Raw genomic sequence first — 144,179 nt, 5'->3', positions numbered from 1 at the left:
ATCCAACAAATGATGAATTTGTATTATATACATGCAGAAACAAATGAGAGAAATTTTCAATATGAAGAACCTCTAAGAGTTCGGGTTACCTTAAATTCCTGTTCCCTGTCTTAATCATCAGGAGTTTCCATGTATTTAAAACAGATTGATAAAGCACAGTCAGTCCATCCTCATCAACCTTCTTTGTTTCAGTCAAGAACAGCTCTCTAATGTCATATGCTTGTCCCCTGCTTTCCACAGGAAGGTAAATGCTATCTGTCTCTAAGGGAGAAGCTCCTTGGAGAACAATAATCTTTACAGGGATTGAAGCTTGAAAGCTGCTATTCTGCTCTCCAGGTCAATCAGCCCCTGACTACCTTCCACTATATAATGTATACAGGATACTTATTCCCTTTTAGGCAGTGGTTGCTATCCTAGATTTAAATCCAGTAAAAATGCTCTGAATCCTCTCTAGAAGTAAAGAATGTAGATTTAAAACAGTAATTCTGTGCCACCAACTTTGATGAGACTAAATTATTTATCATCATTGCTCGCCCCCTAAAAGAGAGACTGGATAAAAGCCATTGCGACCTCTGTAACTTTATCTAGGATTCCTTCCCAGTTCTGCTGAGCAATAGGATCGCTCCTTAGACAAGATCTTAGTATTTTCAGATGTACTGTGTATTCCCAACTGGCAGCAGGAGACTGTAGATGTTTTCAGTCTTCCATCAGAAGTGTCACTTTTCTCCCAATTAATATGAGCCAAAGACATTTTTTTTTCAAATGTATTTTAACACTCTGTTAAAATCGTTCTATCCTTCTCAGTTTTTAACAAACACTGTAAAATCATCAGCATACACCGACAATTTCAAAGACTCCCTAGAAAAGGCCAGGAGATTCCAGAGAGATGTTTCCTTAATTTACAAAGTAAAGGTTCAATGGATAGAGGCTATAAACATCCCTGAGAAAGAACAGCTTTCCCAAATCCCCCTTGGTACTGAGAACGGGGAGCTTAAACCTCTATTCACTTTAGTTAAACTGTGGATGTTTGTGTACAACAGTCTGATATAGGAGGCAAAACTGGGCTCCAAAACCAAAAGCATTCAAAGTTTTCAGAATAAAATTATGAGCAACATGATCAAAAGCCTTCTCTTGATCTAGGCAAATAAGACCAATACTCAAATTAAGATGTTTTTGAACAGCTATAATATCTTGCACTATGAATATACAATAAAAAATGGACTTGTTAGGCATGCAATAGGTTTGACAGGGCTACACAACTGAACCAATAATGTACTTCCTTTATTCTGTTTGCTAGGGCTCCGTGAAAGATTTTGTAATTTAAGCAGAGCGGAGCAAATGATCTACAGTTGTTAATGTTGCTTGGATCTCCTTTCTTGTTGGTATATTTTCAAAGGGATTATGGGCAGAAAAATAGCATATACACGTGCAAATAGCAAGTAATCATGTACATGCTATTCTCTTATATTGTTGTGGAGCGCTAGGAGAGCGATCCCACTCCTGGGAGATGTGTGTCCTTGGGCCACGGCTCGACGCCAGAGGGATCTGGAGAGGTGCTGCGGGAGGCGTGGCATGCCCGAGCATGGGCTGGACGGGAGCAGGGCTGGAGTGAAGACTGGCTGACAGGCCCTCCTCTGGACCTGCGCGCTTCGGAAGACCCAACAACGCAATGTTGGTCTTGTGAACAGTCCTCCGATCGTTCCCAGCCCTTTCGGACCTGCCGCAGGGTACGGCACGAAGCGGCAGGCCGGATGGAGGCCAGGACAGCGATGACTGGAACATAGATTCAGACGAGACTCAGGAACATGGTACTGGAAGTGCAGACGTAGACTCAGGAACGTGGTACTGGACGAAGAGACGTGGAGTCAGGAACAAGGTATGATGCATACAGGAGACTCAAGGGCGAGGTACGAGACTGGCAACATGAAGCGCCCTACACAGCCCGCCCGTGGGGCTGGTCACGGACCACGACAGGGGTTGCCGCTGGATACCAGGCTTTCAGCAGGTTCAGGAACAAGGTAAGGCATTCTCACGGACTTAGAAACGAGGTGCATGGCTTGCATCACGAAGCGCCCTACTCAGCCCCGCCCCGTGGGACTGGTCACGGACCACGACATGGCTTGCCGCGAGGTACCAGGACATTAACCAATGCAGGAACAAGGTGCTAGCTTACAGGAGATTCAAGAACAAGGTACTTAGCTTTCAGGCGAATACAGGAACAAGGTTTGCATCATCTGGGCTGGAAACATCAGGAGAGGAACATCAGGACTGGAACAACTGGACAAGGAGCTCCGACATAGAACATGAAACACGGGACCTTGCAGAAGTGCTGGAACACGGACGACTTCCTGGAGCGAAGGATCTCAGGAGTGACCAACTCCTTGCGAAGGCAAAGACAGAATGAACGCTGAGCCCTTTAGTAGAGCTGAGGTGGACAACGCCCAGGGAGGGGTCAGCAGGGGGCCACACCTGGCTGGCCCTTGAAGAGGAGCAGTGAGGCGCGCGCCCGCGCCCTACGGAGCTGGAGAGAAGAGCTGGAAGCTGGTGGCGTCCTCAGCCACGTGGAAGGCCAGGGAAGCAGTGGAGCAGCCCTGGGCTGGAGCTGGGTGAAGGCAGGTCAGTGGAGCAGCTCCCAGCTGCAAGGACAGAAGCAGGAAGAAGCAGAGAGAGGTAAGGCTGGCTGCAGGCACCGGCAGAGAGAACAGAGAGCAGCAAGGACTGAAGCAGGAGAAGGGCTGACTGCAGGAACGGCTCCATGCCGTGAAGACAGCCCCAGGAGGAAAGGTAAGACTGCAGGCAGAGTAGAGAGCTGTAGCAGGCTGCAGGCACTGGCAGGGACGGCTTCCCAGCCAGGCAAGGACCCGGGCTGTAGCAGGCACCAGCAGAGACGGCCTGCTGACTAAAGGGCCCAGGATCGTAGCAGCACGTCGGGGGAAGGCAGGAACAGCTGCGGGGACAGCCCCAGCTGATTCAGGGAGGAAGCAAGCAGCGTCAGCAGCCCGGCTGGCTGTGGCTGTGAGAAGGTAAGAGCCTGCCCACGCTCTTTGCTGGCAGGAGCGTAACATATATATTGAAACTGCATGTGTATTTTTGGTTTTCCAAACACATTTACCGATGTAAGAAAGGAGCGGTTTATGGGCATTCTGGGATGGAGTCAAGAGGTAGGTGCAGAAGTGGCTATTATTTTGGAGATTTATGTGTACAAATTATTAAATTTATTCCTACAATTTTACACCTGCTAAGTAACTAGCGCAAGTGAAATTCGATTTGTCTGTTGTCTGCAATTTTTGGGTGGGAAGTCAGGGTGAAGTTGTAGACGGTCTAGATGAACTGGAGATAGACTGGGTGAATTGATTGAGTTTTGGCAAACTGGTGATTCCTAATGGGTGCGCAAGATAGTATTTTCCAAAATGGTATACACGCATATTTTATAACATACCTGCCTTTGCATATACATCAGTGTTTTATGTATGTGTTTGTTTTTAATGTGTGAAATATACATGTGTATATTTATAAAATAGGTATAGAAATTATGCACTCATTGCATTGCAAATATTCATGTATACTGAAACATACTCACCTACTTTCAGAGCAGAACTACATAGTAAACCATGCAGCAACCCACTGCACATTTTATAAAATACTAGGATACTTACATGTGGAAATCTAGTATCACGAATAGGTTTGAAAGTTGGTCTCTGGAATTAGTGTGAAAATAATTCTTTATCAGCTCTTTTTCTTGGATGCTTTATTCAAATCACAAAAAGGATTTTGCCTCAACAATGACCGTAAGTTCTTCAATACCTGATGATTTATTCTTAGTCAGTTCTTGAATAACAACTGATAGTTCACTGACAAGTAGATTTTAAAAGGACTATGCCTTTTAAAATCCATTAGGAACTGTCCTGGGGAAGCACGCGCTGGGAGCAGGCCAGCATGTGGAACTTACTCCTGCTCGGAGGAGCAGGTACTTTCGTCAACAAAACAAAAATGAGGTTAGGGTAGTTTAGGAGTCAGGAAGGAGAGTGGAAGAGGAAGGATAGGGTTAGGGTTAGGGAGGTTCCGCCCCAGTCTGCTTCTTTATTGGAGAAGATTGGGAGGGAACGGGGCAAAGGCCCTATCGCGTCCCCTCTGCCTGCGCCTGGAGGAGGCCACCCGCCCGCACATGTGCATACAGACATTAAATTCTGGTGTGCATGTGCGAGTGGAAATCGCATTTTATAACATGCGCATGCCTACGTGTGAAGGTTATAAAATAGCTGCATACACGTGTGCGCGCCGGGAACTGTGTTCACATGGACGTGCGCATGGGCCTTTTAAAATCTAGCTTTAAGTGTGAGAAAGCCTTCATGTCCCTCTGGCCTCCTCTGATGAAATCTTTTGGAGATCCTGAAGGAACTGTCAGGTCTCAGAGGTGTGTACAACCTCCCCTGCATACAGCTCTGCCTACAAACCTGCAGTAAATTTCCGGATCTCCGCAGGTTGCAACATTTCCAGCCCTGTTGTTATCTTCAAGTTAGTGATTATCTTTTATTTTGCAACTTTCTTTTCAAGCTCAAAAAAGAATTGAGTTAGAGCATCCATCTCATTCAGCCCTTGAAAATGAGCTTGCGTTCACTCTGCACCTTGCTTTCTAACAGTTCAGGTTCTCATACACCCTGATGCTGTTTTCATTTTCAAGAGATTTTTTAATTTCATCTATTTCTCCCTCCAACTTTTTCATGCTTGATTAAGGCTCAATGTTACTGAAAAATACTTTAATTGGGACTTTGCCAAGATCCCACCATTGCCTTAAAGATAAGAACATTTCTTTTGTCTTTCACCACTCATGCCAAAAAAAATGCAAAGTGTTCTTAAAATGTGAATCATGTAACAGGCCAGTATTAAAGTGCTTGTAGCAGATTTGCTAATGTATAAATAGTAAATTAACATGAAAGACAACTATACTGTGATCAGAAAATTCAGTATTTTATTTATTTATTTAGTTTTAGATTCAACTTTTTGCACTTTTTTTCAATGCTTCAAAGTGGATTACATTCAGGTACTGTAGGTATTTCCCTATCCCCAGAGGGCTTACAATCTAAGCCTATCGCATGCGAAAAATAAAAAGTCCCTTTTCACGTGCAATATTTGCCAGGGGCGAAGTCAGGTTGGGGAGGGGAGGAGTCGGGGTGGCGAGGAGGTGGACATGGCGGTATCTTTGCTGGCGGCGATAAGGTAAGCACCATTATTGTCGCCAGTAGCGCGCCCAATAGCGCCACCTTTCACGGTGGTGCTATTGGGTGCGAAAGCCGGCAGCGATAACACCACGGTGGTGTGATGGCTGCCGGCTTTCGCAGGCCTGCCCTGCTGCCTCCCGTTACTGCTGGATTCACCATTCTGTGCAAGGATGGAGAATCCAGACCTAAGAGCTGGATTTTCTAAGGTCGCAGACCTTAGAAAATCCAGCGGTAATGGGGGGCGGGGTGGCAAAGTGGGGGGCGGAGTCAGGGCGGGGAGGGGAGAAGTTGGGGTGGCAGTGCAGTTGTTCGGCACGAAACTGTTAGTGATAAGGGTCCTTATCTTTCACTGCCAGCGATCTCTCCGCAGCGTCGGCCCCGGTCCCGCCCCAACTCCTCCTCTTCCAGGGTCGACTCCGCCCCAATCACCAGTGAAAAGGGACTTTTCATGTGTGAAAAGTCCTTATTCACGTGCGAAATCTTTTAAAAATCACCCCCTAAGTTTGTAGCTGAAGCAATGGAGAGTAAAGTGACTTGCCCAAGGTCACAAGGAGCGACAGCAGGACTCGAACCCTGGTCTCCTGGTTCATAGTCCACTGCTCTAACCACTAGGCTACTCCTCCACTCAAAGTAGGAACACGTTGAATGCCAGTCCATAAATTTGATTGATATCTTAAAATGTGCAATTTGTCCAGTCCTCCTAAAGGTAGGTGGCTGCTGCTGGTGCTCAACCATGTGCATTCTTTAAACTTTGATTTGCAATTCCTTTGTAGATCTATAAAATGATCAATATTTATCATAGAGAAAAGTTCTTTAGCACAGAGAGGATAACTTTGAAATAGCTGCGGGGGGAACAGGCTTGCGTCTAGATTTGTGTCCATTTAATAACATGCACACATATATGTGCACATGTTATAAAACAGGCTAAACATGCGTACATGTGTCTACCACATAATTTGGGTAAATTTATAAGGGATGCATGCTGATACCATACCCAGTTTTCCCACTTTGTTTCCAGTTTAGGGATAGGATTTGCATACCCCTCTAATTTTATAGCCACCCTTCAACTCTGTTAGCCCCAACCCTTAAACCCCTCTGCCTGGCCTAAATATTTTTTATTTTACACGTCCTCCATAGCAGAAGTAGATTTATGCAGCAGGGGGCTGCGGCCTGCGCCTGTGCGCATATTTGCGCCCATTTTTTTTGTCTAGTCCACAACATACCTGTGCCCAGCCCAGACCACGCCTTTCAGCAGGCGTAACTTTGCCGACAAAGGTGGGGGGGGGGGGTTTAGATAGGGCCGGGGGGGGGTGGGTTAGGTAGGGGAGGGGAGGGGAAGGTGGGGGGAGGGCGAAGGAAAGTTCCCTCCGAGGCCGCTCCGAAATCGGAGCGGCCTCGGAGGGAACAGGCAGCGCGCGCTGGGCTCGGCGCGCGCAGGTTGCACATTAGTGCAACCTGCGCGCATATCTTATAAAATCCAGCATACTTTTGTTCGTGCCTGCTGCGCAAACAAAAGTACGCGATCGCGTATTTTTTAAAGATATACCCCTAAGAATATTGTCAGACATTCAGCAGTACTGAAGCAAACAGAAGAAAATATGGCATCACCAGCTACGTTAATAGTAACTTTTCTACTTGAGTCTGATAAAGAATGGATTTTTAAAAAATATTTCATAGCTTTGAGGTTTTCCTAAATCAAAGAATTCAAATATTCCCAGATATTTCTAGACAGACACAAAGAAGAAGACGACAGTTTTTGTTGCTGAAGCCTAAAGTTCTAGAATTGGGTTTATTATTTGCTTTAAAATTTCCATGTGTTTAATAAAACACCAAGGGGTGTCTTGTTTATTTTATCAACTATCACAGTTGACTGCCTTTTTGGCAAATAAAGCAGGCCTTCAGTTTAGTTCATCTCCGGTTTCTGGTTAAGAGCTCAATCAACAGGACTAGACCTCTAAAGAATAGATGATCCCATATCTTGCTATTTTCCAATGTTTTCTTTTCTTCTAAATGTAATTATAATAATATTCTTATTTCTAGTTGAAACAGAAATTTCTATTGGATTGTGTAAATCTTGGGTCGAATAGTGGGCTTGATATATTTGTGGGAAAACTTTGTATTTTGAAAATTGAAATTATATTTCCTTGTTAAATTGGGTTTATACCACATGTATTTCCTTTTCAAGTGAATTTACTTGAAAATTAAGTGTAAATGTGATAAATAGAAAAATAAAAGTCATGCAATTTCTTTATGAGTGCTCAACTTTAAATAAAAAATGACTTTCATTTCCAACTACAGGTGTGTAAATATTTACTATATTAATCTGACTATGACTAACTTTGGCTTGAACCTTCGCTAAGCTTTTATTTTATTTTTTAAAACATTATCTACTTCAACTGAGTCAGTTTTCAAGTTCTCATTGAATAAAACAGTGTCCTTGACTAGGAATTACTTCTCCTTTCCAGTCTTTGTACTAATCTGCTTGCTTCTCTTCATCAGTAAATGTTTCTTGTAACAGAGAAATATTAATTTTCTTCTGTACCAGATATTCAAAAACAGTGGTTAATTTCTTCATGTTCCTACATCAAATAACATTCAAGGTTGCACAGGTTAGTTTACTGCTCATTGTATATAAATGTAGTATAGTACCTCAGATAGCAACCAAAGAAACAATACATAGGATAAAAAAATAGAAAAGTTGTCTGCTTACTGATCCCCATCATCGTTGTTATTTCAAGATTTATGAACTTTACTCTAACACTGATGTTTTGCTTAAAATGTGCTGAGCACAAATCAGAAATAGAATCAGATCTGGAAAAGTGATTTCTATGTCCTTAAGTTATTTCCCCTCGGTCTCATTGATAAATATATTTTATTGCTTTCTAGTGAATAAGCCCCTTCAATGTGCTGCCCAGCTGGTAGATGACAGCTTTGGGAATCAGTGACATCCTCATCACTCTGACTCCGGCTCACCCTGGGTCTCTCTGACAATGCTGAGAGACGAAGCTACAGAAAGACCTGGGGGTAGCAATTTGCTGAGTGGGAGGAGGCAGCGGCTCAGGAGATTTAAATACACCAAGCACATTTTCAGAAGTATTACTCCTAGAGGTGCTCGCTTCCCCCCTCCCCCCCGAAGGCTTTTCAGATCTCTTTGATTGGTTTAATAATTTACTCTGGGAGGCTGGGGCACTATGTCTTCTGCTTTATCAGGAATTTGGCTAGGTCTTTTAGTAACACAGTAACATAGTGAATGATGTCAAATAAAGACCGATGTGATCCATTCAGTCTGCTCAGCAAGTATTTTAGGGTAGTAACAACTGCCACAACGTGCAAGCTTACCCCCAAGCAAAAACATTACTTTTCTATTGCACCTAAAGTTTATCTCATTTCCTCATTTTCATTCTCTAACGAGCAGGGATTGCCTGTATCTGTCCCACGCCATTTTGAATTCTATTACTGTTCTTGTCTTCTCCACCTCTTCCGGGAGGGCATTCCATGCATCCACCACTCTTTCTATGAAGAAATATTTCTTGGACATTGTTCCTGAGTCTTCCCTCTTGGAGTTTTATACCATGACCCCTAGTGTTAAAGCTTCCCTTCCTTCTGAAAAGATTTGATTTTTGTGCATCATTAATTCCTTTCAGTTATTTGAAAATCTGAATCATACCTCTCCTGTCTTTTCTCTCCTCCAGGGGATACGTATTAAGGTCATTCAGACTCATCTCATGGTTTTCCATAGAGATCCCACACTATTTTAATTGCCTTTCTCTGGACTGCTTCCATTCTGTCCTTATCCTTTTTCGGATGAGGTCTTGGGAAGTGAACACAGTATTCCAGATGAGGCCTAACCAAGGACCTCTGTTTAGAAAACAATAAAGCTCTGGAATTTGTTGCGAGAGGATGTGGTTAGTGCACTTAGTGTAGCTGGGTTCAAAAAAGGTTTGGATAAGTTCTTGGATGAGAAGTCCATTAACTGCTATTAATCAAGTTTACTTAGGGAATAGCCACTGCTATTAATTGCATCAGTAGCATGGGATCTTCTTGGTGTTTGGGTAATTGCCAGGTTGTTGTGGCCTGGTTTGACCTCTGTTGGAAACAGGATGCTGGGCTTGATGAACCCTTGGTCTGACCCAGCATGGCAATTTCTTATGTTCTTATGTTCAAATTCAAAGTAGTGAATTTAAAAGTTGTCCCCCGGCATGGACCCTGTGTTTTGCCACAAAGGTTGTATTGGGAAGGACAGCAGTGAGGAATTCAAACACTTTTAAACTAACATTCTTCCATATGTGTTCAAATTCCTCACCACTGTCCCTCCCGACGCAGCCTTTGTGGGAAACACGGGGTCCATGTCAGGGGACAACTTTTAAATGCACTACTTTGAATTTGTTTTCTAAACAGAGGAGTTGTCATTGGAATAAAAAATTTAAATATCCTTGAATCTGTAAGGACTATAATCTGTTCTGCACTCTCCTTTTCACTTTAAAATCCAAGTAAACCACATTGAGTGCTCTTCCTTGATCCAGTTCTCTAGTCACCAAATGAAAAAACATCAATAAGATTTGTTTAACAGGATCTTTCTGTTATAAAAACCATATTTTCTCAGATTCTGTAACCCATTGAATTGCAGATAGTTCATTATCCTTTCCTTTAGCCGCCTCTCCATTAATTTTCCCACCACCGAGGTGAGGCTAACTGGCCTGTGGTTTCCAGCCTTTTTCCTGCTACCACCTTTGTGAAGCAGGATCACAACCACCCTTCTGCAGTCCCGTGGCACTGCTTATGTCTCCAAGGATCTGTTGAACAGGACTCAACAGCACTGCCTGGACATTTGAGATACTGTCTCAGTTTGTGAGTAGCAGATCCAGTAGCACTCTTTCCCTTGTGGTTTCCATCACCATTTGTCTGAGCGGAGCCCCTTGAAGGCCACCCACCCACAATCTCTCTGCTTCTTGCAGATTCTGCAGCAGGGATACTCCAATCCACATACAGCAGATTAAAATTTCCAATAAGTAATACTTCTCTTTCCTTCCCACCTGTTGGATGTCTTCAGCCAGATCTCTATCCAGTATTTCTTTTGCCTGATTTGGAGGCCTGTTGACCACACCAATTTAAATGGAAGTGTCATCTTTTGTTTAAGATAGCTCACAGCTGTTAGGAATTGTGGACCCTTGGCCCGAGGAGGGGTTGTTGCTACCTGAGGAGTTGGGCCCCACAGGTCCCCACCGTCAGGAGGCAAGGCTGGCCAGGAACCTGTGCCGACCCTTGTTCCCCGCAGGTTGAGCCCTTGGGTGCTGGGACCTGCAAGACTTGGGAGCGCCCCTGTGTGGCTGGTCCCGGAGAGGGTAGGCGAGTGAGTGCAGAGAGATTAGGCACAGTTCGAGACAGGTGCAGTCCAGGAGATGAGAGGGAAAAGAGTATCAGGGAGTGCAAGATCACTGCAGCTCTGAAGAGAGTAGAGCTGGACCACGTGGGAGTGGCTTCGAGATGAGGAGATGCAGATGAAGAGGCACGAACTGGAGTCCGCTGAATAAAGGTTAGAGCAGGAAACCCGCTGAAGCAGGTGCCTGGAGGGTAGCGTAGAGGGATACCCCGAGGAGCGGAGCTCTGATAATCAGTCTGGAGGTGTACAGAGCAGAGCCTACTCCCAAAGAGAGAAGGCACTGTGGCAAAAGTCCTCAAGGAAGAGCACCGTGGAGATTCCCAGGAGCTGCGGGTACTGCGGCTGGAGCTCACAGGTAGACTGGCACTGGACCTGGCCCCGAGAAGAGGGAAGTGCTGAGAGAGAGTCCAGGTAGGGTTGCGCAGAGTGGGAAGTGCCGAGAGAGAGAGTCCAGTAAGAGTGCATTGAACCAGGATCCTCAGAGTGGGAGGTGCTGGGAGAGAGTCTGGGTAAAGTTGCGCTGAGCCAGGCCCAAAAGAGTAGGAAGCGCTGAGAGATGTCCGGGTAATATCATATTGAGTCTGGCCCCAAGGAGCGGGAATCGCTGAGAGAGAGTCCAGCAAGGTTGTGCTAAGCCAGAGCCCACGGAGCGGGAGATGCTGAGAGGGAAACCCAGAAGGAGCAGCACAGAGGTCAGACAACAGGATTCAACTGGTCAGTGGAGAGAATATGGCACCAACAGGAACCATGGAACTCATTGCCAAGTCGGTTAGTGGAGGCTAGAGGCGAAGCTTAAATACTTTGGATCCATGATGTCATCAGCCGGGGACGAACCTGGAGTTCCTGCCATAGGACCTTTAAAGGAAGGGCAGATAGCATGCGCTTGCCTAGAGAGGCCCAGGATTGGAATGTAGGTCGGCAGCGTCCTGGCTGCCATGTGGAGTGCAGAGAGCCGGGAGGAATGCAGCAGTGGTGACTGGCCACCACAAGAGAGCACCAGAATTGGAGAGCCAGGTATGACGTGAGTCTGCTGCGGACTGCCATGGCCATAACAACAGCTCTTATTCCTTTCCCCATACCCCCTGCATTTCAGTTGTTTGGATATTAGTTTAGACATAAAGAGCTACTCCTCCCCCATTTCTGAACAAGCTTATACCCTGGTAAGGCTGCTGTATCCCATGCATGAGACTCACTGAATCATGTTTCCTTAATAGCAATAGTATCCAAGTCTGCCTCCACCATACCCAGTTCCTGGAGAGAGAGTGAGAGAGAGAGAGAGAGAGACTAGCCTAGCCATAATGCCCTCACACTAGATAGATATTTATATCTCTATGGGAGGCCCACCGGCCCACCTAGTAACTCGAGGTGAGATTTAGGCATGAGTGTAGGGGTTAGGGGCCACTTTGACATTCAAAGTGAGTTGTACGAACAGAACAGTGCTCTCTTGTGAAGATTTGATGACCTTCGGAGTGAGGAAACTCACCCAAAGATGAGATTTGTGCAATGTTCTCTCAATCTAGCTTGATGTTACCCAGGAAGAGAGTCCACATAGCTCCCTTTTCCTGCCATAGACAGATGTAAGTCATGCTTACCATATAGACTTTTACTGTTCCATACAAGGCCCCACCTCCAATATATTCCAAACCTTATATCTGGTTTTGAGCCATGCATTGAAGTTATCTATAAGGCTTATTGTTTCCTTCCCCTTCCCATGAGCAGGTAATGCTTCTGAAAAGGCAATAGTCTTTGTTATGTGCTCAGTCTCCTTCGCCAGAGTCTGGAAATCTCCCTGTACTCTTTGGTTGCTGTTTCAAGCAAGGTCATTGGAACTTTGATGGATGATATCTATTTTAGAGTCCTTACTTTCTTCTTTAATTGCACTGATTATCTGTTTTGCATTTCTACAAACTGAGGCTCTCGGAAAGCATTTAATGATTGTGTCCCATTCAAAATGAATTCCCAGATTAGTGCCTCTGATGATCAAGTCACCCAATGCAAGGTATTTTTTGATATGACTTTTGATTGTGTTATGGGATTTCAGTGTGCATTGTGTTTCTTCTTTTTATTGAGATACCACTTCAGTTTCCATTGCTAGAGCATCTTCATTTTCCAATCAGAAAAAGAATTTTCTACTAGTATCATTTGAGAGAGTGGGTATCTCTGTATCATAGATCTTGTTCTACCAGAAACCACTGTAAACTACTTATTCCTAGGTTTCTGGATATTCTGTGGAAGTGAGGAGAGTGGGTGTCTCTTGGACACAGGTCTTATCCTGACAGAGACCACTGTGTTTGGGTAATTGCCAGGTTCTTGTGGCCTGGTTTTGGCTTCTGTTGGAAACAGGATGCTGGGCTTGATGGACCCTTGGTCTGACCCAGCATGGCAATTTCTTATGTTCTTATGTATATATCCTCTATGGAAATGGGGGAGGCTCCTCTGGTGGTTGCTAATTTCTGTTAGGCCTTTTTAATTGTAGCTAATTCTGTTTTAAGATGAGTCCACTTCTTTTTCATTGAAGAGAGCTGTAAAAAACTGGGACAAGATCTAAGCATCCAGATGGTTTGCTTTAAAACAAAGACACCACAGTTATTACATTGAATAATAGTCATTTTTTAAAATTTGCTTTGATATGGATCACCTTTATTATTATAAAGGTTTGCAAAGTACCTTGTTACCAATTCCTGTAATTATGTACCCAAGCAAGACTGTATTAGATGAACAAGCTCAGGGGTAGATATGTAGAGGGGAAGTGAGGGAGGGCTTTTAACAGTTGATATTATCAGCAAATAAAACTTTTCCTTGGCATGTACTCCTTTATGTGCTTAAAGACTTGCTGTAAAGCACTAGTCTTAAGGCTATTCAATTGCTAGGGGTGTGCATTCGTTCCCTACGAATTGGTAATCCGCAATGTATAGGGCCATATTCATTGTAATCGTGGGGGAAGTGAAACGTATCATGATTCCCCACGAATACAATGAATCTTCGCTGAATTATTCGGCTGCCTAAAGGAGCAAATTTAAACAACCCCCCCCCTCCTGACCCCCACAAGACTTACCAAAACTCCCTGGTGGTCCAGCGGGGGGGGGGGGGGGGGTCTGGGAGCCATGTAAAGGAGGTTGTTGTATCATTGCCAGAAGCTATGGGGATAACAACAACAACAATAACAACAAAAATACTTTTAAAGCCTGATGTGTCTTCATGGAAAGGTTTTAAAAGCTAGGTGGAAATAGTTTGCTCCTACCATGTGACAGGGGCTGACCAATGGCACTAGTGGCCCCTGTGTCACAGTAGGTCAAAGGCTATCGGCGTCATTTTGAATTCCGGCAGCCGAGGGTTGAGTGCAGGAGATGGCTCCCGGACCCCCACTGGACCACCAAGGAGTTTTGGCAAGTCTTGGGGGGGGTCAGGAGGGTGGGGGTTGTAGTTAATTTAATTTTAGCTGGGAAACGAATAAGAATTCACATATAAACGTATCGGGGGACCCCCTTGCCGAATGCAACGTATCTGCCCCCCGACGAATACGAATCCCGAATGCAACGTATGGCGTCCCTCTGCACATCCCTATCAATTGCTACAATCTGCTCCTCCCTAAAGACAATGCTAGTAACAAAGTTAGTTTCTTTTTCTGCCTTTCTTTTCTATAAAGCCACAACTGAAGTCTTTGCCCCCTTTTTTCATAATTAAATTAAAACAGCCCCCTTCTCAATGGCACACAATAATGCAAATATAGACAAATGTTATACTTGCCCCAGATAATTTTAAAAAAGCAAACTATTTCCACCTAGCTTTTGAAACCTTTCCAGGAAGACACATCAGGCTTTAAAAGTATTTTTGTTGTTATTGTTGTTGTTGTTATCCCCATAGCTTCTGGCAATGATACAACAACCTCCTTTACATTTGCTTCAGAATGCCCCAGACTCATTCCCTGAACCAAGCTCACTGCCTTCAGCCTCATCCTCTTATTCACCATCTGAAACACCTTCCTTCTCGGCAGCCACCTGTTTCTTTCTGCGTTCTGCCTTCTCTTATGTGCGCATTGCTTCAATAACTGAGTCATCCTTTCATGTGAAAATACTGAAAAGTTATCCATTTAAATGCAAAGCATAAATATTTGAATCAGCATAATTCGAGGGTGAACCAGGGGCAGGTGGGAGGTATTTTGGGGTGGGATAGTTAGCCGTATAATCTACTTGGTTAACTTTAAGAGGGCCAGGTATATTGAACAGTGTGGCTGCAGCACTGAATATCCCAGTTAAGTTAGCCATATAGATATATCTGACTAGCTTAACTAGCTGCTCCATGGCTGAATATGGACCTCAGTGTAATCAAATTTCTCAATTCTTTAGCTCAAAGAAACATTTAAAATCTTGTTAGCACTATGCAAAATCATAAAAGTTAAATTTTTTCAATTCCTCTGCTGTGAAGCCCAAAGGAATCCTTTTAACAGGACCTACTAACTTCCCATGCCTGACCAAGACTCTTGCTAATTACTGATTGCTCTAAAATGGTGGCACATTTGAAATAGTAAATTTAACTGATTAAGGTGATGTAGGCATAAACCTATCTTCTATATCAATATCCTCTAAAATGACCTGGTTTGCTAATGTGAGCCTATTTACAAAAAAAAACCCAAAAAACAAACAACAACAGCGTTGTTCATTCGAAAAGCGTATCTTATGTCCTTGCAACCAATAACCTTGCCTACTGCCAGCACACACAGTGCAGAAATCTTGTCCTATGTCTGCAAGTTAAAACTTCACCATTTTTACTAGGTGTACATTTTTCCCCTAAACCGGCTGTCCTAGTCAGGTTTGCTGACCAAAGCCAACTTAACCAACTTCACCAGCCTCCAAACAACCAAAGTAAATAAATAAGCAAGCAAACAAAAAGGCAAATAAATAAATACATAGATCGCAAATACGGGAAAAGAAAGAAAAGAAAAAATGCCAGTTTCTACACAAACTGAGCACAACTCTCGCACCAAGCACACCCAGCTGCACTCTAAGCACACTCTCACAATCCCAGGAGGAGAGAGAGCCTATATCACATATCTTTTTATAGTGTATTCTGAATTATCTCCTTTGTTCGCATCATTTGTAAATAAGTGGAAAACAGGGGATGCAAAGGTTAGTGAGCTAATACTTCCATTAGGATAACTAGTTCTGCTCACTGTGACAGGGTTTCTGCTTCATGGAAATGCATTACATAGCACTGAGACTGGGGGAAATATCCATTACACCGCATCAGAGGAATCATTAAAGCAGAGTTCACTTTCAGAGGTTTCCTCTGTAATTGCACTCTCCTAATCTTTCTCTATAACAGCTGATGCCATGAAAAGTAATCGGATGCAAGGGACCATCCAGGGCTGGAGACGGAGGAGGGAAAGTTGTCAAGAGACAAAGAAGCATTTCAGCCCAGGGAAAAAGTCGCGCAAAGCCTGTGGATAATCTTAAGCCCCTTCAGTTCAAGGTGAGCCATGACTTTTCCCCTATTAAATATTTATTTTCCCTTCTACTTCTACAACCTTCATTTTTTTTTAATGTTTTGGGAGTTCCTGTCTAATGACAGCACTAGATTTTGGAAGGGTTCTAGGGAAGCTTTCAGGGCAGGTGTACGAAACACAGCCTTGCCTACCTTTCTTCTGGGCAGACAATCCATACATATGCGACAACAACTTTCAGCTTGTAAGAGAACAACAACTGGAACTGTGCCAACGGAGAGGCAGTGGGGACAGGTAGCTTGGCATCAACACTTTTTTGTCCTGCTATTGAAATAAATATGGAAGCTGAAAGACATGTTTCTCAGACAGAAAGGGACGAAAAATGCCCGACATGGGAAGGCAGCAGGCGCAGCCGAGAGAACCTTAAACGGCTGTCTGCGATGACTCCTGTAACCATTCACAGAACAAGGATCACATTCCAATTTTTTTCTCTTGTCAAAATGTAACTACCGGTGCTCCATCTTCCTGCAGAAATCACTGTTTTAAAGTCATTTTTCATGAAGGGCCTGTGAGTGGTAGTTGATCACAGCAAATGACTTTGCCATTAGAACCCTGCTTTGGTATTTTTCTTCCCTTTTCAGGAAGAAAACTGCTTTCGAAGGCAATGCGGAGAGCTTGGTATAAATCAATAAATGATTATGCCCAACTTTACATAGCTACATGCACTTGCAGTTGACACAGGCTATCCTAAGCTTTGTTAGCTTTAATTTTTTTTTTTTTCTCCACAATGAAGGAAACATTTGTCAGAGTCATGAAGCTGTAAAACAGACTCTCTCCTCTCAAGTATTCTCTTTTTATTGATTACTGGGTCAAGGCAACTCTGGTGCATTTCTCACTTTTTTTATGTCTCCTAGTCAAAAAAGGAGCTGCACGCGACTATGAACATTTTAACATGGGGGGGGGGGGGTACTGTGGGGACAAGTGGGGAAGGAATGAGGGGGAAAGAATATAGTTTGGCAATGATAAACCAAATTGCAGGTCTGGAACCTAAGTGCGAAGGCAGATTGATTAAATGAGCAGCCAACCTCCACTAGAAAGAGACAGGGCAGCGGGTGCCTTCAGTGCTGCAATGCATACCATGAGCAGAGCTATGTGAATCTCGAAAACATTTCAGTCTATCAGAAGTTTTGATAAATCTGACGGAATCGGGTGAAATCAAACCACATTGATTAGTTTGGATTGAGCCTATCGAGCATTTGATCAGAGCTGCAATGTTCGAAGATTCCGTATTTAAGCTCCATCGAATGCAAAATGCTCAATGGAAGCTGGCAATAGATTCATCACAGGCACCATAAAAAGGGGGCTATCTTCAGGAAATGTTTCTGGGGCTTAGGGGGTCATTTTCCAAGCGGATCGCACGCGATAAGGGACGCTTCGCACGCAAAAAGTCCCTTATCGAGTGCGATACCAAGATCGGGGCGGAGTCGGGGCGGCGTCAGCCCCAGAAGAGGAGGAGTTGGGGCGGTATTGGGGCAGACGCTGCGAAGACTTCGCCGACAGCGAAAGGTACACTGCGTTTTCGCTGCCAGTTTCGCGCCAAATAACCACACCTTTTATGGTGTAGTTATTTGGCGCGAAGCCAGCGGCGATCGCATCGCGGAGGTGCGATGGCTGCCGGCTATCGCAGGACCGCCCCCCTCCCGTTTCGCCCCCTCCGTCCCCCGTTACCGCTGAATTCACTATGCCTTGCGGCATTAGTAAATCCAGCCCTTAGTTAGGAACTACAGTAGACAGGCAAGAGAGGAAAAGAAGAGAGAAAGAGAGAGAAGGTAAACTTTTTGGGGAGTTTATTTAGCTGTTGGGTATATGTTTGTGAGCGTGGTGGTCATTCTTTGAAACTTTTTAAAAATTATTATTGTGTTTGTGGATTATTTTGGATTTAGGAAGAGAGTTAGGAGGAGTAGTGCCAGTGGTGGTGATGGTGAGGAGCTGGAATTTCAGCAGCAGTTTTCACTTGAATGCTGCACGCTGGCCACTGCCAGGCAAGCACCATCCCCACTGGGTCCTCCACCACCACCAATGCATGCAGTGGCTACTGTTGCTGCTGAGGATGTGGAAGTCTCTGTTGGATTTTTTTGGGCAGACCCAGTCAGGAGCATCAGTGATGCAAAAGGAGGTAGACATGGTAGAACAGAGAAAGAGGAGGACCAAGAGGAGATACTGCAGAGACAAGAAGAGGACAAGATGGTAGAGAAGGGTTAGGTAGATAGGAAGGAGGAGGAGGATAAGGCAGAGAGGGAGGAGGTGTCCTCCTCTATGAGTATTGAGGAACTAGACCCACCTCTGCCACTGCTTGCTGCAGATCCTGGGCTTGGTCCATTTCATGAATGCTAACCTCTGCATTTACTGGGGAAAGTGAGACACTACCATCACTATGGAAAAGGCGAGCACACCTCTGAAGATGAAGCCCCTGATTGCCCCGTTTCAAAAGGAACCACCCTGCAAGTTCTCTGTTACCAATGGAGGCAGACTCGTGGCATTGTTTCCCTCCTTCTACCAGTACAGCATCTTCTTCCGTTGAACAACGCAGCTGCTCCTAGCCAACAGCATTCAAACATAGAAGAGCCAACATGACAATTTTGGGGGGTGTTAAGCAATTTATGCAGAATATTCATGTATCCAGGCTGTGCTATACCTGATGTTGCTCCATTTATGTGTCTGACATCCCCGAGTCTTAGTGGCAGGACTTTCTCGTGAACACTCAACTGGTTTAAATGTGACCTAGGAAGGCAATTATTTAAAAAAAAAAAAAGTGTGTTCTGACATGGGAAATCATGCTAAGTAACTGCTGAGTGACTGATCAAACTGAGGATCTAAAACTGTATTTATCATGCTAAGCAAACCCTCTTTGTCTCTGCAAAGAAAACGAAAAGGCCCTACAGGCACCGGCAGTTAGAGGTAGGGGCGGAGAATGGGAAGGTCTGGAATTCAATTTGAGGTACTTCCTCTTTAAGGACATTATACTCCAGAAATGGTGAAATCCAGTCTGGAATTCTACAAATGGATCTTTTTTTTTTTTTTTTTTATCAGCTGTCCTTAATGAATATTGAGATTATTTGCATCCAAGGCCTTTGTAACCACAGGCCTGCAAGCTCATTTTCAGAGGGAAATTCTCCATGTTTTGTCTGGCGGTGCCGCCCAGTCCTGCCCCCGGCCCCGCCTCTTGACTTTGCACTGGATGGGGGCGGTGAAGGGCAGGTTTGAAAGGTGCTCTCTCTCCGCAGATAAACACTCGTTTACCTTTTTATAATTGCCCCCATGATGGCTCTTGTTTTACAGTTAATTAATATATTCTGGCTGTTCTGACTGCACCGATAGTAACCATCCCTGCTCTACAAAACATGAGCAGCCAGTTATTGATATAAACTATAACAAGGTGGAAGCATAGAAAGAAAACATAAGCCACGTTTTCTGCTTTGCTTTAAAACAATAACTTAATAGGGAATGAAGGACCCTTCTATCCTGCTTTGCCTCATTGTGTAGGATGCCAGGCAACCGGTTTTGCAGAAAACCTTGATATCTTTCCATACTTTATTCCGGAACACACCCAGACAACAGATATTTAATGCGCCTATGTGCATTTACAAGACTACCACTTCATGGTTTGGAAACTTCGGCCGGATTTAGAAAGGAAGCACAAGGCCAGGCTGCAGTACTAAAAGTCAGGTGCCTCTGTGTCCCCTTAATCTGTACAACACCACTGAAAATATTTGCCTTCCCTCTGGAAAACAAATGATTAGTGTGGTATGGTGGGGGATGGAGGAAGGATGGAGGGGGCCACAGAACAAATGCAAACCCCCCCCCCAGGCTTATAAATATGTCCGAATTCAATGGCGGTCTGAGGGTCCCTTAGAGGCTTAATTTCATTGACCTGTAAGCAAGTTGCACTTTTTTTTTTTTAATTTCAATAGGCCCTTTGCCTTTCCCATGAAACAGAAGTGAAAATTGTATCGTGGAGTTTTTATTATTCCTTGAGGGACTCAGATAAATAGTTGCGTGTTAAAATACCAATAAAGTCACTTCCTTGTAAAAACCTCAGCCCTAAGGAAATTGTTGCAAAGTTCTAAGCTCCCGGCAGTCATCCAATTTTCCACCCTTTAAGGCTGCCAGAGGTTGGTGGAGGAAAAGTCTGCAAATGGAAGACCTCTATTCTAGGGGTTATGTCATGCCCAGGTGATTGTATTTTACCCCGAGGTAAAAGAAAGCCTGTACATAAGTTTAAAAAAAAAATGAAATGGTAAAGACGTATGGTATAAGCATCAACAATATTCTTCATTACACTTACCAAAAATGAATTCTATATAATCAGTCAGCATGGGATCTGGCAGATTTCTTGCTGATAATTCTAGTAGTGTGCCCCAGTTTTTCTTTTCTATCGAGACACCTGCTTGGGATGAGCTGTGAACCAGAGTATATATCATCAGATCCCAGAGGAGGATTTGATTAACTGTTCTTTGGCTAGAGAGTGATATTCTGGTTCTGTGAATGATAATGGCGTTCAGGAGGAGAGCCTGAACATTTGACTGTAGTTTGAGTTACAAAATCTTTAAAAAAAAAAAAGATAGAATATGAAAAAAATGTTTAATTCATTTGGTTAAGTGAACTCTTTTGAATCACAGCATTGGATAGTGAACCAAATCTTCTTTCCTGTCTAAAGCATAGTAAAGAAATATTAATTTGCATGACCAAAGTCTTTTGGCATCATAATATCCCCTTTATACTTACCTGGGATCATACATGCCAGCACAGGGACGCCTGGTGCTATGTATACCTTTTTAGCCATTTGCGTGTATGCTCAGATCTCATCACCCTCAGCTCATTTTGCACCGATCTAGTGAAGAGTCTATAAATCTAGCCCCCCCGGGAGGCAGAAGACCAGCACTGCAATGGTGTTGAGGGTTCTCCATGGGGGTTCCAGGTTAGGGGTGGTCAGCTGTCTCCTGTTATCCAGTGGGACTACGTCATTAGTGGAGAAAGGCCCTGCCTCCTTTCCCTACAATACTGCCCCCCTCTTCAGGGTTTACTTAAACAAGTGGGAACGCCAACCCTGACAGTCTCTCCCTCAGCGGAGAGGAGGCTAGGATGGTAGGTTGGAGGATGCTGAAATGAAAAGAAATATTAGCTTAGATGACTGCTTACCGTGGAAACCAGACACTTAGAGGTGTTAGAACTTTATTTCAACCTGTCTGCAGAATAAAGCATGAAGTTGGTGAATAGGCAGAAACCCCAGAAATCCCAGCCAGGCACTCCTTATCAGCAGGTAACAACAATACCATTCTGTGTCCCCTTTTCAGGTAATAACTTAGCCTCTGGCGAATAGGGATGTGAATCGTTTTTTGACGATTTAAAATATCGTCCGATATATTTTAAATCGTCAAAAATCGTTAGGGCCACGATACAATACCAATTCCCCCGATTTATCGTCAAAAAATCGTAAATCGGGGGAAGGGGGAGGGCAGGAAAACCGGCACACTAAAACACCCTAAAACCCACCCCCGACCCTTTAAATTAAATCCCCCACCCTCCCGAACCCCCCCAAATGCCTTAAATTACCTGGGGGTCCAGCGGCGGTCCGGAACGGCCTCCTGCAATTGAATCGTGTTGTCTTCAGCCGGCGCCATTCTGCGCCGCCATTTTGCAAAATGGCGGCGCAAAATGGCGGCGGCCATACACCAACACGATTCGACTGCAGGAGGTCATTCCGGACCCCCGCTGGACTTTTGGCAAGTCTTGTGGGGGTCAGGAGGCCCCCCCAAGCTGGCCAAAAGTCCCTGGGGGTCCAGCGGGGGTCTGGGAGCGATCTCCTGCCGCGAATCGTTTTCCGTACGGAAAATGGCGCCGGCAGGAGATCGACTGCAGGAGGTCGTTCAGCCGGGGTCCGGAACCCCCGGAACCCCCGCTGAACGACCTCCTGCAGTCGATCTGCCGGCGCCATTTTCCGTACGGAAAACGATTCGCGGCAGGAAATCGCTCCCGGACCCCCGCTGGACCCCCAGGGACTTTTGGCCAGCTTGGGGGAGGCCTCCTGACCCCCACAAGACTTTCCAAAAGTCCAGCAGGGGTCCGGAACGACCTCCTGCAGTCGAATCGTGTTGGTCTATGGCCGCCGCCATTTTGTGCCGCCATTTTGCAAAATGGCGGCGCAGAATGGCGCCGGCTGAAGACAACATGATTCAATTGCAGGAGACCGTTCCGGACCGCCGCTGGACCCCCAGGTAATTCAAGGCATTTGGGGGGGTTCGGGAGGGTGGGGGATTTAATTTAAAGGGTCGGGGGTGGGTTTTAGGGTGTTTTAGTGTGCCGGTTTTCCTGCCCTCCCCCTTCCCCCGATTTAGCTACGGACCACCGCTGGACCCCCAGGTAATTTAAGGCATTGGGGGGGGGGGGGGTTCGGGAGGGTGGGGGATTTAATTTAAAGGGTCGGGGGTGGGTTTTAGGGGGTTTTAGTGTGCCGGTTCACAATTTTAACGATTTTCACGATACTCTAAACACCCAAACGGCGATGATATGATTCCCTCCCCCCTCCCAGCCGAAATTGATCGTTAAGACGATCGAGGACACGATTCACATCTCTACTGGCGAAGGTTAAAAGGTAAATTGTTTCTCTCCTATTTTCTCTTTGGGTTTCCCAAACTTTCAGGTAAGTAAGCAAGATGTAAAACTTCTCCTTTTTCACCTTATTTCCTTTTATTTTTCAGGAACTGAAGAGGATGCACAATATCAGACAACTACTTATACCTCATACCCTGTCCAAATAGTAACAGGGTTTACTGTTTGTAACAGCTGATTTTTTTTCCTTTAAATTCACTTTCCTTTTGTGCCTTCTAGGTGGTTTCACTGGGAATATTTAGCGCAGGTAAGTATATCCGAACTTTGAATTTTCTTGTGAAATTCAAACTGTGTGTATGCTACCGGAAGACTGGATTTGTGGTTGGATGGTAATGATGTGCTGATCTGTAAGCTTACAAGGATGGTCCTCTAGGATGCGTTGGACTGGCCGTGGCATGCAGCATCCTCATTGTAGCCCTTCTCCTGCCCGCTTTGAATCAGTGCTGGAGATCTGTGATGGTACCTGCCTTCTTATTCTCAAACATGCCCTTCTTCCAAAATCTAGAATGCTTTCCCTGATGCTTGTTTTGTTTTGTGTTATTTGTTTCAATCCTTGTTTATTACTGCAAGCCCAATTCACTCTGTTGGATTTTTCTTAGTTTTCACCAAAGATAGGGAAAAAGCACGGTTCCTAACAGAACATTCACATCTCTCACCCACAAGCTTGCCTGCCAGCACAAAATAACTGCTGACAAAATGGCACCATGGAGAGTTACAGCTTCTCAGAGTCTCCTCCTCACAGTGCTCCCTTTAAGACAGCATTTCACACAGTTTTGCTGCAGGAATATCTCACAGACCAATGTTTCTTACTTTTTAACCTTCAATAAATTTTCTTTTCTTCACTTTCTGGAGAAAGTGTCTTAGTTGCCTCACAAGCCTGCTTTTCCCTGGATGAAAACTGGCTAATTACAATTTTCTTGATCCTTCTGTACCTCTCACACGGTGGATTATCTTCTCTCTCGCTCACTTATAGCAGAGCTTGAGCTGCTTTCCAAATAAGCAGATTGTCAGCTCTCCTGCCCACCCACTCTGTGGTGAAACCCCCTCTGCAGCTGGTCAGTTTCCTCCCCAACCAGCTCCCAATTTGGTTTAAAAAATATTTATCACCCCAAATAAGCTATTTAGATATTTATTTAGCTATTGTATATACCGTCGTTCCAACTGAAAATCACAATGTAAGGGGCTGAGGGGCCTTTCATTTACTGACTTCTCCATTTTCTGGAGACCATTCCATGTCTTTAAGTAATATTTGCCTCACACTCTCAGATTTCACGTCCTCATCTGAACTTTTTTTTTTTTTTTTCCAAATCGGTATGAGTTTCTTTTCCCACATGGTTCTTATTTATATACTTCCCCCATTCAGTTTGCACAGCTAAAATTAGTTTCCTACCTCAGCTTTACCTCAGGGGAAATCCCCTCTCATACACTCAGGTACACAGGCAGCAGTGACCTTGTACTGCTTCTCACTGCTAGCTACTGTCCTCTCCCTTCACCTCACTGCCTCTCTCATATGCTGCACTCCTGCTCTGTGTTCTCTCTTACTAAGTCTTCTCAGTTCTGCTCCATTCCCACTCCCAATTGCATGTCTCTGTACGTGGCTCTTGCCTTGTGGGCTTCTGTTACTGCTGGATTTTTTTTAGCCCTTCGCTGCTCTCTCCTCAGCACGGGCTATCTATGTTACTATTTTTTCTCCCAATCTGGTGTTGCAGGAGTGCAGCATAAACTTTTCCTCCTATCCTGGAGACAAACCATTTTTTCTCTAGCCTTCGTTCTCCTACACAGCTCTTTTTTTTTTTTACCAGCACAACCATGGCCCCTACTGCTGTGGGCCGCTCACGATGGCTCTGCTGTTTGCAGTGACAGTAGGCTGCACTGTAGCAGCCCCACTCCCCGAATTGGGCAGGAACTGTCAAATGTGCTCCCGTCTACCTCCATAGTTCTGTCCTTTCGTCTTCTTCCTGCTTCTGCATTCGCCATGCTGCATTGGGACAGAAGTGTGGTGTTGATAGTCTGCAACTCTCTTCCCCTATTTCCACGGTCTCTGGAAAAGCTGATCAGGGTAATGGGGCAAAAGGAAAAACACTCAGGCTACCAGCAACCATACCTGGCCTCTAATGAGTGAGGTAAATGGCAATTACTCCTGTTTATATTAGTCAGAACAATATTACGTTAGTCCAATAAGAAGTGGACAAAGCATCCAGAGGCCTGGTTTTGTGAATACTTTTCAAAATAGAATTGTAGACAGGATTTATGAGATTCTTAAATTACATATTGAGAATATGCTATGCCTCAGTATGATATTTCCAGTTGTTGAAACATGTGTCCTAATAACCAAGAAAGAAATATCTGCTGGAAAAGAGTAGATAGGGTTGTTTCAGAATAAAACTGTATTTAAAACCATGTTTTGCTGTCTTACAAATTTGCTTCTAAACCCTCAGTGGAGAAGGAAGGCTATAAAGGCATGAAGTAGGTTAACCCCAGTGTACAAGCCTCAGGAATAAATCAGTCATGGAATAAACAATGGATTAGGAAGAAAGGGCTTAAACCAGAGGAAGGCTGAACCATTGCAGTGGGTTCCTCCCCTAGAATCACTAGCCCAGAGTGGAACATCCAATGGGGGCGGAGGGGGGAATGGTTGAACTATGATAGTTGTGGAAGGCGGGGCTTCAGGGATCCAGGAGCAGGCTAGAGTGGCAGATAAAAAGGGGATGGAACTAGAGGAAGAGGAAATGGAATGCCTGCCCACAGAACCTGAGGGGGAGAAGATGCTGGATGCACGTTCTCCAGAAGAGATGGGAGATGAGGCTATGGAAACAGAGGAAGCAGTTTGAAGGTAGAGAATTACTCCCATCAAAAGAAATGTCAATCAGTTTCAGCCTATTAATTGGCTGTGGGAGGCGGTGGCTGCGATTTGTCCGTTGTTTGACTTGTACAGATCTGGTGCCTGGATAAGAGTTTGAAGTGCCAGATAATAGTACAGGAGTAGCAGTCACCAAGAGGGAGGTGGCCAACACGCAACCTGTCTGAGGTTGCCAATATTAAAAGACTGTTTTTTGTTTGTGCAAGCTCTTTTTTAAAGACTGTGAATTTTCCTTACTTAAGCTGAACTTCTTGACCTACTTTCCGCATGATTAACCCAGGCATTTTGCAAGTAGAGGTGCCTGGGAAGGACTGCTTTTGTTTCTGCAAACGAACCTAGAGACTATGGATTTTACTTGTGTAAACTGAGCTTGTGGAACTCATAGCAATTGAAGTCTCCATTCTTTAGAGTGGAGCTGTCTGCTTAAGCACCATCTGTGTTCGGGAGCTTAGACTACAGCAAAATCTTTTCCTCACCTGGAAACCCAGCCTTAGGGATCCCCTTTGCAATTGAAGGCAGCAGTGGGATTGTGGAACTGCATGCCAAAGGATGCCAGGATCACGCAGAGTGCTGGCAATCCAGCACCTCAAGAATTTGAAAGGTAAGAGAATACAAATGTGAAGGTAGTGGATGCCAGGAGTAGGTACTGGCAGTGGCAGTTATGTCTTTAGAATCAGGGGGGCTGGCATATATAATAAGAAAACAGAGGGTGGGTTGTGGAAGGTAATCCTTTGTGGTGAACAAATTGCTCAGGTTCTGTAATAATTGATACTGGATGCTAGGTGGACCCCTGCCAGCAGGAGCCCTCACTGGACCATACTCAGACCCGCTCAAAGGCTGCTTGATGCAGCAGGGCCAATGCTACAAAACTCTCCCTTACGTGTTATTCCCCACCTCAGTATGGAGCTTCTTCCCTGCTTGTGGCCTTTTGTCCGTGTATTCTCTGACTAGTGTCCCTGTTCTGGGATTCCTTGTTCTTGTATGCCTTGCCTGGTTTTTTGCTCTGACTTGTATTAGGTCTCCCTAGGGAAGGACTGCTTTTGTATTTGCAAACAAACCTAAAGGCTATGAATTTTTCTTGTGTAAATAGAGCTTGCAGAGCTTATAGCTATTGAAGTCTCCAATCCTTAGAGTGGAAGTATCCACTTAAGCACCATCTGTGTTCGGGAGCTAAGGCTACTCTAGAACCTCTTCCTCACCTGACCCCGGAACTCAGCCTTACAATCCACTTGATGGTATGTGGATGTTTGTGAGTATGGGAAGGTGTTGTGTGAGGGGTAGAAATTGAGTATGTATGTTGAGAGAGGTGTACCAGCCTTCACCAGCGAATTCAGGGGTTATTTTTCCCTCTCTTTCTCCATCTGAAAGTCTTGTTCTGAGCCAGGTTCCTAAGGGGGTGTAGGGGTGGAGAGAGCAACCTCTGGAATGGAGTAGTTGCCAACATTACACAAACTCTAATTACCTCTTATAGTAAAGCTATAAGAGAGGTATTGACTCAGTGTTTCAGGTTTTCTGAAATTGTCTGAAATATTCCCATTTTCTTCCAGTGAGCCAAATTTGGTGATTTTTTTTTTTTGTCCTTTCTTAAAAACATACGGCTCGATACAGTAAAGTGGGGCCGCGGTTACCCCGCTCCTAACCCGCTTTCCACTCACTTTCCGGCCGCGTTAGCCCTTCCTGTGATACACTATCCACTTTAACCCATCCTTACCGTCTCTTTAAATCCCCGGGTAACCCCTTCCGCACGCAGCATGTATATCAGATGTAAATGATCAAATTAGCTATTCCCTCCCATACAGTAACGCGCGCCCCGACTATCACTATTTTACCCTGCCATTTTGCCCCACGTTTAACCTGCTAACTTACCGCCTACCCTTACCCCTGCGTTAGAGGCAGGGGTAATGGTAGACGGCAAACTTTCCCCCAAAAGGAAACCTCTAAAAACCTAAAATCCCCTCCTCCCCTCCTCCCGAAGCAACTCGACATTACTTTTTGTTGTTTTCTTACCTTTTGTTGCTTTTCAGCCCCTTCCCTTCTCTGCCGCCCTCTGGAGGGGGCAGCCGGCGGTGAAAGCGGCTCGCAGTGGTCCCCCCCGCGCAAGTCCCGGTTCTCCTGGCTCAGCAACAGCAGTACAATGGCCACCAATTAAAGCAACTTGTCCAGTCTGGCACAAGTTTCCATATCCATTCCCCCTTGTATTCACATTCTCCACCTGCAGCCACAGCTAGGGCTCCATCCACCCCAATCATTCCTTTCTTCCTGGCTCGGCCAAATTGTGAAGCGGCTTGCAGCGTCCCCGTCCCCCCCCCCCCTCCCCGCGCAGGTCCCAGTTCTCCTGGCTCGGCGTGAGGTGAGAGCCCACTGTTCTGTGCCCTCTCCGGCACGAGCGGAGCGAAGCGTTCTTTCGTTGGCCTGAGCGCCCGTCGATTTGGGCGTCCGTCGATTTGGGCACTCCAGCCAATGAAAGCACATAGACGGGCGCTCGTGACGCACGCCGTGACGTCACGAGCGCCCGTCTATGTGCTTTCATTGGCCGGAGCGCCCAAATCGACGGGCGCTCAGGCCAACGAAAGCACATAGACGGGCGTGCATTTCATTGGCCGGAGCGCCCAAAGCGACGGGCCAGGATACTGTATAGGCGCTGTATTAAGCGCCTATACAGTAAAATGGGTTGCGCGGGCCTTATGCTTTGCCTAACACTTCTTGGACGCTGCTTACATTTGCATGAGATTATAGTACAGATCGAGCGGTAGGTGAGCCGGACTGTGCGTGCGGCAACAGCAGGTGCGCCCGGCACTAACACAGCTCTTCCTACCTGCCCTTACTGGATTGACCTGATAGAAAGGTAACAGTAGAAAAAGACCATTATGGCCTGTTTAGTCTCTCCATCCACACCAACCATTCAGCTCTATAATACTGGTCTACATTTGAAAAAAATGTTTTCTGCTGACCTAATTATTTTTGCTGATTTTACCCAAAAGAAAGGTGCTGATTCCAAATATGAAGTCAAAAAATATGCAATACGTCATATTTTTTCACAAATGAGAAATGTTTGATTAAAGATTATAAAGTCAAATATCAAGGGTAATAAGAAGCTCTGAAGAAGCGATAGCCCGTAATATATGTGTTTCATGCAAAGAACAAGTCTATCGTCTAACCAAGAGAGCAATAGTTGTGTAAATTTTAATTGTTAGGGAGAAATTTTCTCTCTAATGGTTTTGGGGCTCTCGCCACACCATTGGAACTCTGAAGCTGAGTCTTTTTCTCTGAACTTTAGTCCACTGTCTCATATTTTCAACACATGTCCTGCACACTTAATGTGGTGCCCAAGGTTTGTCCTGGTCACCGAGTTTAACCCTGAAATATGCATGATAAGTTTTTCGTACAAAGTCAGATATATTTGTCCTTTGTTTGGGTGTTGTAAAACAACTGCAAATGTAACAGAATATATCAGGATCATTCTGGCACCATCCACGAACTATTTGAGTGTTGGATGACGTATTCAACAAAAATAGATTTAACAGAGTTAAATTTGATGCGACTTCTAAGCCTCTTGAATGACTGAATGCTGCCGTCGGTTTTCACGCTGCTTATATAGCCATAAAATGTCGATGTCAGCAGTTTTAAACTGTTTAATAAGCAGTCTTCCTATTGGTTATACCGATTGCATATTCAGCATGTCTTTCTGCACATTAATTATCTTTTTGCGTATTCAGCATATCTAAATAATAATGTTACGTTATTGCTATAAGAGTTTATGAGTAGACAGCGTTTTGCGGAAAAATTGGACGTGACTGGAGGAAACGGATGCAATTTTTGGATTCAGCACACATGTTATCTTGTAGTCTGCAAAATTGATGTAGACCAGTGTAATCCTTACCAGTCTCTCGGAGATCCTCTGTGCTTAACCCATACTTTCTTAAATTCAGATACTATCCTTGTCTCAACCACCTCCATAAGGAGACTTTCCATGCATTTGCTACCTCTCTAAAGAAATATTTTCTTAGATTAGTCTTGAGTCTACAACCCTCATTCCATGATCAGAGCCTCCTTTCTGTTGAAAGAGGCACACCTCCTGTGCACATTATTTAAATGTCTCTATCATATCTCACTTATTCCATCTTCCCTCTTTTGTATACATATTTAGATCTTTAAGCCTGTCCCCAAATGCTTTCCAATGAAGACTGCTGGCCATTTTAGTAGCTGTTGTCTGGGCTGACTCCACCCAGTTTACATCCTTATGAAGGTGGGGTCTCCAGAGAGGATCGTGAATAGAGGAGGCACCATGGATAAGGAAACCACAGCTTTTGTTGTTATGATTTTTATTTATTATTTTTGCGATTTTATCCTGGATCATCCTTTTTAAGTTAAAGTAAATTTCAGTTGAACACCAATCTTAGACTCAATGTTTTATTCAATAGTGCTTTGTTTCTGTCGTATTTGTTGACCAGTGACTGAAAGAATGAGAGTTGGGCACATTTTTGTGGATTTAGGGGAGGGGTTGGGTATGGGAGTGGGCGTTTGCTGCACGATTTGCCTTATTTATTTTTTTTCTTTTGGTGGCCAGTCACCTCAGAAGGTGGAAGGGGTGGGCTGGGGTCTCCATAGAGCCCAGGGCAGATTTTTGGCAGATTTGGGGAAGGAGTGTTGCGGGCACCTTGGCCCTTTAGTTTTCCAGTAGGATCATCAGGGACTGGCTTTCTAATGCTCTCTTGGGAAAATAACTACACCTCCCTCAAATGCGCTAAAATAACGGGGCTGACATTTTTTTCTAAGTCAGCCACATTATTTAATTACCATAGGACTGCCTAAGCATAAGCTGCTTTGCCTGCATTAGGCAATTGTATTAATGCAAATGCATGCAAAGCAGCTTATTTCTATAGGGGAGGAAATCTTCTGGTCTATCACATGATATTGCGCAATAAACTGCATTTAATGCATATTACATGCTGTTTAACTTGCAATATACCTTATCACGGTTTAACAAATCTAGGCCTTAGTTTGTAAGCCCTCTGGGGACAGGAAAATACCTATAGTACCTGACTGTAATCCACATTGAAGTGGCTGAAAGGTGGAATTTAAATCGATTAAATACATAAATAAAATAAAAATGTTGTCAATTTCCCTGGTGTTGGTGATGACTAGACAGGAACTTGTAATGCATCAAAGGTGTTATAAGATGTGGGTAAAAAATGTACACTGAGCCTCAGAACACATTTTCTTTACTTACACGCTAAGCAATGTTAACTCCCGATGCAGTAAGCCAATGGGATGTTAATGCATTTAGAGTTTAAAAAAAGCAGAAAAAAATATCATAAATTAAACATGAATTATGTGCATAAACCATGTTTTCTACATTGAAAACTTGATTTGTGCACAAATCATTACCTCTGCACATAAAAGTATAGCTTTCTGAGGTAAAATTGTCACTTACAAAAACATGTATATTGTGAGGTCCAAATTCATAAGCCATTTAGACAAGTAACCTAATAGTTATCTGTCTAAATGACTTACCCAGCTATATTCAGCCTTTATCCAGCTAAATTCTAGCTAGCTAATATCAGGCCGATACAGTACAGTGCGCTCCGACAGAGCGCACTGTTAACTGGTATTTCAATGCATGTTTTCGACACGCTAGCTTTACCCCTTATTCAGTAATAGCACCCCCAACATGCAAATGCATGTTGCTGGCCCTATTAGGTATTCCCACGCGATACAGTAAGTAAAATGTGCAGCCAAGCCGCACATTTTACTTTAAGAAATTAGCACCTACCCAAAGGTAGGCGTTAATTTCTGCCGGCTCCGGGGAAGTGCACAGAAAAGCAGTAAAAACTGCTTTTCTGTGCACCCTCCGACTTAATATCATGGCGATATTAAGTCGGAGGCCCCAAAAGTTAAAAATAAAAAATTAAAAAATTTTAAAAAAAATGGGCTCGCGGGTTGAAAACTGGACACTGAATTTTGCCGGCGTCCGGTTTCCGAACCCGTGGCTGTCAGTGGGCTCGAGAACCGACGCCGGCAAAATTGAGCATCTGCTGTCAAACCCGCTGACAGCCGCCGCTGGACCCTAATTTAAATAAATTAATTTACTGTATTGTGCACACAGGAGAGCGGGCACTCGCCCGCTCTCCGGCAATTTTTACTATATCGGCCCATATGTTAGGATGCTAATATTTAGCTGGATAAGTTAGAGGTGGTCCAGGGGTGTAACTGGGAGGAGTTGAGTTAGCCGGCCAAGGTAACTGGCTATCTCTGATATTCAGAGCAAAGGCCCACTCCCACACCTGACCCTTCCCCTAAATCCTATTTGGAGTTAGCCAGCTAAGTCTGATCAACTCAAAGAGAGAGAGAGCCTCTATAGGGACCAATATGTCACTCTACTATTTATCCCACTGTAAGAGGGGGCACCATTTCCTCGGGGAGAGGTTTGGGCAGTGGGGTAGGTTTTGGGGGGCAGTTTTACATGCACAGTCAGATGCACTAGCTGCAATCAGGCTATGAAGAGAGTACATTGTACAAATCCATTTCTCTTTTACCTTTCATCACTCCAAATGACAGAAAATCTTCACTGATGGCACCTTTGCTGTTCGTGCCTCTGACTGTGTATGTTAAACTGTGCCCCAAAACCTACCCCACCACCCAAACCTTGCCCCGAAGTAATTAAGCTTGGTCCGCAAAAAGCCATGTTAATTGAATTATAACAATGGAAAAACAAATATCACCATACCTCAAAAACATCAAACAATATCAAGAAGTATAAAACATCTATCACAGTAAAACCATACTAATAAAAAGAATAAATATTTCAAAACAGGTGATAAGCAGAATACAATCTAATAATTAAAAACTCATAACAAATTTACATAATACAAATTTACATAACAAAAAATTCAAAAACTCATAACATATACGTATCCTTATGCAGTCGAACATCAAAAACCTAGCCTTTTGCCTAACACGTGTCTCCAGCCTACATTAGGCTCCGTAACTTTTACGTTTTGTTATTAACCCCATATATCTGTTTCCAAGTTTTATCTACCTGTTTATTGTAAGACATCAACTGTCATTGTTATTGTTTAGAATGTAAACCGAATTGATCAGTAATTCTGTTATTGGAAAGTCGGTATATAAAAGTGCTAAATAAATAAATAAAATTTAAAAAATTTTCAAGACACCGATAAAATGCTTCAAAACAGCAGACACATCAAATAAAACCCAACAATTACAACAAAGAAGAATAAACACATTTCCTATTTTCCATACAGTGGAATTTTTAAATTCTAGTCACTCTGAGATTGTTGTAGATTAATGGGTGGAGGGGAGTGGAGGAGACAAGGCACAAACTTTGTCCTCTGTCTCTCATATACACATACACACTCTCTCTCTCTCTCTCTCTCTCTCACACATGTTCAATCTCTCACACTCTCTCTCACAGACATGTTCACTGTCATACTCTCTTACACACCCACACCCACTCCCACCCTCACTCAGGCTGGTTCTCTCCTTATTTGTTCTTCATGCTGCTGGTGGGATGTGGTCTGCCAATGGCCCTTTTTTCTTCTTCAGTTTGCTGGGCCTCTTCTTCTTTGGGTTGCCAGTGGGTTGGGGTTCACCAAACAGTCCTGCTGGATCTCTGTTCTTCAGGCGACTAGCAGGTGACCCTCCCCCCCCCCCCCCCCCCCATGTAGGCAGCCATGGGCTCTCGGAGCTAGCAGCAGTGGAGTCTGAGTGCAGGAAAGGGTTTTGCTATTGTCTCTTCCATGTCCTTGCCACATGTTGCTGCTCTAGGATTGTGTCTTCTCCACACTGTCCCTTACCCCTGCTCCTTCCTGTTGATATTTCTTCTGACACTGTTTCCTCCTCCTTCCTATTGCCCTGGGTTTCTGCACCCTACTGCTTTGGGCAGTGCTCTATTTAGGGACTTTTCTCCTGCTAATGCTATTGCTTCTGCAGTCGCTTCTGCACCCAATACTGCTGTTATAGTTTTACTGAGCATGCATAAGGGTTCCCATGCACGCTGCCTCATAGGGGTGTGCATTCGTATTGACCGCATATGTAAAACGCTACGCATATTTTTTTTTTTACTTAAAAAAGTGATGAGACATAAACGATCGGATTTCCCACATATCCAACATAGCTATGTTGGATATGTTGGGGCCTCCTGACCCCCCCAAGCTGGCCAAAAGTTCCTTTTGGGCCGAACGAGCGTTCCGGCGCGACCCCGCGGGGAATCACGTGACGTCGGCGCCACGTCGAGTGACGCGGCGTCACGTGATTCCCCCCGGGGTCGCGCCGGAACGCTCGTTCGGCCCAAAAGTTCCTTTTGGCCAGCTTGGGGGGGCCTCCTGACCCCCCCAAGCTGGCCAAAAGTTCCTTTTGGGCCGAATGAGGATCCCGGAAGCGACCCCACGGGGAATCACGTGACGCCGCGTCACTCCGACGTGACGCCGACGTCACGTGCTCCTTGCAAAGTTGGTCAGAAATGGCGTCCTGACCCCGCTGGACCACCAGGGAGTTGTGGTAAGACTTGGGGGGGGGGGGGGGATTAAGGAGGGTGAGGGGTTTAAATTTTTATTTGCACATATGGACATATACTCAACTCATTGAATTCTGTTTATGTCCATATTGACCGCAAATGGGACCCCCTTTGGACATATGGACATAAACTTTTGCTCTGCACATCCCTACTGCCTCATGAGTTGCTTGGTCTTTCTTTGTCCGAACTACCTCACAGCTGTGTTCCCAGTCTATTTTCCCAACTTTTTTTGGCCTTGTTAGTTCACCTAGTTCTTTTGTCTCATTGCATCTTTTTCTTTTGCCAGAGCCTTAGCAACTCCTCAATAGTGCTAAAATAAAACAAAACAAACGACCCCCCCCCCCCAATAAAAATGGCCCAATTCAAGAGAAAGAAGACTGCAGTAGGCAGTTTTAAGACTATTGTTTGTGCGTACCGGAGGTTCATGATAGATTATACAGTCTGTCTGCTATTGCTGCCTGGGCCCAGATTGTTATGCCTCCAACTGTTACCATTGTGGCTGAATGTCCCTGAGGATGCAAGAAGTTGAGAATTCTTTGTCCCTCTTTTCAGCAAGTCAGGGAAAGTTTCCCTGGCCGCCCCCCCCCCATTGGTGTCAGTTTCCAGATCCTCCACAGATAAGGCATGGAAGACTGAGATGCCAGATGAGGCTCCAAGAAGAGCACCTGAGTGACTTGAGGGATCCCTTCTGGGTCATCTCACCTTGGTGCTGAAGAAGAAGTTAGCAGCGCTGGCGGAGCTCTGTTGGATTGGACCCATCCTTGACTCTGAGACAGAAGAATAACCACTTTGGCATATGTGCTGTCATCCTTTGAAGCCAAAGCCAACCAGGGCGTCATCTGTTTCATCAGTGCAGAAATGTTGTTAAAAGACGCAATCGGTTCCCTTGGTGCAGTGAGCCAGAATACTTTTGATTGGGCAGACTGGATTGCTTTGGTATGCAAAGACTTACAACCTTCTATGGAAGGCAGAATTTTGGCAGAAAAGACAGCCCTGCCAGAGCTGACTGTCAGTTCCAACACAGTTTTGGGAGGGGTGCAAAGGGCCCTTCTACAACTACTGGGGGAGAGGGAGAGAGAGAGAGAGTGCCTAGCCATAATGCCCTCATACTAGGTAGGTATTTATACCTTTATGGGAGGCCCACCTAGTAACTTGAGGTGAGGTTTAGGTATTGGTGTAGGGGTTAAGGGCTACTTTGACATTCAAAGTGAGATGTTCAAACAGAACAGTGCTCTCTTGTGAAGATTTGATGACCTTCAGAGTGAGGAAACTCACAAAAAGATGAGATTTGTGCAATGTTCTCTCAACCTAGCTTGATGTTACCCAGGTAGAGAGTCCAGAGATAGATAGGCTCTCTCTCTCTCTCTCTCCCTCTCTCAACCCCCCCCCCCCCCCTCCAGCTAGGCTGGATCTCCAAAGCCTATTACCTGAAAAACACGCCCCTTTTCCTATCACATGCGATATTTAGTGCAATTTGATAAATCCAGCCTAAGTTTGTACCTGAAACAATGGAATGTAAGGTAGGGATGTGCAGAGGGACTGCATACGTTGCATTCGGTATTCGTATTCGTTGGGGGGCAGATACGTTGCATTCGGCAAGGGGGGCCCCCGATACATTCATGCGTTCATTCTTATTCATTTCCCAGCTAAAATTTAATTAACTACAACCCCCCACCCTCCTGACCCCCCCAAGACTTACCAAAACTCCCTGGTGGTCCAGCAGGGGGTCCGGGAGCCATCTCCTGCACTCACACCATTGGTTGCTGGTATTCAAAATGGCGCTGATAGCCTTTTCCCTCACTATGTCACAGGGGCCGACCAATGGCACCAGTAGCCCCTGTGACATAGTAAGGGCAAAGGCTATCTGCGCCATTTTGAATACTGGCAACGACAGCGTGAGTGCAGTAGATGGCTCCAGGACCCCCCCTCCCCCCCCCACTGGACCTCCAGGGAGTTTTGGTAAGTCTTGGTGGGGGGGGGGTCAGGAGGGTGGGGGGTTTGTTTAAATTTGCTCCTTTAGATGGCCAAATAATTCGGTGAAGATTTGTTGTATTTGTGGGAAATCGCGATGCATTTCGCTTCCCCACGAATAAGACTATGGCCCTATACGTTGCGGATTCCCAATATATTGCAAACGAATGCACACCCCTAATTTAAGGTGACTTACCCAAGGTCACAAGGAGAGACAGTGGGACTTGAACCCTGGTCTCCTTGGGGGAGGGATGGGTATGGGCCAAAGGCTCACAAGACACCTTTTTTCCTTAATTTCATATCTTTGAAGACATCCAATTAAGTGGAAAGTTATCCGGCCACACAAGGTCTAAAGTTATCTGGCTAACTTAGCCAGATACAACTGGAAAGCAGCTAAATTAGCCAGATAACTTGAGCTCACCCTGGAAGGCCTCTTTTTTTTTTTTTATCTGGCTAAAATCTAGCCAGATAAGTGCCCCGATATTAAAAAGTTAGCACTTATCCAAATAAATGGTGAGGTATTCTACGAAATGCCTTAGAATATTTTATTTATTTATTTGTTATACTCTTATATTCAGCATACTTCTATAAAGAATTATATCCAGTGCAGATTACATATTCAACACACATAATATAAAATACAATACATGCCAACTAATATTGGCCTCATAACTCTTATTATACAGAAAAGATATATAGTGGCTCCAGTATGACCTGAGATAGTTCGGCTATGGTTAATAAATCAGTGCCTTAGTTCGTGTTTTGTATATTATTTATATATTATTTCTTTAAACTTCACTTGTTTACACTGCCACTGCAGTATGAGATGCAGTGCTTTTTTAATATTAAAATACAGTATTGTTTGTTATTACAATACAGTGCAGTATGTTATCATCTGGTAAATTAGCAGTGTCAAAATCATGCATGAACGCTGATTGATTTCATCATCTGCACTGTGCATTCCTTTCCTATTCATTCCAGGTGGCTGCTAAGTTTTTGGGATGCTTTTTGAAATTCATCACTGGAATTATGACTCATTGCTGAATGCATTTTTTTTTTTTTTGCTCCTATGAATAGCCTTGCAGGAAGCAGAGTGGGAAAGTCAAACCAAGGTGTAAGATTTAGCTTGTCTATGCTGTCACCGTTAAAATAAATTTTGTAAAGGTTAAGTGAGTCAGCTCCCTTTTAGGCTTCGTGTGGGTGTAGGTAATGGAACAGTGGCAGAAGATTTTATTCTTCCCAGCATTCAACAAACCAATGCAATACTTATTAGGGAAGCATTCTATTTGAAATTGGCTTCATCATGACATCCTCCTCTTGTCTAATTAATCTTGCGCATTTATATTGTGGGGAAACCTGGCTGTGTAATTACATTCTCACATTGACGCAGATTTAACTTAAGGTGCAATCTTGTCTTCTAAACTACCTTTTGTTAGTAAAAATGGAGCTGTATTGAATAAAGCTAACTTGGAGTTATCTGTTTTGTCCTCTCACATCCAATTGTGCATCTCAGAGAACATAAAGCAAAATGATTGCATGGGAGTAGCATAGTGCTGATCTGTGAGAGAGGATTTGCCATCCTCGTGCATCTCTGGAGTCTTGATTCCATTTCTGGTTGTGTGATGGTGACTTTAGAAGGTGGGACCTCTTGAGTTAGTTCCATCCAGTCAGCCACAGTGCAAGACATTTTTTTGCTGCAGTGTATATTCTCCAATCCCCGCCCCAAATGTTTATAGCTGAGATCAAGCAAGGAAGTGAAGTGAGGTGAGACTGACACAGGGCAGATCTTGGGTAGCAAGAACACGATTGCAGCACATATTCTACACAACATTTCAGGAAGAGCTACAGGGAAGTGGTTGTGGGGGGGGGGCATTTGAAGAGGAGGAGGGCAGGATTTCCCCTCATCTGTCAGCTGGGGGTTCCCAGGAAGCTGCTGGTTCCTAGCATGGGCTGTTGATGATTTCGTCCTAGTGCTGCCCTTCCCTGGTGTCACTGATGGCCGCCTTCAAAAAGAGGGCCATCCCAGGAGGGAGTTTCACAACCAGAGAGCAACAGAGGCTGCGAGAAGGGAGAGCATCTTTAACCGCGTCCCTCCCCCCTTCAGTTGGCATTCCCAGATGGCTGCTGGTTTCTGCCATGATCTGTTCTTAATCCAGACAAGGTGTGGCTGAGGCCCTCCAGGGATATCATTGGCATCCGTCTCCAAGAAGAGGACTGCCAGAGGAGGCAGATCAGTCCTGAAAGAACGAACCTAAACAGGGTCACCCCTTTGGGAGCTTCTTGGGGAGTGACTGGTAGAGCTGGGAGGGAATTTAGTTGAGACATGTGAGTTTTCTTGCCACTGTGGGGTTGGTGGAGTGGATTTTGGGGTTTGCATTTATTGAGGTTGATGCAATAAAGTGCACGCGGCAGAGTGCACAGTTTTACTTGCGATTGTGAGCATATTTTTTTGTGTGCAAATGTTCCTTCAGATGCAGTGAGGAGTTTTGCACATAAAAAAATGTGCGTGTAGAACTGTGCATCCTGTTCAGCACCCTTGCATAGAAATCCCAATCAAATGAAGGCATTTTTACTCCCCAATGCAGAGAGATACGCTGGCTTAATGTGGGTTTTCTTAGCACTGTAAGGTTTACTACAGGCCAGAGATGGCATATAATTCCCATCACTAGTGCTAAGTCTATTGGCAGAAGCAGGAGTTCTGGTGCCAGAACCTGTCATCGGAATTCATGCCCAGAATATATCCTCTGTGCACACAAAGCATGATTTATGTGTACAAAAAATGTTTTCTGCACTGAAAGTATTTTTGTGTGCATATATAATATTTTATGCACACAAAAGGTTTTTTTTTATGTTCACCAAATATGGGTTTTGTGCACATAAATCACATCTGAGAGATTCCCTTGCTCCCCCAAGTTTAAAATGTGCATAAACGTTGACTCGGGTTTGTGCTCACTTTTTCAAATTCCTGATGCATTAGTATAACTAGTACTGCATTGTGTTGCGCTTCCTGGCTGCGTACACTCTGTGGCCGGGCCTGTTCACCTCTCCCGACCATCCACGAGCTCAGGTCTCTCTTCCTCTGCCAGTCCCAGCCGTTCCCGTCACTCTCCCTGGCAACTTCTGAGGGTGGGCAGTGCTAGAACAGCAGGAATCCAGCCATGGCCTCCATCTGTCTCTTACTGACTGGGATTAGCTGACAGAAGGGGGTCATTTATCAAAATGCGCTAAGGCATTTTCGCATGCGTTAAGGGCTTATTGCATGTGAAAAGCCCCGTTGACGCATGCAATAGGCTCTTACCGCATGCAAAAATGTCTTTAACACATGCAATAGCACCAAATCGTATGGTGCGATGCAGATTTGAAAAAGAGGAGGAGTTAGGGGTGGGCTGGGTTTGCCAGTCTGTGAAGTGCTATTGTACAGACTTAATGCTGATTCTAACTACACCTTTTTCAGTAGTGTTAAGCTGTGTGATAGGGTGGTAAGGTTTTAGTGCATTTTATGATGTCTCCTGAAAGGCCTGTTTTAGTAGATTTGAAGCTCCCTGAGTACCAGCTGAGAGAGAGAGAGAGAGAGAGAGAGAGAGAGAGAGAGCGAGCAAGCAAGCCTAGCTTTATTGTATTCCAGGGTTGGGGGGGGAGGGGAGTGATATTTTTAGTTATGTGGTATGGTCTACTGTTCTCTTAGAGGTTGATTTTTTAAAGTGTCGCTCACTCAAAAATGCCTACATACACACATGTGGGCCATGTGCAAGCAACACAGATTTAAAAAAGCCACAAATTACACGCATATGTACCCATGCACACATGAATTGGAAGGCAGCGCATGGGTGTTCCGGGGCAGGGTCAACACTTATGTGTGTAACTCCGTATTTTAAAACCAAAAAATTGCAGCATGCATACACTAAATATATGCTTAACTTTACTGCTGCTCCTGATGAGCAGCAAGTCTGTAGATCACAAATTTTAGGGTTCATAGGATAAGTGAGGAGTCTGGGTCAACTGGGCAGCATGCAGGATGAAGAACCAAAGGGGTCTGAAAGACCTTGCTATTAACTGGACAAACTGGTGAACTAATTGGAAAACTGGGAATGTACCTCGTGCGAGCATTTTTAAAATTTGCTGACATACGTGTGTAAAAGCCAATCAAGTCCTGTGGAAGACAGGCGTGCTAACTTTGCTAGAGTAACCTCTTAAAATTATGAGCATACTTACGCTTGGTTGGAATATTTTAAAACAAAACATACATGTGCAAATGCATGCATGATTTAAAATTCCAGTGTTATCTCTGCTCACGCTCTGAAACGTGTGTGTATGGGTGCTTGGGAAGTGCAGAGGGACCGCATACATTACATTCGGTATTCGTATTCGTCAGGGGGCAGATACGTTGCATTCGGCAAGGGGGGCCCCCAATCCATTCATGTGTTCCATTCTTATTTGTTTCCTGGCTAAAATTTAATTAACTACAACCCCACACCCTCCTGACCCCCCCCAAAGACTTGCCAAAACTCCCTGGTGGTCCAGCGGGGGTCCGGGAGCGATCTCCTGCACTCGGGCTGTTGGTTGCCAGTAATCAAAATGGTGCCAATAGCCTTTGCCCTTACTATGTCACAGGGGCTACCGGTGCCATTGGTTGGCCCCTGTCACATGGTAGGAGCACAAGATGGCACCGGCCGTCCATTGCTCCTACCATGTGTCAGGGGCCGACCAATGGCACCGGTAGCTCCTGTGAGATAGTAAGGGCAAAGGCTATCAGCGCCATTTTGAATACTGGCAGCCGACGGCGTGAGTACAGTAGATGGCTCCCGGACCCCTGCTGGACCACTAGGGAGTTTTGGCAAGTCTTGGGGGGGGGGGGGGGGGGGTCAGGAGGGTGGGGATTTTGTTTAAATTTGTTTCTTTAGATGGCCGAATAATTCGGTGAAGATTTGTTGTATTCGTGGGAAATCGCGATACGTTTCGTGACGCAACGAATACAACAAATATGGCCCTATACGTTGCGGATTGCCAATACGTTGAAAATGAATGTACACCCCTAATGGGTGTATGCACACTCATTTTTAAATTACTTTCTTTGTGAGAGTAGGGGATGGGCTACCTCAGCATCAGGGAGAAATATTTATTGAATGTTATTTTATATATGATGTATTGTACTGTTTTCTTTTAATGAATGATGAGCTTCCTTTGGGAGGAAAAGTTTGTATAAAAATAGAAGAATAGAATTGTTCAGTTGTCACTGGTAATCCACAAATTATACAAGAGAGATATAATAGCTCTTCTGATGAATTTTAGGTACCAGAAAATGGGGTTTCAAGGGTATATTTGGCTTTATTTGCAAAGCAATAACACTTTACAAAATTGGATGTCAGTGTAATATGTTAAAGGTAATGCTCATGGTTACAGTTCAAGGTGGATTACTATTCAGGTAGGTAAAATACGTTTTTAACTCAAATGGATTGTGAGCTTCTGGCCAAATGTAAAAATCTATTTTTTTCTCATAGACATATAATAGGAAAATAAACCTTCAGTATATCTGGCCAAGTGGACTGTAGCTTAATCCTTGATGAAACTTCCCAGTGTTGCTGCAACTAAGAACATCTCTTTCATACTAGCACAGCCAAACAGGGGTGGGAGCACGTCCTTCTCAGGGCAGAAACAATAGTGTATATGCTATGCTGACGTATATGATTGCTCCTTTGCTGCTTGCACAAAAAGGAATACACCCAGCAGTAAGGAGTCCTCTTCCATATAAGCTGGCACATGATCCACTCAGGTCCAAAAATCATGGCTCAGCTAGGAGGTCCTTGAAGCTTTCTGGGAAATGAGATGATTTTAATTTTGAGCATGGGAGCTCCTATCCAAAAGCTCATAACCTATATTGGAGTATTTTATAATTTTCTTTTCTACTACAGATGGGCTGGTTTTGATCTCAGTAATCATGATCCAAAAGACAGAGTTCTATAGCACATACTGTACATTGAGCAGATAGAATTTTTTTTTCTTTTGGGGAGGTTGGACTGAAATAATTGTGATCCTCCATTATGATCTGAGAAAACCCCAAGATCAGGGGAAGAAATAACCGAGATCCAGACCCATCTCCAATTTTGGGGGCTTGCACCGTCATTTTTAAACGTGAAAAGGCCTGGTCATAACTGTGGCATGGGATCCCTGCAAGGCGATTGTGACTGCTTGCTCCAGTGAACAAAGCACTGGAAGCTATTAATAACTCTTCTTGTGTCCTCTCTTTTCAACACAGGCTGCAGTTGGTCTCGCTCCATTCATTGCCAGTCTTTCTCCAGATACAAATCATTTAACCTTGCTGCATACCACCTGGGTAAGAAACTGCCAGCATTCATTCATGTCGCCCTTCTGTTATCTATTTTAAAGAATAGCCTCAGACATCATCACTGTTTTGTAATCATATTACCCCGGCCCCCTACACTTTAACCCATGCTGACACAAGAATCACATACATGCTGAAATTCGTCACTGTGCACTGAACTCTAAAAGCGTGCAAGGTGCCGTGCATTAAGGTTGTCTGTTAACTATGATTGCAATATCAAAAAACCAAATAACTCGAAGGATCTCTCTGAGGGTTCATTATAACTAAATGCATCGTTGGAACCTGCTAGTGATGCTTGGAGAAGCAGGACAAAGGCTCAATATACATAAGAAAGTCATTTTAAAACAAGTAAAGCAAATGTAAAAAAAAAAAAAATCTATGAAATCCTATGTTCTATGAGCTGTGTCTCAAAAATAATAATAAAAAGGCTTAATACACTAACTAGGGGTGGCCTTAGATTTAACAGGCCGGGTGCGGTTAAAGGTCAAAAAGTGTCCCTGGAGGGGAAACCAGTAGAGTTGTCACAGGGGAATAGACTGTGACTTTGGGAGTTTTGGCCTGGGCTAGGCTATTGCAGTGGAGGGTGCACCTGTCACCAGAACAATGGCTCCCTCATTACCGGCAACCAAGTCTGTCAGCTGAATTTCTTTGGCTACATGTGGGTATGCAGGAAAGAGGTACTCTGTCCTCGTTGCGCAAGCATTATAAAAAGGCAAAAATGAAAAGGGTCCTTTTCTGAACTGGGCTGACGTTGTGCTTATACATTCTGTTTCTCCGGAGATCGCTCAATTAGGTTGTCCTCCTCGCTTCAGACCAAAGAATACTGTTTCTGAAGTATGCCAGGACTTTCTCAATGCACAAAATGACAAAAAGAGTTGCAAGTGATTAGTTTTAAGTGTGGTAACCAGGCTCCTGATAGAATTAGCAGAGATATAAATAGCTGGGTCTTGTTGAGCACCTAGACTCCTCCAGAACAGACCTTAGGCAATATCACAGACTTCCCTAATTAAAAAAGGTGGAGGCTTACTGATTACTTTCAAGAAAGTTTTACAGCTGAATCAGATTAACCTGAAAATGAAGCAATCATATGAAAAGTTAGTAACAGGGTCCTTATGGAGTACCATGTGTGTGTTACAATCCTCTCAGTTTCCTTGCATCCAGTTTTTCACCTCTTTGGAATCTTTCTTTGCATCAAAGGTAAATATGGATTACACTTTAATATTGGGAGATTTTAATCTACATTTTGATGGGAGAACACTATCTCCACCTCATGGTATGAAGTTTTGATGGCTATATCTGCATTAGGATTAGTACAAATTAATTATTCATTAACCCACAGATGAGGACAGACGTACTCTAGACCTTATATTCATGAATGAATCCTTTATTAAAGCTGAAGTCACCCAGCTATCAATTTCAAAAGTGCTGGAAACAGGTCACCATTAAATTAAAATGAAATTGAATTTCCTGGTAAGGAAGTTTGATCATCCTGTAACTGGATGTCCTTACTTTAAGTGAGGCCATTTTCACTTCAATCAACTGAAGGAACTGGTCTGGCCAGATCTTGAAAATTTTCCACAGAGCTATGTGACAATGTTAGTCGCTCCACAGCGTGATTTACTATCTGGTGCAGTTGAGACACTGGCTCCGGTGAAATGAATGATGCCACAACGATCACATTGCTCCATGGTTTTCTGAAAATATCAGAAAAGAAAAAAGGGAATTGCAGCCGGTAGAACGTCAACAGTGTAAAACCCAGTCAGCAATATATAAACATCTGTATATGTCCCATTTCAAAAGATATAGAGAAAGCACTGAAGCAGCAAAACACACTTATTTCCTAAGAAAATGCAAGCTGCTGATAATGTACCCAGTGAATTGTTTCATGAATGCAAAGACATTCTCACTTCAAAATGCTGAAGTGGCAGCAACCATCAATTGTGATGTTTTTTGGACTGCAATTGAACAAATAATTTGAACAATATGTTCTAACTTTACTAATGAGATTGAGTTACTGGTTGTTGAACACCAAGAAAAGTATTGGGAGGGCTTCCAGCCTGTTTCTAGGACTGAGGTTATCCAGGTGATTACAGCATTGAATAGCTCTTCATTCATATTAAATCTGCACAACACCAAACTATTAAAGGCACTGCATAATGAAATTGCTACTTCTGTCTCTTTAAATATGAATTCACCTTTGACAGAAGGGTGTCTGCCTGACCAACTGACATATGCTTCAGCAAGATCAATGCTGAAAAATCCTAAACTCAATCCTGACAACTCAGTTAATTATTGTTCCATTTTATCCCTGCCCTTTTTAGCAAAGGTGATTGCGAAGGTTGTTTTTAAAGCAATTTCAAGAGGTCCTTGATGATAATGAGATTTTAGATCCATACCAATTTGAATTTCATCCTGGACACAGTACAGATCTTTTCTTACTTGCTAGTCTGGATTTTTTTCAGACATAGTTTCAAAATGTCTACCAGTTAAGTATTAATTCTATTGAACATTTTGCTTCCATTTGATATCATGGCCCATCAAATACTGTTAGATTATTTAAAAGCTACAGGAATATTAGGAACAGTGATGGAATGGCTTGTTTCATTTTTTCAAACTGTGCACAGCAGGTGAGCATGAATAATGTCTATCAGTTTGACATCATATAGAAACTGGTGTCCTGTAGGGTGCAGCGTTTTCTGTGCTTCTGTTTAATGTATCCGTGTGTCCAGTCTGTAGCCCCCTTGCAAATTTGGGAGCAGGCTACAGGCTATATGCTAATGACCTTCAGTTTTTGTGCCTATTACAACTATATCAGTGGACTCACTGCAAACTGTCGGCAAGGGTTTACATGCAACCTGAAAATGGATGATGTCCAATAGGTTAGCACTCAATATTGGTAAAATGGAACTAATGATATTGAGCAGATTGGCACTGAGCAACTTATCCACATCATTTGCATTTGAAAACTGGCTAATCCCTGTCTCTTATCAACTGAGGAATTTAGGGATTCAATTAGAAGCAGATTTGTGATTGAGACAACAGCTAACAACAGTAGCGGTGAATGCCTTCTGTAAGTTACAAATATTAAAAGGTTTAAAGCCATATCTATTAATGACTTCTGTACTGTTCTTCAGGTCCTGGTACTGTCTAAATTGGATTACTATAATTCTCTTTATGTTGGTATGCCTGCTGCCAGTCTGAAATGCCTTCAGGCAGTACAGAATGCAGCAGCAAGAATGATTTCTGGGACTAAATTATGAGCATATCATCCCAGATTTACGATTGTTACATTGGTTACCCATATTTTGGAGAATCCAGTTTAAAATAGTAACTTTGATCCATTGTGCCCTAAGTAAGGAAACATCTATATGTGTCAGTTCATTATTCAAGATTTATAAGCCCCTTAGAACACTGAAATCAGTAGGGCGGAATCTGCTGGACATATACTCAGTTCAGCAAGCTTACTCGGCAGAAACCAGAAAGGGCCAGTTTTGTGGAATAGCTTGCCTGACAATATCAGGCTAATTGCCACCTAATCTTCAGAAAGCAAGTGAAGGGCTTCTACTTTAAGCAAGCATATGGGATAAAGTGAAACGAATTTGTACTTGAATAATATCATCTACAGCCAATAAGGTAAAAGAGATAGATGACTATTAGTTGTTGTTACTAGTATTTTCTACATATGACTGTAAAGTATTGGCTTTTAGGAATGTACATTTGTTTTAACTGAATTTGCAAAATTCAATGAATAAGGGCCAATTTGTTTCATTTGGGGGGGTCCCAAAATAAGGGCCCAATTTGTTTAATTCAGTTAAAACTTTCAGTTGGGCCTATGTCTTGGCTTGAAGCTGGGACCTCACCTAGGGCATAGGCCAAGGCCTAAAGCAGGAGCCACAGTCTAGGCCTGAGCACAATTCCGGGGTCTCAGCCAAGACCAGGGCCAACACTGGGGCCTTGGCCGAGACCTGAGGAAAGGTCCAGGCCCCCCCCCCCCCCCCCAAAAAAAAAAATACTTACCTGATCTGTTGGGTATCCGAAACTGTGGTCAGGCAAGATACCGAGGCCCAGGCCGGATGCCAGGGCCCAGACCTGAGGCTGGGTCCCAAACTTGGGCCTTGGCCCAGGCTTAACACTGCGGCCTGGTTAGAAGACTGGGTCACAATGCTGAGGCCTCGGTCTAGGCCAGGACCCATGCCCAGGCACAACACCAAGGCCCTGCCTGGAGGCTGGGTCCCAAAGCCTTGGCCTCAGCATAGGGTCAGGCCTTGGACATCTTTCTAGGTTTTCTAGCTTCTTTCTTCTTGTTGATAATGATGCCATCCACTGGGGTCAAGCCAGAATTAATTCCGGCAAATCCTCCCTAGTGGAGGGTGCTATTTTGCTGTATGGCAATTCTGTTCAGCAATGCCTTACAGCAAAATAGTGCCCTCCACAGAAGAGGATGCTCTGGAGTTAGTTTACTTCAGCTCTACCCCCATGGACAGCATCAATACCAACAAGAATAAAGAAGACAAATGACCTATGAAAAGGATGTCTGAGGCCTGGACTCTGGGCCTTGGTCTAACCTTAGGCCCAGACCCAGACCTTGGGACCCAGCCTGCGGACCAGGCCCTGGTACCTCTGACCTCTGACCTATGCTGAGGCCCAGGTTTTGGGACTGGGTCTTGATATTGGGCCCAGGCCTGTGCTCTGGTCTAAGCTGAGACCCATATGTTGGGTTCCGGTCTCTAGACCAGGCCCCAGTGCCAGGCTCTGGCCTAGACTAAGGCCCAGGCCTGGGCCTGGGCTGTGGGGTAGGCTGAGGCCCAGGTGTCTGGTCCTGGCCTCTAGACTGGGCCCCAGCATCAGGTCTAGGCCTAGACCAAGGCCAAGGCCCAGATGTCTGGACACAATCTCCAGACTGGGCCCCAGCGTAGGGCCTTAGCCTAGACCAGATATAGGTGGTGTGGATGGGAGGCCTTGGGAGGTCTTTTTTTTAATGTTTGATTTGTTTTTTTCAAACTAAAGAAATTAATTAAACATTAAACAAATTGAAATTTCTGGGGAAAACAGCTCCTGAAAACGAAATGAAAAATGAAATACATTTTTTATCGCTGCACATCCGTATATGGTATTGTTAGGATACATTTTTTTATTATGTATTTATGATTGCACCTTGCTTACTATGCTGGATCATGCGGGTTATAAATATTTTTTTTTAATTAATGGAGATGTCTCAGGAAATAAAGGAAAATCTTGTATTCCTCTTCCAATGGATGTCCTAAAATCAGGGGAAGCTCAGGTTCACTCTAGAAGAGTGTATTTGTGAATGCTCTAATGGATTCACCACCTAAGAAATGTATTTTCTGTCATATTATCAAAACTGAAGATGTTGGATTCAGTAAACTTTAATTTTGTTGAAAGAACAGCTATTGTATGAATGAGTCATGGGGTGACTGTGAGCCCTGTCCTCAAGGGTCTTGTTTAGAACAAACATTGGCACTTTATTGATTTGTGTCAGGTCTCAGCGGCTCTTTTTTTTTTTTTTCTTTCCTTTATTTTTAAAATTTTTATTCCACCTTTCAGACACTTCAAAGGAGATTACATTTGGGTACTGTAGATATTTCAATGTCCTAAATTTATATCTGGAATGACCCTCCCCCCCCTAGTGAGGGCATGGGAGGGGGATTATAAGAGTATATATTAATTTTACTTTTACTTATTGAGTGCATTTGCACCAAGCAATTCATGATAACATACTACAGTACTGCTCAAATTGGTCCTTCGGTTCTACCCTAGCCAGTGTGGTTTTTAGGATATCATTAGTGTATATGCACAATAGAAATCTGCATACATTGGAGATGCAGTATATGTACAGTAAATATATTTTATGCATATTCATTAGGAATATCCTGATGTAGCACTGGTGCAGTATCATTGTGTGCTTCTTAATAATCTGGAACCAGATTGGTGAGGATGGGAGGGGAGGGAGAGGAAGTGGGGAGAACATAAGGAAATGGTTAACAGCAATTTTCACATACCACAACGGAATCTGCAATCTAGCTGTTAGGTTTCTGTAGGTTTCGTGGACCCTTGACCCGAAGTGGGGGGTTGATGCTACCTGAGGGGTTGGGCCCCATAGGTCCCCACCGTCGGGAGGCGAGGCTGATTGGAAACAAAGGCAGCAGAACCACGGCTGTGGCCCAGGAGAGAGGAGCTGAAGAAGGACTGCCTGCGTCACAGTCACGTGATCGCAGGCGCCTGCACTGTAGCGATACTGTGGGGGGCCCTGAGGAGCGGGGACAGATACAGTCAGTTCAATGATATCACAGTGCTGGGCAGGTCTGGAGAGAGAATATACCAGAGGAAGGCTCTCCAATGCAGAAGCGCGCAGGGCAGGCACCAAGGAAAGGGGAGTGTGGAGACAGGGTCTCTGGAGTAGTAATGCTGAGGCTACCCTGAGGAGCGGGAAAACAAGGAGACAAGGTCTCTGGTATAATGACGCTGAGGCTACCCCGAGGAGCGGGGAAGTGTAGAGACAGGATCTCTGGGGAAGTAACTCTGAGGCATCCCTTTGCAGTAGAAGAGGACCGGAAGGGTCATCTGCATACTGCTCCCAGCATCACCCGGGAGAGGATTCCAGAGGTCACCACAAGCAATCCAGGGATTGAATTCCACAGCCCCAGCTTCCAGAGGCCCCGCACGGTTTGCAGTAGAAGAGGACCGGAAGCGCGCGCCTAACAGCACGCAAATCTCAAACCCTTCAATTAACTGAGTGAAGATCAATTTAATAGTGGTTAAAGAGGATTGGTAAGTATAGCTTTGGGAAGTCTTTGGACTTATAAAGGTTTGGAGAAAGGTGAAATAGAGGGATATATTCTTTAGAGTTTGTGTGTGTCTGAGGTAACAAGCAAGCCAGAGATAGTTAATTCTAGTGTCTGTTTTTCCCACCCTCAACCCTTGATTTTTAGGCAAGAGACACTTTCTCATTAAAAATTAACCAGGTTCTTATCTAAATCATACTATTGTACCAGCTCTTATTGAAAGTTTAATCATCCCCTTATAGGACACTAGCTAATTAATTAGTAAATTCACCTGTAAATTTGAAGTACTCTAATTCCAACTCCCTTAGTATCCTAGACTATAAAACTAAGATGAAGGCAGCAAACTAGCAGCAAGAGGGGGGCTTTCCAGTCTTTTGCATTGAGTGTCATGTCACATGTATAATTTATTTACCCACCGATGAGAGATTGCATGTGTGCACTTGAGGCAAAGAGCTCCTGGCTCTCAGGGAAAAAGTCAGATCTCTGGAGGCTAGAGTAGCAGACTTGGAGGAGCTGAGGCAAACAGAGAGATACATTAATGAGACCTTCAGGAACATAGTAGCCAAGTCCCAAATCCAGTATGGTAGCCCCAGTGCTGCCTTGGATCAGAAAGGTCTCCCAGTAGGAGAACATCACCCTGGTGTAGCAGGAAGCGATCCTGTAGCAAGGACCTGCTCTCCAGGTGATGTATTGTCCTCTCGCACTGAGGACAAGTCTCCCAGGGCTACTGCCCAGGAGGGAAGGGTTAGGTTGGCCATCATAGTTGGTGATTCAATTATAAGAAATTTAGATAGCAGAGTGGCTGGTGGAAGTGCCTGTTAACTTGCCTGGTGTGAAGGTGGCAGACCTCATGCATCACCTAGATAGGATTATAGACAGTGCTGGGCGATGTCCTTTCATGGATTACAAGCTGGTTAAAAGACAGGAAACAGAGAGTAGGATTAAATGGTCAATTTTCTCAGTGGAAAAAGGTAAACAGTGGAGTGCCTCAGGGATTTGTACTTGGACTGGTGTTTTTCAATATATATATATAAATGATCTGGAAAGGAATACGACGAGTGAGGTTATCAAATTTGCAGATGATACAAAATTATTCAGAGTAGTTAAATCACAAGCAAACTGTGATACATTGCAGGAGGACCTTGCAAGACTTGAAGATTGGGCATCCAAATGGCAGATGAAATTTAATGTGGACAAGTGCAAGGTATTGCATATAGGGAACAATAACCCTTGCTGTAATTATACGATGTTAGGTTCCGTATTAGGAGCTACTACCCAGGAAAAAGATCTAGGCATCATAGTGGATAATACTTTAAAATTGTCAGCTCAGTGTGCTGCAGTAGTCAAAAAAGCAAATAGAATGTTAGGAATTATTAGGAAGGGAATGGTTAATAGAACGGAAAATGTCATAATGCCTCTATATCGCTCCATGGTGAGACCACACCTTGAATACTGTGTACAATTCTGGTCGCCGCATCTCAAAAAAGATATAGTTGCGATGGAGAAGGTACAGAGAAGGGCAACCAAAATGATAAAGGGGATGGAACAGCTTCCCTATGAGGAAAGGCTGAAGAGATTAGGGCTGTTCAGCTTGGAGAAGAGACAGCTGAGGGGGGATATGATAGAGGTCTTTAAGATCATGAGAGGTCTTGAACGAGTAGATGTGACTCGGTTCTTTTCACTTTCAAATAATAGAAGGACTAGGGGGCATTCCATGAAGTTAGTAAGTAGCACATTTAAGACTAATCGGAGAAAATTCTTTTTCACTCAACGCACAATAAAGCTCTGGAATTTGTTGCCAGAGGATGTGGTTAGTGTAGTTAGTGTAGCTGGGTTCAAAAAAGGTTTGGATAAGTTCTTGGAGGAGAAGTCCATTAATGGCTATTAATCAATTTTACTTAGGGAATAGCCACTGCTATTAATTGCATCAGTAGCATGGGATCTTCTTAGTGTTTGGGTAATTGCCAGGTTCTTGTGGCCTGGTTTCGGCCTCTGTTGGAAACAGGATGCTGGGCTTGTTGGACACTTGGTCTGACCCAGCATGGCAATTTCTTATGTTCTTTTGTTCTTATGGGGAGGAGCCTGCTGTCGTGGTACATGTGGGCACTAACAACATAGGTAAATGTGGGAGAGAGATTCTGGAAGCCAAATTTTAGGATTTTAGGTAGAAGGCTGAAATCCAGGGTGGCATTCTCTGAAATGCTTCCTGTTCCACTTGGGGGTCCCCAGAGGCAGGCAGAGCTCCAGAGTTTCAATGCGTGGATGAGATGATGGTGCAGGGAAGAGGGATTCAGTTTTGTAAGGAACTGGGGAAATGTGTGGGGAAGGGGGAGACTCTTCCGAAAGGATGGGCTCCACCTTAACCAGAGTGCAACCAAGCTGTTGGCACTAACTTTCAAAAAAGAGAGAAGCTTTTAAACTAGAACAAGGGGGAAAGTCGACAGTCACTCAGCAGTGCATGGTTCAGAGAAATGTATCCTTGAAGGATACTAATGAAACAGGAGAGTTAAGGCATCCCAATAGAGAGATTCCAATAAAAGCAAGCGTAGTCCATGTGCCTACATGTAAAAAATCACCAAAGCTAATTATTTCCAAATTATCCCTAACAACTGAAAAGCAGGTTGTTAATACAAACTATGAATGTTTTATTGTAAACCGCCTAGATGGTCAGGTTACTGCCCAATTCGCAGTATATAAAAGCTTTTAAATAAATAAATAAAATAAAAACATACTTTGACATGCCGGTATGCCAATGCCAGAAGTCTAAGAAGTAAGATGGGAGAGTTAGAGTGTATAGCAGTAAATGATGATATTAACATAATTGGCATCACAGAGACTTGGTGGAAGGAGGATAACCAATGGGACAGTGCTATATCAGGGTACAAATTATATCGCAATGATAGGGAGGATCAACTTGGTGGGGGTGTGGCACTTTATGTCCAGGAGGGTATAGAGTCCAACAGGATAAAGATCATACAAGAGACTAAATGCTCAGTAGAATCTATATGGATAGAAATCCCATGTATGTTGGGTAAGAGTATAGCGATAGGAGTATACTACCGTCCACCTGTTCAAAATGGTCAGACAGATGATGAAATGCTAAGAAAAATCAGGAAAGCTAACCAATTTGGCAGTGCAATAATAATGGGAGATTTCAATTACCCCAATATTGACTGGGTAAATGTAGCATCAGGGCTTGCTAGAGACATAAAGTTCCTGGATGTAATAAATGACTGCTTCATGGAGCAATTGGTTCAGGAACCAACAAGAGAGGCTATTTTAGATTTAATTCTTAGTGAAACGCAGGATTTGGTGAGAGAGGTAATGGTGGTGGGGCCACTTGGCAATAGGGATCATAACATGATTAAATTTAAACTAATAACTGGAAAGGGGACAATAAGGAAAGCCATGGAAGTGAAAAACCAAAAACAAGACCGATGCCTTGGAAAGGAATTTATTCAAATAGTATGGAACATGCCCAACTTTGGCCAAAGTTTCGCTTTATGGCTGCATCAGGGGCTCTTCAAATTAAGTAACATCTAGAGTATATACTCTAGTGTAATATATTCTCTGGAAGTATCCACTGGCTTGATATATCATAAAGACTTTTAGAACGTATCTTGTTCAGTTGTCCTCAAGCAGTCTTGAAGTTCACGAGTGAGGATGTTGAATTATGCTCATTGCTATGGCACCTTTCAGTGAGAAGAACTCTGTAACCAAATCAAACGGTCTTTAAGTCCACAATTAGGAGCATTGTATTGTGCTTCATGTGATTGGGCTTTACAGCGACAGGACTTACACTGTGTAATGAGAGAGTGCTTGTTTTCAAAGAATATTTGAAGTTACAGAAGTCCTGTCGCTGTAAGAAAGAAAAGCAAGTTTGCTTACCGTAAACGATGTTTCCGTAGATAGCAGGATGAATTAACAATGCTGTTATGGGATCTGTCAATCAGGCCCGGGAGGCGGAGCTTGTCAAAGCAGAGAACAGAGCTTTGCTCTCTGCGGCTGCGCGTGTGTTCCCGCGCAGGAAAGTAATGGTATCTCCCCAGTCTGTTTTTTCCGCGAGTCTGTGATTAAGTTGTATTGTAGTCGAAGACTTTGTGACTGCCAGGGAGGAGGGTGGGTCAGCATGGCTAATTCATCCTGCTATCTACGGAAACATCGTTTACGGTAAGCAAACTTGCTTTTTCCCGTCGATAGCAGGGCTGAATTAGCCATGCTGTTATGGGAGTCCCAAGCTCTTGATCACGTCAGTAGTGATATAAGTGTTTGGATGTGATCTTTGACAGTGTGGCAGTCACCGTTTGTTGGAGGATAGAGATTGCAGTATTGCTTGCCCTATCTTCGCATCAGTGGCTGCTTGCTGGTCAAGGCAGTAATGAGATGTGAAGGTATGCAGTGATGACCATGTAGCTGCCTTGCAAATGTCTATGGGTTGCACATCGTTCAAGTGTGCTAAGGAGGTTGCTACTGCTCTAACTTGGTGAGCTTTAGGAGTAGACCGTAAATGTAAATTTTGTTTGTCATAGCAGAATTTTATGCACTGCACTATCCAACTGGAGATGGTGCGTTTAGCCACTGGTAATCCAGGTGCCTTCGGGTCGAAGGAGACAAAGAGTTGAGAAATACGGGAGTCCGAGTTTGTTCTTTCTTTGTAGTGTGTTAAAGCTCTTTTACAATCCAGTGTGTGCAGTAGTTTTTCCCTATCGTTTGCATGAGGTTTAGGGAAAAATATTGGTAATTCCATTGTCTGGTTGAGATGGAATGGGGTAACTACTTTCGGTAGGAAGGATGGGTGAGTTCGTAAAACTACCTTCTGTTGATGAAATTGCAAGTATAGAGGATAATGGACCAAAGCTTGTAACTCACTAACTCTTCATGCTGATGTTACTGCAACTAGGAATACCATTTTCCAGGTGAGGTATTTAATGTGTGCCGATTTCATGGGTTCAAAGGGGTAAAGCATGAGCTGTTCCAGAACTATGTTGAGGTTCCATGGAACTGGAGGTTTGGATACCGGAGGACGAATGTGTGTTAAACCCTTCATGAAACGAGTCAGCAATGGGTGATTGGATATAGGAATGTCATTGATTGGTCTATGATAGGTGCCTATGGTGCTGAGGTGAACTCTGATGGATGATGTTGCTAGCCCAGCTACATATAGTGTATGAAGATAATCAATGAGCAATTCCGGGGAGCAGTCCCATGGTGGTACACCGTTGGAAGTGCACCAGGCAGAGTAGCGTTTCCATTTATAGCTATAATTTTTCCTGGTTCAGAGTTTCCTTGATTGTAACAAAATGAATTGTGCTGAAGTGGAAACTCCTTGTTCTTTCAGAAGGAGCCTTTCAATATCCAAGCTGTCAAGTGTAGAGATGAATGTAGTGGGTGTAGTAGTGTTCTTTGATCTTGGCTGAGAAGATCTTGACGATTCGGTAATATAATTGGATCCTTGATGGATAGTCAAAGTAGGAAACTGTACCATGGTTGCCTCGGCCATGCCGGGGCTATGAGTATCAGTTGAGCTTTGTCCGCTATGCACTTCTGAATTGTTCTGGTTATGAGAGGTATGGGAGGAAAGGCATACAGAAGGCCTGTCGTCTACGGAATGAGGAAGGCATCTTGAGTGATCCTGAATTGGCTTGGTCTTATTGAGCAGAATTTGGGAACTTGAGAATTGATCTCTGTTGCAAAGAGATCTATAGTAGGTGTTCCCCACTGCTGAAATATGTCTTGGACTATTTCTGTATTGAGTGTCCATTCGTGGGGATGAAAGATGCGGCTTAGTCTGTCCGCTCTTGTGTTTGCAACTCCCGGTAGGTAAGTTGCTTGTAGATGTATGCAATTCTTGTGAGCGTGTTCGAAGATTGTCAGGGTCTCCTTGCAGAGGGACCATGAACCGGACCCTCCTTGTTTGTTGATGTAAAACATCGCTACTTGGTTGTCTGTGTAGATCATGACCCTGCGTCCCTTCAGGTGGTCTTGGAAGACTCGCAATGCATTGCGAATCGCTCTGAGTTCCAATAAATTTATTTGTAGATTCTGTTCCGAGTGTGTCCATAACCCTTGGGTTTCGTAAATCTCGAGGTGAGCACCCCATCCCTTGCGAGACGCATCTGTGGTTAGGACTGCATTGTGAGATGGGGGTGCTGAACAACGTTCCTTTGGATAGGGTGGAGTCTAGGAGCCACCATGTTATATCCTTTCTCATTTCTGCGGTCATTGATACCTTTTGCATCAATGGCTGTGAATGCTGTTTCCATTGGCGCTTTAGACCCCATTGTAGGCGTCTCATGTGTAACCTGGTGTTGGGAACCGTGAAGTTCGCCGCTGCCATGTGGCCCAGAATTACCAAGACTTGTCTTGCTGACGGCCTCTGAGTATGTTTCAAGGTGTGTAGAAGTTGACGGAAATGTGATATTCTGTCGACTGGAAGGTATGCTCTGTTGCACGTAGTATCCAGGCATGCGCCTATGAACTGCAACTGTTGAGTTGGCTGTAGGTGTGATTTCTGAAAGTTGATCACTAACCCTAGTTCTTGCAAACAGTGTATCACCCGATGTAGGTGATCTAGTAAGACGTTTGGAGTTGAGGCTATTATGAGCCAATTGACCAGATATGGAAAAATGGTTATACCTTGTTTCCTGAGATGAGCCATCACCACTATCATGCATTTGGTGAATACCCTGGGTGCAGCAGATAGCCCAAAGGGAAGAACTTTGTACTGGTAGTGTTGATGTGTGTAGCGAAAGCACAGGCAACGCCACGAGGATGGATGGATTGGGATGTGTGTGTAAGCATCCTTCAGGTCGATGGAGCACATCCAATCGTTGGTTTGAATGAGTGGAAGAATTGACTTCAACGATACCATTTTGAATTTCTCCTTGGTGAGAAATTTGTTCAACTCCCTTAGGTCTAGTATGGGTCGAAGGCCCCCCGATTTCTTGGGTATGAGGAAGTACGGGGAATAAAATGCTGTTAATTTGGAGTGTGGGTGGATTTGTCGAATTGCTTGTTTGCGAAGTAAAGCAATTTCCTCCCCCAGTTGTGGATGGGAATTGTAAATCTTGAGTGTGGAAAGATGAGGCAATATGGGTTTTGTTACAAATTGGAGTTGGTAGCCTTGACGAACTATCTCCAGAACCCATTGATCCGATGTTATTCTTTCCCAGGCTTTCAGGCAAGCACGGATTCTGCCTGGAGGAGCTTGATGTTGTGGTGGTGGCTGAGTAACTAAAAAGATGACGTCGCTTTTGCTGCTGTAGTCGGCTGTTGTGCCTGCTGTCTCTGGTTACGTGGTTTACCTCTTCGTTGATTTGAGGTATTGTTTAGTGGAGCAGGACGCTGGTAGGCAGGGTATGGCTGCGTACGAAAAGATTGATAAGATCTATAGGGTCTTCTGGCATATGGTTGCCTACGAGTAGATCCCACATAACGACGTGTAGTCGAGTAAATAGGATTTGCTGTTAGCGATTGTACTGCTAGGGCTTCGTCTTTTAATTTACTTACTGAGTCCTGGAATTTCTCTCCGAACAGGTTATCTCCTGTACATGGGAGGTTTATTAGTTTCTCGTGCAAGTCTTCACGTATCGAACTTGAACGTAACCATGCTAGTCTGCGGGCTGCAATGGCTGTTGCAGATGCCCTGGATGAGGTTTCATGTGCTTCGTAGATTGACCTCAAGAGGTGTCGAGAACACTCTTCCATGTCATGAAGAGGCTGAGGTATATGTTCCGCAACGGAGGAATGTACACCTTTCATAGCTTGCATGCATTCATAGAGGTATTGTACCATGTAGAACTGATGTTGCATAATTCGTGCAGTTAACATCAAGTTATGGTATATTTTCCTGCCAAACTCATCTAAATATTTGTTGTCTTTCCCCGGTGGGAAAGTGGTATGCAACTTTGTTTTCTTGAACCTTTGCATCGCCGACTCTACTACAATTGATGCGTGAGGCAATTGTGGTAGAGTGTATAGTGAAGTTTTCTTCATATGAAATTTTACGTCTGTTTTCCTGGAAACGGCTGCTATTGTATAAGGGGCCTCCCAGGATTTTTGTAAGACTGAATGCAGGATATCTTGTGGTGGAAGAGAAGCTGGTTCCACCTGAGTATCAAAAATCTTTAGAAGACCGAGGGTTTCTGCCCTAGGGTCTGTTTCTTTTTGGACTTCTAGATGTAGAATGGTACCCATTTTTTCTAGGAATTTTGGGTATGTAAGGTCTTCAGGAGGGGAATACGGCTCCTGTATGTGGTCCTGCAGATCTGAGAGACATCCCACCGATGATGATGGGGATGTTTGCATTGAAGGAGAATCTAAAGATGTCTCATGGATATGAGTTGGCGAGGCTGGTTGGTTTATCATGGGAGATGTCGGTTCTGCCGACTGCTCTTCATTAGACTGTGCTTTGTTTTGTAGCATTGTCATCAGCAATATTAGTCATTTTGAATGATGATTGAAGCGTCTCGTAAAACCCTGCTAAAGATTGAGACAGTTGAAAAAATGCTTCTCTTGTATGAGATGGCATTACCATACGACTGTCTTGTTGTTGTTTGATACTTGTTTGAGGTGAAGTTGTAGGAACTTCCCTATCTTTTTGTAGTCTATTGACTGAAGTATTCCTTAAATCTTCCGAATCTGAAGAAGTGTTGAGCAGGGAGTAGGTTTACGAGATGATTTAGAAGTCAAAGGACTTATCTCCCATGTAGCACTCCTCTTTGGTAGTTTAGTACGGTGGGAGTGACTTGAATACTTGTGATAGTCATCAGATGATGTATCAGTATTCGTGGTTTCGGTGTCTGGAGCAGAGCTGAGTGAAGGATATCGTTTCCGCTTCAAGCTCGTTGTTAATTTTCTGATTGAATAATTATGGTTTTCACGCGCAGATCTATGCACTGAGTTAGATTTATGCGCGGATATATGCTTACGCGCAGATGTAGAGTTATGCGCGGGTATGCGCGACGGTCGACTTACGTGCACTTGTATATCTGTGCGCGGAAGTAGATTTATGCGCAGTTGTAGTTTTATGCGCATATATTTCTGATGCGGCGCGCACATAGGTTATCGGCGCCGATGTGTTTGGCGCCATGCGCATAGGTTTCTTAGTAGTCGGTGCCATATGCACAGGTTTCTCCGGCGCCGTACGCACAGGTTTCTCTGGTGCCGTGCGCGTAACTGTTCCACGCGGTGGTTTCTTCTGCGCCATGCGCGCCGGAAGCTGTAGGTTGCGCGCAGACTCCGTCCTCGGCGCCGGTATGTTAGTCTGCGCAGACGGCGCCATAGGCGCAGAAGTCTTCGGCGCCGAGGGTTCCTCCTCCGATGAGGTATGTTGCGGCTCTATAGGCACTGGGGATTTCTGAGAACCCTCTGACCTTTGATTTTTTGCTTTTCCCTTATCTCCTAGAGTGGAGGACTTAGGATGAGACGGCAAAGTTTTCTTTTTCGATGGAGCCGATGAAGTTAGCGGGCCAGGCGATGAATGAGCCTCCGACGGATCTCGTGAGGCAAAAAGTTCCTGAAGCCTATAGGCCCTTTGTTTTAGTGCTTTAGGTGACATCTTAGAGCAAAACTCACAATTCTCTCTATTGTGATGTGGTCCGAGACATTTATAACATCGGTCGTGTCCGTCCGTGACCGACATTCTTTTTCCACAGTGACAGGGTTTGAACCCCGGTTTTGACATTTTTATTTCTGTTTTTAAACTGAGGAGAGATCAGCTCCGCGTGCGATTCCCGCTCGCGGAAAAAACAGACTGAGGAGATTCTGTTACTTTCCTGCGCGGGAACACATGCGCAGCCGCAGAGAGCAAAGCTCTGTTCTCTGCTTTGACAAGCTCCGCCTCCTGGGCCTGATTGACAGATCCCATGACAGCATGGCTAATTCAGCCCTGCTATCGACGGTAAAAGTTGTTTACAGCTTTATCAGTTTCAATATATGATGTTACAAATTAAATTCTTGAATATATTTTTTACCTTTCTTTTTTTAATCTATTTATATTGTTGGTGACCAAATAAGTTCCAATTCATAAGTCCTAGTTCTTATCCTTTCCAATCAATTCAGGGTAGCTGATAACCTCCTTCCTAATTGATAGGGAAAAGTATTTTAGTCAACTTGATCATATTTCATAGAGAAAGTTCAATTTCTCATACCTCTCCTATAGTTCTTCTTCCTCTTATTCATCATCTTCTGGTGATACCTGATTAGTTACTCCTTTTCTTGAGATCATGGTGAACCTAAGGATGGGCCCATACAGTCTCCTTCTCTCTCCTTTACTCCTTCCTCCAGAAATAAATTAAAACCCATATCTCCTTCAGGAGTAAGCAAAACCTATCCGTATTCTCTGGTTGAGAGGCACCACTCTTCTAGTTAGTATACACTGAAACCCTAGATGAATATATTCAGGTATGTTAGAAAAATATATTTTTCAAAAAGGGAAACAAAAAATATGAGATGAGGAGGGTAGAAAATATTCTCCTTTCAGGAGAAAACATTTTTTTCAAAACAATGTCCTTAAATGAATAAAGGTTCTCTCTCTCTCCTTTCTGAACCCACGTCTCAATTCTAGAGACCACAGAGGCCTTTCTCCTTAAAAATAAATAAAGGAGGTCACGTGATGTGCTTGGGCTGAGCAACACATGCTTTGCACAGCTCCATGCGCCATACTGCCTAGAATCCGTATTTCACCGGAAACTCAGTTGTTCTAGTGCAGCTTAGTTGGGAAACAGGTAACCGATGTCTATAGTAACCTATATGAGCAAAACACCAACATCAAAACCGTTAGGGGGAAGCTGAAGAGAAAAAGAAAAAAGCCACATTCAGGATGACAAAATGGTGACCAGGCTTCCTGCGGGAAAAGATCACCTCCAGGAACAAGCTCGCAATGACCATCTTTTATTGGAAATAAAGGACATCATTCATTCAGTGTTAGAAGAAAAATTAGCAGGAATTGGAACGCAATTAAAGGACGTCAAAATGGCCCTGGCCAGGATGGGCCCATGAATAGACCAGGCAGAGGGGCGTATCTCGCTGCTTGAAGATGATGTAAATACCCAGGAAGGTAAAATACTGGTGCTGGAAAAATCCCTTGGTGAACACGCCGCCAAACTTGACGATCTTGAGAATCGAGCACGGTGCTCAAATCTAAGGTTCCTGGGGTTCCCAGAGTCCATAGAGGAAGCGTAACTCAGGAACATTTTGGAAAAATGGCTCCCAGAAGCATTACAATTACCCGACATAAAAAATTCTCTAGTTATTGAGAGGGCCCACTGCCTGGGTTTAAAACAGGGCACAGAAGACCGGCCCCAGATCGTCATTACAAAAATTTTAAATTTTGCACATAAAGCAAAAATTACCCAGGCTGTTAGGAGACATCCAGACCTCTTATACATGAATAATAAGATCTGGGTCACACAAGACTACTTAGCCAAAGTGGTAGCACTCCGGAAACCTTTGCTCCACTGTGCTCCAACCTGTTCCAAAAGCATGTCAAATTTGCTCTGGGGTTTCCTGCTAAGCTCCGGATATGGCACGACGGACAAGTTAAAACATTTGAGAACATGACAACAGCACAAACCTATATTGAAGCGACCTTCGGCAAATAAGGCTCTTAATACTGATGTACTGTCTATCTTGAATTTCCTCAGTGTTGGGGCTCTACCTGTTACAAGACCCATAAAGTCTGAAATACTGCAAGAGACATGGTCTGAACTCCACTACATAAGGAAAACATCACCCCTTGGGAGAGGTACCTAGGAACGCATGGAAAACCCCAACCAGGATTGACATCATGAACCATACTGACTTACTTGGAATTGTATGCTCCTTGTTCTAACCATGGCGATTATATTCTGCAGGAGGACTCGCGGCGCCAATGGAACTCTGGGGCGCTGATTCACCATCGGCACCTACAACCAGGAGAAACCATCTAGAGTCCGGTTGATGCTGACTAGCCCTGATTCAAATGGTGGACTGGATTTTTGATGTTACAGAACACCCCGGAAGATCCTACCCGGAGACAGCCCTATCGAGACTTGACCGATGGCTCCACTACAATTGGTACCGTACTATCTTTCACCAGATGCTGGGGTTCAGGCCCAAAGAGACCATGAGGGATGCGGGGAATATGAAACTGTGTTAAGGTTTGAGAGATCCACATAGTGTAAATATTAGATGTTGGACTGTTCCACTATGAGTTCAGCTAAAAGCTGTGTTTCTTGTATATTTACCATTTGATGGGCGGTGTGGCGCCCTAGCACACTAATCACATGACCTGGTATAGACTCATGCAGTACGAGCTATACAACCAAATCAAGGGGATTATGAAAGGAAAGAGGATAGGGGTGGGGGAAAGGGGGAAGCAGAGAGGGGGGGGGAGGAGAGGACAACAGGAGAAGGACAAAAACTGGGGCACATGGAATCAAGCAGGATTGAACACTCATGGAGAGAATAGCAGAGGTGAGGAGGTTTTGAGGTTGTTAAGCATCATAGCTGCAGTTAAGAAATTGCCGCCCGTCTTACTGAGCCAAATCAGGTTTGGTGGGGTCTGGCTGGGAACCCCTACTCCTGTCATCAATCTACCATATATAGTTAATTACATGTTCAAGCTACTCTAAGAACATTATGGCTACAAAGATATATTCATGGAATATTAACAGGTTGAATTCCCCAATTAAAAGGAAAAATGTCCTGACATTTTTTAAAAAACAAGGTGCGTCTATAGCTTGTCTCCAAGAGACACACTTATCTGCAGGAGAAAGCGAGAAACTTAGAAAAGACTGGGTGGGCTCATGCTACTATGCCGCGGCGCAGGGCAGAAGAGCAAGGTTTGCCATCCTCCTTCACAAAAATTTAAATATTAATATTACACATACTGTTGTTGACCTAGAAGGGCGTTATGTGTTTATTAAGGGCCTGTTGTATGGTAAAGCAATTTCTATATGTAACATATATGCACCCAATGAATACTCTCATGGCTTTTACTCACATCTTTTCAAATTACTAGTGCAACAGATTCAGGGACATCTTTTTGTTGTGGGAGATTTTAATTGGGTAGCAGATCCTTCCATAGACAAATGCCCGGGAGCTAGACGGGGACAACCCCAGACATATAAAGGCGCTAATTACCTATGTGTCAAATTGGATTTGCTAGATATCTGGTGAATCTTGCATCCTGAGGAACATGATCACACACACGTTTCCAAAGCTCACGCCACACTGTCCCAGATAGATTATATCCTAGTATCCAAAGCATCCTTTTTCACCGTACAAAAGGCAATTATCGGCCAGCAGGTAATTTCCGACCATGCACCTATTTAGGTTGAACTCATCCTGTTTCCGACCATGCACCTATTTGGGTTGAACTCATCCCGTTTACAGAACAACATGCCCCTCAATCATGGAGATTCCCTCATTTTTTAAGCAATGACAAGGAATTCCAGACCATTCTTAAAGAAAAATGGCTAGACTTTATATCTAATAATAAGCTTCACAAAGAGACTTCCTCACTCCTTTGGGAAATGGCGAAAGTGGTCCTACACGGTGAAATAATTGCGTTCTTGAGTAAATGGAAAAATGTATCAATAACGCAATTTTACAGATAGAAACCAAAGTAAAACAAACTAAACTGACGTTTATACAAAATCCCTCTCCCGCTAATAAACCTAGCTATCTGGCAAACCTAGAGAGCCTCAACTCTTTACTCCATAGGAGAGCCCAACAGTCATTACAAGTTTTCGCCCTCAATTTCTATAAACATAGGAACAAAGCCGGAAAGTTCATGGTTAGTGCAGTTAGTGTAGCTGGGTTCAAAAAAGGTTTGGATAAGTTCTTGGAGGAGAAGTTCATTAATGGCTATTAATCAATTATACTTAGGGAATAGCCACTGCTATTAATTGCATCACTAGCTTGGGTTCTTCTTAGTGTTTGGGTAATTGCCAGGTTCTTGTGGCCTGGTTTTGGCCTCTGTTGGAAACAGGATGCTGGGCTGGATGGACCCTTGGTCTGACCCAGCATTGAAATTTCTTATGTTCTTATGACAGCTAGAAGCAAAGCCCTGATTACATCCATGAAGACCAAGATGAGAAAGGAGGTTACTTCGAAAGCTGAGATATGTGGGTTTTTTCAGTAATTTTACTCTACCCTGTACACTGATGATGTATTGGGAAGTGGTATGGAAGAAGAGGCCTTCTTTAATGATCTCGTACTTCCCTAGATAACTGACACGCAACAAAGCTATCTGAACAAACCCCTTGAGACCCAACAAGTGTCTCAAGTTATCGGGGCAATGGCAACTGGGAAGTCCCCGGGCCAGATGGTCTGTCCTATGATTTTTATAAACTTTTGAATATAAATGTGTCACCACTGCTGACAAATTTTTTAAATAAAGCTTTGGAGGAGGGTAGGTTCCCAGGGGACTTTAACACTGCCCACATTACGGTCCTTCCAAAACTGGGAAAGGACCTCACCAACCCATCCTCATACAGACTAATTTTTTATTATCCAAAATCTTAGCAAACAGATTGAATGTTATCCTGCCATCCCTAATTTTGGAGCATCAAGTGGGATTTGTCAGAGGAAGATCAGCGAGCTCACACATCATCAAGCTTATCACGGCAATGACTATCTGTCAAAGGAACCAAACCCCAGCCCTAGCGATAGGGTTTGATTTGGAAACAGCTTTTGATAGTCTCCTGTCCTATATGTTCTCTGCTTTACAGTGCTTTAGTCTTTATGGGAACATTGTACAGTATATTTCATTATTATATCATAATCCCATTTCCCACATCTTGGCAAATGGGGAAAGATCAAAGGCCGTGGAGATTAAACGGGGAATGCAGCAGGGATGCCCCTTGTCCCCTCTCTTGTACATACTATCTATTGATCCCCTGCTAAGGAAAATTTCTAATAACCCAGTGATCAAAGGCTTCTCACGACACCCGTTTACCTTTAAAGTAGCGGCGTTCGCGGATGACGTGCTCATATTCCTTACCAACCCAGTAAGATCTCTCCTACCACTTATACAGACCCAAGAACAATTTGGTACTTTCGCAGGACTTAAAATAAACAAAGACAAATCTGAAGCATTAGATGTAGGTGGGAAAATTAGATGCTCTTGGCCAAATGAATTCCCTTTAAAATGGGTGGGGAAAGAAATTAAATATTTAGGTGTGAGAATTCCAGTTGATATTCTCAATCTACAGGAGGCCAACATACAACCCTTAATGAAATCCACAGAATCCCTACTTCAAAGATGGAAAGGTCTCCCGATTTCCCTTTGGGTTAAGGCTCAACTATTACAAATGATGGCAGTCCCAAAATGGTTGTATATATTACAGATGGCTCCAGTGTGGCTGACCAGCCAGAATCATAAAGATCTGGACAAACTTTTTAACTCATTTCTTTGGTCAGGGAAGAGACCTTGGATTGCACTCTGATCTCTCAAGAAACCTCTGGCCCAGGGGGGAATAAGATGTCCCAATTTACAACTTTACAATCTTGCAACCATACTTCATTGGATCAGAGACTTGATTGGGGAATCCTCTACATACCTTCCTATAAACCATCTCCAGAAATGGTTCGAGACTAGGGATGTGAATCGGGCTTTGGACGATTGAAAATATCTCGATATTTTCAAAATCGTCAGAAATCGGGGGCTCCCCCGAAACAATAGGAAAACCCCACGATATTGATCGTGGGGGTTCTCTTATCATTTTGGGGAGGGGGGGAAAAATGGCACACAAAATAACTCCTAAACCCACCCCGACCCTTTAAAACTAATCCCTTTGCTTCCCCCACCTTCACAACCCCCCCAAAAACATTTTACAGGTACCTGGTGGTCCAGTGGGGGTCCCGGGAGTGATCTCCCGCTCCTGGGCCGTCGGCTGCCACTAATCAAAATGGCGCCGATGGCCCTTTGCCCTTATCATGTGACAGGGTATCCATGCCATTGGCCGGCCCCTGTCACATGGTAGGAGCACTGGATGGCCTGCGCCATTTTTATTAGTAGCAGCCGACGGCCCAAGAGCGGGAGATTGCTACCGGGACCCCCACTGGACCACCAGGTACCTGTAAAATGTTTTTTGGGGGGGGGGGTTGGGAGGGTGGGGGAAGCAAAGGGATTAGTTTTAAAGGGTTGGGGTGGTTTGTTTTTTTTTATCGGCTCAGGCGCAGCCGATTAACAAAACCGCGGTTGGGCCGGATGAAAAAAACCCCACATTTTAATTGGAACCGGAATCCGAACCGTTTCCGGTTCCGATTCACATCTCTATTCGAGACAACCTCGCTAAATGCACTAGTATTTGGTAAACCAAGCACAGTGCCACAACACTTACAAGCATGGAAATATCTCTATCAATTATTGAACTCTCCTCCAACCGCACAGACACTGGTAACATTAAACCAAAACCCTTTATTCTTACATCGTTTGGGAAACACAATCTTCACCCAATGGGGAAATAAAAGCCTCACACATTTATATCAGATGTTTTCCCCTGACATACACAGGTTCTTGAGTTTTCAAGAACTCCAAGAAAAATTTCATATTCCGTCCCAACACTTCTATGGATATCTGCAGATCCGGCACTACGCTGAAATGTCAGGACCCACATTAACCGAATCGAATTTGGCCATACTTCTCTGGGGGGTGGTCAGTGCTTTCCCAGTGAACAAGCAGCGGCCTTCGACTGCCTGATTTCGCAGAAAGATATCGCAAGCAATCCAAGACACAGATCTACCATTACTAATCCAAAAGTGGGCAGCATGGTCGGTCTTCCAACTGTCATTCTCAGACTTTCCGAGATGCTTCATAGGAATACCAAAGATCTCTGAAAATATGGACCTGTGAGAAACCCAATTAAAATTTCTTTGGTGTTTTTATTGGATGCCTGGCCGAGCCTTCAAAGCTTCACAAATGCACATGGATCACTGCCCTAAGTGTGACGCAGCGACAGGGGACTATATACACATGTTTTGGCAGTGTTTGTACAGTCACGGTTTTGGAAAGCGGTCCACACTAAAGCTGCCCGTATTACCAAAGCACCATTAAGGTTTCACCCTAATCTGTGGCTATTTGGACATGAGACACGGGACATAGTACACGTAGGAACGTCCCATGAGTTGCTGATAGCAAAAATGGGCCTTTTAGGGAAGAAAACCATACCGTTACATTGGACAACTTTGGCACCTCCATCATTGGACATATGATTCCAGAAACTGATGAATTTTTCACAAATGAATTTTTATCTGCCAAAGTACATTCCCCTAAACAGTTAAACAGAATAATGAAAGTGTGGAAATGGTAGAGGACCATTTATCCCCGAAAATTTGAAGGGACCTTAGCAATGTCATGCTGCCATAGCCTAATGGCTAGATCATATAAAACAATCAGCAACTGAAAAACCTATACTAGTAACAGGAACATTACATAGTGTCTCCTCACTACTATATAAGTTCTACCCCATGCTGATGGTACCTCATTTCTGTCTTGTTTGCATCCTATATTGCTCAGGTCCGTAAGCAGACTGTCCTTCTCCTAGAAGAGGGAGGGGGAGGGGGTGCAGTAGGAAGGGAAGGGGAGGTGGGGGATCAGGGTTAAATGGAAAAAGTAGAGAGTAAAAGTAAGCGATTATCTATAATTTCACCACGACCCACACAGATCATTCTTTTCATGTATAGCTTTATTTTATTCTATTTCTACAGCACCTGTCACAGATTTAAATCCAACCTGTTCCTCATATTGTTGTAGTTAATATCAGTTGCTTTATAATTGTTGTAGCGATCATGATGCAGAACCTGTTTCTTACCAATATACTTGATGGTCATTTCTGTTTCAGTGTCTCTCTAATAAAATGATTAAATAAATAAATAAAACCATTGAACAGCCATGGACATGTTGTCTCAGGAAAGGTCAATTTAAAATTATTTATTTATTTATTTATTTATTTATACAATTTTTATAGACCGTTTTTTTACCAGAGGGTAATCAAAACGGTTTACAACCTGAACATACATAATAATAATAATAATAATAAAATCTTATATAAACTATTAACAAGGTATAAATGGCTCAATCAAAAACAAAATAAAACAATAGAATAAAATAAAAGTAAATTTAAATAACAATAAATTGGACTAGACATGGATCTGGAGGGATGGGTTTAGGGATGTGGGCAAATGGTAAGGAAGAACCCTGAGTAGGTTCTCCTTGAAATGTGTAGGGTTTTGAAGTGTTACCAGCTAATTATTTCTGTTAAATGCAGCTTCAAAAATATTTTTTTAAGTGTTTTGAAGTCTGTCTTGCTGTCAGTATTTCTTAGACTACCTGGCTTAGCGTTCCAAAGCTGTAGTCCTGCTATAGAGAAGGCATGCCTTCTGGTAATATCAAGTCGGGTGGTCTTGATTGTTGGTACTTGTAACAAATTCTTTTGGACTAAACGGAGATTTCTAGTTGGTCTGTAAATGCGTAGTTGTGAGCTGAGCCAAGATGAGGAGTCTTCAATTAGGAGGTTGTGTATGATAGAGAGTATTTTGTATTTTATTCTGTGTTCAGCTGGTAGCCAGTGTAGAGAATAGATGATTGGAGAAATGTGATCTTTGCAGGATTTACCAGTGAGTATGCGAGCAGTGGCATTTTGAATCAGTTGCAATGGGTGTAATGTGTTACGATGGAGGCCAAGAAACAATGCGTTGCAATAGTCTAGACTGCTGAAAATTAAGGACTGCAAAATTGTTCAAAGTCCTTATGATGTAGTAGTAGATGGAGTTTTTTCAGCATGTGTAGCTTGATAAGTTTTTTACTAGTAAGGATACATGATTATTCATAGAGAGGCTAGAGACGATTATGATGCCTAGGTTCCGAGCTTTTGAAATAATGGTTAAAGAAGTTCCATTAAAGTCCAGGGTGGTTGGGGGACCACAATTAGAGGATGGAATGGATAATAAATGGATTATTTCAGTTTTTGTGGTATTAAGTTTTAGGCGATTATATGAGAGCCAGATCTTTATCGTGTTTATGTATAATGAGACTAGTGATAAGGTGTAGGACCACGATATTGAATAGGGAATGTAAAACTTTATATCATCAGCATATATTTTGAAATGAATATTTAGACTATCTAATAGATGACAAAGTGGCAGAAGCTAGATGTTGAAGAGAATTGGTGATAGTTATGAACCTTGTGGAACACCAGAGGGAATGGAATAAGGAGTGGAGGAATAGGCACCAATGTGAATTTGGTATTGCAGATTAGTAAGAAAGGAGTCGAACAAGTTGTATAGTTTATCTGAAATACCAATTGAGCTTAGTCTGGATAGAAGTATAGTATGATTGAGAATGTCGAATGCTGCCGAGATACTAAAAGTACCAGAATGTAATTTTGATTTGAATCAAAGCCTCTGTCTGGTATCAAAGAAGGACAAAAGCAGAGTTTCAGTGCTATGGTTTTAACTAAAACCATGTTGATTAGGATGTAAAAGCTTGTTTTCATAGAGGTAATCATTTAATTGATGCAAAACGATTGATTTGGTCACTTTAGCGAGAGTAATCAGTGTGGCAATGAGTCTTAAGTTGTCTAAGTTTGAGAATTCTTCTGTCTTCTTCTGAAAATGTAGGATAGAGGTGAGTTTGAAGTGGTTGGAGTAGATGCCAGAGCCAAGTGATTGGTTTATTAGATCAGTTAGAAGTCATAAGCAGACAAGGTAAGTGCTTTTAATAACTGTCCATAACATGGAATGAATGGGGAGAAGGAAGTTTTTGTTTTATGGAGGACTCAAATTAAAGTTTGTGAATCAGTGGAGTAAAATGAGCTCCAGGTGCTTTCCACTTTGTGTGGTGGGTCTTTTGGGTATAGTAAATCTGTCAAATTGGATGATATATTAGGTGTTTTTTGTTCAAAGTGAATTGCAATTTGATTGCAGAAGTCATTACTGAGAGTAGAAGAGTTTGAAGTTGATAATGTGATAAGCGTTTTTACAATGGAGAACAGAACAGAGTTATTACCATTTGCGGCTTTGATTTTTGCGGAGTAAAAGTTCTTTTTTGCTAGAGTGACTTCTTTTCTGTATATTCTAAGACAACTATAGTAGTGGTTTTTGAGATTGATGTTTTGTATTTCCTTCATTTACATTTGGCCTGATCTACTTTGGTTTTTTGTAATTTTAATCCTGGAGAGTACCAGGAGAAATTCAAATTCTAGTTGGGGTTTGAAATAGGAGTTATAGAATCTAAGATTTTTAAAATTGTATTTCAGGATTCTTCTGTAGAATTGATATTATGTGAAATAGAACTGGGTAGATTATCTGAAGCAGAGCAGTGAATTGTTCTGACAATATATTTGCGTTTAAGTGTTATTTGAGGCGAGGATATCAAGTTGGTGGCAATATTGAGTAAGACAAGTTTGTAGTTCTACGGGAAAATGGTTATCTGGATTTATATAGCATGGGAGTACACCACTTTCCATCTTCCACATGGGAGAAGTATAAAGCCACATGAACTACTTTCTATTTCCCCTAGGTTACTAGTATCTCCATAGATCTCCATAGATCTTTTGATAGAGATCTATGGAGATCTCTACACATGAAAAAGGACATTCAATGTACAGTCTTCTGAGGTAAAATCTTCACTTAAAATGTATATATTTACATGCACTATTGGGGTATCAACCAGAACACCTTGCGAAAAAAAGCGAGAAAAAAGGCACTTGGAACCCATAAAGTGCATTATGTGTGAGATTGACCCTCAGAAAGCCATGAGTAAACTAAATTACAAAATAGTAAACCTCCCATTCCAAAACAGCACTAACTGCCAGCACGTAAACAGTAACAACCCTACTTATGAAAAGCAATAATGCAATTATTACACCAGGCCCGAAAATACCAATACACCTACTATTAGGAAAAGGGAACAAGTCAGACATCTATAGACCCTTACATGGTAGCAGAATACCTCATCTTGGTCACACATGCAGAACATAGACAGACCCCTCATGAAATACAGAATAAAGAAATCATAAAGTATAAAAAGAAACATGTAGACAAAAACTGAACTAGAAGCCACAACAAGCCAGACTCTGTATGCAGTGCAACAATGGAAAACAGAATCATCACCATTCCTCATAAAACATCGAATAATATAATCAAGAAATGTAAAAGATCAATCATAACAGTAAAAACATACTAAGAAAATGAATATTTCAAAACAGCTAATAGAACATTCAATTAAATTCAATAATATTTTTTTTAAAAAGTTCTCAAAAATGAATAAAATATTTCAAAAGGGCAGACACATCAAATAACAACCAATGATTAAAACTAATAAGAATAAAAGAAATTCCTGGCTCTCTATTTCTGGAAACTTTTGATTTCTAGTCACCTCAAGATTGTAATGAATTAGTGGAGGAGAGGGGCTGCACACAAATTTGTCCTCTTTCATATACAAACACTAACACACATATTTTCATTCTCACACACATGCAACTCACACTTTCACAAGCTCACATAAACAAACACTCTTCTCCTCATCTGGAATACATAGAAACATAGAAATGACGGCAGAAGAAGACCAAATGGCCCATCCAGTCTGCCCAGCAAGCTTCACACATTTTTTCTCTTAGCTCTTGGTTCTAGTTCCCTTCCACCCCCACCTTTAATGTAGAGAGCAGTGATGGAGCTGCATCCAAGTGAAATATCTAGCTTGATTAGTTAGGGGTAGTAGCCGCCGCAATAAGCAAGCTACACCCATGCTTATTTGTTTTACCCAGACTATGTTATACAGCCCTTATTGGTTGTTTTACACAAGCTGCAGCAACCTCCACCTTCAGCCATGCAGCCTATAGGACAACTACTCTTACCTCTCAGAGCCTAGGCTGATGCTGGTCCTGCTCCTTTCTTCTGGCCACATGGGCTGATGCTGCTCCTTCTGTTTGCAGTGATTGTGCACCCTTCTTCCTACTCACATGGACCCACATGACATAACTTCCTCTTCTGGGCCCATGCAGGAAGGAGGAGCAAGGAGTAGCAATTGTCACAATTCTGCCAGTGCTGCAGGCCTAGATTTGTCATTAGGCTTACTAGGCCTGTGCCTAGGGTGACAGTTATCTAAATTTAGATTTATTTACATTTATGAATCACCTAATTGCATAAAAGGTCTAGGCAATGAACAATAATGACATATACAATAAAAGAACAAGAAGCATATTAACTAAAATATACTCATTAAAAACAAATAGATAATATAAAACTGAATACAAAAGTAGTCAAATAAAATAATTTAAAATAGCTTGATTGAAGCAAAAACGTTTTGAGGAGAGACCTAAGTGTTTTAACAGATTCACACTGCCGAATTTCTAGAGTAAAGAATTCCAGAAATTGGGTCCTGCTACAGGGAAAGGACATTCGTGAGCTGTGTGCAAACCAGCCACCTTTGGGGAAGGAACATCAAGGAGATAGTGTTGTGAAGATTGTGAACCGGTAGATAAAACTTGAGAATAGCATTTGTCCAGGGACATGAAATATCATTGAAAAGTTTGTGAATGATAAGATATTTTAAATTTGACTCTGTCAGGAATAGATAACCAATGCAGTTCAATAAGAGTTGGAGTAATATGATCAAAACTTTTTGTACTTCAGCTGAGACGTGCAGCTGAGTTCAGCAAAACCTGTAAAGGACGGATTGTGGAAGATGGAAGACCAATATAGAGACTATTGCAGTAATCTAAGATAGGGAAAATAGATGCCTGGAGGACAGTCGAAATTCAGGAGGATGAAACAATTTTCTTAGACCAAGAAGAGTTCTTAGTCTGTAAAAGCCATGTTACCCCATCTAGAGGGGCAGCAGGTAGAGAAAAAAAAATTCTGCCTCCAGTAGCAAAAGCCCTTTGCCTCTCCTCAGCTCATTTCCCATAGCATCTTCTCCTGGCCTGATTCAGCAGTATCCGCTTCTTACATAATCTGTACTGTACCATCAGCAGCTCCTCTTGCAGCGGCATTGGCCCTCTCATACTGTCTCCCTAGCAGCAGCAGCAGCAGCAGCAGCACTTCTTACACAGCAGGGGAGGATTGGCCTATTGGGGGATCAGGCTTCCCCCATTGGGCTAGTCTAGCTGGTCACATGCTCTCTCCTGCTTCTGCTTGCACTGCAGATGTGGTTGTGTTCCTGCACTTTAGTAGTGGTGACTAGTGAGCACTACAGCAGCCACAGGGTAGCTGCACAGCAACAATTGTCGTTAGGTCGGTGACTCTCTCACCTCACTTACACTGGTAGCTGTCCTGGCATGAGGTAAGCTGGCTCGACATGTTCAACTCAATCAAAAATGTGTTTCTGTTATATAGACCTTGCGGTAGCATGGCTATGAACACAGGACAGACCCACTATCTTCCTGCGTTCTTTGTTTGTCAATCCACCAACTCTGTTGAGGAATCAAGGTGTGGGCTGCGACCAAAAAAGCAGGGAAAATGGTAGGTCAGTCCTGCACTAGAGCTGCCCATTCCACTGCGGGGTCTGACTCCATTCCAACTCTCCTGTGGTGACCTTTTTTTCTTGCTCAAAATGTGCCCCAGGCAAGGCCGAATGCAACGAGTGTTGCATGAAAAGCTGGTGCCGCCTCCATGATATTCCCACCTGGCTAGCAGAGTGACTGTGAGTGATGATGACTATGCAGGTAGGGTTCCCACATCCTGCCAGCAAGAAGAGAAGAATACACATGCAGCTGGACCCAAATCAAGTGATGAGTTTGAGGAACCTGCAGGATGGAAGACAATGATCAGTGAGGTTAAGAAGTCGAAAGGGAGATGTGGTGAGGGAAGGGAATGAAAAGTGATAGAGGGAGGAGGTTAGGGTGAGTCAAATGTGAGAGAAAGGGAATGGGGGCAGTGAGAAAAAGGGGCATGAGAAAGAAGGGAGAGGAGGTGAGAGAAGGGATGACTATGTAAGGGAAGGAAAGCCAGTTGAATGAGGGGAAAGAAGGGGAGTGAGAAGAAAGGGGGAATAGATATGAGATGGTAATTCAAAAGAGGATGTGAAAGAGGGAAGAGAAAGGGGTGAATGACTGGGAATTCAAAAGGGGATGTGAAAGGGACTCTTTTACATATTTGTGAGTAGTACAATGGGTACACTGTCACACAAAATTGATATCAGCCAATCAATGTTCACTTCCTGTCTAAACCCTGCCCACTCCCCACCTATCCTGCCCCAAACTCTGCCTATATCCCTCCCACCTCAAAGAAGTGAATGGGTGTAGCCACACCCAAGCCGTGCCCCAAACTACACCCCTTCCTACCTCAAATGACATCCCCAGCCTGCTTGAGTTTTTATTTTAAATACAAATCACTGCAACCATGCACAAGCAGCTATTAAATAAAATGTATTATGACCCAGGTTCTATAAGAGCTTATGGTGGAATAAATCCTCTTTTTCAGGCTGCTAAATCATGTAATGAAACAGCGAACCAAAAACAAGTAACTGAATGGCTTACAGATCAAGATGCTTATTCTTACACAGACCTGCTAGGACACATTTTAAAAGAAACAAAACCATTGGGTCAGATGTGGATACACAATGGCAGGCTGATCTGGTCAGCCTGACTGCCTTGTCCGGTTATAACAGTGGCTACAAATACATATTGACGGTGGTGGATTTCTTGTCAAAATATGCGTGGGTTGTGAGCCTAAAACAAAGACAGGCTGTGAAGTGACCAAGGCATTTGAAAATATATTTAATGATGGCCGTATTCCCACTAAAATACAAACAGACAAGGGTAAAGAGTTTCTAAATAGCTCTGTGAAGAATTTGTTAAAACACAGAGGTGTTCATCATTTTATGACCAACAATGATGTTAAGGTAGCGACCTTAAAATCCAAAATGTGGTGATACTGTACATCGTACAACACTTTTCGATATGAAGATGTGCTACAGGCTTTTGTGAATACTTATAACTACAGCTCTCACAGAACAATACAGGCTAGCACCATCAATGTAACTGCCTCAAACTCTCTGCGGTTCTGGAAAGATATCTATGGCGATAACAGCAAACATGAACTTGCTAAGCTCTCTTTTAAAAAGGGGGATCATGTTAGACTGTCAAAAACTAAAGGGAAATTTGAAAAAGGTTACAAACAAACATGGACCGATGAGATATTTATAATAACAGACATTTTTAACAGGGGCAGAAAACAGTATATAAGATACAAGATTATGGTAAAGGAAGCCATTCAAGGTTCTTTTTATCCTGAAGAATTACTGAAAGCCAGCCCTTGAAAGGATAGAATATACATCATTGATAAGATTCTAAAGGTAAAAGGGAAAGAGCAAACAGCATTTTGTGAAATGGCAGGGGTGGTCTGAAATATTTTAGAATTGGATAAAGGTATCAGAGATTCAAGATGTTTGATTTGAAAAGGCCTTGTATCATAAAACAGAAAAATGAATAAAGGGAAATTTTGCATAACGCTGTCTAGTAATGCCTCTGTGACGATATTTCCACAAAATACCAGTTTTAATTTCACGATACAATTAGCTAGGCCATTGGACCTACAGGGACAATGGGAAGTGGGGCTGGTAGAAATAAAGTACCCGCACACATGGGATAATATTAAAAAAGACCATAAGTACATTCTCACCTCAGGAAATGGAAGCATGGTGCATCACTTGTACGTAGAGGGCATTACGCAACTATTCAAAGTTTAGTGGCCCAAATGAACCATGATATGAATAGTCTTTTTAAGCCCATACCACAGCGGACCATTTTTTACCCCAATACCCAAAGAATCAAATTAAACTCAGAGGATAACATAGTAATTTCTACAGATGGTGAGTTAGCAAACATTTTGGGGCTAGAAGCTAAAACAAATACATAGTGCTTACTTATTTCCAATAGATATCACAGGTGAGTTTAATATTCTATACCCGTACACAGATATTGTAGAGCATCAGCTGGAGGGAGACCATTTTGTGCAGCTGCTTTGCTGTGTTCCTGCTAAAAGGCATAAGGACTAGTTTATAACCTTCACTTATATTAAGCCGCATAATGTTCCTGTGAACCAGTAGCACATTGACATCATAACATCTGAAATAAAAACAGACCAGAATCAACACATTACGGGAATGTGATCCTTAAGCTACACCTGCAACCCCAGAAATCTGTTTTTTTAAAATGGTTGTGGTTAAAGACTTTGGTGACCCCAGCGCTTACATAAATTAATATGCAGCACAGGCCGGGCATGGGCTTTCGGGGTATTTTGGGGCTCCGGTCATGTATGGTGCGGGAATAGGCAGTGTGTTTGTAGTCTCTTTAGAAAAGCAATACTGTTTTTGAGAAGGGGTTTCGAGATTGTTAAAGCTCATGTGAAAGTGCAGCAAAAACCATCACCAAAGATGTAATGAGCTGTGTCACAACTTCTGTTCTGAATAAACCAAATGATCACACTGAGCAGTAAGGATCAGGATTGCACAATTGTGCACCCCCTTGCACGCGCCGATTCCCGATTTTATAAAGTGCGCGCATGTTATAAAATCGCTCGCCCATTTGTGTGCGTCGGGTAGCGCGCGCACATGGACGCGCTCACGCAACTTTATATAATCTATTCTTATATGTCTAGATATTTTTGCGATCTGTTTCACAACCCCCAATGTGTGTTCCATACCGAGAATGTTATGCTAATTCTAAATAAAATCATCCCTCTCTCTTGAGGGTTTTTGAAAAATGAACCAAATGTCCAGTCTTTTTTTTTTATTTAAGAATTTTTATTGAAAAGATATCATTACACATTCAACCATTTGTTTGTGTCAAGCAGTTTACACTTTTTACAGGAAAGGAGGTCTTTACATTTTAGTCTTTGTGGACATTTCAGCAGTTGTTGCAGAAGGATTTTCCTCGAGTCGTACCAACAGATCCCTGTTGGACGGGTTACCCATGACCATGAAGGGCAAGTTTAGTTTTGCTGGGATTTTCATGAACTCTCCCCAACCTTTGAGTGTCCTTTGGTATGAAAGAGATTGGGTCTGTGTGGTACCACGAACCAGGTCTATTAAGTTAGATCCACTTGTAGGCTTTCCCTTGTATAAAAAATTCACATTATTCTTTCAGGATGCAATGCCCTTATTCTTTGGCAGTTTACTGAGCAGTACTTCTGCATTTTTTCAATACTGCACATTGATGCTGTTTAACAATTCCTGCAGGATGGGCTCTAGGGGGCTAGAGTGCTCTAGAAATGCTGCCATTGCTGTATCATCCTGCCCTGGTAGATACAGATTTATATATATTTTTTCCATTTCTCCATGACTGTTAATCACCAGATAGTGTTGTAGCACTTCTGAATAATGCTTGGCCTGTTCATATTCGGACATACCAGAACTTTGAAGTACACCTTTCATTTCTTCATCTAGTCTTTGAGCTGTGGTGGTTATAATATTTTCCTCTAGAACTGAAGGGCTTCACAAACAATGGAGTTGTTGACTTGACACTACATACATTTTTTCTGTGTGCTGCATTAGTGCTTAGCTCAAAAGACCTGTGATAAGTGATAATACAAAACCTAGCAGGGGCCCGATAACCCCTGCGCCCCCCCCCCCCCCCCCGACTGCTTCACCAGTTTCTTTTTTCTTTTTGAGTGGCACCCTTTTATTGCCCAGGCTCCTTATGGCTTGATGTTTCCTTTTCAAGACTCTTATCTTCTGTTGTGATAAAGGAATATTACCTTTCAGAGTGTTCAGCTCAATCTCTGCTTTGGCCCCCATTAAATCATTAGAAGCCATGTTTAGGATAGCTTTTCTCCATTGCAGAGAGACTTGAACTAAAAGTTTTAAAAGGGCCAGGTTCTGCTTTAAACAAGCAGACATGGTCTCTGGGACACACAAAACAAATATGTGGGGGGAGAATATATATTCACTTCTTTTTATGGGGGGCATGTGATTTTTCACAGTACACCATGGTCCAGACTGGTGGAAAGATCTTTGCCTTCAGTCTGTAACCCTCCGGTGTCATAGCATTTAAATCCACAATGAGATAACCATATGGTTTTTTGGTGGTACCCTCAAAGGTTTCTAAATAGAAGTGTGATTTACCGGGGTACATCTGTCTGCTAAAATAGTGATGTGCAGCTTATCTCTAGGATTCTTAAAGAGCATCATGAATTTGGTATTTAAAGCTATAGTTCTGCTTGTTTTGCCTTGACAGAAAACATTTTGTACAATATATATAATACTCAGATTTCTCGATTTTGCCACTTTTACATCAAATCATCTAAAATAACCATGCTTACTTTATTGTTTGGAAACAATTGATCATCATTAAAAGTATCAGGCAAAGAATCCAAAAATGTAATGAAAGGATATTTACATAGCATTTCTTTATACAAAGGCTGCCAGTATTGCCAATATTGTTAGGCATGTCAGTCAACACATCACCTGCGTGTTCTAATAGTTTTTAACAAAGAAGCTTTTGCTGCTATTTGATGGTTTGGCTAAAATAGTTGAAAATGGATGCCTCCAGCGCACATCCACAAGTTCTATATCCATAGGGCAATGTATTAAAGCCATCTTTTTATCACACTTTTATTATATACACAACCCTTTGTGTTTTCTTAAGCAGGCCAGTCTCTATCGTCCAGGTCTTTTTGTTTCTTATGATCCCGGTATATTTTTAGGACTCTTGTCCACAGCCTCAGGTTTATAGTCAAAGACGAGATCTTTCAAATTAGTTAAATTGATCTTTTTACAATTTTTACAATTTTCTACATACAAACTCTGTGATATGCTCATCTGCGGATATCTCGCTCGTCAGCTCACCTAAATAATCTCCCAAAGGGAGGTTATTGTCACCCTCATGACTCACAAATATCACAGAATTTGTATCATGGTACAGACAATGTTCATACAAAATGTCAAGCAACTTGTACAGTTCTAAACGAGCATAAGCTGTTGTAAAATAGGCAATGAAGACGTGTTAGGATTTGTAGGTTAGTGGGCCCTTGGCCCGAGGTGAGAGGTGGTACCGCCCACGGGGAGGAGCCCCTCTGAGCCTCACCATCAGGAGGCGAGGTCAGAGCTGCAGGTGACACAGCCCAGCGAGTACAGGGAGAGTAGGAGGCCGGGTTGTGGATATTGTTAGCCAGAGTAGATTCCTCTAGTGGTGGAGTGTGGAACAGGCTCCGAGGAGTGGGGAATACAGGCAGGGTAAGGAGGAGTGCTTGTGAGGCTGACCCCAGGGGGTGGAGCCACAGAGAAAGTCAGCATGGGAAGAATGATGTAGGCTTACCCGAGGCACGGGGAAGCCTAGGGGTCTCTGGCAGTGCGAAGGAACACTACCCTGAGGAGTGGGAGAGTGCGGTACAGTCTCGGAGTTAGGCAGGACGCTACCCCGAGGAGTGGGGAGCAGAATGTAGTAAATGGAAGTAGCAAGGCGCTGTCCCGAGGAGCGGGGGAGTGCAGCACAGTCTCAAGTTCACAAGCGCTGCCCCGAGGAGTGGGGGGCATGGCTTAGTCACAAGCGATGGCAATGGCCCATGGAGTGGGGTACACCAGTGCTAGGTCTCCATGAAGCAGAGCAGTAAGGCAGTGGCCTGCAGAGCAGGGTACACCTATATTGGTCTCCACGAGGCAGAGTAGCACAGCAATGGTGGGCAGAGCGGGGTACACCAAAGTAGAGTCTCACGGATAGAGTAGTTCCTGGAGCAGCCACGAGGAGCGGGGGAGGGTAGACGGTGTCCGAGGTGCAGGCCCTCCAAGGAGCAGATAGCCAGAGACAGGAGCAGAGCCCCCGAGGAGCGGGTACCCGAGAGTGTCTCACGCCAGGAGAAGCAGGAACCAGTAACAGACGTCCATAGCAAGAACAGCAGGATTCAGAAAGGAGGGAACTTTTGCCAAGTCAATTAGTCAGGCCCTGATGATGCTTAAGAGTCCAGGGCTAGTGATGTCATCAAGGGGAGATGCCCTTGAGGTTCCCGCCCTGGTGTTCTTAAAGGAGGAAACCAAATGTATGTAGGCCCCTTACTTTACAGAGTCTATATTATGTAACAGACACTATTTTTGTATAGGGTCACCTTGCTTTAATTTAAATTTCTCATCAATAGTCCATTTTTTGTTAGGAATTTTTCATTATAATAAATCTTAGTGTCACATACTCCAGAGAGCGGGGACACGAATACTCATCTAGTCCGTAGTAATTCACCCGACACAGCTGTGTTTCGGACGATGCCGTCCTGCTTCAGGGGGTGTCCTTCAAAATTTCTTTTTTCTTTTTTGAGAGCGTCGTAGGGAAGCCTTTTCACTCCTTGGAATCGCATCCTTGGAGATGCAGTCCAACGGGGCTGCCATGGATTATTAAGAAGATGCGATTCCAAGGAGTGAAAAGGCTTCCCTACGACGCTCTCAAAAAAGAAAAAAAGAAATTTTGAAGGACACCCCCTGAAGCAGGACGGCATCGTCCGAAACACAGCTGTGTCGGGTGAATTACTACGGACTAGATGAGTATTCGTGTCCCCGCTCTCTGGAGTATGTGACACTAAGATTTTATTATAATGAAAAATTCCTAACAAAAAATGGACTATTGATGAGAAATTTAAATTAAAGCAAGGTGACCCTATACAAAAATAGTGTCTGTTACATAATATAGACTCTGTAAAGTAAGGGGCCTACATACATTTGGTTTTCTGCATATATTTGTTAAGTGATTATAAAAATATACTGGTGATACCTTTTCGATTTTTGATATTGTTGGTAGACTATTTGGTACACTGGAGTACAGTGGATGTGGGTTATTTGGTTGTTCTTAAAGGAGGGCCATGGAGTGCACACGTGCGCCTAGGAAGGCCTGGGAGAAACGTGGCGGTTGGCGGTGTCCTCGCCACCCTGGGGAGTCCTGGGATGGAGCCATAAGGGTCAGAGATGGCTAGCCACAGCCGTGAGTCTTCCCAGAGGAGAGAGGGCAGTGAGGCATGAAGTGAGTAATAGCGGTTGCAGCCGTCTGCGACCGACGGTCATAACAAGATGTTTGTATTACCTGACAATACGCTGCGGTCTTTTGAATGCTTCCATGTAACACATGCTGTTTCATCATCAATAAAGTTACACGATGAAACCTCAACTTCAGGTGAAAACAAATACTTATAGAGATCATCAGAATCTCTCATAATACTTGTAATGAGTAAATTTGTTCTTTGGCCAAACTTCCCCCACAAAAAGTTTAGAAAAGCTTTTCAATCTGACACTTTGCGAGGTTCATAGTACTCTGGTCTGGACGTAAAATCACACCTTCTTTATAAAAATCATTTATTTATTTATTTATTAAAGGCTTTTATATACCGACTTTCTTGATACAAATCAAATCAACTCGGTTTACATCGAACTAAGCAGTAACTATAACCAACCAATCAACAAGAGACAATTTAAGGAGCATAAAGTTACATTATAACAAAGGATGCCTTAAATGGGAGTAGGAAATAAAGAAGGGGAGAACGAAGCTAAAGTACTATATACATGGAAGGGAGGCGAGGAGCCGACCTCATGATAACTTGTAGGTGTGATTTAGCATTTGTTTATTTACATAAGTGATGGAACAATTCTAAGTCAGGCTGTTGGGCTAGTAGTGGGGAAGGCTCGGCAGAACAGCCATGTCTTTAGTTTCTTTTTAAAAGTTAGTAGACAAGTTTCCTGCCTGAGGTCCGGAGGCATGGCATTCCAGATGGAGGGACCTGTGATCGAGAATGTCCAGTCTCTGATGTTTGAGTGGTGCACAACTTTGATTGGAAGAACATATAAGGATCCCTTGTAGGCATACCTTAAGGGTCTGGCCGTCGAGTGCAATTTGAGAGGGTGTAGCAGATCAAGAGGGGTCTGATGGTGAATATTTTTATGGATAATTGTGAGTGATTTGTGGAGAATCCTGAAGTTTACTGGGAGCCAGTGAAGATCTTTTAGAATGGGAGAGATATGTTCTCTCCGATTGGTATTCGTCAAAATTCTCGCCGCTGCATTTTGGAGCAACTGGAGGGGTTTTATAGTAGAAGCCGGGAGACCTTGCAAGATGGAATTGCAGTAGTCGACCTTGGAGAACAGAATGGCTTGGAGGACGGATCTGAAATCATAATGGAATAGGAGGGGTTTGAGTTTTTTGAGTACTTGTAACTTGTAGAAGCACTCCTTTGTAGTGTGTTTTATAAATTGCTTTAGGTTCAGGTGACTATCAATTATGACTCCAAGATCTCTAGCGTGGGATATTTGTATGTTAGCTTGCAATTGGTGATGGAAGGGACTGCCTTCTGGAGTGATTAGCAATAGTTCTGTCTTGGAAGTGTTGAGCACCAGGTTGAGGCTTGAAAGGTGATGGTTGATCGTTTACAGGTGAGAGTTCCATAACCTGAGTGTTGAGTCCAGTGAGTTGGATATGGGGATTAAAATTTGAACATCGTCTGCGAATATATAGAACTTAAGTTTTAGATTTGAGAGTACGTGGCAGAGAGGGAGTATGTAGATGTTAAACAGGGTGGGTGATAAGGAGGAGCCCTGGGGGACTTCGAATGGGGCGTTAGTGTGAGAGGATTCCTTGTTATTGATTTTAACCTTATAGCCTCTATTGCTAAGGAAGGAGTCGAACCATCTAAGAGCTGATCCTGCAATTCCTATGTCTGAAAGCTGGTTTAGAAGGGTATTATGATTTACAGTATCGAAAGCTGCAGAGATGTCGAAGAGCTAAGAGGAACGACTGTCCTTTATCAAAGCCAATGTATATTTGATCAAGGAGTGAGGTGAGGAGGGTTTCGGTATTGTGTTCTTTTCGGAAACCATATTGTGACGGGTGTAGAATGTTATGGTCTTCCAGGTAATTTGAAAGTTGCTTATATATATATATATATATATATATATATATATATATATATATATATATAATTTATGTATGTAGGTTTTGTTTTTCTACATTGGTATACCACTGAGGGTAACCAGAGGCTTCCTGTTTTTGACTGAGATGCAGTTTTCTGTATTTAGAAAAAAGACTGTCAGATTTACAATCAAAGTGCCAAATTTCACATATTTCTGCAACCACATACCCTTTTGCAACAGCTACATTCATCTCCACAGTGCACCAAGTCCCTACGAGGGCTCGCTCCTCATTCGTGTGGATGCACATTTCCTGCTGCTGCTTGTCAGCACATGTACGACATGGGGGAATATGAGCTTACCATCCACATGGATGGGTAACTTAGGGGAAAAGAGCTTTTTTGGAGGGTACACTTTGACTTTAACAAATCCAAAATAGTCTGTGAGGGGGCTAAATTTGTCATAAATGATTTGTGGGTGACTAATTGGATATTCCTTATGTTCCCTTTCTTTCATATTCACACCTTCTTAGTTCCATTTCTCAGGCTTGCCGTTAGAGCCTCCTGCCTCTTGTCTATCGGTTGTCCACTCCCCCACACCTGTTCTTTGTAATTTCCACCTGCTGTTAAGATGTAAACCGATATGATGTGTATTGTAATGTCGGTATAGAAAAGCTGTTAAATAAATAAATAAAATGTGTAAAAGCTGTTAAAATTGTAGTAATGTATTTTTTCTCCAGGCCTGGTTTTATAGTACAAACAAACAGCTTTGCTTCTGCCACCAAAAGGGGCATCTCTAGGTATCAATGGCTGTAGTAGTGCAGATTTAACCAGAAAGTCTGCATAACCCCTGATATTTTCTTTTACCATTTTCTTCCATTCATGTTCCCACAAACCTATGACCTTAAACCCTTGTCTTTTCAGGAAATCTGCTTTGTTTTGTGTTTTGTAATTGAGAAAACCAAATGTTGTAGCTGTTAAAGGGTTCTGGTCTTTATCATCATAATAGCTTGGACAACCATGGAAAAAACCAACTATTAAAATCAAAAGCTGTTGGTACCCCATCAATACATGCATAACCATCAAGAAAATAGGGACCCCCTTTAAAGCATGTGTGATCTGCATTTGCTCTGCACCCTCTGTATACATCAGCCACTGGATAGAGAGGGACAAATGTCTCTTTGCTTGCGATAGTTGTCTGGAGGGATGAGTGCCACAGTCTTGGATTCTAAAAACATAAACCTGAGTGAGCATGTTTTTGAGTCAGTATGTGTTTGTGAGAGACTGAGCATATGTGCGAGTCAATGAGCTTGTGTGATAGTGAGTCAGTGTGTGTGAGTCGGTGAACCATCCTCTTCTTGTGGGAACCTTCATTTAGCTTGCACACACACCAGTTGCAGGCAAGCGGGTAAAAGGAGGTGACCCGTGCAGACTATAGGAAATGGTGAGGTTTGTGAGTCCCTATAAGTAGGCAGGCACTCTGAGCATTTACCTGACATACCCTGAGTGAACATGTGTATGAGAGAGTCAGTGAGTGAGAATGAACATGTATGTGTGTGTGTTAGAGAGTGAGTATAGGAGAGAGACGGAGGATAAAGTCTGTGCACAACCTCCAGTCTTTTAGATTTCAGTGTGACTGAAATATAAAGACCCAGGTGTAGAGAGTGGGGGATTTTTTAATCCTTATTCATTTTAATTATTGGGCTTTACTTGATATGTGTATTGTTTTGAAATATGTTATTGATGTTTATGAAATATTTAAACATTTTTATGAGTTTTTAATTAATGATCCAATGTGTCAGCTGTTTTGAAATATTTTTATTAGTATAGTTTTACTATTATGTTTTGTATTTTTTTATTATTATTCTATGAGGACTGGTAATGTTTCTGTTTTCCCATTATATGTGCACTGCATACAGAGACAGACTTCTTGCAATTTCAAGTTCAGTTTTTGTCTGCACGTTTCTTTTTATACTTTATTGTCTCTTTATTCTGTGTTTGGTGAGGGTCTGTCTGTGTTCTACATGTGTGACCATGGTGAGGGGTTCTGTTAGTGAGTAGTTTCTGTACAGTGGGTCTATAGCAGCTTGGCTTATTTTGTTTTCCTAACAGGAAGTACACATTTTGATTTGGGGTACCACAAGGTTTGAGAACTTGAATGAATGCCATAAAATAAAAAAGGTTGAGCCATACCATTATTTAATTTTGTTTTCAATTGGTCAGTGTTAATTTCATTGGTAATGTCCTACCTGGGGGTGGGGACACCACCAACAGTGCCTAGGGGTGACAAAAACCTAAATTGATCCCTGCACTGCTGTGCCACCCCAGGCAGCCGCCTAGTCCGCTTAGCTTTTCTACTAGCCCTGCACTCTCTCCCACTCGCACCTCCATACATTCTTGATCCCTATTTCCCACCCTTTCCCTCTAATTTCCCGCTTCCACCTCACTCTTACCCTATATCCCTTTCCTTCCCTCCCCTCCCCTCTTACCCTATATCCCTTTCCTCACTCCCTTCCATCTCACACTCTCATGCACTCACCCCATATCCCTTTCTTCCCCTTCCCTTTCCTTCGCTCCCACCCCACTCACATCCTTCCCTCTTCCCACTCATCCAGACCTCCTCCTTTCCCGTTTCCCTTCACTCCCCTTTCTTTCCCTTGTATTTACACTCTTCCCTTTCCCTCACTCACAAACCTCTCCCTTCCTTTCCCTCTTACTCACTCACCTCCTCCCCTTCCATTTCAGTCATTCAACTCTGCTCCCCTAAATCTTCCCTTTCCTCCCCTCCCTGCTCAGGGAGGAGAGGAGGGGGAGGGGAAGGGGAAGGTTCACTTACTTCCCTCACTTTGCCTTTTCCTCCTTCCCCCTTCCCCTCACAGAGCGAACCCTGCAGACATGTGGTCAAAGCTGCAGCTCCGCAGTTCATTTCTACTGCCTGCCACACGGGCATATCATTAAAACTGCAGTGCTGGTGTCGAGCCTGAATGCATGGTGAGGTGGACGTGGCAGGAGTGTTTTTGGGAGTATTTTTTGCACCCCCAAATGTTGCCGCCTCAGTCAGCTACCTCACCCTGCCTAATGATAGAACCACCCCCGACTGATGTACAATTGTCCTTCTTTCTTTATTTCTTTTTTAAAGAAATAGTCACATCCTTCTGTAATAGATGACAACTAGCTCACCCAGTCTGAATGGGATTAATTAATACACTCACAAACCATTTGTACATGCACTGACAAGTAAAATAAAATAAATATAAACATCTTAAAAAAAAAAAAAAGATTCACATTACTAGAGATTTTTCAGTATTGTTTTCTTTCTGAAATAGTCATGCAGATGAAAAATTCCCATTGCCAGTGCTTATCGTCTTTGGCCATTGCTGAGAGCAAGCTGCTCACTGCGTAATAAATCAGTTTAAATAGTCCCTATCCTTAAAGCCATTATGAGATCCATATCCAGCAGGCCAGCAAGTGGCAGAGTTTTCCGGGTAAAATCACCCAGATAATTGTAGCCGAATATTCAGTGGAAAGAATCTCTCACCGAATCACTGAATATACTTGACTATACTAGCCCCCCTCTCCAAATACCTTACAAAATGTAAGGGCATACTGCCTAATGCCCCCCAACTGCCCAAAATAAAATATAAAGTATTGCAGGCCAATACTGGCCAATATCAAAATCACATGTCTGGCTCTGGGTCCCCTCTCACGCCCCTCCCTGAACCTTCCTAAACACCCAAGGCTTCTGGGAGCATGGTAGATTCTTACAGCTCTCAATCAGACCTGTGATTTTCATATCGGTTGGGGGGGGACTCATGCAGCTATGATGTGCACATTTTTTTTTTTAAAATACAAACCCTAAATGGGGGAGAGCTTAACCCCCATTCTTCAGCAGTGCTCTCTTGCTACTATCATATCCTCAGGAAAAATCAAGCATTTCCAGGTGCGCACATTCATGTGCCAAAATTGAATAGATATGATTTGTTTGGTTCAATGCAATTTGGTAGGTGAGAGAATGAGATTTACAGCAGGTTGTTGCATGTGTATATGTCTTTTGTTTCTTGTATTTACATTTTTTTTTTATTTATACCATGTCAAACCTTTATACATTTCTTCCAAATGCATGCCAGACTACATAGGTAGAGGCGTTAGTATTTTGTGCACACTGCCAACAACAAAAAAGAACAGGACAGTACCAGAAGCTGGAACTGAATGTGGAAGAGCAACAAATCCCAGAAATAATAAAGAGCAATCAAAGTGCTGTTGAAGAAAGGTAAAGCTAAAGTTGATTTCTGTATGAGTTCTAATCAACAGTTTCAAAAATAGCTGTTTTATCGGCATTTATGCAAATAGATGTGGTAATTAGCTGTGTTGCTTAGCATGCAGGGATGCATCACTCCTACATATTAGAAGATGTCAGGTAAAGATCATTTGCAAATTTGTTTTCATAGCTGATATTTTATTTTCATTTTTACCTTTTACCAGTTGTATCCCCCTGATGCTGTTTCTTTTATAAAAAATAATATAGGGAGGTCTTTTGGTACCTACCTTTGTTAAAATAGGCATGGGCCTCTGGCCCCCCCCCCAATAACCTCCCACCCTAAAAATGTACCCTGAACCTTCAGCACCAGGAGGGAGCCAGTATTCCTCCTGGAGGCTGCAGAGCCAAATTGATGGGTGGATCAGAGAGTCTGCGATGCCATTTTGCATGTGGCATGGGTGCTGGCAGAAAGGAAACCAGTTCATTCCTGCCTGTGAACATTCAGGGTGCATTTTTGGGGGTCAAGTGGTGTCAGAGGATTGGTGACTTCAGGGTGGGGGGTACCTGAAAGCCCATTTTATCCAGCTAAGTTAACCAGATAAGTAGCTCCTCCCTGAAATGCCCATTTTCCAACCACCACTTATCCGGCTAAGTACAGACCACTGAATGGAGCCAGATATTTATCCATCGCAACTTAGCTGTATGTTGCCATTTAGCCGACTAAATGGCACCGAATACCAGCCTCTATGTGTTCTGTATACTATAGGGCATTAGTGTTATTGGCCTCATTTAATGCACATTGATGAAGGTGTTACCTAACACCTATGTAAAATGTGTGCATGCATATTAATATTTTTATATGACTATGGTAATGCATAATCAAATGACTGCCTTTCACCCTCCCAAAAAATCCTCATACAAATTAACTGTAACCCTAAACTTCATGTACATAAAATGATGGGAGGGATTAATGTATTTAGTGTGTTCTGAAATTAGGTCATGCAGAAGGTAAAGTGGATGTTCTATAGGCGTGTCCCTGGAAACCTTCCTTAACCAGTGCTGGACCAGGCATCTAATGTGGTCCACCTTAAAAGTTAGAGAAACAAGTAGCTTTGGGGGGAGGTCGCTGAGAGCAGGAATAAGGGAATAGACTCAGAGGGGAACAGGCAGGTCCGGGGTCTCCAGGAGCAGGTAGTTCCTGCAAGAATGTGAATCCTGAAGGTAAATACTGAATTTTAATGTGGCTGAAGGTAAGCCCTTTGTGTTGGACAATTTGCTTGTGGATAATAAAGTTTTATGTAAGAAGTCAGTCCAGCTTGTGTCTGCCCTCTGGGAAGTTACGGACTAAATGTGCTGCCTCATAGACTTAAATAGAGACATGCTGACAGGATAGAGAGAACACCTCAGTCTCCCCTTCATGAATTCTGGCCCCATGCTACCGGTTAATGCTGGCCCAAATAAAGTACCACATGCACCACCTTCAAAATACAAACTCTTAAACTTTATTTCTGGGTTTTTTTTCCCCAGCCAGCAACTATGTACATTTTTTCAGCATAGGGTAAAATATTGTCCATAATGAATACTCAGAATTCATGGAATTCTACAGTCAGTAGCATTTGTTTCAAACCATATAGTGGGGTACTCCCCATGGCTTAGAACAGTGATTCTCAACTGGTATGTCACGCACTTCCCAGTCCTCCATTGCTTTTCCCTCCCTCTCTTCCACCCCAACAAGATGCACATAATTCCTCAATGAACACTGCTGCCATTCCTGCCTGGGCTATCAGCACATTTAAGCCAAGATGGGAACGGCAGCAGTGTTCATGAAAGCCAGTAATAGCAACATGGCCTTTTCTTCTTCCTGCCCCCATAGCTGGGAAGAGGAAGTGAAGGTCAGAGGGGTGCATGGGAAGAAGAAAGGGTCATGCTGCACTCAAAAGTAGTGGCAGCAGCAGCATAAGATCAACAAGGGGAGGCAAAGCAGCATTAGCCCCCACAGCCAATGGGACTCTTCTTTCTTGAGTCGCAGGGGCTGGAGGAGGAGGTTACTGCAGTTGCCATTTGCATTCCGGGAGGGGTGAGACCCACAGGGGTCATTTTTAAATTTGCATTAGGGCCTTATCGTGCCTTTAGGGCTCTAACGAGTGCGATAAATATCACAACGCAAATGCATATGCAAATTGTATATTGAGTATGCAAGTGGGAGAGTGGGAGGAGTCAATGCAAAGAGAATAGCCACTGCCATTAGCAATGGTAACATAGAATAGACTTAGTTTTTGGGTACTTTCCAGGTTCTTATGGCCTGGATTGGCCACTGTTGGAAACAGGATGCTGGGCTTGATGGACCCTTGGTCTGACCCAGTATGGCATTTTTTTATGTTATGTTATGTTTTTATGAAGAGTTTCCTACTGCCAAATGTGTTACATTAATGCACAATAGCGAAAGATTTAACAACAGAAATAACTACACCTATTTTTATTGGTGGTACGGGCAAAAAAATGTTTTTAGCGAAAGCACGTGACCTTTAGAGCGGTTTGTGGCTATTGTGTGATAAAATGAGCCCTAAATGCAAAAACATCTACCACTCCCTCCTGGGTCATTAAAAACACTTGTTCCTACCTGTGCTCCTTCCTAGAATCATTGGGCCGATTTTAAATTTTGCGCACGCGGGCTACATCTGTACGCGCTACCCAGCGGCACAAATGTACACCCAATTTTATAACATGCGCGCGCTGCTCAGCGCATGTTATAAAATCCGGGGTCGGCGCGTGCAAGGGGATGCACACTTGTGCACCTTGCGTGTGCCGAGCCTTAGGGGAGGCCCGATGGCTTTCCCCATTTCCTTCAAGGCCGCTCCAATATCGAGCAGCCTTGGAGGGAACTTTATTTTTGGTCCCCCCCCACCTTTCCCTCCCTTTCCCTCCCTTCCCCTATCTAACCCACCCCCCAGCCCTACCTAAATCCCCCCCACCTTGTTTCGTAGAGTTACACCTGCCTCTGGCATGTTGCACGCACCGTCTCACTGCCGGTGCGCCAGGCCCCGACACAGGCTGCTGTGTCGGGCACTCGGCCATGCCCCCGGGCCACCCCTGGACTGCCGCCACGCCCCCGGACATAACTACGGCCTGCCATAGCCCCGCCCCCGGACCACCCATTTTTCGAAGCCCTGGGACATATGTGCGTCCCGGGGCTTGCACGCACCGCCGAGCCTATGCAAAATAGGCTCGGCGTGCGCAGGGGTAGGTTTTCGGGGGTTACGCGCATATCCCTTTGAAAATCTACCCCATTAAGTTTATGGTAAGTGTACTTGTGAGGGGATACTGGATGCTTGAGAAGGATCACCACAGCTGACAACAAGGAGAAGAAGAACAACAACAACCACAACTACCAGAACAGGCAAGGAACATTCCCACCTTCCTAGGGAAGTCTCTGCACTGGAGACTGAGCCACTGGCCCTGCAGAGAGAACATCAGGGCCCACGACATGGCTTGCCACACAGGAGGCAATGGTGGAGGAGATACAGGGAATGCATCTTTCCTCCACAAACATCTTTGCTGGGCATGCCAGAAGATTGTGTTAAGAAGGTATCACCGCAGCTCTCGGGCTATCCTGGAATTATATGAGGAAATAAGAAGGGATCTGGATCCAGTCACGGAACAGTCTCACGCTATGCCGGGCCTCACCAAACTATTGGCCACCCTGCATTTCTTGGCATCTTGTTCCTTCCAAACGACAGTAGAGGTTGTTGGTGGAATGTCCCGAACCACCTTTTCCTGCTGTATGGGCCAGCTCATAGAAGCAGTATCCAACCGCATTGAGTGCTACATAGCATTCCCTCAGGACAGGCAGGACTTGATGGATATCAAGAGAGGCTTTTATGCTATTGCACACTTTCCTAATGTAGTGGGAGCTATTGACTACACTCACATAGCCATCATCCCATCAAATAACATGGAGGCAATTTTCCACAACAGAAAGCTTTTCCACGCTATCAACGTGCAAGTAGTCTGTGACTCATGACTGTGCATCCTCCATGTCATGGCCAAGCACCTTGGAGCCATGCACGATTCTTTTATACTTAGGCAATTGGGCAATCAGGCCTCTTTGAAGAATTTGAGGACGGCCTCTATGGTGATGTTTGGCTCGTAGGTAAGACACATGTTTCTTTCTCTATTTACTCTCTGGCTCTATGTTTCTATCAACTTGCTGGGACATGGGGGGGGGGGGGTGTCTGTGGGGGAGATTACAGCTTTGTTTAAAAGTCAAATGCTAGAGAGGCCTGCTAATGTTGTGTTCCCACATGATGCACTTGCCACAAAGCTTTGTGAGTGGGCAGCCATTAAACACCTTATAAGGCTTCACTGAATACATTTGTCCTTTTCAAGCCTCACATTTCCAGCAGTAGAAATGTGTTGGGTTACTCACATTCTTTTAGTATCTGCACTGCTGTGACTACCAGATTGTGTGTGGCCAGTTAGTCATCGGTGAGCCAAGATATCAGCCACAGTTTGTCTTGACCATCACACAGGTAAAACAAAAGCTGCGGCATGCCCATGATTTGGTCTACCATCTTCAGTGTGTCAGCTCAGACTAATGTGTATCTGGGGAGGATATACAGCGAGAAGCCAGGGACTTGCACTATCATACCATGACGTTGAAGGTTATCGGCGAGGACATGTGTGGCAGCTGTGATGTACAGCTCCGGGATTTCATGAGGGCTAGAAACTAGTGTCCTTTGCTTCTTTATGAGTGACAAGCACACAGTTGTTAGGATCAGACATCACATGCAGTTAGTGATTCTGGAAGAGCTGACACAGAATAAGCAAATCCTAAACTGTTCATATAGAGTCACCACCAAAAGTGCCATGGACTTCACGTAGGGAAATAGTATTTGAAGGGTCATGCTAACAGTGAGGTAATCTTAGACTATCTTATTACATGCTGTGTCTTGCCATTGATATCTCCAAGTCAGCGAGGGGTGAATGATGCAAGAAGTTGGGGATATGGTTGCCAGACCTGACTTCTCACCCTGCTGGCAATTCCCAACACACCAGCAGAATTGAGACATAACGAGGCCTTATGTTCAACTTGCTGTGTCATAGAATGCACCTTCGGAGTTCTGAAAAGTAGATTTCGTTGTTTGGACAAAACAGGGTGAGCTTTAATGTATGCGCCACCCAGAGTAGCAGATATAGTGCTTCTCTGCTATGTATTAGAGATGTGAATCGTGTCCTCGATCGTCTTAACGATCGATTTCGGCTGGGAGGGGGAGGGAATCGTATTGTTGCCGTTTGGGGGGGTAAAATATCGTGAAAAATCGTAAAATCGCAAAACCGGCACATTAAAACCCCCTAAAACCCACCCCGACCCTTTAAATTAAATCTCCCACCCTCCTGAACCCCCCCCCAAATGACTTAAATAACCTGGGGGTCCAGCGGCGGTCCGGAACGGCAGCGGTCCGGAACGGGCTCCTGCTACTGAATCTTGTTGTCTTCAGCCGGCGCCATTTTCCAAAATGGCGCCGAAAAATGGCGGCGGCCATAGACGAACACGATTGGATGGCAGGAGGTCCTTCCGGACCCCCACTGGACTTTTGGCAAGTCTTGTGGGGGTCAGGAGGCCCCCCCCAAGCTGGCCAAAAGTTCCTGGAGGTCCAGCGGGGGTCAGGGAGCGATTTCCCGCCGCGAATCGTTTTCCGTACGGAAAATGGCGCCGGCAGGAGATCGACTGCAGGAGGTCGTTCAGCGAGGCGCCGGAACCCTCGCTGAACGACCTCCTGCAGTCGATCTCCTGCCGGCGCCATTTTCCGTACGGAAAACGATTTGCGGCGGGAAATCGCTCCCTGACCCCCGCTGGACCTCCAGGAACTTTTGGCCAGCTTGGGGGGGGCCTCCTGACCCCCACAAGACTTGCCAAAAGTCCAGCGGGGGTCCGGAAGGACCTCCTGCCGTCCAATCGTGTTCGTCTATGGCCGCCGCCATTTTTCGGCGCCATTTTGGAAAATGGCGCCGGCTGAAGACAACAAGATTCAGTAGCAGGAGCCCGTTCCGGACCGCTGCCGTTCCGGACCGCCGCTGGACCCCCAGGTTATTTAAGTCATTTGGGGGGGGTTCGGGAGGGTGGGAGATTTAATTTAAAGGGTCGGGGGTGGGTTTTAGGGGGTTTTAGTGTGCCGGCTCACGATTCTAACGATTTATAACGATAAATCGTTAGAATCTCTATTGTATTGTGTTCCATAACGGTTTAAGACGATATTAAAATTATCGGACGATAATTTTAATCGTCCTAAAACGATTCACATCCCTACTATGTATTCCATAATCTCACCCTACACCATGGTCTACCAATAGAGATACTTCAGGACCAACCCCAGGATTCCCCATATCCCCCCGCAGAAGCCCAGGTCACAACACTGAGTGGAAATTAGCTTTGCCAAAGCCTCATACAACATCACTTTACATGATAGCACTCAACTGCCCCTTCCCTTTCCATGTAAGAGAGCTGAGAAGAGTGTTTGCATCAGCTCTCCTCTTGAGAATCTTTATTTCACTCAGGCTTCCTCAATCTGGATCTCTGTGTAAGAAAACTACTTAAGCCTAGTTAGCCTTCGTCTTGACAATGCTGCAATTGGATGAACTAGAAAATTTGTACTCCTAGTAAATAGAACAACAAATACATATGGCTGCCCTAAGTTTTTCAGAATTATTGTGAGTATACAACAACCATGTCTTGACATAGTGTTCATGAAGGCCTGCCAACACAGTGTACAGAGCTTGCCCTAGCTTGCTTGCATTTGGCTGGCTGGCTCTACCCCTTGGGCACAGTCCTGTGCCTCACATTTGGGCGACTCAGTAACATTGGTCTGCTGGGACTCCAGCAGGGCCGGGAACATGGAAGCCACCAGCTCTAGAATTAGGATCAAGCCCAGGTAACTCAGAAATGTGAATGTACATTCTAAAGCTACAGGTTGTTAGTAAAATATATCTTTCTCAGAGTACACATTTAACTGGATCATTACATAGACATCTGTGTCCTTCAGATGTACATGGGATGCATTGTATCACCAGGGCCTGTAAAGACAATTATACCAGCACTGCATCAGTTGTGGCAGAGCTACAGAGGCATCAGAGTGCTCATCTAGCAGGCAAGTAGTTACTTTCAGCCTTTCCTAAAGTGCATGTTAAGGATAGTGTCATTCTCACAATGCTTACAGGTCTTATCAAGTCAGCATACTTGTTTGTGGTTGGGTGCAGCTATACACAAATGCACTCTGCTCCAGCTACCTAGGCTAACTGTCAACTATCATGTCCAGATGGTGAGACTCTTGTCTCTTGTGGTGTCATGTTGGTTATGTGAACTTCTCAGGGAGGCTAGACAAGGAATCTGTTCTGACTGTGTATAGGCAGGATAGGGAATCATATTAAGCTGTATTATTTATTTATTTTTATTTAGAAACTTTTATATACCGGTATTAGTGGGGACATCATACCGGTTTACATTTGAACAATGAAGGAATGAAATTACATTTTAACAGGGAGAGTGAACTGGGAGGGGGGGGTAACAAGGCACAGAGTGGAAAGACAGAGTAACGTAACATTAGCAGGTCTAAATAAACAGTAAAGCTAGTTCCTTAATATAAGGAAGATGAGGTCACCAGGGGTGGTGCAGGGATAGGGTAGGAGGGAAACTATTCTGGATAGGCCTTTTTGAATAGTAGAGTTTTCAGTTTCTTTTTAAATTTGAATAAACATGGCTCGAGGCGCAAGTGTACAGGGAGGGAGTTCCAGAGAGCGGGGCCTGCTATGGAGAGCGCATGCTCGCGAGTGGAGGCGAAGTGGGCTGTTTTTAACGAGGGAACGTGTAGAATGCCTGTGTTGGTGGATCTGGTAAGGCGGGTGGACTGCGGGGTATTGAAGGGGATGTCAAGCCAATTGGAGTTGTGAGCGTGGATGGATTTGTGTATAATTGTAAGGGTTTTGTAATGAATGCGCGATAGAATGGGGAGCCAGTGCAGGTCTTTGCGGATGGGGGTAATGTTTTCGTATTTACGTGAGTTAGTGATAAGCCTTGCAGCTGCGTTTTGCAGCATTTGTAGGGGTTTTATGTGGAAAAGGGTAGCCCTAGGAGGAGTGAGTTGCAATAATCTAATTTGGACATTATAGTGGCTTGTATTACTGTGCGGAAGTCCTGGGTGTGCAGTAGTGGTCTGAGTTTTTTGATACTTTAAGCTTGAAGAATCCTGTTTTGAGAATGGAGTTGATGTATTGTTTCATGCTTAGTTGGTGGTCGAGAAGGACACCGAGGTCCCTGACAGAGGGTTGTGCTGTGAGGAGATTGAATGTGGGGTTGTTGGGCTGAGGGTGGGTGGGGGATGAGATGAGGAGGAGCTCAGTTTTGTTAGTATTAAGGGCAAGGTGTAGGTCAGTGAGCAGTGAGTTAATGGATGTAAGACAATTTTGCCAGTGATCGAGGGCATCAGAGATGGAGGTATGGATGGGGATAATGATCTGAACATCATCTGCGTATAGGTGGAATTTGAGCTTAAGTTCAGAAAGAAGATGGCAGAGTGGGGTGAGGTAAATGTTAAAGAGGGTAGAGGAGAGAGATGAGCCTTGCGGTACTCCTTGTTGTAGAGGGTGTGGAGTGGAGATGTTGTTTCCTATTTTAACAGAGAACTTTCTGTTAGAGAGATATGATTTAAACCAGGCGAGGTCTAGTCCAGAAATGCCAATGTTTTCTAGATGTGTTAGGAGGTGAGAGTGGCTAATGGTGTCAAAAGCGGCCGAAATGTCGAGGAGGGCAAGGAGGAAGCTGCGACCTTGGCCTAGGCCTCTGTGGAGGTGATCAGATAGGGAAAAGAGTAGCGATTCGGTGTTGAAGTGTTTCCGGAAACCAAATTGGGAAACATGGAGGATAGCATGATTTTCGAGGTGGTCCATAAGTTGAGAGTTTTTAGAGTTTTTAGAGTTATTAGAAAGTGACCTCGCAATTGTCAAGGTCACAGTATAGTTTCTAAGGATGCTAAGAGCACCCACATGTCTCCTAACCAAACCTTCCCTTTATTTAACCCATTGCAAAGGTGTGTTAGAAGCAATTATCCTAGCTGGACAGATCACAAGTAGCCTTTGCCAACTAAGGAGATGTGATAGTGGTGCATGGCCCTTGGCCCGTCCAGCTCCAGGCTAGTTATCTTGTGCATCTGTATGTATGTACCTAGAAATTACACAGAGTTGTATATTTGAAACACTAGCTATTTTATTTATTTAAAATCTTTTCTATACCGTCGTTAAGCTAGTTGCCGTCACAACGGTTCACAATAAGGCACATAATTTCAAACTTAAATGTGTTGAGTTATATTAAACAGGTGCCATCAAATACTGTAACATAGTTTCATATTAAATATTACTTAGTGGTTGTGATAAATCATGTCTACTTTAAGTATATCGGCTATAAGTTAAATTAACACTTCAGTCTTGTCCTCTGTGGTTGCAATCTAATAGAGGTAAAGTAAAATGAAATATACACACACACACCATTCGAGTAAGCTGATGTGTGTGTGTGTGGGAGTTCTTCGGACTGCATCATACAATTCCCTGGATTCTACTCTTCATTCCCTTTGTGGTATGCTTGCTTAAATAGCCATGTTTTTAAACTTTTTTTGAATGCTTTGATGTCTCTTTGTGTTCTGATTTCTAAAGGCATTGTTTCCATATTATAGGTCCTGCCAGGGATAGGGCCCTATCCCTTACTTGAGTTAGGCTGGCTGTTTTTACTGAGGGAATAGTTAGTAGGACTTTGTTTGCTGATCTCAAGTTTCTATTAGGGACGTGTATGTGTAGGGCTGTGTTCAGCCATTCTGCCTTTTCGTCGTGTATTAATTTATGCATGGTGCAAAGAGTCTTGTATTGAATTCTTTGTTCAATGGGTAGCCAGTGTAGTTCAATTAGGGGTAGATTTTAAAAGAAGCGCGATCAGCCTACTTTTGCTTGCGCATCAGACTCAAGCAAAAGTACGCTGGATTTTAGTAGATACGCGCGGAGCCGCGCGTATCCACTAAAATCCTGGATCGGCGCGCGCAAGGCTATCGATTTTGTATAGCCTGCGCGCGCCGAGCCGCGCTGCCTCCCCCCGTTCCCCTCCAAGGCCGCTCCGAAATCGGAGCGGCCTTGGAGGGAACTTTCCTTTGCCCTCCCCTCACCTTCCCCTCCCTTCCCCTACCTAACCCACCCGCCCGGCCCTGTCTAGGACCCCCCCCTTACCTTTGTCGGGGGATTTACGCCTCCCGGAGGGAGACGTAAATCCCCGCGCGCCAGCGGGCCTGCTGCGCGCCGGGCCGCGACCTGGGGGCGGGTACGGAGGGCGCGGCCACGCCCCCGGGCCGTAGCCACGCCCCGTACCCGCCCCCAAAACGCTGCCGACACGCCCCCGGAACGCCGCGACGACCGGGCCCGCCCCCCGACACGCCCCCCTCCGAGAACCCCGGGACTTACGCGAGTCCCGGGGCTCTGCGCGCGCCGGGAGGCCTATGTAAAATAGGCTTCCCGGAGCGCAGGGCCCTGCTCGCCTAAATCCGCCCGGTTTTGGGCGGATTTAGGCGAGCAGGGCTCTGAAAATCTACCCCTCAGGGTTTTGGTGACATGGTCTCTTTTGCTTTTACCGGTTAAAATTCTTGCAGCTGTGTTTTGTAATACCTGTAGTGGTCTTATCGTGGTGTGGGGTAATCCTAGTAGAAGGGCATTACAGTAATCAGTGCTTGAAAAAATTAATGCTTGTAGTACTGACCGGAAGTCATTTGGTGTTAGTAGTGGTTTAAGTATTCTGAGAGTCATAAGTTTGGCGTAACCTTCTCTTACTTTTAGAGATATATGTTGTTTCATACTTAGTTCCGTATCGATAATCACTCCAAGATTTCGTACTTTCTCTGCTAGTTGTATTTTTTGGTTGTTATTGATTGTGATTGGGTTTTGAATGATTGTGATGTTTTTTCGTTCAAGATGTAGGAATTCTGTTTTCTCTATGTTAATAACTAATTCCATCTGGTTTAAGAGCTGTTTTATTATATCTAGATACATGTTGGCTAAGGTTAATGTTTTCTCAATTGAGTAATTAATTGGAAGTATTAATTGAATATCATCAGCATATATGTAGTGTGAGATGCCCAGACCAGCTAGCAGGTGGCATAACGGCAGCATGTATATGTTGAATAGTGTGGCAGATAGGGCTGATCCCTGCGGAATTCCTGTTTGAAGGTTTATTCTTTCTGACAGTATCTATTGAACTCCTTATGCTATCTATGGGCACCTTTCAAGCACATAGGCTGAGGACTCCTGGGGTAAGCAGCGTGCAGAAAGGGCAGAGCCCTGGGTGAGTAATCCACTATGAGGTGGCTTAGGGTTAGAGGCCCTTGTTGGTCCAGATGACAGCCCTGACTTGAGGCCCCCAGGGAAGAGTAGGTGTCTATAGGTCTCGTGTGGTGTCTCATGTGGTGTTTGTCACTGTAACAGTTTGTGGTGAGCAAGGCAGGTGTACTGATAGTATCTTTATCCTCAGCTCAGTGTCTAGTCTCATGCCTAGAAAAGGTGTTGTCAGCTATGGACCCCAGGAACCTACAAGCAGCTTCTATCGTAAACCAGCCACAGTGTTGAATGTATAGGCCTACTGGTCCCTGAGGTTTCGTGTGTTTACCATTATGGCTTATGCATGTTCTATGTTGGTCTCTTGCAAGACATCCATGTAGTTCCACCTGAGGCCTTGAGGGGCCCATGTCAGTACCTCAGCCAAAATATGTCTCATATATGCCTCTGACAGATGTTTTTTATGCGTGCAGGTGTAGATAATATTATGTGGCAAGTAAGGACTCCGACTCCCTCATTAGCAGTTAGGGGCCAGGCTACCACAGACTTCCAAGCTGTTTGTGAACAACAGTCCAGGAAATATTCATTGGCCATGTGCAGGTGCACGAAGTAGAGCTGTTAGTCATTACCCAACAGATATATGTGTCAGTGTGCATCTGGGTAAGTGACATGTGGTGTTAGCCTCTGTCAATATCTGTGCCTGGGGGTGATGTTGGACTGGTAGTTCCCTCCCTTATCTCACCAATGCATACCCCTGAGCAGGCAGTGTGTGTGTATTCATTTGGCACACACTTGCATAGAGAGCAGTGATACAGTGTTTTCACTATTGATAAGGGCTGCCTCAGAGATATGATAGTATGGGATGGTGTCTGAATGGGCTCCCGCATAGTACAATGGCCTTCCCCCAGGCCTCTCAATGTTAAAACCTTGCATTGAGAGGAGGTAGGGTGGGGTGTGACTATTTCAAGCATAAGACCACCAATATGCAGTTTCACATTTTGGGAGGAGCTGATATCTGCCTGAAGCACACCTAACACCCCCCCCCCCCCCCGAGGCTGTTACACCTGGTACCTGGAGTGGGCCTAATAGTCCAGTAAATTGTGTGTGTGGGGGGGGGGGGGGGAGGGGGTGCATGGTTCTCCAAGGTTCAGCTGCCATGGAGGCCTAGTAGTTTTTGGAGGAGGGGGATGAGTGTGTAAAGAAGCTGTCCACTGAATGTAGATGCAGGGATGGCAGGAACAAGCAGTGAGAATGGCCCCCTCTTGCTTAAATGTTGGGCTTATACAGAGAAATGGGTTGAGGGAGGGGTTTAGTGCCAGCATGTTGTGATATATGGGAGGGGAGGGTGGGTGGTAGTGCCAGGGGCCTGAGGCCTGCCAGCACTCCAATTTTAGGTTCCCTTTTTTTCATGACAGTAGTCTCCTTAGCCTCCTCTCTATAGATCATATCATGCACCATCTACATTGCAACTGACACACCAGAGCACATCATTTCACACTCACTCTGCCATCTGTATATGCTGGCAGGGTAGGCCTACCTGGGTCCATGCATATGTAGCTCAATATGTTTACTGTGCATATATAGAAGTGATGGCAACTATCTGTTGCAGAACCTAGAGTACAGGTTTGGCTTAAACACCTTGGCGTTTAACTTGTGCAGTAACCAGCCTTTGCATTATGCACCGCTGCTTAATAGCAGGCTTCTGGAAGAGGGTTTCAGCTACTATGTGACTACTGAGGATGAGTGAGGGAGTAGTGTCATGTAGAGAGCAGCCACAGGCCAAGAGCAGATGGTGTGAGTAGCTGCTGCTGCTGCTGCTGTGGTTTGGGACTAACCAACTCCAAGATTCACTAATGTAGGTAAATATACCAAAGGCACATTCAACAACCCACATTCATAATTCTTTCATATATTTTTTTTTCTTTTTTATATATACTTGCCCCTTAAAGATCCCGAAATCTGAGTAAAAAATTTTTTTTCCTAATTTTTCTTTAAGACAAAAATTCTTTTATACAAAAAATTTGATAAGAGGAAAGTGGTTGTTTCATAAACTTTTAACACAGGGGTAGGCTCCGGCATCCTTTGTAAAATCTCTGTCATTACAGTGATTAGGTTATTTACGAAAGTTGCCACTGTTGTCAGAGCCTGTACCTGCACTGCCGACTGGGCATGCAGTGTTAGATTTATGTGTTGACAGCCCTCCTCAGGGACATTAGCTCTGCCTGTATCTGGTGTAGCTGGACACAATGGCTCCTTTTCAGCCAGTCCAGCTGCTTGCTCATGGAGGCCTGTGGTGGTGATGGAACTGGTGCTGTAGATGGTGTTGGTGGTGGTGTTGTGGCCATTGTTGGTGCTGAGAATGGTGCTTGTGGCTGAAAGATTTAAACTGATATTGAGTGGGCTGGCTGATCCCAGGCCTTCCATGAGTGCACTGTGCTGCTACTCCTCCTCCTCACGAAAATGGCTCTAGGTGTCGATAAGCAAGGGGCCAGATAAAAGTCCAGCTGTGCCACTGCTCCCTGGGACTTCACTGCTGGTCCCTGGGGCTTGATAGCTAGGACCTTCAGAGTCCTGGGCGTGAGTTGTGGAAACAAAGATTAGGGTTGTTCAGCTTGGAGAAGAGATGGCTGAGGGGGGATATGACAGAGGTGTTTAAAATCATGAGAGGTCTAGAACGGGTAAATGTGAATCGGTTATTTACACTTTCAGAAAATAGAAGGACTAGGGGGCTCTCCATGAAGTTAGCAAGTAGCACATTTAAAACTAATTGGAGAAAATTTTCACTTAATGCACAATTATGCTCTGGAATTTGTTACTAGAGGATGTGATTAGTGCAGTTAGTGTAGCTGGGTTCAAAAAGGTTTGGATAAGTTCTTGGAGAAGTCCATTAACTGCTATTAACAAAGCTGACTTAGGGAATAGCCACTGCTATTACTGGCATCAGTAGCATGGGATCTACTTAGCATTTGGACACTTGCCAGATACTTGTAGCTTGGATTGGCCACTGTTGGAAACAGGATGCTAGGCTTGATGGACCCTTAGTCTGACCCAGTATGGCAATTTCTTATGTTCTTAAGACAGAAGTACCAAAACCAAGAGATATACACATGGAATGTTTTTCATGACATGCACACTTTGCATCTCAATGAATGTGAGCATCTTATGCCAAATGATGGGCACAACTGTAGCAGCCTTGCCATTTACAGGTGAGGTGAACTTACTGGCTCTGGTTCCCGTGGTGTCTAGCCGCTCAGCCATGTCCTCAAACACATCTGGTCCAAGATGCTGGATGAAGCACTCCTCCATGGGCATGAGTATTATTGGGCAAGGTGATCCTCCATCAGTCTGCCAGAAGTACTTGTTTCTGCTGCACACCTTCATGTTTAATTGGGCATTGATGTCCCGGTACCTGTGGCCCACTTGCATGGCACTGCGCTGGACACCGCTCCGCTGTGAAATTGCCTGTGCAATGGTGTGCCAGATCTAGCCCTTGGATGCTTTGGGGATCCTGCCAGCATGGATTCCAAATAGCATTGCATAATGCTCCAGTACTCTAGCAAAAATCACTTCATTGTCCTGAACACTGAACTTGAGAGCCCTCAAGTAAGGGCATCCTGCTGCCTGGCTGCCAGAGAGGGGTCCCACTTCCTCTTATGGAAAGGTGTCCTCCTTTTCCTCACACTCACTCCCACTCTGGTCTCCCCTCCTTTCCAACCCCCTCCTGCCCCTGCTCTACCAACCCCCTTCCCCTCTACCTTCTCTCTCTATTCCTACCCTGCAATCCTCCTCCCTCTGTCCTCACCTGCTTATCCCTTTTCCCCTCCCACCTCCTCCTATCTCTTCCCTCCTGCCTATCTTCTGTTCCTACTCCTAATCCTTCTTCCCCTAGCATTCCTGCCCTCATCTTCCCTCCTCCTTTCCTCCCTCCTACCCTCTTTCCTCATGCCTCTCTTCTCCTCTCTCCCTATGCCCCTCATGCACTCCTCTCCAACCCTCTTCACCACAGCTGCCACACCTTACTGCTCCTCACCACTACCACCATGCCTCACACCTTCTCACTCCTCCTCACCACCATTCCTCCACTTCTCCACACTCCTCCACACCATTACCATTGCTCCTTCTTATGCCTCCTCACTCCTTCTCACCACAACCACCACTCCTCCACTCCTCCTCCACAGAAAAAGACACACAGACAAATGGGACAAACTACAAAAATCTTTCACACACACACACACACACACACACACCCACACCAAAAGACAAAAAAGACCAAGGAAAATGGAAACAGAAGAGAAAACACACAGCAAGACAACTCACTGAGTAATCACTATAAAGAACCTCCAACTATCCACCAACAATACCTAACTATCTCCTCTCTCCACACCCTCAAAATAATAGTGCACACCCACAAAATAATAGTGCACACTGTATAAAATAATGCAAGACGCAGCTAATGATGTGTGAAGCGCTGGCAAAAAGCATTTCACGGTACAGTGTCATCCTTTACGATATGGTATCAAACTTTGTGGTATGGTATCGTGATTTACGGAAATTACTTACGCAATGCAGAGAGAAGGCCGTTCCTCTAACCACACCCATTTTTTATCGCAGACAGTATTTCTACTATATTTTTTTTTAGCAAAATGATAATTCCAGGACAGAGTGAGCTAGCTGTGTGTAAGTGAAAGAGCATGTGTGTGATTGAGACCATGTGTGTAAGTAAGAGAGAGAAAGGATGTGTGAGAGAAAGACTAATTAGGAAGGTGACTGGTGTGAGAGAAAGTGAGAAACTGGTCAGGGAGGAGACTGATGTGTGAGAGAGAGTGAGAGACTGGTGAGGGAGGTGATTGGTGTGTGTGAGAGAATGAGAGACTGGTCAGGGAGGTGACAGGTATGTGTGTGAGAGAGAGCAAGAGACTGGTAAGGGAGGCTACTGGTGTGTATGAAAGAGTGAGAAACTGGTAAGGTAGGTAACTAGTTGTTATGGAAACATGGGTAGCAGTTCCATCTCTGGTGTTTTCATGTGCCCCTGGGCCCTGATACAGCCGCAGAGGAGCTTTGGCAAGCATCGAGGCAGGTGAGAGGTGCCCCAGCATGGGCTGAAGATGAAGAAAGATTACCTCAACCACAGCCACACCTGTACGCAGCAGAAAAAGACCCATACAACGCAATGTTGGTCTCATGAGTGGTCCTCCGACTACTCCAAGCCCTTTCGGACCTGCCGCATGGAGCAGCAACTGCGACAGGGTGGACAGTGGTCAGACGATAAGGACATCAAAGACAAAGACTTGAAGTGAGACAAGACCCAGGATATGTGAATTGGTACATCACTCTGGATACATGAAGTAAGACGAGACTTCGAAACATGAAGAAATGCAATCTGGATACATGGAGTAAAGAGGAACTCTGATCACGTATATGAAGAAACTCTGGAAGGCCATGAGTTGCTTGAAGATAACTGAGTCAGTACTGGACATCACACGCCCTACACAACCTAGCCAGACTGGTCTCGGACCACGCAGATGGCGTGCCCTACACAGCCAGGGTAGACTGGTCACAAACCACGCTAGTAGTTCCCCACACAAGTTGGCAGAGCTGAGTCTGTACTGCACATCACACGCCCATATACTCAGCCAATGAAGACAGGTCTCGGACCACACCGGTGGTTCCCCACACAGGGAGAAAAGGAGATGAAGTGAAAACTGCGACGAAGTCTGTTCCAAAATTCACCCTGCACAGATTATAAAGGCCAGGCAGGGCCACGCTGGAATGGATCAGATAATAGAGTTCATTCGTGAAGTGGAGGCAGGGTGCAGACTCCAAGGATCCAAGCAAGGTTTAGGATTCGAGGGGATACCTCTATGACGAAGGTTAAAATAAGAAGCTGGAGCCTCATGGAGACTTATGCTGCCAGGACGAAGATCAACCGGATATAGAAGACATCAAGACAAGACATCTGGAGACCTTGAATGATGAAGACATAGCGTGAGGACATCATGAAGACACAGGATCCTACATAAAACAAAGTGCCTTCAGAAGCAGATGATGAGAAGTTCTAAGGAGGACTGGCTCCTTGTGAAGGCAAGGAAGGAATGAAAGCTGGACCTTTTTATACTGAAGAAGAGGCGACTCCTTGATGACATCGCTGGTGGACCTCCTCCCTCGCTGTCCCTTTAAGAAGGGAGAAGAGGTGCGGCTTTGCCCCCTAGGAGAGGGGGCAGGACCACGGACAGCAGCCCTGCAATGCTGAAGAGGAGAAGCAGGACCTGACGCTGGAACCAGGCCTCAGAGCAGGCCTCGAGATGGCAGGTGGCTTCCTGCCGCTGAAGACGGACCAGAGGCGGCTTTGGGGTGCAGGCAAGTCTGGGGCTGAGGGCCCTCTTTCCCCGGAGGACCCAAGGGTAAGGACTGTGGCCTCTGGGCCACAAGGGAATGCCTTTGGATGTCTCTGGACAGCAGGGAACGCCGTCAGCGATCCCCTGAGCACAGGAGATGCCTCAGTGTGGTTCCTACCACCTGAGGAGAAAATTAGCAGCCTCTGAGCCATGCCGGGTGACACTGCATGGCTCCAGCTGCATGGAGACAGCGTCGGTGGCCCTGGGCCACAGGAAGGCAGTAACAGCGCAGCTCCTGCCGTGAGATGAAATGCCAGTGGCCTCCGGGCCATGAGAAGTGCAGCAATGCGGCTCCAGCCACGAAGAAAAAGGAAGGAGAGAGGTGGTCTGTGGCTCCTGCCACAGGCCGAATCGTAAAACTGGTATGTGTGAGAGAGAAAGATTTGTCAGGGAGGTGACTGGTGTGTGTGAGAGAGCAAGAAACTGGCCAGGGAGGTTACTGGTATGTGTGTGAGAGAAAGATTGGTCAGGGAAGTGAATGTTATATGTGAGATAGAGAGAAACTGGACAGGGAAATAACTGGTGTGTATGTCAGTGTTATGTTTTTGTATGGATGTGAAGCCTGGGCCAAGATGAGAGTTGTCTCCACCCACAGGGCTCCTCCCATCAGTAGGCCTCACCGTCAGTAGGCATGGTCTCAGCTACGTAGGACACAGCTGTAGTTAGAGACTTTATTATAGGGAAGGAAGAGCAAGCCCGCAGAGCGGGGACATGTAAATATTACAGTTCTGAGCAATAGGGTATCCCAAGGTAATACCACTGACGTGGTGATCCGGTAGTGACCCGCAGAGCGAGGTACGCTGGAAGTTCCCTTGGGTCAGGTGGAGAATACCTCAGTAGGGCAGCTCCGGTAGTGGTCCACAGGGCAGGGTATGCCGAGGAGTCTGTACAGAAGACAGATGATGATGATGACTGAGGTACAGGAACCCGGAAAGGAATCTTGTAGCTTGAAGAGAGGATCCCCAGTAGCTCAGTGGAGATTGGAATAGTTACTGAAGAGGAGGCAGTAGTGGCCCGAGGCTCAGTGTACACCGCAGAAAGCTTCAGCAAGCTTGAGTCATTGAAGTCTGTAAAGTAGTACTCACAATGGAAGTTCCAGGTAAAGGTCCCAAGGCAAGGGTCATCTATATTCCCGAGGCAGAGAAGTCCTCCGGAGAGCAGAAAGCCAGGAGTGCGGAAGGGCCCCCGAGGAGCGGGTACCCAGAGCGTCCAATAACTAACAGGGAAATCCAGAACTGGAAGTCCAAACGTAGAGTGGATTCAGCAATGAGGAGACTCCTTGCTAACTTGAAGTAGCAGAGGGCTGGTCAACTTAAGTACCGCATCGAATTGACTTCATCCGGAGGGGATGCCCTCTGACTTAATATCGCCATGTTATTAAGTCGGAGGGTGCACAGAAAAGCAGTTTTTCCCATGCCCGAAGAAATTAGCGCCTACCTTTGGGTAGGCGCTAATTTCTGAAAGCAAAATGTGCGGTTTGGCTGTACATTTTGTTTTCTGAATCGCGCGGGAATACCTAATAGGGCCATTAACATGCATTCGCATGTTGCGGGCGCTATTAGATTCGGGGGATTGGACGCGTGTTTTCGGCCCCTTACTGAATAAGGGGTAAGTGAAAACGCGCGTCCAATGGCGGGTTAACAGTGCGCTCCGTCGGAGCGCACTGTACTGTATCGGCCTGATAGTTAATTACATGTTCAAGCTACTCTAAGAACATTATGACTACAAAGATATATTCATGGAATATTAACAGGTTGAATTCCCCAATTAAAAGGAAAAAAGTCCTGACATTTTTAAAAAAACAAGGTGTGTCTATAGCTTGTCTTCAAGAGACACACTTATCTACAGGAAAAAGCGAGAAACTTAGAAAAGACTGGGTGGGCCTGTTTGCCAGGCCCATACCCTGAGGGCAGGACTACTAAGAGGGGAAAGGCCAAGTCTCACCAAAACTCCCATATTTTTACCTCACGCTAAACTCCATTCCAGCAATCACACACCAGGGATTCTTAAAGGAACCCTCACATTCCATAATCTGATAATTCACTCTCACTACAATTATTTTTAAAGCATGTACAATATAATCAGGCTAATTTTAAAACAAATGCATATGCACCCATATACGCACGTATTGCTGCAAAAGCAAAGATACACTGGAATTTTATGTTGTAAAATATACCAATCGTGCATAAGAATGCTCCTTATTTTAAGGGGTTCCTTGAGCACAGCTGGCACACGTGTCTTCCATAGGATCTTGTCGTGGTGTCCACAAGGACTGGAGGTTGCCCACACCTGCACTGGACCACCTCCCTCCAAACACAATTATGTGCCTCTTGAGCTCCCTGTTACTCCTGGCCTCTGCGCCCATGAAACCTCCGTCCTCCCCAGAACAAAGATGGACATTGACAGGCTTGTCTGGACCTACTCTGGAATTCCTTGGAGCACAGACAGCTTTTCTGGGGCCTTCCTAAAATCCCTCAACCCAAATAGAGATGGGACTTCCTGAACAGCAAAACCTCTTACCCAACTCCACTTACACATCCACTTAAGGCTTTCCTAAGTGCTCCATAATTCTTTGCTGGCAAAAGGGAGATGGTTTCTCTCTTGATGGTCATGCTGCCAGATCCAAAATGCTAATGGTCTGACACGCACACCAAGCACCTGTGGGTCAGAGTGTCAAGAGAGTAATTTTAGATTTGGTGTCATAGCTAGCAGGACTGAAACTGGCTTCATCCTTCCAGCAAAGAATCATGGATTACCTACAAAACTGTTAGTGGAGGATTGGGTGGAGGATTTTGTGGGCCAGGAAGCCATGTTTTTGTTCTGTGAGGGTGTAGAAGGAGCCATTTTTCCTGGGGGTGGGGGGTTGGTGGATGGAGGTATTCTTGGAATGCTCTTGAAAAATCATCTTTGTTCCAGGGTGAGGGAGGTGGGGTTCTGGGAATCCCTGAAGGACCCTCTTTACTCTGGGGGTAGGAATGTCAAGGGTAAGCTGTCTTTCTTCAGAGGTGGAGGGATTTTGGGGTCTCTTGGAAGAACTGGGAAGGGCCATTTTTTTTATCTGTGTGCGGGGGATGTGGACTGGAGCTTTGACCTGTTTTAGGGGGTATGGCAGGTGAGAGAGGATTTCTATGCACTAACAGCCCTTTCATTTTGGGCCAGTTGGTGTAAGGAAACCTAATAAGTAAAGTGTGGCAGTGTTGCCATGGTAACACGGCCACATTCTGGATTTAATTAGTTTTGTACATTAAGGTCCAGAAGTATTAAGCTTTTTGGGCATTCTGCAGAGCAATGTACTGTAGAAACAATTTATAAGCTTGACAGTGCTGTTTATTTATGTTCTTTTTCATGTGTGAACAGTTTCTGTGCATAAAATTGTTGACTGCATGAAATTAGGCATATAAAATTCTGTAGGCAGGAAAAAGTGTGTAAAACTCCCTGGGTAGGATATTTGCGCATGTATTTTCCTGCTGGCTGTGGAATTTTACAAGTGTAAACTGTCTGTATATGTGCACATGAAAAAAAAACCAAAGAAAGAACAGTAGGAGGAAATAGTGGCAGGTGTGTGTTATGTGAACACACACACAAACTTATCTGGTTAACTTGAGAGCTGGGTATATTCTATGGTGTGACTGAATATGGACCTCATAGAGACCTAATGATGCCCCTAGCTTAGGCTTTGGGTAAGGAGTGCAAGATGGGAGTCTGGGAAGGATCAGTGATTCCCACAAGCCTGGAGACAAAACTAGTCTGAGTCCAGCTTTTGTTAAAACAGTATCTTTTTATTCAGACCTTCAGTCATATTCACAACAGAAGACTGCCTTTACCTTCAGACAGTATACTCTCCCTACTCACAGAGTAGTCTACTCAGTACTCACACAGCTTCATCTCAGCTCAGTGTTTGGACAGTGTTATGTAACAGGAGTTGCCTTCTTCCTGGAGACCTCAACCTGCTCTGGTTATTCCCAGCTTTTATTCCCTAGTCTCTGGTTACACGCTCTGAGCCCCACCTGCCCCGCAGGATCCCGCCCATAGAGCATACTCTCTTTAAGGAATTTAAGGTGGACAAGGCATCAAGCCTGGTCCTGTACAGGTAACTAAGGGAACACTAGGGGCATGTCCTCACATACATCTCCCCTCAGCTTAGACCCATTGCGCCAAGCATCCCTACTCCATCCTGGATCCCATCCAGGAGAGTCCAATACATGCCATTCCCTTTCCTATGGCTTCCCACCAGCTAAGGTTTGGAATGGGGACCCAGTGACATGCTCATACCCATCTCTTAGGGTTAACCTCAACAACATCAGGATCACCACCAAGTGTGCTGTTTGTAGAGTGAATATCCCAAGACCTTTAACTAAGTCCTTTGCTGGCTCTGGGTTTGAATTCTGCCCTGATGGAGCTTTATGGACCAACTGGGCAACCACCAATGCTGGTTCCTCTATAACCAGTTGCACCTGCTTCCTGGCATCTGATATCTCTGATATAGAGCCCAATCTTGGCTCTTCTGCAGCCTTACTGTTGGGGTCTCTACAGCACCATCCTCTGGGCTCTCTGTGGACTCTTTCTCCAGATTCTCTGCAGTGCCTCTCTCTGAGCTCTCCATGATTTCCTCCTCTGTATACTCTAGCCACTCACCCACACTGGTTTCTGGCTCCTCTGCAGACTCACTCACTGGGGTCTCTGCAGCGCCAACCTCTGGGCTTCCATGGCATCTCTTGCTTGCCTTTCCATGCCCTCTCTCTCTGTCTGGGCTTGTAACATGAATTTTCTCTGGACTCCTGGTAGTGTTTGGGCACCCTACAGGGTCTTCATTGGGACCTCCAGTAGCGCTGACTTCCAATTCCTCAATACTGCTCCCTCATGGGCAAATCCACAGGATTCTTTGTGACCCCTCTCTCAGGGTTCTTCACAGCCCCTTTCTCTGGGCTTCTCACAGAAGCAGTCTCTGGACTCCTACTAGTGTTTGGGTACCCTACAGAGTCTTCCTCAGGACCACCTGATGTGCCATGTACATTCTTCTCTAAATAGGAATCAGTAAGAGCCTGGCCTGCTTTCAGGTTCTTTTTTTCCTTTGCTATGGCAAGCCAACACTTTATGAGGCTTTCCTGTAACTTTCTGTGCCATTCCAGAATCCTTTGCAATAATGATTGCCAACTTTCTTCAGTCATGCTTTCAGACTGCTGCATTCTGGTGCTATAGTACCCTGGCTCCTCCATTCCAGGTTTTCTCATGGCTGCACACCTTCCCTGCAGAGTGGCTTGCTTGCTAGAAGAGGGCCCTGCCCTGTTTCCATTCACTGCATTCACAGTTTACTATGGTATATTTTCCAGGGCCACACCCTGTTCAGCACAGCCCTGCTGCACCAGTGTTCCTTCCTCTTTTCTTTTTTCAAGGAAAAAATAGTATAAGCTTGCATAACCAGCAATAACTAAATCTCTTTTAATCCCTATCATCCTCCAGCCAGGCTTCTCCCATTAGCTGGTACAAACCTACCTCTTCCTGGCTGTCATGCAACCAGGCCCACTTACAGTTTCCTCTCTACCTGAAACTTTTAAACTTTGTTTTTATTTTCTTTCAGTGCAGCTACTGAGCCACATCCTTTCACAAGCTATCATGCTCTGTGCACCCCTGTGCTCTGTACTTTTTTTTACAGCCACAGGCCTCCTGTGTTCTGAACTATGTTTAGTACTACAGGTCCTCTTCACAACTATCTGTACTCCCAACAGACACTTTCTTGGAGGCTGGGTGTTTTATTCTGTGCAAAGCTTTATAAAAAATTCCATGCATGACACCATATGTGGGAACAAGCAGTGATTCCCACAGACCTGGAGACAAAACTAGTCTGACTGCAGCCTTTCTTAAAACAGTATTTCTTTATTCATAGCTTCAATCATATACACAAGAGTAGATTGCCTTTCCCTTCAGACAGTGTACACTCCCTACTCACAGTTTGTACTGCTTCCCCCAGAATTCATGCAGCTTCATCTCAGCTCTATGTTTGGACAGTGTTAAATTACAGAAGCTGCCTTCCTCCTGGAGAGCTGGGCCTGGTCTGGTTATCCCCATCTGGATACCAGCTCTTATTCCCCAGTCTTTGGTTACGCCATTTGAGCCTCACCTGCCCCGCAGGTTCCTGACCATATAGCATATTCTCCTTAAGGAATTTAAGGTGGACCAGGTGTCTACCCTGTTCTGGCACAGATAAATAGGGGAACACTAAGGGCACTGCCTCACAGGGAACAAACCATTCCCAATCAGCACCTCCTTTAAGAATTGCTGAGAGTGGTGTCTCCTATCTGTTTAACTGTAGGAAGGTACATAATCAAATGTGGCATTGTTTTATTTAGTTTGAAGGAGGAGGAAAGTCTGTAGAGCGACTTCAGTCTTCAGGCCCCACAGCCTGCTACAAGGGAGAGATGCAGAGGCAGATCCCTGGTCCAATATTCAATCGGTCTGACAGGGTTTGTCTTGGGTTTGGAGCAATTATCGGATTTTTATTTTGTAGTCTTTTTGTGGATTATTGTTCCTGCCTTTGGGGAGGATTATCCCATTGTCTGGAGGAAGGCTGGAAAAAAAGAAGGTTTGTGTTCCTATTTGTAGAGATCCTCCTAGAGTTTTCACTTCAAGTATACCATTGTTGTGGAGAGAGAACAGAAGAATAGTTAGTGTGGATTATAACTCTCCCATGTGGAGTTTGAGATGGTGAGCTCTCAGAGTATATATTAAACCCCTGCCACCATCTTAATGTGTGGACTTTTGAGTTGTCTTTTGAAAGGTTAGCATATTGCTATGCTGTTCCTGGTTTATGTTACTTAGGGAAGGATTCTAGGTCCTCTAAGGTTGAGGCTTGCATAAAGGTAAAGTAGTAAGGGTGCTGTCTCCTAACTTTAGGATGACTCATTGAAAATCCATTTGTTTTGAGGAGGAAGTTGGTTTATTCTTTCTTCCTTTATTTTTGGTTTACCTTTATCTGAAGATTTTATTTTTTGCAATCTACCTGAGTCCCTTGGGTTGCAGAGACTCTGATTCCCTTGGGTTCCAGGGACTCAGGGTAGAAACATTCTAGAAGACCGGTATCTTTCAACAGAGGGCACAGATGGACTATTGGAAGACCTGAGGAGGAATTGATTAATATTCATTCCTGAGGAGGAGAATGTGACACATGACACCCTTTGGTGTGTCAATGAACATCAGATTGAGATAGCCAAGGAAGAAAGGAGAGTTACTGAACAACTTAAATGAAGGTATGAAAAATGAGACTTTAAATATAATCTAAACTGGGAAAAATATGTAATTATTTATTTCATTTATATACCATTGTTCTGTTATTTTCAATCACAGAAGTTTACAATCAACCAGTTAAATAAAATAACTTGCAAGTATAGCAACATAGAATATAAAATAAAATAGAAATAAAATAAAACAATTCAATAAAAACTAAATACATATCAAGGAATAACAAAAATTCTAACAAATTCTTTTTCTCCCTGCCTTATTTAGTTAGTTCACTCTCAAATGCTTGAAGGAAAAGCCATGTTTTTAGATATTTTTTAAAAGGTTTAAATTCCTTTTGTAGTCTTAGTTCCATTGGCATGGTGTTCCACAGTTTTGGACCTCCTATTGACAATGTTCTCTCTCTTACCTCGCTTGAGTAAGCACTCTGGAATGAAGATATATTCGATAAGCCTTTATTCGTGGAACTCAGATTATGAAAATGCTTTGTAGCACTCAGCCATTCTGTGTCTTTTTGGTTTATTATTTTGTGTATTAAACATAATAATTTATAGTGGATATGAAATTTTATGGGTAACCAGTGTAAGTATTTTAAAACTGGAGTGATGTGATCATATTTCTTGCTTCCTGTAAGCACCCTTGCCATGGCATTTTGTAACATCTGCAGGGATCTGATGGTGGAATTTGGAAGTACTAGTAATAGAGAATTGCAATAATCGAGATTAGAGAAAATTAATGTCTATAATGTAATGCAACAGTCCTCTTGGGTCAACAAAGGTTTTAAACATGTCAACAGTCACAGTTTGGAATAGCCTGCTCAAATCACATTGTTGATGTGCTTTTTCATTGATAGGGTACAATCAATCACTATTCCCAAGTCCCGAGCAAAATCAACAAGTTTGATATTTTGCGATTGACTAGGGAAAGATAGAGAGGAATTTGTCTTCTTCCTATCTAGCCACAAGATTTCTGTTTTTTGTAGGGTGAGGACCAATCTTGTATGTAATAGTTTCTGAATAGCTGCGAAGTACATTTTTAATGTGTTAAGCGTGTGCTCAATGGAAGTATCAACTGGTATTGGAAAGTGGACATTGTCGGCATATACATAAAAGTTTATGCCTAAACCTGCAAAGTCTGCTCAGGGGAAGCAGGTATATATTAAATAATGTTGCCGATAGTGAGGACCCCTGTGGAACACTAGTTTTCATAATTGTATTATTTGAATATCATCCTTTCTACCAAATTCTGTGAGGAAACTCCAAAACTACTCCACTAATTGGTCAGGATCAAGATCAGGATCTGGGCTCCAGCCTAGGATGAAGCAAAGGCATTGAGACCCGACTTCTGGAATAGGCTTTGGTGCCGACAGTCAGGTTAAGGAAACAGACACTCAGTTAACCAGCGTCCATTTTCTGAACCTGTGGCTGTCTGCCGGTTAGGAAAATGGACGCCAATAAATTCAACGTCCTTTTTCTTAACCTGCGGACAGCCGACCTCTCCTGGGAGCCCACTGCCAAAAAGGTACTAAGGGTGTGCAATCAACCCTAGCGCCTCCTTGGCAGCAAGTTCCCTAATTTAAATATTGCATGGCTCCCTCAGGAGAGGTGCCTGGGCACGCATTAGGAAAGCGGGCACTGAACACTCAGCGCCTGCTGTCTGTACATTTTTATTGCATCGGCCCCTCTATGTAGCATCCAGTAAAGGAATATACCATTAGGGAACAACCTCTGGTTCTCACAATTAGAGATAAGATTTAGATCATTTTGTTGAAGGATACTAATGAAACTGGAGAGTTAGGGCATCCCAACAGAGAGGTTCCATTAAAAGCAAACATAGTTCATATGCCTATATGTAAAAAATCACCAAAGCTAATGATTTCTGAATTATCCCAAACAACTGAAAAGCAGGTTGTTAAAACAAGCAAAAACTACACTTTGAAATGTCTGTATGCCAATGCCAGAAGTCTAAGAAGTAAGATGGGAGAATTAGAGTGTATAGCAGCAAATGATGAGATTGACATAATTGGCATCACAGAGACTTGGTAGAAGGAGGATAACCAATGGGACAGTGCTGTATCAGGGTACAAATTATATCGCAATGATAGGGAGGATCAACTTGGTAGGGTGTGGCACTTTATGTCCAGGAGGGTTTAGAGTCCAACAGGATAAAGATCATAAAAGATCTAAATGCTCAGTAGAATCTATATGGGTAGAAATCCCATGTGTGTTGGGTAAGAGTATAGTGATAGGAGTATATTACTGTCCACCTGGACAAAATGATCATACAGATGATGAAATGCTAAGAGAAATCAGGGAAGCAAACCAATTTGGCAGTGCAATAATAATGGGAGATTTCAATTACCAAAATGTCACAGAAGCACCTTGCACATAAATCGAATCCCACAAAGGGATTGAGGGACTCCAGGTCCCTCAATCTAAGATTTTTCTCATTACCCTTGACGTGATATCCTTATACTCCAATATTCCTCAAAATGAGGCCCTGACAGTGATTGAGAAATATTTGAACACACGCCCGTTACCACAGAGAATTACCACCACTTTTCTAGTGCAACTTGCTGAATTAGCATTAACTAAAAAATTTTTTCGATTTCAGGATACGATTTATCAGCAAGTTAAGGGGACTGCAATGGGGGCCACCATGGCCCCCAGTCTAGCATGTCTATACATGGCTGAATATGAAATGTTAAACATTTATCCATCTCCATGGTATCATTTCATCCATGTATGGCTACGCTATATTGATGACATCTTCATCATTTGGACGGGCACGGATATTCAGTTTTTTATGTTCCTGGATTGGATAAACACAGTTAACGTTCATATTCAGTTCAATTACAATATTCATTCTTCCTGTATAGCTTTTTTAGACATTAATGTTGCCTGGGTGGAGGACCACTTTGAAACGTCTCTTTTTCGAAAACACACAGACCGGAACACCTTGTTGGCCTATAAAAGCTGTCATCCGAGAGCGTTGAGGGATAATATCCCCATAGGCCAATTCTTGAGACTTCGTCGTCTATGTTCAACACGTCAGGAATTTCTTCTTCAATCTAAGGGGCTGGCTGATCGTTTCACTGAGAGGGGCTACCCGAAGCCCGTTATTAAAAGGGCTTTTAAGCGAGCCCTGTATACTCAACGTGATTGGCTGTTCACACCCTCCACGCCATCGGATGACGTCTCCTATAACTGCATCCTCCCCTTTTCGATTGTGGGGAGGGCTGTAGCTAAAATGGTGAAGCGTCACTGGTTGTCTTTGTCCTTGAACACCTTAATGCATGGTCCCCCACGTTTTACCTTTAAACGCGCCACTAATCTCAGAGACCGTTTGGTGCATACAGCCCCTGTGGCACAATTTTCGGCAAGACCGACTGGTCACCACATTCCTTGTGGTCACTGCACAATGTGCAGTCACATGCAACCTGCTACTACATTCATACATCCTCAGACTGGACGTGTGTTCAAATTATTCTCTCAGTCAGACTGTTGTACGAAGGGAGTCATCTATGTCATTAGATGTCCCTGTCCACTGTTGTACGTAGGGAAGACATCCCGAATGATTAAGACACGAGTTATCGAACATTGTTCGAATATAAGATCTTCTAGAATCGATGAACCTTTAGTGTCCCACTGGCTCCAGGCTGAACACACCATCGACTCTCTCTCCTTCTCGGTACTGGAGGTAGTCCCGCCCCTTTTGCGGGGTGGGGACTTCTCCGGTATGCTTGGTAGGAGGGAGCAGCGATGGATCTATACTCTCAATACAGTAGCCCCTTCGGGCCTCAATAAAGATATTGAATGGTATCAGTTTTATTAATGTCATTCAGTACACTTCCGTTTACAGGTGTTTGTCCGCTGATTGCATTCTCTCGCGAGAGTTGCCCTTCGCGCCTTTTTCTGCTCCTTTAAATGCTGGTACAGATCAGAGGGCGAGTGAGCTCCTGAGAAGACTGGAATGGGTATGTGCATTTTTAAATACATTACATGTTTGGCAGTATTGGCTCCTTCCCTCACTATTTTATTTCATATTACATTACAGATATGAATAATTTTCTCTGGGTCCCTCCCGATGCAGCCTCCGCGAAACACGGGACCGTGTCGGGGGACTTATGATACACTCGCTTGTTATCACTTATATGGAGTTGCCGTACTAAATGCTTGATGAATTTGACTGTTTAATAAATTCTTTATAATTGGTGAACGGGATTTTGATCTCTCTTCTTGCAGATTTCAATTACCCCAATATTGACTGGGTAAATGTAACATCAGCACTTGCTAGAGACATAAAGTTCCTGGATGTTATAAATGATTGCTTCATGGAGCAATTGGTTCAGGAACCAACAAGAGAGGCAGCTATTTTAGATTTAATTCTTAGTGGAACACAAGATTTGGTGAGAGAGGTAACGGTGGTGGGGCCACTTGGCAACAATGATCATAACATGATCAAATTTAAACTAATAACTGGAAGGAGGACAATAGGTAAATCTGCAGCTCTAACACTAAATTTAACAAAGGGAAACTTTGATAAAATGAGGAAAATAGTTAGAAAAAAACTGAAAGGTGCAGCTGCAAAGGTTAAAAGTGTTCAACAGGCTTGGACATTGTTTAAAAATACAATCCTAGAGGCGCAGTCCATATGTATTCCACGCATTAAGAAAGGTGGAAGGAAGGCAAAACGATTACCGTGATGGTTAAAAGGTGAGGTGAAAGAGGGTATTTTAGCCAAAAAAACATCCTTCAAAAATTGGAAGAAGGATCCATCTGAAGAAAATAGGATAAAACATAAGCATTGTCAAGTTAAGTGTAAAACATTGATAAGACAGGCGAAGAGAGAATTTGAAATTAAGTTGGCCATAGAGGCAAAAACTCATAAAAACTTTTTAAAATATATCCAAAGCAAGAAAACTGTGAGGGAGTCGGTTTGACCATTAGATAACAGAGGGGTTAAAGGGGCTCTTAGGGAATATAAGGCCATTGCAGAAAGACTAAATGAATTCTTTGTCTCCGTGTTTACTAATGAGGATGTTGGGGAGATACCAGTCCCGGAGATGGTTTTCATGGGTGATGAGTCAGACAAACTGAACGAAATCACTGTGAACCTGGAAGATGTAGTAGGTAGGGATGTGAATCGTTTTTTGACGATTTAAAAAATTGTCCGATATTTTTTAAATCGTCAAAAATCATTAGAGTGCGCGATACAATACAAATTCCCCCGACTGATCGTGAAAAATCGTTAATCGGGTACGGGAGTTATTTGGGGGGAGGGTGGGAAAACCGGCACACCAAAACAACCCCTAAACCCACCCCGACCGTTTAAAATGAATCCCTTACCCTCCCAAACCCCCCAAAATGTTTTAAATTACCTGGTGGTCCAGCGGGATGGGGGGGGGGGGGCCCGGCGCAATCTCCCGCTCTCAGGCCATCGGCGCCATTTTGGCTGCCACTAATAAAAATGGCGCCGATGGCCCGATAAAAAAAAAAAAAAACCCACCCCAACCCTTTAAAATTTTAAAGATGGCGCTGGCCATCTAGTGCTCCTACCATGTGATGGCAATGGCACGGATACCCTGTCACATGGTAAGGGCAAAGGGCCATCGGCGCCATCTTTATGAGTGGCAGCCGATGGCCCGAGAATGGGAGATCGCTCCTGGGACCACTACTAGAGCACCAGGTAATTTAAAATGTTTGAGGGGATCGGGAGGGTGGAAGAAGTTAAGGGGTCATCTTTAAAGGGTCGGGTGGGTTTTTTTTTAATCGGGCCATCGGCGCCATTTTTGAGTGGCAGTCAAAATGGCGCCGATGGCCCGAGAGCGGGAGATCGGTCCCCACGCCCCCACTGGACCACCAGGTACTCGTAAAAGTTTTGGTGGGGTTTGGGGGGGGGGGGGGGGGTGGGGGAAGGTAAGGAGTCAATTTTAAAGGGTCGGGCCTCACTAAAAAAAAATTAACGATGTGAATCGGAACCGATTCCGATTCACATCTCCAGCGATCAGATTTTTTTTCTCCCTCCAGCCGAACCCGATCGTTAAGACGATCGGGCACACGATTCACATCTCTAGTGGAAACTATTCTCAAGATCAAAATCGTAGAGCATATAGAAAGACATGATTTAATGGAACACAGTTTACATGGATTTACCCAAGGGAAGTCTTGCCTAACAAATCTGCTTCATTTTTTTGAAGGGGTTAATAAACATGTGGATAAAGGTGAACCAGTAGATGTAGTGTATTTGGATTTTCAGAAGGCGTTTGACAAAGTCCCTCATGAGAGGCATCTACGAAAACTAAAATGACATGGGATAGGAGGCGATGTCCTTTCGTGGATTACAAGCTGGTTAAAAGACAAGAAACAGAGAGTAGGATTAAATGGTCAGTTTTCTCAGTGGAGGAGGGTAAACAGTGGAGTGCCTCAGGGATCTGTACTTGGACTGGTGCTTTTCAATTATATATATAAATGATCTGGAAAGGAATACGATGAGTGAGGTTATCAAATTTGCGGATGATACAAAATTATTCAGAGTAGTTAAATCACAAGCAGACTGTGATACATTACAGGAGGACCTTGCAAGACTGGAAGATTGGGCATCCAAATGGCAGATGAAATTTAATGTGGACAAGTGCAAGGTGTTGCATATAGGGAAAAATAATCCTTGCTGTAGTTACACGATGTTAGGTTCCATATTAGGAGCTGCAGCCAGGAAAAAGATCTAGGCATCATAGTGGATAATACTTTAAAATCGTTGGCTCAGTGTGCTGCAGCAGTCAAAAAAGCAAATAGAATGTTAGGAATTATTAGGAAGGGAATGGTTAATAAAACGGAAAATGTCATAATGCCTCTATATCGCTCCATGGTGAGACCGCACCTGGAATACTGTGTACAATTCTGGTCGCTGCATCTCAAAAAAGATTTAGCTGCGATGGAGAAGGTACAGAGAAGGGCAACCAAAATGATAAAGGGGATGGAACAGCTCCCCTTTATGAGGAAAGGCTGAAGAGGTTAGGGCTGTTCAGCTTTGAGAAGAGACGGCTGAGGGGGGATGTGATAGAGGTCTTTAAGATCATGAGAGGTCTTGAACGAGTAGATGTGACTCGGTTATTTACACTTTCGAATAATAGAAGGACTAGGAGGCATTCCATGAAGTTAGTAAGTAGCATATTTAAGGCTAATCGGAGAAAATTCTTTTTCACTCAACGCACAATAAAGCTCTGGAATTTGTTGCCAGAGGATTTGGTTAGTGCAGTTAATGTAGCTGGGTTCAAAAAAGGTTTGGATAAGTTCTTGGAGGAGAAGTTCATTAATGGCTATTAATCAAGTTTACTTAGGGAATAGCCACTGCTATTAATTGCATCAGTAGCATGGGATCTTCTTAGTATTTGGGGAATTGCTAGGTTCTTGTGGCCTGGTTTTGGCCTCTGTTGGAAACAGGATGCTGGGCTTGATGGACCCTTGGTCTGACCCAGCATGGCAATTTCTTATGTTCTTATGTTGGTTGTTTACTTATCTTTATTGGCTCCTTCAGCAGAGGAATGACACTCCTCTCCACAGAACCTGAAACCAGTGTCTCCTGAGGTAGGGAAGAACAGCAAGGGAGGAGTTTATTCCCAGCTCGACACTGTCCACTGTTGAGAGATTCGTTCCCTTTCACTGGTGCTCAGCAGTGCTCCTCTTTGTGTAGGATACCTCTGTGAGGTTGGGTTTTTTTTTTGCATGGGATTCACACAAAGCCAGATCCTGGTCTCCTTTCACTGCCAGCTCCCTATTGCTTCTGTCATTTCCTTTCAGCGGAAGCCCGAGTCTCTCCTTTTCCTCTCTCCTCATTGGTCAGAACCCTCCTTACTTCCTGGGTGGTTCTGAGGCTCCCATTGGTCCAACATACTTCCTGCAACATCACATTTTGGTTGTCAGGCTGCAGGAGCAAGCTGGGTCAGCAGTGGCAGCCTTTTTGTGAAAAACTGGCTTTTCCCCTACCTCTACCACTCCTTTTCTTTTTACCCTTTTTTTGACAGCTGCACCAGTCTTTTCCTCCCCTTTCCCCCCTAAAACAAGCAAGCTTGCTTGTTTCTATTCCTTTCTCTCCCCATCTCTTCTTTTGGCCTTGCAGCTGCTTCTCTCCAGGAACTGCTAACCAGCTGAACTCCCCTGCTGTTCCAAGAAGCAAGAAGGTAAGTCCTCTCCCCCCTTTTTTTTTTTTTTTTTTGCTTCTTTGGGACACCTTCTGGGGCAGCAGGGTCCGCTTTGTGGGCAGGCACCTGGGGGAGAGCAGAGACAAACAGCCAAAATAGCCTTTTTTTTCCTTTCTTTCCCACATCCTTTCTCCAAATATTCATTTCCTAATCTTCCTGCCAGACCAGTCTGTACAAGTGGGATTATTCTCTGGCCAGCAAATGGAGGCAGAGGCCAAAATGTCAACATTGAGCCCCTTTTTCATATAAGCATTTGGTGCTGCCTCAGTTCCTCAGTATGGGCTCTGCCTCAGCAGAAGTGCAGACAGATGGTCTGGTGCTGTGGCTTCATGGAACAGAAAGGCATGGCTCCAGGGCAACGGTACTCTGTAGTGTCTCTTTTCCTAGCATACTCTGGGATGACAGTCCTCCAAAGGGCTGATCTTCGCTTCTCCAGTGCATCAGGTGTTTTGGTCTCTCTGGTTTCCTGGGGTGTTTAGAGGTAGCCATTCATTGAAAAGGAGGGCTATACTGAGAGAACCCACTCTCCTCTCCTGGGGGAATCTACTCAATTGAGTCCTAGTGCCAAGGAGCAAGCACTGGAGGAGAATTCTCTATGGCTTTATATCCTGGCAGCAGGATCTGAGGACTGTGCTCTCAGGGCAATAGGCCTGACAAGGTACTGATTTCCCTGCTGGAGCGGAGCAGGCCAGATAAGGCTCTGGTTTCTCTGGAAGGGCAGGAACCAAAGAGGGGGAAAGGAAAACAGTGCAGGTAAGTCTTAACGAATCACAAGCCTCTGCTGGCCTGAGTAGCAGAAACAGAGCTTGGGAATCCAACCGTGTTCTCCTACAAGGCAGCAGAGGTCTAGCCCACAAACATTGCTGTGAGATAGCAGGCAGGCAACTCAAGCGCATAGTGAGAGCATGCCTTGCTGTTAATGAGTACAGTAGAATTGATTTTGGGATACCATAATCAGCACTGGATGAGCTCCCCAGTTCAGGCTGGAACCAGGCACAGCAAGTTAACCCGGTGAGCCAGCCTCAGGGAACCGGGCGAGGAAGTGGTTAAGACAAATGACTAGTAAGCAGGAAAACCAAGGCTCTAAGCTGCTTTGTTGCATGATAATTCTTTTTAATATTGTTCAAAGCAATTCATCTTCTGTTTCTTGAAATTTACATTTTTGGAGATCCTGGGTTCAGATACCAGCAGTGTATGCCTAAATATATATCAAAAGAAAATGCAGTCGTAATTGCAATTTTCCTTATAGAAGAAGATAGAATTATTTTTTGTGGCTGTAAAACTAGGAAAAAATAATAAAGTAGATTTGCAGGTTCTGAAACCCTTGACTGGTCACAGCTGTGGGAAGCTCCCTTGATGAGAGGATCACAGCAAAAGGCAAAGTCAATTAGGAGTTCAGAGTAGGTGAACAGTAATCCTAATGGCCAGGTTGCAGCTGGGTGAAGGTGAATTTTCTTGCCATGAACTCAGGCAACTTGGCATTGACTTAGATCTTCAGTTGCAATCAGTTATCTGGGAATCTGGCTTGAACTTCAAGTTCCAGTACCTTACCATACCAGTTCCCTGCCAGGGTACTTAGTTTAAAAGAAAAAAGAAAGTGTATATATATATATATATATATATATATATATATATAAATGTTAAATAGTTTGGACAAAATTGCTAATCTTAGAAACCACTGAACCGAACGTTTCACTTCCATTTTAACACATTCGTGCACTTTTTTTGCCGGAAGATAACTATTTCCTTTACAGATAAAATATACCCACCACCCTCCTCACACATGCCAAATGGATTTACTTCCCACAGCCTCCCAACACACACAAAACCACCCTCCTCACACCCCCCACACACATGCCAAATGTATTTACTTCCCAGGCCCTCACAACACACACAAAACCTGACAGAAGTCCGGGAGGCTCCAGTGGGGGGCCAGGACCGGTCCGGGACACATCTCCTGTACTACGGCCGTCGGCTGCCAGCAATCAACATGGCGCCGACGGCCCTTTCCCTTACTATGCCACTCGGGGACACCAATGGCGGCAGTGGCCCATGTGACATAGTAAGGGCGAGGGCCCCTCGGTGCCATTTTCAGGACTGGCAGCCGGCAGACCTTTGCCCTTACTATGTCAGAGAACCTACCGCCGCCATTGCTCCACCCCACTGACATAGTAAGGGTAAAGGGCCGTCGGAACCCGTTTCAGTGCTCGCAGCCGATGGACCAACGCCAATACATTGCTCCCAGACCACTCCTGAACGCCCCGCTCCACCGACTGACATTTTTATCAGATCTCGGGGGGTCTGGAGGGTGGGGGGTGGTGATGAATTTATTGTGAACATCTTGGGGAGGGGTCACGAGGGGGGACAGTTTTCATTCATTCAGCAACTCTGGGGGGGTGGGGGCAGGGGGGTGGGCTACTGTTTTTCACAGGGCTGGGGGGGGGGGCAGGAGAGTGTGGGGTGGTTTAGTTTAAGAGAACTTTTCTCATAGGGTTGTTTTTTGGGGGAAGTGGGAGGTTCACACACAAATACATACACTAAACTTGCACGATCTCAGGAACGCACCAAAATAGCCCTCCCCAGACCACAAAACAAATTTGGAAGTGCAAATTTGGTTAGGCACTCCCCTATTTGGCTACATAACGCGCACAGATGCCCAGGGACAGAACACATGTAGCACCAACAATTTTAATTTCCCAGGTCTTTGGAGGGGGCAGGAGGATGGGGGGGTTATTATTTGATTTAAAGGGTTGGGATTGGGGGTTTGTTTTTGGGGTGGGGGGGGGGGGTTCCCACAGAAATAGAAAGACAAAGGTTTTCTGATCTGAAGGGTTGGCAGTAGGCGGGGGGAGGTAACAGTGAGGGGAGGGAGAATGAGGGGGGAGGTGAGTGTGAGGGGGAGAGAGTTGGAGTGGGGACAGGGGAGGGAAGGGGGGTGAGTGACCAAGGGGGAGGAGGATGAGTGACTGAGGTAAATGAGCAAGGGGGAGGGAGGGTAAAGAACCTGACTCTGCCACTGCAATGCGTGGCCGGGTACCGCTAGTGTATATGTATATATATATATATATAGATATATATATATATTTACATGTACAAATGACAGAAAAAATGCTAGGCTAGTTACAACCTGATACATGTATGTAAAAATAAAAAAAGAAGGAACACTATGATTTAGTAAAAAAACATATACTGATACTTTATTACAAACAAATTTGTTTTAGAGATTTATGAAAATATAGGGAGATTCACTCGAAAGAGGCCACAAATATTCCGTTGTAACTTCCATTAGGATGAAGCAATCTTAACCCAAAAAAATACGCTACATACCTTGATGTATGTGTAATCTTTTGCATTACTTGTGATGCTGGAAGTGATCGCTGTTTTCCGCCAGACACATTTCTGTTGTGGAGCGCTAGGAGAGTGGTTCCACTTACCAAGAGATGTGTGTTCTTGGGCCACGGCTCGACCCCAGAGGAACTCCGAAGAGGTGCCGTGGTAGGCGAGGCATGCCCGAGCATGGGCTGGATGGGAGCGAGGCTGGACTGAAGACTGGAGATACTGACCCTCCTCCGGACCTGCACACTTCGGAAGACCAACAACGCAATGATGGTCTTATGAACAGTCCTCCGACCGTTCCAAGCCCTTTCAGACCTGCTGCAGGGTACGGCAAGAAGCAGCAGGCCGGATGGAGGCCAGGGCAGCGAAGACCGGAACATGGAGATTCAGACGAGACTCAGGGACGAGGTGCTTGGATGCACAGACGAAGACTCAGGAACGAGGTACTTGGATGCACAGACGAGACTCGGGTATACGGACAGTGGCACGATCCCTCAGGGTGCCCTACTCAGCCAGTACAACTGGTCTGGTCACGGACCACCCTGTCCTACATCCGCGGGAGCGGGACCAGTGCAGGAAGGAATGAGGTACTTGGCTTTCAGAAGACTCAGGAACAAGGTACTAGCTTTCAGAAGACTCAGGAACAAGGTACTGGATCAGGAGACAGACCTTAGGGCTGGCACACGGACATCTGGAACAGCAGGTGAACATCAGGACTGGACCGTAGACAAAAGGACAAGATGAGGAGCTCCAACGAAGAACAGGAAACACAGGACTTTGAAGAAGTGCTGGAACAAGGACGACCCTGGAGCGAAGGACTGCAGGATCCCAGGAGTGACCAACTCCTTGCAAAGGCAAAGCTGGAATGGACGCTGAGCCCTTTTGTAGGGCTGAAGAGGACAACGCCCAGGGAGGGGTCAGCAGGGGGCCACACCTGGCTGGCCCTTGAAGAGGAGGAGAGAGGTGCGTGCCCGTGCCTTAGGAAGCTGGATGAAGAGAGGCAGGAACGTTGGTGGCGTTCCCAGCCACGTGGAAGGCCCAAAGAGAAGCAGGCATGCAGCAGGAGCAGCCCTGGAGGAAGGTAGGCTTCTGGAGTGGCTCCATGCCACAAAGACAGAAGCAGGAAGGCTGCAGGAAGCAAAGGATGGCTGCAGGCACTGGCAGGGACGACTTCCTTGCCGGGCGAGGACCCGGACTACAGCAGGCACCAGCAGGGACAGCTTCACTGCCGGATGATGACCACGGGAGAGTTGCAGAACGTCGGGGGAGAGCCGGAGCGGCAGCTGAGGTCCCAGCTGCGAGGAGAGAGCATCTGCGGCCCGACTGGCCGTGTGGAGGTAAGAGCCTGCCCGCGTTCCTCGCGGGCAGGATCACAACAATTTCAACACAGCGCTCCATGTTCCTGAACGTGTCTGCGAGTATATCAGGGGGAATAGCAGCAATTTCCCGTTGGATGTTTTCCTTCAAATCTTCCACAGTGCATGGCTTGTTCTGATAAACTTTTCCTTTGAGCATAGCCCAAAGGAAGAAGTCTGGTGGTGGCCAAAGCCCCTTTGAAATTACCCTGTTGCCGAAAAAGGACTCAATTTCTGCTATGCTCTTTGCCGATTTGTGACAAGTTGCTCCATCTCATAAATGGAGATTAAACATTGTGACAGCTGTCCGGCACCTACCTCATCACTCCAACGCGGGGGCATCCTGGCTTGTTCGAAGCTCCATATACTCCATATCCCTCCCCTGTTCATTGTAATTTCCTTTCCTTTCTCAGTTATTTGTAAACCGACATGATGTGTCCTACGAATGCCGGTATAAAAAAAGTTTTTAAATAAATAAATAAATAAATAAATATACTGAGAGGCACATTACACATTGATTCGTTCAGATTGCTTCATCCTAGTGAGAGTTATTACAGAATATTCGGGGCCTCTTTCGAGTGAATCTCCCTGTATATTAATATAAATAGTTATCACATAGTGAAAAATACAGCAGCTGCCACAATTTGCAACAAAATGACTCCTTCTAATCTGCAGACAGTTTTGCACAAAGATGTGTTGAACATAAACTGATAGTCCTCTTTCAAAGGTAAATTACGATTAGTTGTGCTGAATCTATGCACAGGATGCAGCAGCGAAAAACTTGCAGCTTTACTTAGCGTGTTCTGGTTTGGCCTCCTGTACTTGTCCATAGAGTGCCTGGTGAAAGTTAACTGGTCCCTAACAGCGTCCCTGGCATTCAGGAGAGGAGTACGTCAGGGCTGCCCCTTGTCTGGGCAAATATACGTGCTGGCCATTGAACCCTTCCTATGTCTTCTGCGCAGGAAACTCACTGGCCAGACGCTACAAGAGCCCGGACTTAGTATCAACTTATCCACATATGCTGATGACATGCTCCTCATGATCCAAGATCCATTTGATCTGGAGAGTGTACGAGCCTGCCAGCAGGTTTATTCATCCGCATCCTCTGCCAAGATCAACTGGATCAAATGCTCAGGACTTGTGATTGGATTGCAGCGTGTGGATGTACTCCCGACGGAGTTTAGTAATTTATCCTGGAGGCGGGAGACATGGAAATATCTGTGTGCCCACCTGTCCGTGGAGGAGACCGTGGCCTCATTCAACTGATGCGAGCTAGAAGAGAAGGTAGATGCTCACCAGAGGTCATGGGCGTGGCTGCTACAGCTGGTGTCTTTCCGCGGGAGAGTCTTGGCGGCAAACCAGCTGCTGTCCAGCATGCTGTGACACCAACTGACTGCCCTGATCCCCTCTGTGAAGTTTCTGGCCCAGACCCAGAGGAAGCTGCTGGACTTCTGGGCTGGCAAGATGCAGTGGGTCTCTGCAGGTGCCCTGGCCCTTCCTTTGAAAGAGGGTGGACAAGACCTCCTGAGCCTGAAAAGTCAGGTACACACGTTCCACATAAGACCCTGCAGAGATTTATGTATACAGACCCCCCCCCTCCCCTGTGGTGCCTCCTGGCCATTTTCTTTTTCAGCCAGGTGAGCGAGTGGCGGTAGGGTTGGCAGCTTTTTACCCAAGTGAGAGGGTACGCTTGCAGCCTCTCGAAGCTGCCACCATTCTATTGAGACCTTTTAAAGTCTTATTGCATGGTCTCTGAGAAGAGGAGGCTGCCTGTCCCCCCAGAGGACTACCCAGAAGAAGCACCTCTCTGGGTATGGGGCTCTGACCTCCCCATACCTCCATTCTGGGTATGGGGATGTTGGAGTCAACCAGGAACATGCAGAGAGCCCAACTCAGCCAGAACCACAAATGCCGGACAGCCCTGGTTGGATGACAGACACACATGGGTGCAGCAGGCCGAAGCGGCACGGTGGATGAGAGCAAGACACTTCATAGTCCTGAGTTCCATCCAGGGCCAGGGCACCAACTTTTTTGTTCACTCTATCATGGAGGGGTCTGCAGGCCGGAGATCTCTGCCAGAGTTCCATTCCCCCTCCTACTGACCTGTGTATAGGCCCTATTATCAGTGACCCCCTTCTCTTTGCTCAACCCACTTAGCTTCTGAGCCTTAGGAGCCAATGCAAAAAAAAATGCGCTGAAAATGGGCGCTGAGTGTGCAGCGCCCGCTTTCCTAACGCGCCCCCAGACAATTCTCCTGGGGGCGCCATGCAATATTTTAAATAGGGGTTGTGCTGTCAAGGTGGCAAGAGGATTGATTGCGTGCCCCTGTCAACTCCTTGACAGTCGGTACTCGGGAGTGGTCGGCTATCCACAGCTGTCCGATGGTTAAGAAAACGGACGCTGAATTTATCGGTGCCCATTTTGCCTAATCAACACACAGCCACATGTTCAGAAAACAGGCACTAGTTAACTGAGCATCCATTTCCCGAACCTGACCACCGGCACTTTTTAAAAATATTTTTTAAAATCTTTCGTTCCTCCTACTTAATATCACCACAACAGTACACTATATTACCCTCTCCGCCCGCCCAGATACAGCATGGAGGAGTGTCATTGGGGGCGAGGAAAGACCGCGATGGAAGGCTTATTACAAAACATCTATATCCAAGTGAAGTGTAGATTTGAGTTAGTTCATCGTGTATACACAGGTCGCACAGGTCTGCACAAGTCGCACACTTGAAGCAATGTCATACTACTGGCCCTTTGCCACCACTGTGAAGCCATCGAAATGATAGCCCACATCTATTGATTCTGCTCTTACCTAACCCTCTTTCTTAATTTTTTAAAGAACTTCTTTCTGAAATCTTGGATGTCTTTTTCCCCACACCTGTTAATCTATTGGGAGCACCCTACCAGAGGCCTCCTGCAGCATGTAGCCAAGTCCTTCTTGCCAATTACCTGTGACTGAAGCCGAGGGTTTTCATCACCTGGACCAGGGAGGCAAGGTAGACTGTAGGAGAACCGAATATGTGCAAAACACTATTCAAGTCTCTGATGCACTCGCTTCTGTGGGTAGAGCACTTATACGCAATGTCCACCAATGGCATCCGGAGGTTCACGGCCGACTGGGCCATGGACAGTGTTCTCTGCCTGCAACCCCCTGTCCTTTCAAACACACCCTACTACTAAACATCTAACAGGCCGATTCAGTAAAGTCCACGGGAGAGCGGACAAATGCCCTATTATCAGTGACCCCTATTATCAGCCACTCGCCGGTGTGCGCGATTCAGTATTTAAATTAGGTGGTGCGGTAGAAACAGGCAAAAGGAGGCGCTAGGGACACTAGCACGTCCATAGCGCCTCCTTTTAGCCCAGAGCGGCGGCTGTCAGCGGGTTTGACAGCCGACGCTCAATTTTGCCGGCGTCAGTTCTCGAGCCCGCTGACAGCCACGGGCTTGGAAATCGGACGCCAGCAAAATTGAGTGTCCGGTTTTCGGCCCGACAGCCGCCGGCCCATTTAACATTTTTTTTTTTCTTTTTTTTACCCTTTGGGACCTCTGACTTAATATCGCCGGTGCCGGAAGAAACTAGCGCCTAATTTCTGAAAGTAAAATGTGCGGCTTGGCTGCACATTTTACTTTCTGTATCACGCGGGAATACCTAATAGGGCCGTCAACATGCATTTGCATGTTGAGGGCGCTATTAGGTGCCACGGGTTGGACACGCGTTTTCCGCCCCTTACTGAATAAGGGGTAAGGGAAAATGCGCGTCCAAGAGCAGGCTAACAGTGCGCTTCGTCGCAGTACACTGTACTGTATCGGCCTGTAAGTTTCCTGGAAGTGTGTAAACTGTGTCTGTATTGATGAGCTAAAGGACACTAATGGTTTTGACTGGTAATTCTTTCTTTCTGCCTACGAGCAGTATATTTTCTTTGAACAGACCGATGACTTTTCACATTCCTTAACTACACATATAAAGAAGGCCAAAAAGATGAATTTATGCTCAAAAGCCAAAACCTGAAGAACCTCATCAGCCACGCATTTCGTTTTGATAAAACATAATGTGATACTTCACTTTTAATAGTTGGACATGTTTTTCCTTTTCCCCCAGGTGGCACCATGGGATGTGGGACCACGAGTCACCTGATCCTTACTCTTTTTTTTGCAATGGCGAGCCACCAAATGCGGCCCACTCCAGTATCCAACATTTAAAATAGGACAGCTTGGCTGAGCTCAGGAGTAGAGGGAGATGTTGTGATCCTGCTCGCGGAGCTCATCCCATGAGCAGGCTCCCACTTACCCCAGGCTACTGTCTGTCTTTGCGGCTTGGTGCTGCCGCCGAGTCACCTCTGGGCAGCTCCCCGCGGCCCAGCTGCTAGCGCTGCTGTCCTGCCCGATGCCATTTTCGCGGCTTAGCCGCTGCTGGGACTTGGAGCCACTCCTGCCCCCGCCCTTCATGGTAGGAGGGCCACCGCTGTCTCCCTCCACCTTCTGCGGCTGAGTGCCGCTGCCGGGCCCTGCTTCCTTCTGTGTGGCCTTGAGCTGTCGCTGAAGTCATCCTCGATCCTGCCTGTGTCTGTGCATGGAGGCCGCCACTGTCCAGGGTCCTGCGTTCTCTCTGGACCTTCCTCTAGGCACCGGCATGTGCCTCTTCAGTCTATGTAAAGGGCCAGTGGCGGGAAAAGCCCGTAGCCCCACCGGAAGTCCGGATCAGCCAACTTCCTGTTTCAACCCTATAAAAGGGCTCATTTCCAGTTCCTCAGGGCCTTTGATCGGACTCCATGGTCGTCTATGTTCTCTGCTGGTCCAGGTCCTCTGTGGTCTTCATGTGTCCAAGATGGTTCTTTGTTCCATGTCTTCATATTCCTGGTCTCCTCATCCTGATGTTCCTGGTCTTGTCCTTCGTCAGAGCTCCTTCGTTGCCTGTTCCAAGTCCTTATGTTCCAAGTCCTGATATTCCGATGTTCCAGAGCTCCTTCGTTGCTTGTTCCAAGTCCTGGTATTCTGATGTTCTAGAGCTCCTTTGTTGCTTGTTCCAAGTCCTGATGTTCCAAGTCCTGATGTTCCGATGTTCCAGAGGTCCTTCGTCGCCTTGTCCTGATGATCGAGTGTTCCAAGTGTTCCAAATTCTGAGTCTTCCGAGTTCCAAGTTCCAAGTTCTGAGACTTCCAAGTTCCGAGTTTTCTGCGTTCCGAGTTTGCCAGCTCTTTGAGTCCTCCAGATGGCCACCCTGAGGGTAAATCCATATGGATCCGGTTCCTGTTTTTGGTCATTGGAGTCTTGTTTGGTTGGATCCCCTTCTGGTGCTTGTCTCGCTCCCGTGTGGTCCGTGACCAACCTTCCTAGGTTGTGTAGGGCGCACAAGTGGACAGGGTGGTCCGTGACCAGCCCACGGACTGTGTAGGGCGCCCTGAGGGACAATACCCACCTGTACCTTCCAAGTTCCAAGTCCTCGTCTGAGTCCTTCCATGTTCCAAGTCCTCATCTGAGTCCTTCCAAGTTCTCTTCTGAATCCTTCCAAGTTCCAAGTCTTCGTCTTGTTCCTGCTCTCAGCCTCCGTCTCCAGAGGTGGGTCTGAAAGGGCTACCGAGTGGCCGGAGGGCTACTCTCGTGACCAGCATTGCGTTGCTGGGTCACACTGGTGCATGTAGGTCCAGCGGAGGGCTTATCCTGCCTGGTTCCTGTTCCGAGTTTCTTGCCTTAGCTTCCAGTCCTGCTTTGTTCCTGCTCCGCCCGAGCTTGCATGCTCTCACCTCCCACAGTGTGCCTTGGGGCTCCTCCCTGAGCTGCGCCATGGTCCAGGGGCACACGCTCTCCCAAGAGCTAGTGACCGTGCCTGTTTCAGGATCCGTAGGCTGTGGTCCACAACAGGTTCCGAAGTCGTGGTCGCAACAGGGGAGACTTTGAAGAGCAGTGAACATTTATTCTGCATTCCCTGTCAGTTCTCTGCAGGTTTTCTTGCTATAAATCCTTTTTATCTCAGTAAAGGCCTATCGTAGTTGATGGATGTTTTCCCTGCATGGAACTTAAAAGCACCTTGTCTATATTAAGTCATTTAAAGAACTTGTGCTACTCAATCCAGAGAAATGCACGCTCATGGGGATCGGTACCCTTGTCACAGTAACATAGTAAATGACAGCAGATAAAGACGAAAATAGTCCATTCAGTCTGCCTAGCATGGTGTTTAGGGTTGTAACTGCTCCTTTCTATAGATTACCCTAAGGATAATGAGGCCGCATCCAAGCTGTAAAAGCAGATGATGGCCAGACCTCTTCCTATCAACTTTATTCATTCCTTCTTGCTATACACAGTGAACCTGCTCCAACCATAAAAGAACAGACTGCTCCTGCTATTCCACCATCTGGAATGAACATGATCAAACTTGGTTGAAGTAATAGGCAAATAGCTAAACCATATGTTAACTGAAAGATGTACCCAGATAGAACTCTTGAATGCACCACTGCCTGGTTGTAGCTGCTGTTCTGTGTTTTCTATCTAGGTTGTACCAACAATCTATAAAACAAATCATTTATTTTTTTTAAATCTGTCATGTTTCTGAGCTACAAAATTCTGCAATATTAGAATTCTGGCATTTTTAAGACCAGCATATGGGTGACTGTTCTGTGGATATGCATTCCTATGCATACTATTTTTTGCAGGTTTATTTTGCTGACTGGAGGCCATAATATGGGAAAACTGATGGACAAATGAATATTAAAAATGTAGCAAACAAGTCAGGGAGGTTTCAGAATGCAGGACACATTGAAAACGATTTATGGTTGAGCAGACTAAAATTTAAATACCTTTTCTAGCAAAAGGATCATTTTTCATTACAACAAGTGAACTCATATATGATTCTGTATTCTGCAGCTATACAAGCTTTGACAATATAAGCCTTTTCTGATAGGTTAACATTTCAAGTCTAAGATTAAAACTTGTCAACAGAAAAGGATGATTATATGAGTGAAGCTGCAGCCATCAGAAAATATCTTATAAGTTATTTCTGTAATGGTCATCCTTTATTGTAATTTTCTTCTCAGCTCTCCTTGCCAGGAGCACAGTGCAAACAGATTTAGGATTTTGTAACCAGTAGGCACTGTTGATACTGTCAAACATCCCCCCCCCCCCTCCCACTACCACCACCAGTACCACCACCACCACCACCACTTGGACAAAAGACAACAGAGCAGATGATCTAAGGCACAGCATTTTTTTTCTTCCGCATTGTCTACTCCAGGCTCCCCTCCTTTCCTTACCTCTCTGAATGACAGGAGAGGAGCTGGATTAGGGAGCAGAGCAGCTTTTCTATGCTCCCTGCTGTCTGCTGTGGCCTTTCACCTCCCTCCCCTGTGCAGGACAGGAGGGGATGGGCTGAAATTGCTCTTTCCTTTCCAGCTTCGCCCTCTCCTCCTATTCTCTGCTATGGGAGGGAGGGGCTAGAGCAGGAAGCAGAAGGCTGTTCTCTGCAGAGTGAGATTCAGCACAGCTGGAAGGCAGCAAATCTTCAGCTGGCCTGCTGCCCCGCCCCAAATTTTGCTGCCGTAGATGTTACGATGGGTGGCTCACGGGATAGCCCCTTGAGCCGCCACACTCACCTCAGGCACTGCAGGGCCTTGCTCCACGGTAAGGATACCGCAATTACATGCGCGCAGTCGAGAGTGTTTTGCATCGCTCGGATGCCATCCTCCTCCTACTCCTCCCCAAGCCTCTCTATATGCATGTGCATGGCGCGCTCCAAGACTTAAAGGGCTAGCAGCGGGAAAAGTTCCTGCGGCATCCTTTGATGTCAGCAGCTTGCACTATTTATTTATTTTTATTTATTTAGGGGTTTTATATACCGATTTTCTTGATACAGATCAAATCAACTCGGTTTACATAGAACGATAGTACATTAACAGTAACTAGTCAAACCTCAAAAGAGGAGACAGATTGTGAGCAGAAGGTAAAAAGTTACATTATAACAAGGGTGAGTAACTAGGAATTGGAAATGAAGAGACAGATAATCAAAGTAGAGAGATATAACAGAGAGAAGGGGCTTGAAGCCAACCTCAGGAGAATAACTCTAGCATTATAACATGATTATATGACATTCTGCTAGTTATTGAAGTACAGCTGATTGAAAAATATCTTAGTAGTATATAGTCTAGGAGACAGGAAAGGCTCTACCGAAAAGCCAAGTCTTCAGTTTCTTTTTAAAATTTATGAGGCAGGTTTCCTGTCGGAGGTCTGGGGGTAGTGTATTCCAAATGGTGGGGCCTGCTGTTGAAAAGGCCCGGTCCCTGATTGATAATCTTTGTACCAATTTGATTGGGGGAACATGAAGGGATCCCTTATAGGCATCTCTCAAAGGTCTAGCTGAAGAGTGTAATTTGAGAGGGTGTAGTAGGTCTAGTGGAGTCTGGTGGTGGATGTTTTTATGAATAATGGTGAGGAATTTGTGAACAATTCTAAAATTAACTGGAAGCCAATGTAGGTCTTTTAAAATGGGCATGATGTGATCTCTGCCCTTAGTGTTGGTCAAAATCCTTGCAGCTGCGTTTTGGAGTAGTTGCAGAGGTTTTAATGTAACAGCTGGTAGACCTTGTAGGATCGAGTTACAATAATCGACCTTAGAGAACAGGATTGCTTGGAGTACAGTCCTGAAGTCATGGTGATATAGGAGAGGCTTGAGTTTTTTAAGCACTTGTAACTTGTAGAAGCATTCTTTTATAGTATAATTTATAAATTTCTTTAAGCTCAGATGGTTGTCAATAATAACTCCAAGATCTCCAGCATGAGTGATGTGGGAGATAGTGTGCAATTGTTGTTTTGTAGACTATTTTCAGGGGTGATAAGCAGGATTTCAGTCTTAGCAGTATTTAACACCAGGTTGAGGCTAGTAAGGAGATGGTTAATAGTTTGAAGGTGAGATTCCCATAATTTGATTGCTGAGTCCAAAGAGCCTGTTATAGGAATCAAAACTTGGACATCGTCTGCGTATACGTAGAATTTCAAATTTAGCGACGAGAGGAAATGGCAGAGAGGGAGGAGATAAATATTAAATAGAGTGGGAGATAGAGAGGAGCCCTGGGGGACTCCATGTGGGGAATTAGTATAAGGAGATTCCATATTATTGATTTTAACCTTATAACCTCGATTACTGAGGAATGAGTCGAACCATCTGAAGACAGATCCTGAGATTCCTATGTCAGATAGCCGGTTTAATAATATAGCATGGTTGACTGTATCGAAAGCTGCGGAGATATCAAGGAGTGCAAGCAGGAAGGAGCATCCTTTGTCAAATCCCAGGTATACTTGATCAAGGAGTGATATGAGGAGTGATTCCGTACTATGTTCTTTCCGAAATCCATATTGTGAAGGATGAAGGATATTATTTTCCTCCAAGTAATTTGATAGTTGATTTGATATTTGATATTTAATGCGCCCCCAGGACCTTGCATTGGCGTCTCAGCAATGGGTCTCCTGCATTCTGCAGTGCATGTTAGGGATGTGAATCGTTTTAGGACGATTAAAATTATCGTCCGATCATTTTAATATCGTCTTAAACCGTTATGGAACACAATACAATAGAGATTCTAACGATTTATCGTTATAAATCGTTAGAATCGTGAGCCGGCACACTAAAACCCCCTAAAACCCACCCCCGACCCTTTAAATTAAATCTCCCACCCTCCCGAACCCCCCCCCCAATGACTTAAATAACCTGCGGGTCCAGCGGCGGTCCGGAACGGACTCCTGCTACTGAATCTTGTTGTCTTCAGCCGGCGCCATTTTCCAAAATGGCGCCGAAAAATGGCGGCGGCCATAGACTAACACGATTGGACGGCAGGAGGTCCTTCCGGACCCCCGCTGGACTTTTGGCAAGTCTTGTGGGGGTCAGGAGGCCCCCCCAAGCTGGCCAAAAGTTCCTGGAGTTCCAGCGGGGGTCAGGGAGCGATTTCCCGCCGCGAATCGTTTCCGTACGGAAAATGGCGCCGGCAGGAGATCGACTGCAGGAGGTCATTCAGCGAGGGTTCCGGCGCCTCGCTGAACGACCTCCTGCAGTCGATCTCCTGCCGGCGCCATTTTCCGTACGAAAACGATTCACGGCGGGACATCGCTCCCTGACCCCCGCTGGACCTCCAGGAACTTTTGGCCAGCTTGGGGGGGGCCTCCTGACCCCCACAAGACTTGCCAAAAGTCCAGCGGGGGTCCGGAAGGACCTCCTGCCGTCCAATCGTGTTCGTCTATGGCCGCCGCCATTTTTCGGCGCCATTTTGGAAAATGGCGCCGGCTGAAGACAACAAGATTCAGTAGCAGGAGCCCGTTCCGGACCGCTGCCGTTCTGGACCGCCGCTGGACCCGCAGGTTATTTAAGTCATTTGGGGGGGGGTTCGGGAGGGTGGGGGATTTAATTTAAAGGGTCGGGGGTGGGTTTTAGGGGGTTTTAATGTGCCGGTTTTGCGATTTTACGTTTTTTTGATTTTTCACGATTTTTCACAATATTTTACCCCCCCAAACGGCAACAATACGATTCCCTCCCCCTCCCAGCCGAAATCGATCGTTAAGACGATCGAGGACACGATTCACATCCCTAGTGCATGTTGCTCCTGCAGTGTGCCTGTGTTCCTGTGTCTTTTTATGATTTTTTAATAATTGATGTTACCCTATTAATTGTTTTGAAACATTTATTCTCTTTATTAGTGTAGTTTTACAATTATTATTTTAGGTTTCCTGAGGAATGTATAAATAGAAATGTACAGAGAAAAACTGAACCGGAAACAGCAAGAAGCCAAACTCTGCATGTAGTGCATCAGTGGAAAAACAAAAATATTAGGTTTATGGTCCCTTATTCTGTATTTGGTCAGGGCCTGTCTGTGTTCTGCATGTGTGACTCAAGTATGGGTGTGCTGCAAGCTTGTATTTTTTGTGTAGGGATCTATAGCAGCTTGACTTGTTCTGTTTTCTTAATGGAGGTGTATTGGTGTTTAGGGTCTAGTTTAATATTTGTAGTGTTGATATTTTATAGATTGGGTTGATACTGTTTGCGTGAGTTCCATAATACAGGTGTAACTTTTAAGGATTAGTTTGTGTGCATTATTGCAGATCCTGGGAATGTGTTAGGTGCTATATTTGTTTCCATTTCTCTGCAAGCAGAATGGCTTTTTGGGTTTCCATTCCAGTTTATGTCTTTATATTTGTAGTATGTGTCTTTTGGAATTTGGTGAAGCTTGGTTTTGAGTGTGTGACCAAGGTGAGGTTTTTTGCTAGCATGTAGGCATCATTGTGTTTTCTCAATAGGATATGCATTGGTAGTGAACTGTTGTCTTTTTGTTACGCGCACGGGCCTGCTCACCTTCATGGTCCCTCGGCAGGTCCTGGGTCGGGCTCCCTAGCGGCAGCTGCTAGCACTTCCAGGCCCTGGCGTCCCGCGGCAGCAGTCTCCGGGCCTTCTATCTCTTAGCCTGGGAGGGCCGAGGAGAATTTGTGGGAACCTTCCCATAATATCCTTGATAAAGAGCTTCTGAAAGCCTTCCATAGGACTCATCCTGACAAGCCACGGCCGCGTAGGAGGAGGCCTAAAAGGGGGAATACTGTTACGCGCCCCGTTTGCGGCCGTCCCGCACATGGGCCTGCTCACCTTCATGGTCCCACCGCAGGTCCCGGGTCAGCCTCCCTAGCGGCAGCTGCTAGCACATCCAGGCCCCGGCGTCCTGCGGCGGTGGTCACCGGGTCTTCTATTGCGCACCAGGCCTCATGCTGGAGCTCGGCATCTTCAGCGCTGTTGACCACACTCCTACGCGTGTGCAGACTGCCCGGCCTCTTGTAGGGCCAAGGGTCGGTCTTAGCTCTGCGGCACGTCCTGATTGAGAGTCTGTTAGAAGGAAGTTCCTGCCTGCACTTCCTTGCCTTGGCAATCGGGTCGGCTTATGCTAGATTGTCTCCGCGCCTGTACTTGTTCCTGTCTTGTTCCAAGTCTCGTTCCAGGATCCTTCTGTTTCAGTTGTTTCTGCCTTGTTCCTGCTTCCTAGTTCCACCGTCCTCCTGTTCCTTTTTGTCTGTTCGTTTACCCAGGTAGTACCCCGGACTGTCTCTCTGGTACTGACCTCGGTTTGCTTCTTGACCTGCCTGCCTGCTGCCTGCCTTGTAACTCCAGTGTTGCGTTCGTGCCTGCTCTATGCCCTCGCTCCACCCTCTCTACCTCTGTGGCGACTCCCTCTGGGTCTGATGGACGGCTTGCTGCCGCGGTGTCTCCTTGCCGCTTCTCACCGGCATCCCTGGGCCGGCTCAACGCTGCGGATCCGCCATATTCCTGATGATGTGGGGCGCGCGCGTGCTCCAAAGTATGTACCAGCAAGGGCGCAAACCTCAGGGGCGTCCCCCTGTATTGACGTCATCAGCTTCCAACATAAAAGGTCTTCACTTACGCTTACGATTTGAGTTAGCAAGGACTACGAATCGAACTCGGTCAAGGAATTCTAATTCGTCCAAGCTACTCTGCCTCCTCGGACTTACCAGAGGTACCCGCTCTTCGGGTGCCTCGCTCTCTCTTCTCTATTTCAGATTGCAGATAGGAACTGGTACACGCTCCTCGAGGGCCCATGTTCCTGAATACTCTGAAGATTCCTTACTGCCTGGAAGCTATCACAGATACAGACATTTGTGAGTTACCACCATTCTTCAGAGCTTTCCCTGGAACCAGGTACTCGCTCCTCGAGGGCCTAACTCTTTCCAGCTACTGAGCCTTCTTAAGAATCTGTGAGTGTGTCATCTACTACTGGCTATGTATACAGCATACTTGTCTACTCACTATCTATAGTCTCTCTACAGCTCAGCAATCCTGGGATCGCAGTTCCAGTATCTGAGGGACTTCTGCCTTGCCAGGCACATCAGCTCACTACTGCCACCTCTGGCACTTTCTGTGCCACCTCTGGCACTTTCCGTGTGCCTAGACCGAATTTACATCACTGAACTTTAATGTTCTGTTTCGTTACGCTTCACTTAATCAACCATCAAGTCACATAGATGTCATAATTTTCAGAAGTAACCTTAGAGATAAGCTACACTAACCACCGTCACTCTCTGTATATAGTATCCTATTGTTTGTATAATATTGTTTCTCCCCTCTTCTTTTCCAATCCCCAGTTGCTCACCCTTGTTTCAATGTAACTTTTGACTCTGCCAATATCTGTCTCATATTAATATATTTATTGGCTATGTTATCGTTAAAACTTTGTTCGATGTAAACCGAGTTGATTTGATCTGTATCAAGAAATTCGGTATAGAAAAAGCCTTAAATAAATAAATAAATAAATAAATACTAACCTGTCTAATAAAGAACTGTCTGTGTCTGTCTCCATATCCAAGCCTAGCCGTTGGTCCCTCTCAGGATATCCTCCTGGGGGCGCTGTCATCTGCCATCGGCCCAAGGATTCACCTATTTACATTAGAGTGCTCACTCCTCCCACTCTCATCTGCTTGCTCCTCTCATCAGCATAGCAGATCCTAACAGATTGCTAGCTCCTCCCCTCTGGAGGAGCAGATCATAACAGATTGCTAGCTCCTCCCCTCTGGAGGAGCAGATCCTAACATCCAGCTTGCTACTCGACTCATCTGTCTGCTACCTACCTCCTGATTCCAGCCTGCTACTCAACTCATCTGCCTGCTGCCTGCCTTCTAACCCCAGCTTGCCTATGACCTCATCTGACCTCCGGTATCTGACCTCTGCTTTGTTGACCATTCCTTGGACTGACTCCTGGACTCTGACCTCTGCCTGTTTGACCTTGTCTCCAGATTCTGGCTCTGTTCCTAGCCTTGTCATCGCCTACGCTATTCTGGTCCTCCTTGTTCTTCCTGACCTCCAGTCTTGAACTTGAACTTGCTTTCCCTCTGTCCGTGAGCATGCCGGACTTCTACTCTCCCAGGAGACCCTGCAAGGCCCACCTAAGTCCAAGTGGCCCAAGTCCCTATGGGCTGCTCCCGGGGGGACCTCAGGCTCGGGGCTTCCATTGGTGAAGCTCTTCCTAGCCTCTGTCTCCTTCAGTGCTCTGCCCCCTGGGGGCAGTTGCCTCCTGGTTCCTACCAGGAGGTAGTTCTCCACTGCCTCAGGACAAGGGTCCACCCCCGAGTGCAACACTTTTTATATGGGGCGATCCGGGAAACTACAGACCGGTTAGCCTGACTTCAGTGCCAGGAAAAATAGTGGAAAGTGTTCTAAACATCAAAATCACAGAACATATAGAAAAACATGGTTTAATGAAACAAAGTCAGCATGGCTATACACAAGGCAAGTCTTGCCTCACAAATCTGCTTCACCTTTTTGAAGGAGTTAATAAACATGTGGATAAAGGTGAACCAGTAGATGTAGTATACTTGGATTTTCAGAAGGCGTTTGACAAAGGTCCTCATGAGAGGCTTCTAGGAAAAGTAAAAAGTCATGGTATAGGTGGCAATGTCCTTTCGTGGATTGCAAACTGGCTAAAAGACAGGAAACAGAGAGTAGGATTAAATGGACAATTTTCTCAGTGGAAGGGAGTGGACAGTGGAGTGCCTCAGGGATCTGTATTGGGACCCTTACTTTTCAATATATTTATAAATGATCTGGAAAGAAATACGAAGAGTGAGATAATCAAATTTGCAGATGACACAAAATTGTTCAGAGTAGTTAAATCACAAGCAGATTGTGATAAATTGCAGGAAGACCTTGTGAGACTGGAAAATTGGGCATCCAAATGGCAGATGAAATTTAATGTGGATAAGTGCAAGCTGATACATATAGGGAAAAATAACCCATGCTATAATTACATAATGTTGGGTTCCATATTAGGTGCTACAACCCAAGAAAGAGATCTATGCGTCATAGTGGATAACACATTGAAATCGTCGGTTCAGTGTGCTGCGGCAGTCAAAAAAGCAAACAGAATGTTGGGAATTATTAGGAAGGGAATGGTGAATAAAACGGAAAATATCATAATGCCTCTGTATCGCTCCATGGTGAGACCACACCTTGAATACTGTGTACAATTCTGGTCGCCACATCTCAAAAAAGATATAATTGCGATGGAGAAGGTACAGAGAAGGGCTACCAAAATGATAAGTGGACTGGAACAGCTCCCCTATGAGTAAAGATTAAAGAGGTTAGGACTTTTCAGCTTGGAAAAGAGACAGCTGAGGGGGGATATGATAGAGATGTTTAGTTATAAGTTTTATATTGTATGTTAATTAATTTTATATATGATATGTTAATTATTATTTGTTGTGAACCGTTCCGATAGATTCTGAGGGATGGTATATAAAAGATGTTAAATAAATAAATAAATGTTTAAAATCATGAGAGGTTTGGAACAGGTAGATGTGAATCGGTTATTTACTCTTTCGGATAGTAGAAAGACTAGGGAGCACTCCATGAAGATAGCATGGGGCACATTTAAAACTAATCGGAGAAAGTTCTTTTTTACTCAACGCACAATTAAACTCTGGAATTTGTTGCCAGAGGAAGTGGTTAGTGCAGTTAGTATAGCTCTGTTTTAAAAAGGATTGGATAAGTTCTTGGAGGAGAAGTCCATTACCTGCTATTAAGCTCACTTAGAGAATAGCCATTGCCATTAGCAGTGGTAACATGGAATAGACTTAGTTTTTGGGTGCTTGCCAGGTTCTTCGGGCCTGGATTGGCCACTGTTGGAAACAGGATGCTGGGCTTGATGGACCCTTGGTCTGACCCAGTATGGCATGTTCTTATGTTGTATAAGAACATAAGACTGGGTCTTATAAGAATATAAGATATACCATACTGGGTCAGACCAAGGGCCTATGAAGCCCAGCATCCAGTGTACAACTGTGTCCAATCCAAGTCACCATTACTTCACAATTAAAGATAACAAGTAGGAATAGCAACTGTCCACTAATCAATGTAAATATAACTTTCCTCAACTGACTCCTTCAAACCTGAACATACGGAGGCAATGGAAGGCAAAGGAATAGGCCACATGTGAATAGTATAAACAGGAAAACCAACATTTAATTGAAGGAAATGCATTATTTGTACATCCATGTGCAAACCACAGGCGATGACGCTCCTAGCTTGGACATCTACATCTTGGGCACCTGAGGACACGTAAAGGTCACCAGGGTCCCGCTCCAGGCCTGGATGTCCAGGACTTGGATGCCCGAAGACACTTAACGGTCGCCTGGGTCCTGCTCCGGGCATGGATGTCCAGTTCTTGGGTACCCAAGTACACTTTACTGTTGCCCAGATCCCATTCCTCGATTGGACGTCCAGGGCTTGGGCATCCGTTCGTCAACCGACAGCTATCCTAAGGTTACTGGAGTTATTTGCTTACGTACGCCTGTGCTACCACGCGGTCCTATTGTCTTACATGCTCCACATTGTTTGCTTGAATAGTCACTTTCCTTTACCTTATTCTCGCTTGAATTCACAAGAGAAAAGTGATGAGGATAAGAAAATGAATATAATCCATTGTTGAAATGCTAGAAATAGCACAGAAACCTTTCAGGAACGTCTGCTACCGATAGCACCACCACAATAATGCTTGGGCTAGATTTGGCGCTAATTTTTATTCATGAAAAAACTCGTTAAGGACACACTTGTTTTGGGCGTATGTTACTGCATGGGGAGTAATAGTAAATTGGCTCATATACATGTAATTTAAACGTGATGGGCGCTATTTGCTACGCGCTGGTTTGCATGCATGTTATGGATGCGCTAATCCCTATACTGCATTGGGCACACATTTAGCACGTCCAAAACATGCATCCAATGCGCGTACAAGGGTGCGATGGTCATAGCGCTCCATATGGATTCGGCTTAAAAGTCTGTAGCGTGCCTTGTCAATTTCTGAAAATATGAGTTACTAATCTCCATAAAGAAGAGGTTTTAAGGATTTTCAGCAAGTGAATATTTGAGGAAATCAGGCAGAGATTCTATTCCAGATACCAGTAAAGATCATGCCAGTTAGACTAACTATAAATTGCTTTAGAAATGAAATCTCATAACTATATTTCTTTAAATGTTCCGAGTTTTGATTGGGGAGTGACTTCTGACTACCAGTCCCAAAGTCAGGATGAGGAGACAAAGGCATGCAAGATCTGTTTTCTATTTATAGCTATTCCATTTAATACCAGTTTCAGAGGCTACTAATAGAGGGTTCAAATCGCCCTCCTCCTGGCACATACATATGCATTTATATTAACTCTACCACCTCCATCACAGTCATAATTATGGTCTGTCTTGGCAAACAGATACACTGCTCTTATACCAAGTGAATGATTATTCCTTGTCATTTAACACTGCAGAGATGTATCAGTGGTAAATGACCATATTTTTCATTACTAATATTTTAACTATTTATTATTACTTTATGATTATTCAACATACTGCTAGGTTTGATCATGTCACAGGCAAATTAATGACTTGCTAATTCATTTGCAGTATTTTCTGTCATCTTTCCTTGGACTGGAAGAATCATTTTTCTATGGCTTCCACACCATGAATCGTGAATCGTTTCATTTTTTTTTTCATTCATCAGGCCCTCCTCCCATAGTCACCACATTTCTCAAAAAGCTTCTAATTGTTTCAAATTATTCATTTTGTCTCTTACTGTACATTGATTTTGATTAACCTTATCTTGACCTTTAGGAATTCAAGAAAACTAAGTAATGGATAACTCAAATATGTAGTTACTTCAGCTAACTAATTCATGCTATGCCTTGAAATGACAACAACAGAGATGGCTCAGAGTGGATGTGTTCTTAATCATATGTTCATAGAGAATATGCATGTCAAGGATGCACATGTTGGATTAACTTATTCAATTTATAGAAATTCTATTAGCAGAGGTAAAAAGGGCTGTTTTAAAAAGTCAAAATTATAAAATAAATCTGCTTTCCAACATAGGGAATGATAGAATTATATAAAAGGGACAATGTCTCTTTGTCTTTAGGCACATTTACTCTCCAATAAAGGGAGGAAAAGGCACTACATTTGGCATTCAGAAAGAAAATGGCAATATCCCGAACAAGTTCAAAAACTAGAAATGAGTCAGTATTTTCAGAGGAGCAAGCCTCCCAAAAATACCCCAGCACTTCATTCCAAACGGTTTCTCCATCACTCTTCAAACATTTTGGCCCAGAGCAACACAGGCAGCTAGTGGTAAATGGTGCTGAAAGGTACCTTCAAGTCATCTCTCCATGTACGTTTCAAGGCATACCTTCCCCTCATTTAACCACATAAAGACATACTCACACCCCCATCCACATCTACAGACCCAAAAATCACCCACTCCAGACTACACATTCACAAACACACACAACCCATAGCCATTCACCTCCATCTAAACACATACCATACAAACCCACAGACTCCGAATCCTACACTTCTATACACCCAACTCACCTCCAACACACTAACACAGCTAGATCCCACAAACTCTCCCCCTCCCACACACATACTTTCCCCCAATATATTCACACACTTCTGCACCCACACACTAACATACCCCTTCAGAAACCCCATCTCTCCCTCTAATACAGTTGAGGGCCTAGGGGTAAATGCTCAAGACACTTATATATGGACCTAAATAAAATGTTTATTCTGAAGCAGCCCATGTCTCTTCTTTTCCAGCAGATTTTTCTGTTCTTTTTGTATGATTTGAGAAGGTTTTCCACCAACTCCTTGAGTTTGTCTTCTCTGTTGTTTTTGAGAAAATTTGTTATCACTAACTGGGAATTGGCAGTTTGGGGGTGCAAGGGCCAACTTAGTGCAAAGGTAGCTCATCAAACAAAGACTGGAGAATGGAGGAAGTATTCCATCCAGCTCTTTACCATGAATGAACGTTTGAAGGCCATACTGGGACCAGGTCAAGGGTCTCTAAAGCAATTGAGACTGGTAGGCAGGCTAAGGTATCCACAGGAGGCAAGCTAGACCTCATGCATTTCGGGGGCTATCAGACACATAGGTCTTCACATGGAATAAGAAAACATAGCTAACCTGGAAAATCAGGAGACACCACAGGGACATAGCTCAGGGCCAGAGGGTTTGGCAAACATTTCTAAAACTTTTACTTATTTCACAAGGGGATATAGACCCTAACCTATGTTTCTACAACTTCATGCAACAGAATCTAGTGCTAAGGTAGGTCAATATTAAGACACACCACTAATAGCTCCTAATAGGTTTCATATGGCAGGACATCCACACTTAGATGCTCTTCTTCTCATTTCCACAAGTTCAATTATTCTGCCTAATTATATTGTCATACATCCTCTGCAGTTGGGTCCTATGACATGCCAGAGACGGATTCCTCTTCAGCAATGTGGCTGGAGGAGAGAAAGGAGGAAATTTAAGGGTATGCCATTTGTCCTTGGCCTACACTCAAGTGTGCAGGAGACAGAGGACAATATTCCTGGAAGTCATACTGAGGAAGAATCCCTCTGTAAGGAAGTGACCATTTTCTCTTAACCTGTGCAGAACCAGTCATTTAGCCTGGTCCACCTTAATTCACACAGTGGGAGAGAGCCATGTGGGTGGGACCCTGCTGGGAGGGGAGTAAGTATGCGAGCCCAGCTGGGATCAAGAGGCCCCTGCATCTCCAGGAATAGGAGTTCCTGCCCCTTGCTGGTGAAGGCTTGTGAGAACATTATCCTGAGGTAAGGCAATCTACTATTGTTTATAAGCTGGAGGTGTAAAATAAAGCTGAAAGTATATGAAGAAAAAGGCTGGAGTCAGTGATTGTCTGTATCTTCAGCCTGGAAAGATTTCTTGGTATCCCACGCCCTTATCTGAGGTGCAGGCAACATTTTGTCCTTTCTTCCCATGCTTTCTTTTGGATGCTCCCCAGCACCAGTTCTGGAAACTCCTCATGGAACATGAGATAATCACAGAACAGTCACAGATAAAAAATACCATCAATACTGGTATTTAAAATAAAATGTCACCAACGTGTGAACTATATTCACCCATAGGTCTCACCTCTTGCAGATGATAGGGAAGGATATAGTTTTCACCATGTGCAACTTAAGCAATATAATTGT

The 144,179-nt window shown here is 44.5% G+C and overlaps 1 long non-coding RNA gene across 1 annotated transcript; it reads left to right on the top strand.

Moving 5' to 3' along the window:
• The first annotated feature begins 25,459 nt into the window (after positions 1-25,459).
• On the top strand, positions 25,460-115,409 carry LOC115081126. Its single transcript, XR_003853736.1, has 4 exons — positions 25,460-26,169; positions 42,329-42,406; positions 115,123-115,237; positions 115,318-115,409. It is a non-coding gene; the product is annotated as an uncharacterized LOC115081126 (long non-coding RNA).
• The last annotated feature ends 28,770 nt before the right edge of the window (positions 115,410-144,179 follow it).

Source organism: Rhinatrema bivittatum, chromosome 1, assembly GCF_901001135.1.
Source record: "Rhinatrema bivittatum chromosome 1, aRhiBiv1.1, whole genome shotgun sequence".
NCBI lineage: Eukaryota > Metazoa > Chordata > Amphibia > Gymnophiona > Rhinatrematidae > Rhinatrema > Rhinatrema bivittatum.
The sequence above is the reverse complement of the archived record's forward strand: the minus strand, read 5'-3'. Positions and strand labels throughout refer to the sequence as shown.